At 41.4% G+C, this 144,179-nt stretch overlaps 3 protein-coding genes and 1 pseudogene across 11 annotated transcripts; 3 read left to right on the top strand and 1 right to left on the bottom strand.

Annotated features, from left to right (window-relative positions):
* The first annotated feature begins 26,340 nt into the window (after window positions 1-26,340).
* On the top strand, window positions 26,341-27,866 carry LOC107546001 (serine hydroxymethyltransferase, mitochondrial pseudogene; annotated as a pseudogene).
* A 14,168-nt stretch (window positions 27,867-42,034) lies between these two features.
* Window positions 42,035-121,342, bottom strand: LOC107529881 (peroxiredoxin like 2C). Of its 2 annotated transcripts, none has more exons than XM_087822624.1 (6): window positions 120,904-121,342; window positions 49,514-49,649; window positions 48,633-48,781; window positions 48,366-48,471; window positions 44,830-44,961; window positions 42,035-42,344 (listed from the first exon to the last, which is right to left on the bottom strand). In XM_087822624.1, exons 4-6 carry the CDS (start codon window positions 48,394-48,396, stop codon window positions 42,217-42,219), a joined length of 291 nt encoding a protein of 96 aa, XP_087678750.1. In that variant the 5' UTR covers window positions 48,397-48,471; window positions 48,633-48,781; window positions 49,514-49,649; window positions 120,904-121,342; the 3' UTR covers window positions 42,035-42,216. The 2 variants fall into 2 exon arrangements, with proteins under 2 accessions (XP_087678750.1, XP_087678751.1); XM_087822625.1 differs by having other exon boundaries at window positions 48,633-48,686.
* Window positions 70,212-112,618, top strand: ZNF782 (zinc finger protein 782). 3 transcript variants are annotated; one of them, XM_087822616.1, is made up of 6 exons: window positions 70,212-70,286; window positions 71,770-71,955; window positions 72,351-72,406; window positions 74,196-74,322; window positions 101,160-101,255; window positions 109,354-112,618. In XM_087822616.1, exons 3-6 carry the CDS (start codon window positions 72,392-72,394, stop codon window positions 111,216-111,218), a joined length of 2,103 nt encoding a protein of 700 aa, XP_087678742.1. In that variant the 5' UTR covers window positions 70,212-70,286; window positions 71,770-71,955; window positions 72,351-72,391; the 3' UTR covers window positions 111,219-112,618. The 3 variants fall into 3 exon arrangements, with proteins under 3 accessions (XP_087678742.1, XP_087678741.1, XP_087678743.1); XM_087822615.1 differs by having other exon boundaries at window positions 101,106-101,255; XM_087822617.1 differs by lacking the exon at window positions 101,160-101,255.
* Window positions 121,343-122,992: 1,650 nt separating the features above from the next.
* ZNF510 (zinc finger protein 510) lies at window positions 122,993-139,837 on the top strand. 6 transcript variants are annotated; one of them, XM_087822623.1, is made up of 7 exons: window positions 122,993-123,335; window positions 124,382-124,655; window positions 124,781-124,959; window positions 125,752-125,810; window positions 134,864-135,006; window positions 135,284-135,379; window positions 137,792-139,837. In XM_087822623.1, exons 5-7 carry the CDS (start codon window positions 134,937-134,939, stop codon window positions 139,492-139,494), a joined length of 1,869 nt encoding a protein of 622 aa, XP_087678749.1. In that variant the 5' UTR covers window positions 122,993-123,335; window positions 124,382-124,655; window positions 124,781-124,959; window positions 125,752-125,810; window positions 134,864-134,936; the 3' UTR covers window positions 139,495-139,837. The 6 variants fall into 6 exon arrangements, with proteins under 6 accessions (XP_087678749.1, XP_087678748.1, XP_087678746.1 ...); XM_087822622.1 differs by having other exon boundaries at window positions 122,994-123,335; window positions 125,766-125,810; window positions 134,880-135,006; XM_087822620.1 differs by having other exon boundaries at window positions 122,995-123,330; window positions 134,880-135,006.
* The last annotated feature ends 4,342 nt before the right edge of the window (window positions 139,838-144,179 follow it).

Here is a 144,179-nt window from a genome sequence, read left to right as displayed (position 1 = left end):
CTTCACTCTTGCTACTTACAACTTTGATTCCCCCAAAAAAGGTCTTCTGAGACCCTGACTGTATTTTTCTTGTGCTGGTGTATTATGATGGGGCAAATAATACATAATGGTATCAGAACACTGAGATTCCAGGCCCAATTCTTTGCACAACTGTGAGATCACTGTCAAGGAATTTAACTGCTCTTTAAGTCCCTTTATTTGTTAAGATAAGCCACAGTAGATGATCTCCAGTTCCTAAGTCTTCTATATGTGAGTACTCTATAGTGCTGTTGGCAAAATGGTGGTCTCTAATTAAAAACATAAATAAGAACCAAGTGTAATTCACTGTAAGTTTGGACCGAATTTATGATAACTTTGCTTCGCCTTCTCCCCACTGGAGAGCTTCATACAAAGTCTAAAGGAACCAAGGGCAACAATATACAATCACTTGTAACATCTTTCCTTGAAAATTAAACTATAATGTTATCAGCGTTACCATAGACAGTCAGTAGCAGACAGTCAGTAGGAGCACAGGCCGATAGACTACATCAGAGGGGTTGGCTGCACAGGGCTGTGCAGAGGATGCAGGTACACTGGGATCCAGGGCTGCCCTGTGGACTCCAACTGCTCCCCCAAATGTGTGGCCATACCCAGCATGGGAAGGAAGGCTAAGGGCTATGGCATCTCCAGGCCTTGAAATGAGTCCTTCAGCTCCCCCCACTCCCCACTGGCACTGATATGGCAGAGTCAGGGAGTACTGGAAGTCTCCCCCATTGGCCAAGATGGCACAAGCGGAGGTTCCTACACGGAGCACAACAAAAGCTAGAAATATGAATGGATAGATGCCCAGCATGCCAAAAGTTAGAAAGATGCCTGGGCAGGGCCCAGTTGTGCCAAAAGCTAGCAAGATAATGAGATAGACAAAAAAGCCCTTCCCTCCTTATCTCTATAAGAACCAGGGGCTTGAGCAGGAAGGGGAGATGGTCTTTGAAATGGAGTCCACCATACTCGCAGGTCATGGCACCTGAATAAACCTCTTTCCTTTTGGACCAGCACCTGTCTCACCAGTTTGGCTTTTATTGCAGCGGGCAACCAAACCTGTTTGGGTTACATCAATACAAGAAATCATGGCCACCTAGTTACCAAGTCTCAATAGCCATCTGTCAAAAATTCATCTTGGTTTGATCTTCTCTCTCTAACTGCTGATTTTAAATGCAAACGTCTCAATCATAAACAACTCGGGTCTCTCCCATGTAACAAGAAGTCTGGTAACATTCTCTGCCTCAGCTTCAACATTTTCTGGTTCTGAACTACAAACTTCAGAAAGAAAAAAATACAGTTATCGATACAACATCAGGGTCTAGAATTTTAACTAGGTAAAACATATTCTATGAAAATTGTTGCTGTATTTTATTTCAATAGAATGTAAAGAGTTACACTCACCCACTGTGGAGCTTTTGTTGATGCCACTTCCTGTATATGAAATAGTTCTTCCTTTCTATCTGTTTAAGCCCTGACTTTTCATTCAAGAAAGCTCTCAGTCAAATGCTCTGACCTCAGCCAAAGTGATGGCTCCTTTGCAATTATCTCTTTTGTTTTTTACTGTTATTAGATTAATTGCATGTTCTCTTATGTTATTTGTTTTCTGAATAGATCTTAACTCCTCTAGCGTATTATAAACATAAAATCCATAGCTTTTTATTTCTAGATTGACTAGAATGCTGTCTTGAATATTTGGCATTAATGCATTTTTAGAAATAAATGAACAAAAGGCACCTACAAGTTTCTCGTGTCTTTACTTCTCTTGTTAGTACCTGAAAAACGTGTGTATCCAGAAACAAGGAGAATTTCAATTATAAAAGATGGTCTACTACTGGACAATTTTTTGACAGAAAATCCTTGAAATAATTTTAAATTCCCAACCAGAGAAAACTATAAGAGAACAAGTAAAACTGTCATTTCAATATTTTGTCAGATCTGCTGACAAAAATCCCACTTTGGCGTAATAAATTGATTAAGCAGTTAATTTCAGGAAATTAGAAGATTTGTTCTTCTCATCTGAAAAAAACTAATATTTTGAAAATCTGTTAGGAACTTAAAATAGAATTCAAGCTTATCCTGGGAATGGTGCCAAAGAGTTAGTCCCAACAGAGACAGTAGTCTGATACTTTCTGAAATTCATTCATAATGTGAGAGTTTGGACAATTGTGAGAATATAAAATATGAAGTTTTATGATATTGTACAAATGGAGCAAAGTAGTAAATATGTCTCTTCCTAAGCCAAACAGACTTGCAAAAGAGAGGGAGAGAAAAGTCACTAAGGTCCAGGATTGATTAATATGCACACGGAATCTGGGTTTTGTCTTCAGGGGATACTTAAGGTTGCAAAGCCACTGGATAAGATCATGCAGTTTACTTAGGCCACCCAATTGTCACTGCTGCAAAAACTATTTTAAAGACTCAGAGAAAATATGGCTCAACAGCATCAGAATGCCACCCAAAAGCCTTTATGTCTACACTAGTCTACAGTTTTGCTCATGAACACAGGGGGGCACCCAAAACTAAGAATTGGCCTTATAAATTGAAAACGTTTACATACACTATTTAGTATTAGCAATTTCAGCAAATGTACACTATGCTAGCAATGGTATATGAATGATTCAGAAAATATAAATATCTATACTTTGTATAAATAAATGCGTATATAACATTATATAAGTTTTGACAGGGTTTATCACTGCAAAATCTATGATGTTATTTTTTTGTTCATTAAGGAACTAAGATGGGGTGTTCCTTGAGGAATAAGAACACAATTCTTCCATGATCAAAAGACATGAATTCAGAATAAGAAAATGTATTCTAATCTAGGTCCAGATGCCATCATTTTTGCTCTATCTTGTGACACTGTTTCAGTGCCCACCAGATGGCAGAAGGGCATCAATCTGCAGACTTATTGGGATGATCATGTCACCCCCATAATCTCTACTCTATTAATCACGTTGTCTGGGTTTAAAATCAAGAAGGGTTTTCCAGATCAACATATGCTCAGACACCAAATACAAGCTACCAACTGATATAATAAAATAGTAGCAACTGTAACTTCCTTGATTATGGGGAGTTCAGAAGTATTAAGTTACGTCATGTCTGGTCACTGGGGTGTACAAAAAATATAAAAATATGTAATTTTAAAAATGCAAAAAGAAAACTATATTTGAGCTGCTGACATAAGGAGTCATTGTAGAGACACAGTTGCCTCCGTTTTCCTTGTAATGATCCCCAGGTTCATTTTAGAAGGTAAAAGTGATTCTGGACAATATAATTTGTAGATTTTGTCCTCAAAAAACCAATCCCAGGTTTTAGAGTGTGGGAATGACTTAAAGTGAACTATGCTCTTCCCTCCAAATGAAACTATCTTAAAATGCATTAAAGTTTTATGCATCCACACAAGACATAAATATTGCTTGAGAAAAATATAAAAGTATTAGCTGCAAAATGCCCAAAAGACTCCACCTAAATAACACAAACTTCTTTGGTCAAATGTCTATGATTGTCTCGACTATTAAGTAGATATCACAGATGCTTCATATTTTAAGAATCAGCATTAATATGAAGCAGGATTCTAAAAAGAAAGCTACATTTGTCATCAGGTTTTCATTGCTTTACTTTCTTGTTTATAGATCTGCAGGAGCTTAGTGGTAATTTTAAACATAGTGTTCACTTATATTTTAATTATAAATGTGTTCTTTTGTTCATTGAAAATCAGTAACAGTAATAAGTTATGAAGCTGCAGCTAAATCTTGTATTTTAGATAGAGATACAGGATTTTATGGGGGAGTGATATGTACTTTAGAATGCATTAAAATGATAAGCCCGTACTTTTCTGTTCATAGTCTGTGACCTTGCCAAAGGGTTGCCCTTCTTCTATTAGGTAGGACTGGATCTTTTAAATAGCAATCGAGTTAATTCCATACACATACACTACTTGGTGTTCAAGCATAAAGCTGGGTAATTACCTTGAAATAAGTTATTAATTTGCACTAAATTTTCCAGGTTTTCCTTGTATTTATTATTGAAATTAGTTTAAGTGTCTTATTAGAAAGACCTATACTCTATAAAGCACATTATCTGGGTTTAAAATCAAGAAGGGTTTTCCAGATCAACATATGCTCAGACACCAAATACAAGCTACCAATTGCTATAACAAAATAGTAGCAAATGTAACTTCCTTGATTATGGGGAGTTCAGACTATGTTGAGGTCCCATTTCCTGTAGAGGGACCAAACCACACTCTCCCCGATTCCTTTCCACATGTTACACGTGATCCTGGTCATAGTTACCGATTCTTTAAGGAACACTGGCCAGGAATGAGAATCTGGTTTCTGCCAGTCCCTGACCATGGCAACCCTGTGGTCCATGTCAAGTCACATGGAGTGCAAGTAACTACTTCGGGACAAATGCAAAGGGGGCTCACGTATGGAGAATAGGATGCAGTCCCCTTTTTCGGGGTGTAAGAACTGTTCTTACTTAAAAACTTATTTCTAACATTTAATTCTCAACCACTTGGTTGCAGGCTCTTGACATACAAATAAAGGTGATGCTATCCCTGCCTCTAGAAAGCTTGTTCCTATGGAAGCCTCGTACCCTTATAGCTAGGAAACTATAAAACAGAACGGATGTGTTTAGTTTCTGAGTCCTCGACTCCACTTAGAGAGGAAAGAAAATAAACTCGTAAGGGAAGTATACCACTTACACCAAATTAGGTCGTGCTCTTGCAAACGACATATTTTTCACTAAAAGTGGCAAAAGCTTCACAAACTTTTAGCGGAGAGAAAGTCCCTTATCAGGCTGAGGCGCCCATGGCTGTGACCTTCCAGGGGGATGAGCACCTGGGACGGGGAGGGCAGGGCTGGGAGAGCAGGTGCGGGAGGCTGAGGAGCACAGCGCGGGGTGTCCCGAGGGGCAGGGGAAAGAGGGAAAGGACAGGAAAGGAAGAGGCGAAGCACAGATGAGGCAGGACGAGCCTTCGGGGGCCACACCCCTCAGCTGCTCCTGGAGCTGAGGCAGATGGGCCTGCGGGCAGGCCGCCTCCCCCTTCGCTGCTGCCCTGAGGGCGAGGCCCAGCCTGAGCTCAGGGACTGTGAGCAAAAGGAAAAGGGGCGGTGGAGCTCGGGGAGCGGGAGGAAAGGCCCCAACTCTGCACCCCAGTTATCCTCCTGACCTGAAGCTCGGGGCCCTTCAACACAGCCCGTGACAAAGGGCTTCGCTAAGGCCGCTGACACGTCCTCCGCACCCTCCTTTTATTTCTTTTGTTACCCCTTACCCGAGTCTATTTCTTCCCATTGATCCTTCAGAGAGAGTGAAAGGGAGGGGGGGAGAAAGAGAGAGAGGAGAGAAACATCGATGTGAGAGAGACACATGGGCGGGCTGCCCCCCGCGCACACCCTGACCGCCCGAGGGGCGAACCTGCCCCCCGGGTGTATGCCCCTGACAAGGAATCGAGCCTGAGACCTTCACGCACGGCCGAGGCTCTAATCACTGAGCAGCACTGGCCAGGGCACATGCGCCGCACCTTTGAGGCTTAGGAGCATCATTTAAAAAACGACTGTGCAAGCACTTTGACAACTACTGTGACAGGAGCTAAAAGATTTACACACTCACAAGGAAACCAAGGTTAAGGCTGTGATTTCCCTCAGGGACTAGCAGGTCTTAATAAAAAGTAAGGTAAACATGGCCACGACTGTTACAAATCATAACTAGCCGCGATCTGCCACTGTGTGGTGCCTCTAATGATTGCATCGTTCACATGAGGTAAGTAGCCAAAAGGAATCTTTCCAGTTCTACCTAATTCAGTCCATCTTCTTTGGAGCACACAGTCACTTTGTCGGTGGTTTCATCTGTAATATGGAATCTGCTAAGAAGTAAATAATCTTCATGTCACTTTTCTGTATATAGACCTAATGGACACGTGACATTAAAAATGCTATTTACAAATACTGACCTTCAAGAAGTTGTATCTGCTGATGTATAATTCATTGTGATACTTCCAGGAAATTATAGAAAATTTCTCACAGCTCCAATACAACCTTAGGGCATAAAGATGCTCCTTTAATGCTATTCTGCCTGGGAAAGCATTTTACATTTTATTATCTTTTTTAAAGTTTGCATTAACTATATTACAATGCTAGCAAGTGAGATCTGAAGTGTGTCTACAATTTTATTCAACAAACAAAAGTCTTAAACACGGAAAACTTGAATAGCACCCCATATTTGCTGTGATGGCTTGCCCCCCACATATAGAAATATACACATACACACATACACACAGGAGTGTATATAACCACACACATTGCCATCAAAGTAGCTATAAGTCTGGAGCACATTATATTCAAAGGCTGTTCTGCTTTGCAAACTTTACATCATTTAAACCCCATAACAACCCTACAAGGTGGCATTTTAATAGTCATTTTATAGGTGACGAAGCTGAGACTTCGGTAAATTAAGTAAACTGACAATTTTTCTATAACTAATAAGCATTGGAACTGGCCCTTGAAAGCAAAAGCCTGGGGGACTTTAGAGCCCCCACCTTCCCACTGTGCTTCCAGGCCCTGCTCCTCCTGGGGAGTCTGCGGGTGGGCGGAGGGCCCGGGGAGCGCCAGCGCCTGGAAGGCCTGGGGCAAACTTGAACCTCACCCGCCCACCTTACACTCACAGCACGTTTTTATAGTTATTCTCTCATGTTCTCTAAAAGACAGCCCTTACTAACTCCTTCAACATCCAACGGTTCCACTAAATTCTGTGACTCTTAGAAAACCAGTGTATATTCCATGGAGCCAAAAAGACACGGCTTTCCAGTAAAGGGCGGCTCCACATAAACAACGCAAAACTCCGGGACTAATGTTCTGGTGAAACGTATTCGCGCACAGACCCTCACCCAGTTCCTCTATGAGGGCAAGAGTGCAGCAGCGGGACCTCTGCTCCCAAGGGGCTTCCATGGATATACAGGCCTCACATGGCTGGAGTTTGCAAGGATTTGCAATGGAGTTTTGCAGAGATATTTTTCTGCATTGCATTTACTGGGTACAGAATTTTGACAATTTTCATGCTAACTTACTTTTCTCTTGGTCAAATGAGGACATTTATAGATTAGATAAAATTTATCTAATCTACATAAATTGGATATTTATTTACAGATTGAAATTTGGATATTTATAAATTAGATATTTATAATGGTAAAACATATCACTGTACCTCAAATGTTCAAAACTGAGAAGCTGGTTTAGCACATTATTATGACTACACAATGAACTGCTACATAAAAAATGGTGTATTAATAATATATTTTTCATCATGGAGGAAAATAAATTCAATAAAAATATATATGGTATAGTTCCATTTTGTGGAAATCATACCATATTCTCACGTTCAGGGAAAGGCCTGGAAGGATACCCACCTGAATCCTCCTAGCAGTCATGTCTCTGGTTGGGGACATGACAGGAGATATTCATTTTCTTCCCTGTCCTTATCTCTATTCTTTACTTTTAAAAAAGTTCATGGAATATAAACTTCCGATTAGATTTAATAAAAATAAATGCTGAACATATATGCAAACCTCAATTCTTCTGCTCTGTAGATCTCCACTTTGCGACCTTGGTTATGAAGGTGCCCCCCAGTCAGTCTTCAGTTGGGATCCAGGGTGGGTATCCTATATTTTAATTGTAATCAGTTTGGTCCCTGGAGAGTGTAAGTGTAGCTTCCACTAAATCCGCCGCCTTCTCAGAATCTCCTAGATTCTCAAGTCAGTTTAAGAAAGTGGAAAGGAGATAGTGTATCCATAAAGAAAATCCCACCACAGGAGTATGCACAGGGCGAATGACAGTAAGCGCCTGTTGAAGGCCAGTACTCATGAGGAAAAGCAAGAATTCAGATGTTCCAGTTTGGGGGGGGAAAGAAAACACTATTTTTGAAAAGTTTCATGGCATTAAGGTCATCAGTTTTTATTACAAAATTATAGAGGCAGAAATTATGTTCCCATATAAAGCACAGTGGAGAGAGCTTTGGGAGTCTTTAAAATCAAGACCTGGCTTCAAATACTGCCTCCGTCCTTTAGAGTTCTGTGAACTTGGACAAGCCACTTGGTGTCACCTTTCTAAACTGCAAAGTGAGGAAAGTAAGGCCAGTGCGTGGTTGAACACACTGGTTCACACAGGACATGGTAGCTATTACTGTTTTTGTTACGATTACTTCTGGGATTCACCACTTCACTGTGGAAACAACCCTGCTCCACATTAAATCAGAAGGACATTTGGGTGGACACTGCATGGAGCAATAGACAGCCATTAAGGGTCACCTGCCATATTTGCCTTCTGTGGAAAGGGAGTCCTTGAGCCATTTGTTAAATGTCCGGTGAGTGAGGGCTGGGCTTCAGCTCAGGGCAGAGGGAAAGAGGGGACACACTCAGTAAGTCCCTTCCTGGGGCTCGGTCGGGGGGGAGACAATGAGGCAGCAGGCAGTTACCACTCTGTGCCCACCGCCCTGGGGCTTGGATGCCCAGAACATGGGCGCGCCTGGGCAGTCACACAGCCGCACGTGCACATCGCTTATCTTGTACCCTATGGGCACCGAGTTCCCACCAGGGCACAGGCCTGCGCTCCGGCCAGAGCCAGACTTGGCGAGGACCGAGGCAGAGCCAGGGAGCCGCCCCAGAGGGCGCGATGCCCACTTGAGTCTTCAGGAGTGAGGAGGCCAATGGAGAGAGCAGGGAGCACATGCCAGGGACAGGACAGAGCATGGGTAAGAGTGACCTGGGAGGTGCGACCTGGGAGGTGTGGTGCCCTCTTCAGGGCACCCCTGGACTTCAGTATGACAGAAGGGAGGGAGCTGGGAGGAGAAGCACAGAGACCAGTTGGCACTAAACAGGGCCGACCACGCAATGACAAAGGGCTTGGGAGGGTTTTAATCAAACAAAACTGATAAAAGTGCAGGACAAATAAGAACCATATAAAATTTGTTCTTTAGCCATTGGTATTTTAGAAAAAATGATGCTTAAATTCAGTTTCTTCTTTTCTAATCAATTGTCTAGTGTTTACCAGACAGGATGTTATAGCATTTAGTGCTCCTGGTAGAAATATAATTGAACGTCCTCACTTTGGGGCAACTTCATTGGAAACAAGATAACATTAAACGCAGCCATTCTTCCTGCTGTCTTGTCCTCTACGTTTTTGTGGTTAAAGGGTAAACAGTGCTCACAAATATCACCTTAAAACGTGCCCTTTTAATGCCTAATCTTCAACAGCAGATGATTATTAAATTAATATTATTCATGACCACAAATTTACCTCAGGGCTGAGATCAAAAGAGACCATGCACTTGGAAAGGTTTGAAGTGCCCAAGGCAAAGGCCACTTGGACTAACTTTTTGTTTCCCTCACCCGAGGATATTTCTTTCCACTTATTTCAGACAGAGTGGGAAGTCGGGAGGGAGGGAAGGAGGGAGGGAGGGAGGGAGGGAGGGAGGGAGGGAGGGAGGGAGGGAGGGAGGGAGGGAGGGAGGGAGAGAAACATGGATGTGAAAGAGACACATGGATTGGCTGCCTCCCCACACACGCCGACTGGGGCTGGGATGGAACCTGCAGCCCAAGGCCATACCCTGACTGGACTAGAACCCGCAGCCTCCTGGTGCAGGGCTGACGCTCTGACCCACGAAGCCGGGCTCAAGTATTTCTTTCAAGATCCAGGCCATTCAAAGGGCAAAATGAAAAGGACAAGTCGGTAGATGCATCTGATTGTGTCCTCTGGGCATTTCAGAGATTCTAACCACTGTGTTGACATCAAGAGACACACAAGGCCCTGCAGTGATGCTTCCCGGAGCCCACTCCATTGCCTCACAAGGACAGTTATTCCCTCCAAAGAGGCTCCTGGGAAAAGACTCACTTTTTATTCATTGAAAATTCCTTGTGCTTGGTTGCAGTCCCTACTAGCTGCCAGCTCTTCCCTGAGATGTCAGGGGTGTGGCACCCAGTCAGGTCAGGGCCCGGGTGGGCTCCTCAGTAACCTTCACACCTGCAGGGGGGCTGGCAGCCAGCAGCCATGGAGGGGGTGCCCCCCAGTCCAGGCCTCACAGAGAAGCTGGGGGTCCCCGCGGAGGTGGGCTGCACCCGGCAGGATCTGGGGGCTGCCGCTCTGGCCCAGAGCAGCTCGGGCCTCCTGGACCCTGGGAAAGGGGCCGAGGCGCCCACAGAGCCCGGCAGCGGGGAGGCCTGGCGGATGGGCCTCCTGGTCTGTGCAGACGCCTCCTGGGGGCCCGGGTGCCACAGCTGCACCCCAGCGGGGGGGCCAGGCCCTAGGAAGTCCTGAAGGGGTGGCCTGCACTTGAGGCCTGACCCCTGCCCTTTGACCTGTGCCCCTGGCGCTGGCCCTGCGCGTGCACCCCCTCGGCCGTTCCCATGGAGACAGCAGCAGCTCCTTGGAGGTGGCTCAGCGCTGCTGGAGCCGAGGGGCAGCGAGCGGGAGAAGCCCCGCGTCTAGTCTCCTTCTTGGTTCGTTTGGGGCACAACTGGGCACAGATGGGCAACGTGTTGTCCAAGTTGTGCCTCTTGGTCCAGCGCCGCCCCCGGGCCTGGTCGGGTGGCCGTCGCCCGGGGGCTGTCCCTGCGCGCAGGGCTGACCCCCCGCCCGGCCCCGACCCCCCGGCGGCTCCGGCTCCCGCCCCTGCCCTGGGCCCTGGGCACAGGCGCCTCCGCGGGGACCCTGCGCCCGCAGCCTGTGGCTGGCCCGGTTCTCAGGGGGGGCCGTGCGGGGCCCCCCACCCTGCGAGCTCCCCTCTGGGGACCCGCCCCGCCGTCAGCCCGGAGGCCCCGCCGGGGAGGCCCGAGCTCCCTGCTGGCAGCGCCAGGCGGTTGGCACCCTGCAGGGCGGCCTCGGCCCCGGCCCCAGGGCGCAGGTTTCCGCCCCGGCAGGGAGTCGGGGCCCTGAGGCCCGGACCCCCCGGGACCTGCCCAGAGGGGGGGGGGAGGGTGCAGGCAGAGTCCCCAGAAGGGAGGTCAGAGAAGGCGGCCAGGGGGGGAGAGAGCGGCCCCCAGGGTGCCCCGAGCAGCCCCTGTGCCAACGGGCGCCCGGCGCTGACCCCCAGGCCCCTGGTGACCCCCGGGGCCCTCGCTTCGGGCCAGGGCGGCCCTGGGCCCCTGGACTCCAGTCCCCAGCGCCCAGGAGGCGGCCTGAGCGGGAGCGCCCAGCCGCCCCCCAGGGGCGCGCCCCCCGAAGGCCGGGGGGCCGCCGGCTCAGGGGGCCCCGTGGGAGACGCGCTGCCCGCCCCGCAGCCAGGCTGGGAAGCAGCCGCGCCCTCGGGCCCCAGCCCAGGCTGCCCCCCGCTGCCCCCCAGGCCCACGGAGGGGGTGGCCTGTGAGGACCCTCCGCCCGGCCTCCCAGAGTCCCCGCCTGCCTGTGAGGGGGCGGATGCTGGGGGGCCCGGGGGGAGCCCCCCTCCGCTGGCCTCTGCAGGCAGGAGGGCGTCCAAGAGGAAAATGCCCTTGCCACCCCAGCTCCCGCTGCCCCCCCTGGAGTGGGGTCGAGGTGAGCTGCCCCCACCTCCTAAGCTGCCTTGCCTTGCATTTGAGGAAGACCTGGGCACTGACACTGACCAGGACCTGGGCACTGACACTGACCAAGGCCTGGGCACTGACACTCACCAAGGCCTGGGCACTGACACTCACCAAGGCCTGGGCACTGACATTTACCAAGGCCTGGGCACTGACACTCACCAAGGCCTGGGCACCGACACTCACCAAGGCCTGGGCACTGACACTGACCAAGGCCTGGGCACTGACACTGACCAAACCCTGGGCACTGACACTTACCAAGGCCTGGGCACTGACACTTACCAAGGCCTGGGCACTGACACTGGCCAAGGCCTGGGCACTGACACTGACCAAACCCTGGGCACTGACACTTACCAAGGCCTGGGCACTGACACTTTCCAAGGCCTGGGCACTGACACTGGCCAAGGCCTGGGCACTGACACTCACCAAGGCCTGGGCCCTGACACTCACCAAGGCCTGGGCACTGACACTGAGGATCAGAGTGAAGGGACATTGCAGGGCCCAACAGACTTCAGGGATCACTGCAGTGCCACTCAGTCTGCCCCTGGTTTCCCTCCCCCTGGCTCGGGGATTGCAGACTCCCTGCCCCTGGCCACTCACACTGGGCAGGTCCCTGCTCCCATCGCAGCCAGGGCATCTGCAGATTTGACATCTCAGCCAACTTCAGATGATGACCTCAGCAAAATGGACACTAGTTCCCCTTGCTCTGCTTCTCAGCCAACTTCAGATGATGATATCAGTGACATGGACACTAGTCCCCCTTGCAATGCTTCTCAGCCGACTTCAGATGATGACATCAGTGACATGGACACTAGTCCCCCTTACAATGCTGCTCAGCCGACTTCAGATGATGACATCAGTGACATGGACACTAGTCCCCCTTGCAATGCTACTCAGATGACTTCAGATGATGACAGTGAAATGGACACTAGTCCCCCTTGCAATGCTTCTCAGACGACTTCAGATGATGACAGCAGTGAAACGGACACTAGTTCCACTGGCTCTTCTTCTCAGTCAACTTCAGATGATGACGACGTGAAAATGCACAGTCCTCCCCGTGGCCCTGCGGCAGTCCCCATGGGTGGGGGGAGCCATGGGGTCAGTACCTCCACCCCAGGCCCCACTCCCTCACAGACATCCAGAGCATCCAATTGAGAGGTGGACCTAGGGAGGCGCAGAGCACTGCTTCTGCCTCACTTTAGCCATATAACTGGGGATCCATCTGGCCACAGCCTGGCTGCTGCAGGAGGAGGGGCACGCACCCCTCCCACTGCTTGGGGACACTGCTGGTTCCACCTCAAGTCCGATCACCTGGAGCCCACTGTGCATATCCCAGGGGGCATGGCCATGGGAGAGTGTAACGCCATTCCCATGACTGGAGGCCTGGTGTTCACACCTGCCCTCAGTGCACCTGCGGCCACCTGGACATAGAAAACCTCCTGCACTTGCAGCAGCCACCACCACGGAGAACAAAGGTACGTCCTGAGACCTGTCTGTTTCCCCTTTTATCAGACCCCAGGGGCTTTCCTGGCTCCATCACATCCATTATGGATGCAGGTCCCAGCACCATCCCTGCGTTTAGACACAGCTGTAGTTGCACTTTATTTCCAAGCTCCTAGACCCCACCTGTGCAGAATGCAGGTCATGCTGTGGGAGGGCACGTCCCTCCCCGGGTGGAAGGACCTCTTATTCCCACTTTCCCAATACAACTGGGGCCCACCTGGGTGGAACACGGGTGGTGCCCTCACAGGGAAAATGTCTCACCTGGGAGAGGCCACTGTGTCACCACATGCCACCAGGTCACTTGCAGCCCCACTCTCCAGACCACAGGTAGAGTGATCGGGACAGCACAACACCCGGAATGACTGACTGGCTTTTGGGCTCCCATTCATACAAAGTCCTTGGTCACCCCGTCCCCAGCAGTAGTGCTATGGGGGGAATAGCACCAGACATTTTTTCAGAGAAATGTGTTCTCTCAGTCAAAACACCTGCCTCCATCCCCAAGTTAGACCACCCCTCTCACTTTGGAGGAACTAGGACTGTGTTTGGAGGCTCCTGCTCACAGCAACTGTGCCTGTGCTCTGGGTGGAGCACACACTAGCCTTGCATGTGGGGAACTGCCCAGGGATTCGTAAGAGCCACCACCCAGTTCACTCACAAATCTCAACAAATTAGGAGCAGAGCTTCCGCTGCAAACCCTGTAACCATAAATGACTTTGCTCCACTAGGAAGGGGCTTAACCCCTTTCACTGAAACTTGAGGATGGTCCTACATGAAGTGAGAGGACCACACCTCAGGGGTTTGTGTGTTGGGGGAGTGGCATTTGAGGGTGAAGGGCAAAGGAGCCCAGTTGAGAACGACCTACATCTTAAATCCCTTCAGTAACCTACAGTTAAAGTTCAAACCCCTTGATCTGGCAGGAAAACCTCAAAATCTGCTCAGTCTACCCATTCCTCTGCCCTCCCTGCCTTGCATTTTATATATCAGGACATAGAACTATCTGCTGTTGTCCCCAAATAACCATGCTGTGCTCAGGCTGTTCTCTCCTTCTAGATACCTTCGGCCTGACTTCCTTCCCACCCCAATGTGATAATCCTTGCACACCATTTATGACTTTTCTCAAGTATCTTGTCATTCAAAAGTCTTCTTTGTCTCTTGTCACATCTGGCCTAGGTACACCGTTTATGCCCTGGAATTCCCCATGCATAGCTCTGCTATCATACTTATTAGGTCCTGTCAATAGTAAGTGTGTGGACAGTGAGCCTCGGGGGCAGACGGGGTGGTGGTGTCACTGCCAGAAGCCCCTGTTCTCTGTTGTGCCCTTGCTTCCCGCTGGGAGAGCCTGGAGGCTCAGTTATTGAAGAGGGGAGTTGGTGACCACAGGGGAGCTCACAGTGACTCTAAGGCACTTTCAGAGCCATTCTATGAGAAGACTTTTCAATCCTCAAACAAAGGAGAAATTTCCAGGGCTTTTTTCTTTTTTTTAATCGATTTTAGAGAGAAAGGAAAGGAGGGGGCAAAGAGAGAGAGAAACATCAATGTGAGAGAGAAACATCGATCGGTTGCCTTCCACACACGCCCGGATGGGGGATCAAACCCGAAACCCAGGCGTGTGCCCTGCCTGGGAATGGAACCGGTGCCCTTTGGGGCCTGGGATGAGGCTCAGTCAACCGAGCCGCACTGGCCAGGCTCCCGGGCTTTTTGGTTCTGTATTTGCTGCATCGTTGGTGGTAGGCAGCCTGCAGCAGCAGAGCAATCCCACTGTTTCTCTCCTTCCACAAGCGGTTTGCCTGCCTTTTAGGGAGGTTAGTTAACAGCAAACGCTGCAGAAAAGCCCTGCACTTCATCAGCGGGCAGTGCCTTTGGTCTGGAACCTGAAGCCGGTTCATTTGGAATCACACAAATACAAAGGTCATGACATTAATCACAGCACCTACCCCTGAGCCCTTCTCCCTTTTAGAAGGGGTGGCCTGTCGGGGAGGCAGCAGAGCAACAAGAACTCTTCGTGGTTTCTGGGGCTTTTTCAGTTTCCGCTGTGGCTTCTGATTCGGTTAGTGACGATTTGATAACAGGCTACAGCAGTGGAGACCCTGCCTCGTTGGGCTTCGTCTCCATCGCGCAGTCGTTTTGAAGCTTAAAATGAAAGATGACAGAACACGCCCTGGTTGTAGGTGCTTGATAGCTTTTTAAAAACATTGCCTTTCCCCATAGCAGGTGTGAGATGTGGCCAGTGGGGAAGGGAGCTCCAACGCCTTCCTTCCAGAGCCCATGGAGCAGAGCCTCGGTGCTTTCCCCCGGCGCAGGTGCCCCTATTTCATCCCTCACTGCTTTCCCAGGCCCGCTCTCCTGCCTGCCTCTCCCACAGCTAAAGATCCTGCTTCCAGTTTTCTTGCAAACCCTTAAGGTGTTGATGCATTATAGAGCAGCAGTTTTTATTTTTGCATTTTTGTTGTTTATTTGGACTTTTTTGTTGTCAATCCTCTACTGAGGATTTTTTCCATTACTTCCCAGACATTGGAAGGTACAGAAGGAAGTAGGGGACACGGGGGTGGGGAGAGGGGGGAGTATCCATGTTTCTCTCATACATGAGGGGGATGAGAAACATTGATCTCTTGCCTCCGGCACTGGCCCTGAGGGCGGCCAAGGATCGAACCCACAGCCCAGGTAAGTGCCCTTGACTGGGAGTCAAACCTGCGACCCTTTGGAGCAAGGCCAGTGCTCTAACTGGGGACTCAGGCACGGCCGGGCAGTGTCGGGCTGGCCACGCAGAGGTGACACGTGTCGGGCCAGCAGGGTCTGAGGACAACCAGTTTGCCCTCCACCCGCCCCCCGAGTGGGAATCGGAAAGCAGGGAGGCCTCGCTGTCCCTCAGGGAGAGTCCTTAGGATGGGCCCGCGGAGAACAACTGTAGGAGACAGAGAGCCCTGGACTGTGAGCCTCGGCAGCAGCCCTTTCCCGGACCCCTCTCGAGAGTCGCGAGAGCTTTGCTTTCCCTCTACAATAGCCCTTGGTGCCCTGTCCCTGGCTCACACTGTCCCTGAGTTTCACTCTTCGACCCTACGAGACGAAGAACCCGGCAAGGAGAACTCCTGGTATCATAACCACTGAGCAACACTGGTCAGTACGATGTGGATTTTTGCCATTTAAAAAGTTCTAAAATCTTAAACACGAACTTTGAAATAATTTATGACCTCTTTCTCTGGTATAGTAAACTTCAGTGACTAATTTCCTTAAATATCATAAAGCTTAAGGAGCATTTGTGCTAGCAATTTCCTAAACAAACTAGTAACTGCCTTCCCTGGCAGGCGCCCCCCTGTCAGTTGGATATGTCCGACAGGCTGCAGAGGGTTTCTACTGTCCTGATGGGAGTGTCCCATCAGAGCAGATAGGAAAGGAAAATGCAGTCCTGACTAATCGGCTTCTCATCTGAAATTGTTTGCAATCGATCTGGTTTCAGAGCAGCCATTCTCCACATTCACCAACTGCTTTGCTCTTTCTATCTCCCAAAACACAAACAGGCATAAGATTAACCCACTATCTCGTTATTAAAGGCAGGTAAAGTCATTTAATGCTGTTTTGATCTATGTTTTATCCTTGTACACCATTTTAACACTTTATTAGTTTACTTCCCTTGGTTTTCTAGTAATGGTGATTTCAAAAAACCTCATTTCCAGCATCCTTTGCAAAGAGAACCTCAGTAGACTTTTGTTTTATAGATTTTTAAAGTTATTTTGTATGTAGTTTTTCTCTTTTATACCTTTTCATAAAGAATATTTTTCCCTTTTCTGCCTCTTTTATTGTGTCCATTACTCACAAACATTAAGGAGGCTTCTTGAACCTGTACTTGACCCCATGATCTAGCAGGTTTTTGAAACTAAGTCCACACTCAGTTTAGCAATTTGAGTCACTTCAAACATAATCTTGTTATTCAGGATTTTTGTGCTGTAAAGTGTCAGACAACATTTAGGTTGAACATGTCTTTCTTGATATCCTTCAGCAGAAGTTTAGTAGGATCTACTCAACAAAAGTACCATATAGCAGGTAGGAAAATATGACCTACAGTTGAGCTCAGAAGTGTTTTTCTTTGTTGGTGTGTTTTTTCTGTTCCCATTTTTGTGTTAGATCCCTGTGAGCTTAAACTCAGAAAACAAAATACATCATCTTTTATTTGTCTGATTCAGTCATTCAACAAATGTTTTCTGAACACCTGCTATATACCAGACCCTTTCCCCCAGGTTCTAGGGTGTGGAAAATATAAACGTAATTAATACCTTAGGAGAAGAAAAATGAATTAAAGAGAAGGAACTGAGAATGACCAAGGACAGGACTGTATTTTGTACAGGATGTCCAGAGAAAGCCTCTCCAGGGAGATGCATTTCAGCAGGGGCCTCATTGAAGGGTGGGGGGGAGCCTTGCAGACATGAGGCTGAGCTTCTCAGGAAGTGTTCCATCCTGGAAGAGGTGGTGGCCAGTGCCCAGCCCTGAGGCCTCTTCCCATGCTCAGGGAAGAGAAAACAGGCCTGTGTGGCTAGAGTAGTGATCACCACAGAGTGGTAGGAAACAAGATCAGAAAGGATATGAGTGGTGATAGCATATAGTACCTGTTGGCCATGGGAAGGCATTTATTTACATTTTACTCTGAGTGAAATGAAAAGTTATTGGAGGGACCTGAGCCAAGGAAGGACATGTGATCTGATCTATATTTAAAGAAATTATTTACCTACCGATTGCATTAGTTTTCTCACTCTGCTTAACAAATTACTTGACATTTCGTGGCTTAAAACAACACCTACTTATTATCTCGGAGTTGCCAAGGATCAGAGTTGGGAGGGAGGGGCTATTTAGCTGGATTCTCTGCTCAGCATCCTGTAAATCTAAAATCAAGATGCCATTTGCAGTGCGGGGTCCATTCCAAGGTTGTGCAGGTTTTGGCAGAATTCACTTCCTTGTGGTTTCAAGGTTGAGGTCCAGGTTCCCAATATTTGTGTGTCATTTGTTTTTGCCATCCTAATCGTTTTTTTTTTTCTGTTGAGGTAAAAAAATGCATAACATAAAATTGAGCATCTTAACCATTTGATCAGTATGAGTTCAGGAGTGCTAAGTATGCTCACGGTGTTGTGAAACATCTTTAAACGTTTTCATCCTGCAGATCTGAATCTCTGTGTCCTTTAAACAATTTCCCTTCCTCCCTCCCATCCCCTGGTAACCAGCATTCTGCTTCCTGTCTGTGAGTTGGACAACTGTCTGTGCCACATATAACTGGATCAGAGTGTTTGCCTTTCTGTGACTGGCTTGTTTGTTTCCTTCGCTGCATGTCAGCCTGGGGCCTCTCTTAGCTCTTAGACATGTAGAGTGTGTGAATTTGGGGGCCCCTTCAGGATCCTTCCTACCATGTAAGTGAAGAACAGGGTTGTGGAATTATAATACTATTAGGCTTTCTGCTGATTTGCAAGAGTGTGGTGGCGAAAGAAAGCTGTGTTCATCTCCGCACTTGGTGTGTTGTTCTGTTACTGTGGACTTTTAGGGAGTATGGGGGTCTCCCCATTGGCCAAGATGGAAGGGGGAGATTCTGAGCATGTCAAAAGCTACAAGGATGAATGGACAGGGCCTGAGTTCGCCAAGGAGAAGTTGGAGGCCAGGTAGAAGCACTGGAGATATCTAAACCATTGCTTCCCCAAACTTAATGTGTATATGAATCTCCTGGGAACTGTGTTAAAATTAGGTTGAGACTTAGTAAGACCACAACCTGACTCTCCTAATCATCTCCTAGGTGACAGCAATGTTGTTTGTGGAAGATCAAGACAGGCTGATGATGATGGCAGGTTGGGCTAGGGTGGTAATGGTGGAGATGAGAAAAGGTCTGATTAGGGCTATGATTTGAAGATATACCCTAAGGGCTTGCTGAGCAAGAATGAGAGGCTTCAGGATGACTTCGAAGTTTACAGGAGGACAGAGGTTGTAGGAGGAGCTGGTATCAGGGCAGAAATCAAGTGTTCAGTTTTGATGAACCAAATTGGAATCCACATAGAGATGATCACTAAACTCAATGGGTAACAGCAGGTTTATAAATCATATGCAATGTTGCTCGAGACTTAAATTTTTATGTTTTCCATGTACCACTCTTCCTGAGAGTCTTGGAATTTATTTCACTGTATTAAAAATTTAAGTGATACAAAGGGCCTTTCTGATTTGTGGTGTGTTTTCTCCCTCTTGCTTCTCTCACACTGACATTAGTAAAACCAGCAGTGTTTTCTTGCCATCACACCAATATTCTTTACAGTGAAACTGACATATATTACTCAAATCATTAGAGCTGCTCCCAGAAGCTGGCATGTGCATCACTGTGTGTATTTATAAAGCACATGACACTCAGGCACTCTCTAGGAATAGAGTTCGATTTTTAATTTTTTTATTTCAGCGCCTGTCGGTTTTGGTAGATGCCTCACTTGGAGATGAATTACCTAATTTTCTCTGGGTATATAGGCAGTTTCATGAAATAAGTGATTATTAGATCTTTCCTGGGCTTGAGTATTCAAAGTCAGTTTTGTCATATTATGAGAGCTTGCACAAAAGTCCACCCTCACTGATTGCTTTACCACAAGAAGTAAATGGCATAGACTAGGGTGGTATGGAGGGTGTGCTTACTTATGATTTCCCTCAACATCAACCATGTGAAATCTTGGCTTACTCAACTTGTTTTCTGAAAGAAAAGCATTGGACAGGCTATATACTGGAAACTGTGCTGCCAATCTGCTCTTTCATAGGATCTGCAGGAATGCTAGAGTAGCCAGAGAAAAGTTTAAGACTTGGACTTGCAACATTTCATTTATTTTAATAGACCTGTAAATAAAACCTAGCTGTGCTTAGCACTGCTTGGGTGCTAGCTACACAACGTCCAGTGAAATAAGGTTATGAGCATGGTTCACAGTTTCAGGTGGGGGTGCAATAACGGCCGCACAGGGCAGTGTTGGTTTAGAGGACTGTTCATTCTGTGGAACAGGTGAGTATTCACTGCACCTTGAGCCAACATCTTTATAGAAAGCCCTGTTTTATTTTCTTTAATGTTAAATAATAAAACCTGGTAGGTTTCATTATTAGAAAAAATGGGAATATGCTGGGAAATTCAAGGATGTGCTGGCAATTTTATTTTCATAAATAAGACTCTGAGCAGATGGAAATGAAACCACATCATTTGATGAGAAGGATGATAGAAGGGGGCTAGCCCTATGAGGAGTGCCAAGGAAGTCAGAAATAGCATCTGTACACCTTTCAACCTGGAACTCTGGGCTAGCATTCACTGCCTTATAATACAATTAGGCTTTCTGCTGATTTGCAAGAGTGTGGTGGCTAAAGAAAGCTGTGTTAATCTCTGCAATTGATGTCTTGTTCTGTTACCATAATCAGTCAGGGAGTATGGGGTGTCTCCCCATTGGCCAAGATGGCAAAAGAGAGATTCTTATACTGAACATGTCAAAAGTTACAAAGATGAATGGACAGGGTCTGAGTCTGCCAAAAACTAGACAGAGGAATGGATAGGGCCCAGAACACCAAAAGTTATAAAGATAACTGGATAGAGAAAAAAAGAGGCCTCCCCTCTCTATCCTTAGAAGAATGGCGGGCTTGAGCAGGTATGGTGGATGGTCTTTGAGAATAAAGTTCACCATTCTGCCAGGTGGAGGCACCTGAGTATTCCTCTTTCCTTTTGCACCAGCACCTGTTTCACAAGTTTGGCTTGTGATGCGGCAGGCAGCTGAACCTGCATTTCAGTAACAGTTCTATAGGCCTTTCTTGTATTAAAACCCAGAATCTAAATCTAGGCATCCTTGTTCTATGAACTGGTTCAAAGATGGCTTAATTTTTCATACTACTATACATATTTTAATGTCATGGATTAACTAGAACATAAAATTAAGCTTTTGCATAGTAATTTATAAAACTAACTCCTTTACTTTCCTTTTCTGGGGAGCACTAAATCAAAAAAATTGGAGAAAGAAATATCCAACATGGAGCTGCAATTAATCACCTATCAACCTGGATGAAGATCTTACACAACTCAATGTGAATCTAAAGAAACTTCAATTTCAAGGTTGGGATAAAACATCTTTGGGAAACACTGTGGTTCATATCACTGGTTGGAGAAGAGGTAAAATGTTTACATTTTGTTTGGGACTTTAATATCTTTATTGGACCTAGAGTATGTTTACATGAGTGTCATTTGATTTGCCTTTGAATAATGTACTATGAAGTAGATAGAAACTATATAAAAAGAAACAAATAGAACACAGAAAATTGGAAGTTTAGACAACATTTTGAAAATGTGTATAAAAAATAAAATGACCAAAGTCATGATGTCATGTTCTCCAATAATATAACAATAATGATGCCTCCACTAGAACACTGATAAATACAATGTACTATATAGTTAATGTAATCTGGTAATTCCATGACAGGTTAATCAGTCAATTAGGATTTTCTTTTCTTCGGCATTATAGTTTGATCTTGTCTGCCCAGCCTCATACTATATTTAATAATTGGATATGAAAAAGCAATCTACTATAATTACATTTTAAGAAAAGAGAGTACTAGACATTCTATAGAAACGTTTTCAATTATCGTATATACCATACTTAGGAAGCACTCTCTAAGTGCGTTCTCTTGAGACTATCTTTTAAAAAAAACATCCAAAATATAATACCATAAAAAAATCCAGTAAATGACAAATAGGTAAAATAGTTGTCAAAAATGAACACCTTTACTTTTCTGTTTTAAATGAAATGGTATGGATATCAAGCAGTTATTTAAAAGCAAATATACTCATGGGTAAAAGATTAGAAAAAGATGTTCAAAATTATAATAGTAGCTATGTTGAGATGGTTTATTATTAGTGAATTTTTCTCTCTTTTCCATATTTTGGTAATATATTTATTTGAATGTAGCAGTTTACTTTTAAACCCCATTAGGGTAGGAATTTTCCTACATCAGTGCCTAATACATATTAAGTACTCAATAAATGTGTGTTGAATGAAAAGTTGAGAAAATTATTACATTATGATATATTAAATTGATAAAAGTATATTGTCCCAAATCCTGATGTTTTCAGTACTGGCTTTGAAGGCTGTTGCAAAGCAGTGAGGCATGTCCTTTCTGCTGTATTTTCTCAGTGGAGTGTGATCAGCATTTGTCAGCAGAGACTCACCTTTCAGTTCACTGCTGGCTTATAAAGTACAGGGGCTGGCTTATAAGCAGGTTACTCTCTGTGACTCAATTTCCTTGTCTGTAAAATAGGAATTATAATGATGTCTCCTTCCTAGGATTGTGTGGGGACCAAATGTTTAACCCATGTAAATCACTTAGTGTAATGCATGGCACATTATAAGTGATAAATAAGTGTTGAGCATTATTGTTATTGTGTTGTTGAATCTATTATTTTCACTTTTATTATTAACAGAAGTTTAGCTCTCTAGTTGACCAGTATGTTGGACTCAGTCCCTAATGCCAACAGTGGTTTCTGCCTCATGGAACAAAAATTATTTAAGTCTGATTGAGAGAGATTAAAAATTTGCATTAAGCTCTGAAGGCAATCATTAATCTCCAGATGACTCCTGATATATGGATAATATCTTCCTTGAAACTCAAATTAGGAGAATTTAAAATTCTGTAAGCTGCCACTCAGGGTTCAAACATGGGATGGCTAAAACCCCTTCAATGGGAATGGCTTTCTGCCTTCCTTGCCACAGCTTGGACAGAGGATCTGGAGCTGGATGAAGCCTGGGTAATGCGTGGAGGGATGCGGAGGGGGTGAGAAGCAGCAGCCTGACCAGGGGCAGAAATGAGCTGAAAGTGAGAAGGGGGAGCACTCCCAAGAGAAGAGTTTTCTTCAGTCCATGCTTCTGTTCCTTCTCCCTTCACTCTGTCCCCTCACAATCATCATATGCCTTAGGGAAGCAGAGCTTTGGGGCAACGCCATCTCAGGACACCAATCGAACTGGGCAGGTGTCCTGGCTAGCTGTCCTCTGCAGAGCACTTCAGGTCTTCGGGTTATTTTATACTTGCGGCAGGAAGATACAGTAAGTATGTTGTCTGCCGGAGCCACAGGCAGAGTCGAACGGTCCTGAGGAAGGGGTGAGGATGAAGAAAAGACAGACACAAAAACGATGGGATCGGGAGGGCTGCAGCTCATGCCTGTTGGCAGCTGCCAGCCCAGTTTATACAGACACTGTTAATTTTGCTGAATAGCACCCCGCTCCGCATTCCTACCCCTTGAGTAGTTCCTTCAAGGCCGTTGAATGCTATCTCAGAGTAAACACCCTGCCTCTTGCAGGAGCTCTGACGTTGGTGCCTATCTTTGTTTGGGCTTCTAATGGGAACTTGCGGGGACGATTGAGTCCTTGGCTTGGTATGTGGCTTGACTGTCCTTTAACCCTTCAGGCCGGGAACAACATCCTGATAAGCTTTTCTGGAACTTAAGGCCGCAAGCTAAATTAGTATTACCTTGGTGCCTCAAGGTCTGAGTCAGGGAGCAGGGGAGCACATCTGCAGCTCACCCAGGCAGCTCCTCTGTGCCTGGGGCCACAGCAGCTCACCCACATCTTCCTGGGAGCAGGAGAGCACATCTGCAGCTCACCCAGGCAGCTCCTCTGTGCCTGGGGCCACAGCGGCTCCCCACAGTTGTCCAGTTACAATTTCAGCTTCCAAACTGGCAACGCTTTCTAAAAATTTATCAAAAAATGATTTTTTCAATGTACCTTTAACAAAAGAAAGTTTAGGTAAAATCTGTAATTCTGATTTTTAGAAGTTTAGATGCAATTTTATAGTGTGAGGGATTTTTTACAGGAAATTCATTTCACTGGTGACTACTTTCTCAGTGGAGGATTTTCAGAAATGGTGTTCAAAGCACTAAACTCAGTAACACCCAAATTTGGTCTTCCCACTGCCTGATAACCCTGAGTGCCATACTACAGATGATGAATACATGTGGATGAGAAATGATTGAATGAAATGTTTTCTGTTTCCCAGCAGTAAAAAGGGGAGGGGATTTTTATCAATATACTAGAGAATGAAATACAAAATTAAATGAGAACATATTTCAGCTTACAATTTTTCAAAATAAATAGAATAAATAATGATTGTGGGGTAAAATAAACACTTTCAAATGTGTCTTGAGAGAATATAAGTTGGTAGGCTTTCTGGGAAATAGTTTGCTTTTTTTGATCAAGAAATTTAAATATTTTATTGTCAATACCCACCATTTTATTTTGTAGGAATTTAGTCTAAAATACAATTAAAGACATGCTCAGAACTGTGGAAAGTTTTACTAACACTAAAAGTTGAAACAAATGGAATTGATTAGATACATTTTGATGAGTTATTCTATTATATATCTTGTAAAAGTCATGTTTTTGAATGATTTACATAAAATGGATCACCATTAGATATTAATGCTTCTTAATTCTTTATAGATATTAATGGTTTTAAAAAACTGTGTGAAATAGTATACAGGGTATTATAATTTCATGCCTGAGAGTTTAGCTCTATCACAATATTACTAATTGAGAACAAAGATGAAAATCAAGGAAAACCCTGACAACCACATAAGCCCTGAACCAGCAAAATAAAAGGTACAGAATCTATGCACTAAGCCTCATCTAGTTTCCTTATTTAAAAGGCCCCTGGAGTGTTCTGTGGGTGGTATTGTTTGTTGTGTGTGTGTGTAAATGCTCTGCGTGTCATCTGCAAGCAGGGGAGCTGGGGGGCGCCCTGGACTTGCTCTCTTTTCTGCTCGTCCTCAATCTACAGTCAGGTCTTCTCCACTCTGCCCCTAAATGATGGGGGAGGTCAGAGAAAAATTCAGACGACTCTTGTGTCTTACTTGGCTCCTTCTCTCTGGTCTTCATGTCTTCCAGGGGACCCCTTTCCCACAGCCCTGTCCCCTCCCCACCCGTTAGCTGAAGGGCATCAGACTTGCCACTGCTCTCCAGACCAAGCTGCAGGCAAGAACGGCCTCGCAGACCCTCCTGGGGTGGCCCCTGCCTGCTTCTCCAGCTTCACCTCTCCTCTGTCACATGTGCTCTGCTGAAATCACGACCCAAATTACTTCCCATCCTACATTCCTCACATTTGCTGGCCTCCTGGCCTTTCCCAAGCCGGGCCCTCTGACCTGAACACACACTCATCTCTTCTGCCTTTTCTCCTGTGAGCTTTCAAGCTGCTTGTCTTTCGGGCTCAGCTTAGAAACCCTTGAAAGGCTTTGGGGATCACCCAAGGCCAGAGCCACTGCCATCCTCTGCCTCACACCTGCTGCTTCTCCATCGCAGCCCTGCGCCCATTAGCCCTCTCAGAGGCTGGGGGCTCTTCCCTCCATCAAACTCCTCCACTAGCTGAGCCACTTCCTCCCCCAGCACCACATGAGGAGCACCAAATTATAAGGGAGAGGAAGGCCGTCAGTGACAGATACACAGATGGGCAAGGTGTAGACTCACAGCTGGAGAGGAGACTAAATAAGGAACTTAAAGCTCTTGGTGTTTTGTAGATAGAAGCCAACTCCTTAAGAGTTTCACTATTAGTAGAGTGCAAGAAAGTGTCCAAATGAGTAACTAAGACCTTCAAGAAAGGCATGTCAAGGTAAAAAAGAATGAAACTATATACGAAATAGCAGGAAAATAGGTAAAATAACATTTGATCATTTATTACATGTGATAATTGCTCCAGTAAATTATTATTTCAGTGTCGCCTGGTAACCTCAAAATGGTCATTTTAGTTCTAGGTGTGTCTAACTTGTGTTTGCTTCCTCAATGCAGGATGATCAATGATAGTAAATTCAGTTGCTTATACATATAATTGATTAAATAGGTTTTAAATATGCAGTATATAGAATTATACAGTTTGTAGAATTTTTCAGGTAGAATTGCTTGAATTGGTAAATTACTTTATTGTTTCTTTGCTGACTTTTGTGAAGCCTTTGTATATAATAAAGGCAGCATTGTTGCATTTATAGATGCAAACCTACTGTTTTGATGTGGACCAATTTTCAAGTGTTAAGAAAGCAGTTAAAGGAAAGGGGAAGATAAGAGCTTTCTTCATTCTCTTTCAGGTAATCATTATACATAGATTGAACTCTAACTTAATTTGTTTTTAATCACCTGCAGTATTGATGTGAAATATCAAAACATTCTTTGAAAGAAATAGAAGAGCTCACAAGTGGAATGCTAACTGGTGGCCACGGTGCGGACCCACCCCCCAGAACCTGCAGCCGAGACCCCCTCCCCGCAATGCAGGGGCCCCAGGCTCACCGCGCAGCAGCTGGAGGTCGGGATGCCTGGAGCCCCTGGTCCTGCTGCCTCACAGCCGAGGAGCCCCCCTCCGCCAGGCCTTCCCCGCCAATCGCAGCCCAGACCCAGACTGGAGAAGCAACCAGGGGCTGGACGGGCCAGGGGAGTCTGTCAGACAGTGACCCTGAGCTGTGGGAGCTCCTGAAAGGGAGAAGGCAGGCAATGTCGTGGCCTGGACTCACTGCCTCAGAGAATTTCTGCAGTCGAGCTGCGCTGGAAGCCCTGGGGTCCTGTCTGAACAACAAGTCCTCGGGGGTTATCCCGGCAAGAGATATTCTGGAGGAGCAGAGGTAGGGGATGAAATCGAGCTGCTGTGTCAACGCCGGGCCTTGGAGGCCTTTGACCTGGATCCTGCACAGCGGGGAGTCAATGTCCAGCCTTATTCGGGGTCCCCAGCCAATCTGGGGCCTATACAGCCCTTCTGCAGCCTCACGACCCAATCATGGGGCTGGACCTGCCTGACGGTGGCCATCTCGCCCATGGCTGTATGTCCGATGTCCAGAGGATCTCAGCCGCATCCATCTTCTTTGAGTCTATGCCCTATAAACTGAACCCACAAACTGGCCTCACTGGCCATGCCCGGCTGGCAATCACTGCTCGACTTTTCCGACCACGGCCCGTCATAGCTGGAAGCAGCGCCTGTGCCCGCCTCGTTGATTGTGCCCGCACAAGAGAGGTGTGTGAGGAGGCCAAAGCACACCTGCTGGCAGACATGGCCCACATGAGTGGCCTGGTGGCTGGCAGGGTGATCCCTTCACCTTTCAGTCATGCGCATGTTGTCACCACTGCCACTCACAAGACACTTCGAGGGGCCACGTCAGGACTCATCTTCTACCGGAAGGGGGTACAGTCTGTGGACCCCAAGACTGGCCGGGGATCCCTTATACGTTTGAGGACCGAATCAGCTTTGCTGTGTTCCCGTCCTTGCAGGGCCCCCCCACAACCATGCCATTGCTGCAGTGGCTGTGGCCCTAAAGCAGGCCCGCACCCCATGTTCCGGGAGTACCCCTGCAGGCTCTGAAGAATGCTCGGGCCGTGGATGGTGTCCTGCCAGATCGAGGCTACTCCCTGGTGTCTGGTGGCCTGACAACCACCTAGTGCTGGTGGACCTGCGGCCCGAGGGCCTGGATGGGGCTCGGGCTGAGCGGGTGCTGGAGCTTGTATCCATCACAGCCAACAGGAACCCCTGTCCTGGAGACCCAAGTGCCATCACTCCGGGGGGCCTTCGGCTTGGGGCCCCAGCCTTGACCTCTGGACAGTTTCGTGAGGATGACTTCCGGACAGTGGTGGGCTTTATAGATGAAGGGTCAACATTGGCTTGGAGGTGAAGAGCAAGACCCCCAAACTGCAAGACTTCAAATCCTTCTTGCTCCACGACCCAGAAACAAGCCATGGGCTTGCTGACCTCAGGGAGCGGGTGGAGCAGTTTCCGGGGCCTTCCCCTGCCTGGTTCTGATGAGCACTGAGGGCTCCAAGGAAATGAGGCCCATGGACTAAAGTCATTCGCCTTCCCTGTACCTGGACCAGGGGAGGGGATCGCCGACCAATGTGAGCCCGTGGCGGCTGTGACTCAGCCTCAGGCTCTGGGCGCCTCAAAGCCCGGTCCCAGCGGGCCTTGGGCCTCAGGAGCGTGCAGGGAACAGGGTGCAGGCCGTGCGGGGTGAGAGGCTCTGGCGGGTGCGGGCCCGCCTCTGCCCGGCTGCGGGAGCCCATGTCCAGCTCTGACTCCCGCTGCGTTCAGACCGGAGTGGACGTGGGCAGGAGAAGGGGGGGAAGGAGCGGCCAGGCTTCAGCTGCCTCTTCCCGGGGACGCGGCGCTCCTGCTAGTTTCCCCCCTCTGTGCCCCTGATGCCATCCTGGCGTGACCCTGCCACCCAGCCCCCGCTGGCCCAGGGCCTTCCCAAGGATTCCAGGAGGGGTGGGAGGTGCTGGGCTGGGAGCCCCGCCCGGCAGGCACCCAGTGCCTGCTGTGCAACAGACGGGCTGCTGGGTCACCGACAGGTAGCAGAAACAACGAAATTTCAATATTGTAAACCCATGAGGTTTTAAAAACTCTGTCATGAAAGGAAGTCTTAGGTAGGTACCCAGGGATCCAAACTCGCCTGCTTTCTCATCTTTACATATTGGCGCCCACCCTCAAAGGTCCCTCCTGTGCCAGAATGGAGGCTGGAGCTCCAGCCATCACACCCTCACTTAGAAAGGGCCCTTCCTGAACCCCAGCAACTTCTACCCACGTCCCGTATCTGTCAATTTAGCCACGGGCCTCACCTAGCTGGTAGATGTGGTCTAAGCACAGTTTTGCCCTCAATACAATCGCCTTCCACAAAAAGGGGGAATGCGTTTGCATAAGACAACCTGCAGGCCCCACTACATCCTGTTCTTTAACCTTTGCAGGGAGGGGGGTGTTTATCACACACACAGCTCAGGAGAAATAAATGTGCTCAACAACTTATGAGGAAAAACCTAGTCTGTGACTCACACTGGGCTAGGCCCTTTGCACACGTGGTCCTGCTTACCCCTCAGGGCAGGCGTTCCCAGCCCCGTGGTGCAGATGAGCACTGGGAGGTGTAATGCTGACAAACTAGAATGCAGAGGACCCTTTAGATAGACCAAACCGTCTGACACGAGTTGCTGCACAGTACTGCAAGCACACGGGCCTAAGGAATAGGATTCTGTGTGCTGAGTCCACAAAGGCCCCTCCGTCTAAGGCTGACAAAAATCAACAAACAGGAGGCTACGACCGCTGCCCTGTAGCTCAGGAAGCAGGCCTCGCATGACACACCAATGAAAAAATAGTCATGTCAGAATACCCGTATGGTGCTGTAAAAGCAAACATGCTTGGTAAAAAGTCAAAAAGAATGGAAAAGTTTGAGCTTGATATTTCCCAGCATAGACCAGGGGTTATTGATAAGTCTGGAGCTCCCTTTATGCATTGAATAGCCTTATGCCTGTTGTATACTTGCTGCTCCATTACCCATCAGGGATTAGTGAGGTAAATTAGATATGGCCCTGCCCTTAGGGAGCCCACCATCTATGGGGAGAAAGAAAGTACACAGACAATCTGATCATATCATGACAACTGGGTGGCATGGGAACACGTGAGAAGGGCATCCCCCCTGGAGGGGCGGCGAGGGAGGAAGAGAGAGTCGTCGGGAAAGACTTGCTGAAGAGTTGATAGCTGAACAGGGTCTTGAAAATTGAACTGGAGGGGACCAAGCCAGGTGTAGGGAAGGAGAGTCCAAAAGTAGGCAGATGCCATAGAGGGCGGCACATGGGACGGCTGGGAGGGAATGAAGAGAGGAGGGAGGAGAGCATCCTGAAGAGTTGGCAGGGCCTTGCTGTGACGGGTCACATACACCATGCCTAGGAGTTCGCATCCTCTGGCCACTGGCATCCTTCCCTCCTTGTTTGGGGGGAGCTATTTTACCTGTGTGCAGTCTTGGGGCGTTCTTAATTTAGACGCCCTCTGCTCCCCCAGCGGATGGGTGGGCAGTTGACTCCAGCTAAGCCAATTGGAGCATCACCAAGTCAAGAGGGAAAGTAGTTGGATGGGGCGTTAAGGAGAGTGTTGAAACATCTTCACTAGAGAGGAAGCGATGGGGCTTTCTTTGAATCATGAAAAGGCTACTAGTTGGAAGGGAAGCCAAGCCCTGGGTAGACATGTGTGATGTTTTCTTATAGCCTGGGTTCTTTTTACTTGATTTTCATGTCTCATAAGTGGATGGAAATTCTGTATTTCATTCACTGGAAATATGTACTCTGTAGTTTTAATCATATTTTGTAACTGAAAATTCAATACTTACTGTTTTAAATGAACACTGTTATGGAAGATTCAGATTATGTAGACATCACTTCTCTATTACAGTGTGGATGGGGTTCTATTAAACACATTTCTGAGTAATATGTGCAAAAGCCCTATCCAATTTTCCTCTTATGCCATGTTCACCTAACAAGCTTTTTGAAGTTTCAACCCAATAACAACAAAGTTTCCAGTGGAAAGATGATTCCTGTGTTATTTATGTTATACGAGAATTCTTTAGTTTTCTGTATTTTAAGGCCTTCAAACTGTTGCACCATCCCACCCAGAATAAGACAGAACTGACTGCCTAGCAGAGCTTCTGCCTTCATTACCTCCTGTAGTGAGATTTCAAGACACACCCGGGAGCCGTGATGCAGGGGAAGGAAGCCAGAATTGAGAGGAGGTGCTGCAGCTGCTCTAATAGCCTCTCATCTCTCCGGGTGGAGAAGGGATACTGGAGAACTGGAAAGAAAACCTAACATTTCCAAGACTTTGCTTCCTGGTGGAAAGAGCTGAATGGGGGAGACGGAGGACCTTGTCTCACTGTCACCTTCCAAATCCCATCACCTCAATTTACACGAAGACGTAGTTTCAGCCGTAGCTTCCACCACTGGGGCCAGAAGGAGAGTGGAATGGAAACGGTGAATCCAGCGTCCAGCGCCCACCACACGGAGACGTCACGAAATGCCCTGGTGGAGGAGGGACGGACAGACCTCGCTTCATCCTGCCCTGCCCAGAGGAAGCTCTGATGTGCTGAGGGGGGCTGCAGCCAGTGGCCTCCACGTTCGATCCCTTGAAATCAAAGCTGTATAATTTTTTTTTAAATGAAACAATAAGTTGTTATATATAAAGCCTGATTTTAAGCACTTTTCCGTTTCTTACTGAGTCATACTGGCTTTCTAATCAAAATGCTGATAAAGGAAAAAATGAATGGAGAATTAGGTATCCATTAAATTCATTTTTGTGTGTGAGTCGATCTTAGTGAATCGAGTTGGGAGTTTCAGAGGAGACAAGTATTCTGATGGTGGAAGTCAAATAGAGCTCAAACGCTCACACGTAATTTCTTTCCTTTTCCTCCCTAGAGTAAAAGTATCAGTAGAAAGGTTATCACATGTGGATACTGTTCAAAGGATCTAATGATGATGAAATGTAATTTTTCTCTCTCGAGCAACTTCTTAGTTTATCTGAGAATGACTTCTTTGAGTGACAGTAAAGCTGTTTAATTCCCCGTGCTGGAGGAAACCCTGCCTAGAGGAATTGTTATTAACTCTGGAGCAAGGGAGGCTTCATGGGCTTTCCATAAAGAACAGCAGTGTTGAGAGGAGGCAAGATTGTGGGTGGTGTGGGGTAAACACCAAGCTGTGTTCTTAAGTTCTGAGAGGGCACTAATTAGAGCCACTTGCAAGAAAGCTCTTTTTAACTTACTTTTCATGAGTGTAGTGTACTTTTGGTGAGGCTTTCAGAACAAATTTTTCTTAAGGCATAAAAGGATTGCAAGTTAGGTTGTGTTAAAATGCTCAGAGCAGTTGTTTGGTTGGTTGGTTGTTGTTTGGCTTTTCTGTGTAATTTAATCCCCAATCTTTGTGTGTTTTTTTAATTCTCACCCGGGGATATTTTTTCCATTGCTTTGCAGAGAGCGTGGAAGGGAGAGAGGAAGAGAGAACCATGGATGTGAGAGAGACACATGGACTTGTTGCTTCCCCCAGACACCCGGGCCGGGGATCAAACCTCCAATAGAGGTACATGCCCTGGACCCAAATCAAACCCAGGACCCTTCAGTCCCCTGGCCGACACTCTAACCACTGAGCGACCGGCCAGAGCTATCCCCACTCTTTTTCTTTCTTTTCACATCTCAGGTTGGACTAGCTGAAAACTCATGATTGATTAGGCCTAACTCAGTAGACTGCATTATTAACTAGAGCACTAACAGGAAAATCCTGATGTAAATATGACTCTTTACGCCGCGTTTCCAACCTTCCACCGCACGCACTCTTTAGTTAATACTAAAGCACTTGGCTCCATGGCATCATCTCCCGTGATGTTCTCAATAACATGCTTGGCCACTGCGTTCCATTTCCCCCATCGCCCCCTGTAATGAAGGTAAAGGGACAACTGCTCTCGCACAGCCAGTGAGGCGCCGACGGGAGCACTTGCCCTGTGAGTCTCCCTCCAGTGCCCGTCACAGGCTCACCTCGGAGATGCTGCGGGCTCGGTTCGGGAACACGGCAACAGACTGAGTGTCACAGTGAGGCAAGTCGCACGGCGTTTTCAGCTTCCAGGTGCATAGAAAAGTCGTGTTCACTCTATGCTGTAGCCTGTTAAGGGTGCAATTGCATTACGTCTGAACAATGTACATATTTTAATTTAAAAATACTTATTGCTAAAAATGCTATCATCGGAGCCTGTTGGAAAAATGCACTGAAAGACTTACACACACTTTGTGGCAGGGTTGCCACAAAACTTCAATTTGTAAAAAATAAACAAACAAACAAACAATAAGCACACAGTATCTGCAGAGCCCAATAAAGCAAAACGCAGTAAAAAAAAAGTGTGCCTGCATTGGGTAGAATAAATGTTCTAGCATAGCAGTTACCCAAATTACAGCTTTGTTTCCTTTTAGTCATTTCTAATTGTGTTTGACATAAGCCACAATAAAATTTTCTCAGTATGAGCTATTTTCAGCAGTGCAAAAGTTGATTGAAATGTGAAAGTTTTATCCCTTATATAAGATGGGCATCCATGTTTAATCACATCCACAGAGCACCTTGAATAACACAAAATTGTAAAGACTCCACCAAAAAATCAAAAAGATTAGAATAAATAAATGAATTCAGTAAAGTTGCAGGATACAAAGACCATATCAAAATTACAACTAAATTATTGAACAAGCACCCTTGAGAAGCAACTGAAGACTAGCTGAACAGAACACCTATAAGTAAGGATATAAAGAAGCCATGTCAGACTGATAGGATGGGCGGAGAGGAAAAAGGACTGGTCCCACAGCCACGTGTGGTGGTTAAGAATCGGGAGGGATATCTCCCCTTGGTTTCTCCTGAGGAGTTAGGGGTCCCAGCCCCACACCAGGCTCCTTAGCCTAGACCACCAGTACAGGGAAGAGGAGTCCCTATAACACCTGCCTGTGAAAATGAGAGGGGACTCTGCCTGGGTGACACAGAGGGCTGCTGGGGTCCCAGATAGTCTTCTTAAGAGGCTTGTGGACACACCTACTTGCTGATGAACTAACTCCTTCTGAGCTCCAGTGCTGGAGCAGCAGCTCAGAGAGCACCAGGTATATACAAGGAGGAACCCAACTGTCTAGCTTCAGGGTGAGGGCGGGAGGTACAGCTCTGTCCTGGGCTAAAGTGCTGGCAGGTGCCATTGTCCCTTTGCAGAGCCCTCCCTCAACACAGCCTGTATGCGCAGGTGGGCACCAAATCTGCTTCTTCATCAACCCCCCCCCACCCCCGCTTAGGTGATTCCCTGAGCTCCCCCCACCCAACTGACCCATAGGCCAGACCTCTTTCAGCAGCTGTTACTCACAAGCAGCTGGCCTCAGCCCACGCTGTGGACTGCCCTACATTTTCTGAAAGAGCCACAAACCTGAAACAAGCAGTGGATGGGCCCAGAGGGCCCTGTACTAAGTGGCCCCCAGCCCTGCGCTAGTGGCAGTTGGCCTTGGTTTGAAGCATAGCCTCTCAGTGGAGCTTCCAAGCCCAGCAGAGGCACCTACCAGCCACAGGTCATTTCGTAGCTCATACCAGTTTGCCCCATGGCCAGGCACAAGCAGGGGCTGAGCTGGGCCTGCGTTAGAGCTCCTCCCAAGAGGCCCCAAAACCAACCCATGAGCTATCAGCTCTGGACCAAAACAGGGCACCACCAAATTACCACCTCAAATGACACACCCAAAGAGTGGGCTCAGTAAGCAACAGAGCCCCATTAAAGTGTACCCCGCTCTGTGGGTTCAGCGCCCACACAAAAGGTCTGTCAGGGTTTCTCCGTGTCTCTGGTGCTCTTCAAGCTGCGCCTCAGTGCTGGGGCGCAGGGTGGTGGGTCCGTCAGCAGGTGAGTCTGCGGGGGGCTCTTGGGGAGGAGGGGCCCTTTGTCTCACTCAGCCCCCCTCTTCCTGGGTTGATAGTCGGAAGTTGTGGGGACTTCCCTTCCCACTCACAGGAACCCTGGGCTGGGAGCGTGGTGTGGGGCTGAGGCTGTCACTCCTCTTGGGAAACCTCCACCCCAGAGACAGGCCTGCCCATTGTTTCATTTTATTTTATTTTAATTATTTTTGGTGCTGTTGGCACTGTTACAGGTGCCCCCCATTTTGCCTCCCTTCGCCCCCCGGCTTTGGCCACGGTGTTGTCGGTGCCCATGGCCTATGCATGTATGTTCTTTGGTAATCTCTTCTTAGTTTATCTTCACCCAAGGATATTTTTGTTTTTTGCTTTTCAGAGAGTGCAAGGGGCAGTGCGGTGGAGAAACATCACTGGGAGACACAGGTCAATTGATTGCCTCCCGCAGGGCCCTGACCAGGGGCCGGAGTCCAGCCTGCAACCGAGGTAAAGGCCCTTGGCCTGAATCAAACCTGGGGCCCTTCAGTCTGCAGGTCGACCCTCTAACCACTGAGCCAAACCAGCCAGGGCATCTCTTCACCTTCTTTTATTCAGTCCCCCCACCTTGACATTTGTCAGTCTGTCCCATGCATCCATGCCTCTGGTTCTATTTTGTTTGTCAGTAATTTTGTTCATTAGATTCCACATATTAGTGAAATCATATGGATTTTTCTTTCTCTCACTGGCTTGTTTCACTCAGCATAATAATCTCCAGGTCCACGCATGTTGTCGAAAAGTCTGAGAATTCCTTCTTTTTCCCAGCCATGAGGTATTTCATGGTGTAAATGTCCCACAGCTTCTATGTCCATCATCTGCTGATGGGCACTTGGGCCGTTTCAAGATCTTAGCTATTGTAAATAACGCGGCTATGAGCACAGGGGTGAGTGTATTCTTCCTAATTGGTGTTTCACGATTCTTAGGATATATTCCCAGAAGGAGATCCCTGGGTCAAAAGGCAGCTCCATTTTTAGTTTTTTAAGGCAACTCCATACTGTTTTCCACAGTGGCTGCAGCAGTCTGCATTCCCACCACTGGGGTCCCCTGTTCTCCTCATCCTTGCCAGTACTTGTTGATTTATTGATGGCAGTTCTGGTGGGTGACAGGTGATACCTTGCTGTCGTTTTAACTTGCCTCTCTGATGATTAGTGACGTTGGGCATTTTTTCATGTGTCTTGGCCATCTGTATCTCCTCTTTGGAGAAGTGTCTATTCAAGTGCTTTGTCCACTTTTAATTGGATTGTTTGTCTTCCTGGTTTTGAGTTGTATCAGTTCTTTATATATTTTGGAAATTAATCCCTTATCAGGTGTATCATTGGCAAATATGTTCTCCCATACAGTGGAATCCCTTTTCATTTTGTTTATGGTATTTTTTGTGGTGCAGAGCCTCTTTATTTTAATGATTTTTTTATTTTCTCCTTTGTTTCCCTTGCCCTAGGAGATATATCAGCAAAAATATTGCTACAAGGAATGTCTGAGATTTTACTGCTTATGTTTTCTAAGATTTTTATGGTTTCATAACTTACATTTAAGTTCTTTACCCATTTTGAGTTTATTTGTGTGTAAGCTGTAAGTTGGTGGTGGTAGTTTCATTTTTTGCATGTTCCTGTCCCGTTTTCCCAGCACAGCTTATTGAAGAGGCTGCCTTTTCTCCATCCTATGCTCTCGCCTACTCTGCCAGACTGCAGTTGTCCATGACAGTGGCTGATTTCTCGGCTCTCGGTTCTGTTCGTTGATCTGTGTGCCTGTTCTTGTGTCAGCTCCAGGTCACTTGGATTCCAGTGCGGTACAGTGTAGTTTGACATCTGGTGATGTAATACGTCCAGCTCTGTTCTTCTTTCTCAAGACTGCTGAGGCTATTCGGGTCTTTTTTGGTACCATATAAATTGTTGGAAAATTTTTCTACACCTGTGAAATAAATGTTTTTGTGATATTACATTGTTTTTAAATTTTTATTTTATGTTTTCATCACTTTTTATCCCGTCTGTCCTCTTCCACCTACAAGCAACCCCACCCCTCACAATCACCACACTGTTCTCCATGTCCAGGAGTTCTCTCTCCCTCTTTTTCTTTTTTGCTCAATAGGAATTGCATTGAATCTGTAGATTGCTTTGAGTAGTATAGACATTTTAATGATGTTAATTCCTGCAATCCATGAACACAATATATGCTTCCACTGATTTGTATCTTCCTCATTTTCTTTCTTCAATATCCTATAGTTTTCCGAGTACAGGTTTTTTACCTCCTTCTTTAAGTTTATTCCTAAGCACTTTATGGTTTTTTTGCAATAGTAAATGTTTGGTTTTTTTTTCTTAATTTCTCTTTCTGATAGTATGTTATTGGTGTATAAAAATGCCGCCGACTTCTGAATATTAATTATGTATACTGCTACTTTGCCACATTCATTTATTAGATCTAGTAGTGTTTTGGTGGATTCTTTAGGGTTTTCTAGGTACAATATTATGTCATGTGTGACTAATGACAGTTTTATTTCGTCCTTTCCCATTTTATGCCGTTTATTTCCACCTCTTGTCTAATTGCTGTGGCTAGGACTTACAGTACTATGTAGAATAAAAGTGGTGAAAGCAGACAACCCTGTCTTGTTCCTGATCTTAAGGGTAAGGCTTGTAGTTTTTCCTCATTGAGGATGATGTTGGCTGTAGGTGTGTCATATATGGCCTTTACTATCTTGAACTATGTTTCCTCTATTCCCACTTTGCTGAGAGTTTTTATCATAAATGGGTGCCAGATTTTATCAAATGCTTTTTCTTCATGTACAGATATGATCACGTGATTTTTGTCTTTCAATTTGTTTATGTGATGTATCACATTTATTGATTTGCGAATATTGTACCAGCCTTGCATCCCTGGACTAAATCCCTCTTGGTCATGTTGTATGATCTTTTTTAATATATTGCTGGATCCCATTTGCTAATATTTTGTTGAGAATTTTAGCATCTACATTCACCAGGTATATTAGCCTATGATTTACTTTCTTTGTCTTGTCTTTATCTGGTTTTAGAATTAGGATAATGCTGGCCTCATAGAAAGAGTTGGAAGTCTTCCCTCCTCTTGACTTTTGTGGACTAGTTTGAGGAAGATAGGGGTTAGGTTTTTTTTGAATGTTTGGTAAAATTTGCCTGTGAAACCATCAGGTCCAGGACTTTTGTTTGTTGGGAGTTTTTTGATCACTGCTTCAATTTTATTCGTTGTTATCAGTCTATTTGGGTTTTTCTGATTCTTCTGTATTCAGTTTTGGGAAAATGTATGCTACTAGGAATTTGTCGATTTTGCCCAGGTTGTCCAATTTGTTGGCATAGAGTTGCTCATAGTATTTTCTTATAATCCTTATATTTCTGTGGAGTGAGTTGTTACTTCTCTTTCATTCCTGATTTTATTTATTTGGTCCTCTCTCCTTTTTTCATCATGAGTCTGGTTAAAGTTTTATCAACCTTGTTTATCTTTCCAAAGGACCAACTCTTTGTTTCATTGATCTTTCGTATTTTTTTTAGACTGTCATTTATTTCCACTATGATTTTTATATTTCCTTCCTTCTACTTACTCTAGACTCTGTTTGTTGTTGTTCTCCTAGTTACTTTTGGTGTAGCATTAGATTATTTACTTGAGACTTTTCTTTCCTCTTGTGGTAGGCCTGTAATGCATGAACTTCCTCTCAGGACTGCTTTCTCTGTCTTGCATAGACTTTGGGTTGTGTGTTCATCTCCATCTGTCCCAGGGAATTTTCTATTTCTTCCTTGACCTTATTGGTAAGGCATTCATTGTTTAATAACATGCTATTTAGCCTCCATTTGTTTGAATGTTTTGGAGTTTTTTTAAATTATAATTGATTTCTAGTTTGATGCCATTGTGATCTGAGATGCTTGACATGATTTCAGTTTTCTTGAATTTGTAAGACTTATTTTGTGTCCTAACATGTGGTCTATCGTTGAGAATGTTCCATGTGCACTTGAAAAGAATGCATATTCTGCTGCTTTGGGATGACATGTTCTCTAAATATCAATTAAATCCATGTGTTCTTGTGTGTCATTTCAGGTTGCTCTTTCCTTGTTGATTTTTTTTTGTCTGGAAGATTTTTCCATTGTTGTCATTGGGATGTTAAAGTCCCCTACTATGACTGTATTGCTGTCGATCCCTCCCTTAAAGTCCACCAAGAGTTGTTGTTTTTTAATACATTTAGATACTCCTATATGGGGTTCATATATATTTTAAAGTGTTATATCTTGTTGGATTGATCCCTTCAATATTAGATAATGACTTTCTTTGATCCTGTGATGGTCTTTGTTTTAAAGTCTATTTTTGCAAATATAAGTAATACTACCCCAGATTGTTTTTTCATTTCCATTTGCATAGAATTTTTTTTTCCATACCTTTATTCTCACCCAGTTTGAATCTTCTGTTCTGAGGTGGGTCCCTTGTAGACAGCACATATATGGGTCATGTTTTCTCATTCATTCAGTTATCCTATGCCTTTCTATTAGAGCATTTAATCCATTTACACCTAGGGTTACTATTGATATGTACTTATTTTTTGCCATATGTACCTATGTTTCTCTCTCTTTCTGTTTCTTCTTATTAAAGCAGATCGCTGGATGGGGCTGAAGGTAGGCTGCGGGCTCGATCCCCAGTCAGGGGCATGCAGGAGGCAGCAGATCAATGACTCTCTCATCACTGATGTTTCTCTCTCTCCCTCTCCCTCTCCTTTCTCTGAAATCAATAAAGATATATTTAAAAAAAAAAAAAAAAAAAGAGTCTAGCCTATAATACCTTTTCTTACATTATCCTAGTCTGGTTAAATAACAAGTAAAATTAGCCTCATTTTCTATCCTCAGAAAGTTTGAAAGTATTTATTCCTTGGAAACTTGGTAGAATTCACTTGTAAAATTCTCTTGACCTGGTATTTACTTTGTGGGTGGAGAATGTGGATTATCAACTGGTGACTTAGTTTTTAAATGGTTCTAAGGCTATATAGTATTCTCTTTCTTGAGACTTTTGAAAAGTTACTTTTTAAATAAAATATATTTATTTTCTCTAAATTTGCAAGTTTATTCGAATTGTTATTCAGAATGTTATATTTTTTTCTGCTATGTCTGCAGTTTTGTCCCTTTTTATTTCTAATATTTGTGCCATATCTCCTTTTTCCTCAATTTTGCACAAGTTTGTCTACTTTGTTATCAGATTTTAACCTGTTGAACTCCATAATACTTTTTTGTTTTCTATTTAATCAATGCAACTCTTATTTTTCTCCTCTTTTCATTTTTATAAAGGTTACTTTGCTGCTTTTATAACTTCTTAAAGTTGAACACTTAGTCCATTCATTTTCACTCCTCCGTTCTTTTCCAGTATGAGTGTTTAGGGTATAAATTTACATTAGAGTATTATTTTTGAAGAATTTCACTAGTATTGTCTTCATCATTCAGTTCTAGTTGTTAACATCCATCACAATTTCTACTTTGTCTGATGAGTGTTAATGTTTTGTTTTTTAAATTTTAAAAAGTCAGATGTTTTTGCCTTTGAGAGAATGAATTTCCAAAGGTTTGCTTTGATTTTGTAAACCGGCTGAAAGAAATCTTTTTAAATTCCTGTGTTAGGAACGAGTTTACCTGATTTTCTGTTTGAAGCATCTGATATAAAACTGACATCCTCTAACTGTTCCCAGTGTTGTGCTAACAGAGCCAGTACATGAATAGCTACCACTCCACTTCTCAGGTGAGCACAAGAAAACTTGGAACTGAAAGTGAGTGAAAGTAACTTAGCAGAACGCTGCCCTAATGCGGAATCATTACTCACAGAGCGAGGTCAATGTACCTTCCGCAACCCCACGTCCTAATCATCACTGGGACACTCTTCTTAAATAACTGTGGACTGTGAAGCAGCTGATGTTGCTTCTTTACAGAGCTGTCCTCCAGTTTTCAGGTGGCCATTACTGTCACCCCCCCCCCCAGGCCAGTTTGGTTCAGTGGTTAGAGCCTCGGCCTGTGCACCAAGAGTCAGGTGTGGTTCCAGGCAAGGCGCCTGCTGTGGTTGCGGGGTCGGGGCCACGCGTGGGAGGCAACCAACCGACACGTCTCTCCCACGTCGATGTTTCTCTGTCTTCGCCCCCTTCTACTCTCTCTAAGAAATCACTGAAAAAATATCCTTGGGTGAGGATTAACAATAACAACGAGAAAAAGCATGCCCACCATATTTTAAATATGTGTCTTAAATATCTAAAATATATTTTTCTCCTCCCCCTCAAAAAAATCCTGAGGCATGGTTTCTGAGGTCTCCACTCGTATGTAGGAAGCTGAATTTAATGGCATGGCTTTTGCTATGAGTAATAACGAGCAGTGGACTACTCAGTAAGTATTCCAGGCCAGGGCTCACTGTGGACAAAATTAAATCCCTCTCTCGGAGCACACACAGTGAGTCTCATATGCATTCAAGACCAAACGGGGACGAACAGTGTACAACTTTAAAAAGAAACACAGAACAACATTTTTACAGAGAGAGTTCTCACACAAAACAAAAATACCCCATAAATCATAAAGGAAGATTTGACAATATTAAAATCAAAACCTGGCAAATACCAAAACATTACAACCAAAGTGAGAAGACAAGCTGTAGACTTGAGTGAAGATGTGTGCAAGGCAAGCAGCTGACACACGATTAGCATCCAGAATATATGCAGATTTACAAATCAGTAACTAAAAGGCAACCCAGTGGAAAATTGGCAACGGATGTGAATGGGTGATTCATAGTGAAATAACCTGAGTGTCCATAAACTTATGGACCAATGCTCACTCCCCCCACCGCCCCCCGGAAGTCCTACTGAAATGGACAGTGGATGAGCGGTGACAAGCTGCTTTGAACAGACTACGTGAAAGGTGTGGTTTGCCCATTTCCTCTGAGTAGAGCAATTAGGATAGAAATATGTGGCCTTGCAGCCTATATAATGGCACCTTTGTGGAGCTAGAGCTTGTTGGGTAGGAATATATTCTTCATGTGATTTTTAAGGACCTTTTCCTGGCCAAAAAAATTAATAATGCTCACTAGACAACAGTTGGGAGATATTGAAAAGTGTGAAAAAGAAAATAAATCCTACCACACAGAGATACCTACAAAGAAGGTTCCAGTATGTTGCCCTGGCGGGTGGTGCTCCGTGGTTAGGGTGTCAGCCTGAGCACCGGAGGGTGTCGGGTTTGATTCCCAGTCAAGGGCACGTACCTGGGGTGCAGGCTCGCTGCCTGGCCCTGGTCAGGGCACACGAGGGAGGCAACCAAATGATCTGTGTCTCTCTTCACATCGATGTTTCTCTCTCTCTCCCCCGCCCTCCCCCCGACTCTATCTAAAAAGGCCGTGGAAAATATCCTTAGGTGAGAATTAACAATAAGAATAGATTCTAAATAAGACTCTCGTGTGTTTATTTTTTGTCTTTTTTTCTAAGCATGTAAAAATATAAACACACATATAAAAACGTGATTATATTGTTTAATATAATAATCATAAATCAGAATTTAATATCTTTTTACTTTGTCCACTGGATAAAATGGTTTTGAGTTGCTTAACCTTCCCCTTATATGTTCATAAGAATTTAAGATTTTCATGGCCAAAAAAACCCTTTCATTGAATGGATATACCAGATATGAGATAAAGAATGGCATTTATAATGTTATGGCTTTTAAAGTTTTTTTTTTGTAAAACTAAAATTTTATTTTAATACTTTAAAAGCCATAACATTATAAACATACATCACATTTTTGACAGTTGATACTTCCCAGCATGCAATTCAGCTGGTGCATGTCTCGAAGTCCTCAGGACTCCTCAGCGTCTGACTTAGACACGCACAAGGACACTGCACTCTGACGTTTCACACCCTGTCTCGAGGGCCATCTGGAAGTGACAGAGTCTGTGCTGTCACACATGGATAATGGAAGGCCTGCCTGCGAAGTCCACCTGCTGAACTCCTACAAGCTGTAAAACAGAGTTGATGGGTTTCTGATCCAACCTATTCCTGTCCCGGTGTATGAAATGGATGTAGTGACCTAGAAGACAACAGGAATAAAAGGCAGAGGTTGGCATATGTTATCATCTATTAGGTTTATGGCTTACTAGAATCAAGGAAGCTCTTCAACCTATAATTAGTCCAAAGGGAAAAATTAATTACCCAGAGTACATTATATTGTATGTGTAAGGCCATAGTAATTTTTAATTAAGGTAATAAAGCATGACAAGGATATGGTTAAATAAGAGTGATACTTAATGTTTTATGCGATGCAAGGGGAAAGATTCTTAAATTATAACGTCTTAGGTTTTATTCAATGTAATTAAATAAAATGTCCTTTCAAACAGATAGGCAGAAAATGGAACTAACATAGATATCAAGCTGGAAAATCACATCTGTTTCTTAAATGTAATAATAGAATAAATCACTCGCTTAAAAAAATTCACTCCCAAATACGGATTTAATAGGCTGTCTGCACCCTGGCTGGTGTGGCTCAGTTGGTTCGGCATTGTCCATGCCCCAAAGGCTGCCCATATAATTCCCAGCCAGGGCACATGCCCGGGTTTCAGGCTCAATCCCCAGTAGGGGGCGTGCAGGAGGCAGCCATTGATGTTTCACTCTCAGATCAATGTTATTGATGTTGCTCTCTCCCCCTCTCCCTTTCTCGCTCTAAAAGTCAATAAGAAATCTTTTTTCTTTTCACTTTGCAAATACATTTGTATTATTTTAAGTTATTTTTTATTTATTAACAATTTTTAATGTTGACATTATTGCAGGTGTTCCCCTTACCCCTCCCTTTGTCCAACTCCACCCACCCTCAATAAAAAACTTTAAACAAAGGCTATCTGCATTATAGCTATAGACCATATAGGCTGAGTAAAGAAGGACATTAAGACAATGAGGATACATTTACATGCCCACAATCCTTTTATCTTCTCAAACAGAAACAAGTCATAATCTGTTTACTTGGATTCTTGGGCTCAAGATCAGAATTTTAACTTAAAACATTAAATTATGGAAACATTGTTAGAGGCATGTTTTCTGCATTGTATTTATCTGCTCTCTACAGTCAACACTATAGGTTTAATATCATAAACTGGCTTATTATCAAATAATACAAATCAGGCAAAATGAAATACTAGGTTAACCATGATATAGGTTTGTATAAATAAGTACACCTAGCTTTTTCCTTAGAGGAGCTACATCTTTTCCAGTAGGCAGTATCGAAATCTCCTTATTTCGTATGTCCCCAGCTTGGGACGCAAATGCCACTCTCCCTGGGCGCTTCCTCCTTGCTCAGCTGAGGGAGAGGCCCGGTGATGGCTAGACGTGGGGAGGAGGGACTGGAAGAACGCCGAGCGGCTCGGAGGGTGGAAAGGAGCCAGCGAGAAGTGCGGCTCCATGTAACTCTGGGCCAAGGCACAGTGCTCGTCTCCACACCACACGGCTGCTTGGGGCCTCTCGAACGTGTAAATTCATGAGAGGGAAAGGGAGGTTAATAACAGGCGTTAGCCAGCTGCAGTGTCCCAGATGCAAAAGCCCAAAAGTCAGACGCTTGGTCAAAATCCTCTTTCTAAATTCCTTTTTGCTATCTGGAATTTATTAAAGTAATGTAAATTTTATAACTCTTGGAAGCTACACTAACGTGGACAATTTTAAAGGGGAAGAAAAACGAAGAAAAACCGTTTACAACGTAGTGATGTGTTTTTTGGCACTGTCGTGTATGGCTGTTTGTCCCTGACTGCAGGGCTTGAACATGGTAGAGATTCAACACTCAACCGTTTAGCTGCGTGGAGCCGAAGGAATTTCAGGTGCTCCGAACTGAAACCGGCCAATAAAGCTAGTTAAAGCATGTGGCTTTTAGTAATTGTTGCTGAATGAGCTGTCCCTGGGCCGACTTGCTTTCTGACACTGAGCAAGTGTCCTAGTTTTGTTAGATACAAATAACTAGATTGACTCATCTACTGACCCCCAAAAAGTGCTTGATGGCTTTCTCCTATTTGGGAATGTTCACCACCACTGAACTTTTTAAAAAAAGTCTTCACCCAAGGATATGTTTTTATTGATTAGAGAGAGAGAGGGTGGGGGAGAGAGAGAGGGAGGGAGAGAAACATTGTTGTGAGAAACTCAGTCGCCTCCCATGCACGCCCAGACCAGGGATCGAACCCGAAACCTGGGTATGTGGTTTGACCGGGAATCTAACAGCAACCCTTTGGTGCACAGGCCGATGCTCCAACCAGCTGAGCCCCCTCACCAGGGCTTCCAGTGAACTTTTTCAAGTGTTCCAGCCATATACAGTTCACCAAAGCACCTCTGACTTTCCGATCCAAACACCTGGGCATAAATGATGGGCACATTACATCCAAAAGGCAGACGTCAAAATACACACAAGCTTTGAAAACAAAAGGTGCCCCTAAGGAAGCACAGCATCCTGATGGTACAGTGTCAAGCTGCCCTTTTTCACCGGTTCTTTACTCTATGAGGAAAGCAGGTGGCCTCGGGACGGCCTGGGCCCTGACGCTTACCTGGCCCTAAGATGAGGGTGCCGCCCTGCTGACCTGGATCTCCTTGAAAGTCAAAAGGAGGGCCCGTCACTGCCCGCCACAGGCTCCAAATGCTTCCTGAGAGTGTATTTGACTTTATATGGGGGCTCGGTCCTGAAATATTAGAAAGTGTTTTAGATGTTATCATTTTATATTCGATTAGATATTAAAAAGACAATGTTAGTACTTCTCTTTCTTGTGTGTCATCTTAACTTTTGACTTGTCTTTCTTCCCTGCCCAGAATGGTTTCTCAGCCTTTCACTGCTGATGTTTTAGACGAGATAATTCTTTGTCCTGTGCAGTGTAGGGTGTTTAGCAGCATCCTTGCCCTCTGCGCCCACTAGATGCCATAGCAAGCACCAAATTGTGGCAACTAAAAATGTCTCTAGACAAAGTCAAATGTCCCTTGGGGGGCTAAATTGTCCCTGGTTAAGGATTTTTTTTTGTTTTGTTTATTTATTGATTGATTTTAGAGAGAGAGGGAGGAAGAGAAACATCGGTTTGTTGTTCTACTTATATATGCCTTCATTGGTTGATTCTCTTTTTTTAATTCCATTTTTTAAGATTTTTTATTGATTTTTAGAGAGAGAGGAAGAGAGAGAAACATTGTGAGAGTAAACCATTGATTGGCATGCCCTGTATGGGGAATCAAGCCAGCACCCCGGGCATGTGCCTTGACTGGGAATTGAACACACAACCCTTTGGTGCACAAGACAATGCCCTACCAACGAAGCCACACCACCCAGGGCCATTGGTTGATTTTCGTATGTGCTCTGACCAGAGATGGAACATGCAACTTGGCTTATCAGGATGATCATCTAACCAACTGAGCAACCGGCCTAACTGGCCAGGGCGATGACTTCTGCTTTAATGGAAAATGTGATGACAGACCTAGGTCACTTTCTGCCACAGAAAACTATCCGCTATAGACTTCTCAAACTGGCAGTGCTTTCCTTTTTAATTCCCCATTTATACATTGTTTAGTGTCTAACCTATAAATAGGTAGCTACCCTCCTTTCCAAGAGACATTGTGGCACAGACTGTTATGTGCTGGTCAAAACCTCTTTCTTCTTTCTGGGCCCACAGCTAACTGCATCCCCAGTCTTCCTGGCAGTTTGCTGTGCCATGTCACTGTTCCAGCCAGCGAGGGAAGGGGTGTGTGCCGCTTCCCCAGCCCCAACAACGTGCCACAAGTGACTCCATGTTCTTTCTACACTCTGGGAAGCCTTGGGCTGAAGATGGCAGAGCCACAAGATGGCCCTTCCATATCGTGTCCCCGAATGGCTGCTTGGAGGCAGGGCACCCGAACAGATGCACCCCTTTTGAAAAGTAAAAGAAAGAACCTTCGAGCATGTTATGCTCTTAGCCTTCGGGGCTTAGCTGTAGCCACTGCAGCTGCCTGACCACCTTCCCTGGGCTCAGTGTGTCCATTTCCTTTCTCACTCTGGCTGATATTTCACTTCCACCCCCTTGGCCTGAAGAAACCCAGTCACTTTATCCTTGTAACTTATTTCTCTCCTCTCTCTGTCTTTTATGACTTACTTTTAACTTCTTATTTCGATGATTTGCTGCCTCAGAGCTGCCTGTTGCTGAGACTCTGTTACAGCACAGGAAATCTGTCACGCAAAGGGTGAGGTCCACAGCTGGTGCTGTTGAAGTTTCCTCCACTAAGGAGAGAAAGAGCGAACTCTGTGTTTATGCTGGCTCCCCAATACTGTTAGTAAAGTTTAAGTGGCTTTCTTTAAAAACCCCAGTAAATGGATCATGTCAACTCTATCTCATAACTAGCTCCGCAATCCATCACCTCCTATCCATCCACCTCTAGAACTTCAGGCCCTGTCATTTCTCTCCAGCCTATTGCCACAACCTTGTCACAAATATCACTGGCTCTGTTGGTGGGTTCCAATTCCTCCTCCACCCAGGATACGTGACTGTCATAACTTGTCCACTTCTGATACTTGTAAGGCCCCCTCACTGCCCCCAGAACAAATCCAAACTCCTTGGCATGTCACCCCATGCTCGGCATGAATTGGCCACAACCTGTCCCTTGGCTCACCAATTCCCAAACTGGCTCTTAGACTCTGGCCAGATGCAGGGACCTGTACTTCTCCAAGAATCAAGTTTTTTCAAAAGTCTATATGATTTTTCATGTGCTTTCTGTCAGCAGCACCCTTCTCCAGCCTCATATCACTCAGCTAACTCCTTTAAGAGTGAGCTTCGACAACGCCTCCTCTGAGAAGCCTTCCCAGGTACTCTCTCCCCTTGTATTTCTGGCACAGGTATTCCTAGAACATGCTTTCCTCTATTACAGATCTTTAAACTGGAATGTAATTAGCTGCTTGCTTCTGTCCCTCAGAGCAGATCATGAGTTTCGGGATGGCAGGGTCTGTGTTCTTCATTTATCACCATCCTCCTGGAGCATCCAGCACAGTGGTTGCCATGAACCAGAGCTCAGTAACATTTGCTGAGAATGAATGTTTTAAGTTCGCGTTGAGTTCTCTTACTTGGCATTTCAGAAGCCAAGTTCCTTCCTAAAACACATTAACAGTTCACCTAAAGCTTAGTAAATCTATTGATTACAAAGAAAGTGCTAAGGGCAGGGAATGTGGACCACACGAAGGTAGACAGAATATCAAACTCTTCAACTAACCACTCTCCCAGCCACTTTACACGTAACAGCTAAGTTTATAATGAAGTACAAAGAGCTGTTAAAATACAGTGAGGGAAGCAATTGCTTCTGCTTGAAGAGCTATTAAGAGCTCCTTTGAGTTGAGCTTCAAATGAAAAGTACGATTTCATCAATTAAAGAACAGAGTATTCCAAGTCATGAAGATGAGGTATAAAAATATATTAGCTGTGCAATTATTTTTCTTTTAATCACAGAAGTAAAATGTACTCATTTAAAAACATAAAAACCATTTCTCTCACTTCCATTCCTTGGGGTTAGCACTGCAATGTCTTTTAAAACCCTTTTCATGCTCAGCTGGTGTGGCTCAGTGGTTGAGCATCGACCTATGATGCAGAAAGTCGAGGTTCAATTCCCGGTCAGGGCACATACCTGGGTTGTGGGCTCAGTCCCCAGAGGGGCCGTGCAGGAGGCAGCCGATCAATGACTCTCTCATCATTGATGTTTCTCTCTCTCCCCCCTCCGTTCCTCTCTCTGAAGTCAATAAAGATATATTTTAAAAACAAACAAACCTTTTTCATGACACACAGACACAGACACACAATCACAATACAGAGCTTTGTTTATGGAATGGTTTTTGCTTTTACAAAACTGGACTCATACTGAAAACACTGCCCTGCAACCTGCTTTTTACTTCACTTAGTACTTGACAGCTCTCCACGTCATCACACCCCAGAAACGAATCTTGGAGCCTCTGGTGTATCTGGACCACTTAGTAGAATCATGAAGAACAGTCTGACTCATGAACTTACCATGTGTTCCTCTATGTGTATAGATTCAACTGTAAAAATACATCACCAGTGTTTTCTACTGGAGACATGTCATGTGTTACCTGAAGAGGTAACTTCTTCACCTCTTTTCATTCCCAATCTTCTATAAATTTCTCTCTCAGGATCAACATCGATTTCATGGCAATACCCAGTCAGTCTGCAGAAAGGCTACAAAAAGAGAATATTTGGGATTTTTATAAGAAGAAATGAGAGAAAAGTAATTGTAGTCTAACTGAATTTCAGTAGATAAAACCTACACTCAGTGGTTCAAACCATGTGACTTTATGTGTTAGTGAAACTGGGTAGTTCTCAGTTGGTTGTGCATTTACCTCAATGTGACGGGGGGATGACTGTCCGATCACTATGAGGGTGACATCTGCCTCCTTTAGGAGAAAACACAGGAACACGCTATTAGCAATCGTGTTTCTACAGCTCCCCTCCAGCTCTTCCCTTCCGTTCTGATGCCGCGTGTGGGCTCCTAGAGGAATGGAGCAGAGCGCACAGGGTGAGCCCAAGAAAGGATGTGTGGCGAAGGTCTAATGACGCCGATCTTTCGCTAAGCAAGGACTTTAACATAATAGAGTCAGTAATTCTCTACACCCCCCAAAGTGTACTTTAAAAAAGAATAAAGCTATTAAACGTAGCGTTAGTTAACCAGTTTATTTCTCCCAGCCCAGGCGGTAAGGTCTGCTGAGCACAGCTGAGTTTCACAAGGCTGCCCAGTGCCTTCTCGGAAGCTGCCGGGCCAGGCCTGTGTGGCCTGCAGCGCGACACTGCATCTGGCTGTCCCAGGGGCGGGAATGCGCACCGGTGCACACACGGGCTTCACCTTGGACATGTATTAGCATTTTCCTACAATAAGCAGCTATTTGGAGTGCTTTTATTACACATACAAAGGAAAGAAATGTCACTAATCGCCAGCATTTGGGTTTTGGTTATTACCAGTCAACATCTGTGAAGAGGCAGGTCACTGGGTAAGTGAAAATCATTACTCTGCTTAGTATGTTTTTATGCAGAAACAGATCCCTGAAGTGTCTCTCCCCTTTTAGGAGGTGCTGGAGAGACCGGGGGGGGGGGGGGGGGGAAGGTGAGAATCTGGGTTTAAGGCCGATCCACACCCGACCCCCACAGCACTGCTTATAGACGTCAGGCGGCTTTCACAAGGTCCCCTGGGGCAGGGCACGCGGCTGTTCCCTCTCAGGAAACTTACCTGTAAGAAACTCTTGGGGATTTTCACTAGATCTTCTACATTTTCAACGTCACAATACAGAAGCACAACATCTTATAGGCATGTTCAGGTACTGGAGACAACATATTCCATACTTTGGTATGATCCTTAGACCTCTCTGTGATGTAACAGGAAAAGCCTCAGATTTTGAATGGACAGAAAAACAACAGGCATTTAACCTCTTGAAAGAATACAGTAGTCATTTAAAAAAACTAAATTGCCCAAGGCCTGGAGATCAATCAAGAATAGATTTAGTCTATTCTAATGACTTCAGATCATGGGCTCTATAGACAAGAAGTCCTCAAGATAAATTATTTAAAACAGTGCGGTCTGGACCAGACGCCTTCTGTATGCCCCCTCCAGGTATACAAATTTAGAAAAAAATAGTTTGGCTACTATTTGAAGCCTAAAAGATAACAGAACCATTAACTGACAATTTGCCAGTTGTATTAAGGTCAGCTATTCTGGCCCTGGCTTCATCAAAGCCTAGTCCTGAAGAAGTAGCAGGAACATGTCTGAACCAGAGGTCCTTACATGGAAGTGGTACAAAGAATCGAGATACCACAGCCAAGGGACAGCCCAGCTTCCTCAGAGAGGAACTACACCACCAAGCAGAGAGAGATAGGCTTGCCGGAAATATTTCCGAGGGAGAAGCACATCCGAACCCAAAAGGGAAAGGGGGCCCCTCCTGGTCTAATGCTCTGCCCAGTCCCTGGTTCACAGATGGGTCCTCACACACTGTTAAGTGGACAGACTCCGTGGACAGCAGCGGCCTTCAGGCCCAGGGAGAGTCAGAACCCCCGATGCACTGGTAAGCCTAACAACGTGCAGCGTGCAGGCCTCATCGCAACAGTATTGGCAGTAAGGCATTCATTGGCAGAAAGTCAAAAGCAAAAGTGTCTTTTTACTAACTCTTGGGTGGTGGCAAATGGAATTAGCAATCTGGTCACAGAAATGGGACAAGACTAATTTTCAGATAAACGGCAAAAATGTATGGTGACATGAATATTGGCAAGAGCTGGCAAAAGCAAAATATAAAACCCATATGTCCATGGCCCACGTATTGGCACATCAGAAAGATTCTGAAGCTGAAACTATATTTAATACGTAGCAGATAAGTCACCAAGAGGCGAGATAAAACCAGAAGGGAGTAAAAAGGAAAAAGTTAAGACGAATATACCTGAAAGGAACAGGCCTAAAAGACAAACTAAAATACTGCAAAATTACAGGATTGTGTACTGTATCCTCTAGTAAGAGGACGGACTATGGAGAGCCTAGTGGAGATGCCATAAGAAAGTCACACACAGCGTTAGGATACCCAGGGACACATCTCTGTACACATGGTACACAAGAAGAAATCTCCAAATGTCTTGGCACAGGGTAAGAAAGGCCATACAAGAACGTGAGAAATGCAAAATTTTTAGTGAGCAATTTGGACACTTAAGGCGGGATATATTTAATTTTGTCCTGTAGATTGACTTCATAGGACCAATGGGCAGGATTTCAACAGAAACACGCATGCACAATGGTAGATATACACACAGGAATAGGTATGGCTCTGGGCATGAATGCACATGCCAGAACAACCGTAAGAGCGTTAGCAGGATGGTGCAGCCACTATGGGGCCCCATGAATAATAGAGAGTGATCAAGGCTCCCATTTCACAACAGCTAGAATAAAAAACTTGACAGAACAATTAGACATACAGTGGAATTTTCATTTACCCTACAACCCCACCTCAGCAGGTAATATTGAAAGATTTAATGGATTGCTAAAAAAGGAATCAAAGTTAATTGGCTCAGCCAAAGGCTGGCAAGAGATATTAGATTGGGCTCTATTCTACTTAAAGAGAAAGGCCAGGGAGAGAAACACCACACAGATATTTAGGACAAAATCCTAGTCTTCTAAGGTCACCACAAAAGCTCATATGGGCTCTCTGTCCCAGCAGGAAACAATAGCCAATGGAGAGGGAAACACCTATTGGACAAGAGGAGGAAAGGGAGACTTACAGCACATAAGATTGAACACCTCTCGCCCCCAAGAGGGGTGAGGTATTTTCCTGGCTAGGAGTTTATGTGGTAGTGGTGACACTATCATTAGGAATAGCAGGTTTTATGTTAGGAAACGCTGATCAGGCTTATAGAAATGGGATAAGAGGAGTATTTTTCATAGCCTTAACAACCCCTATGAAAGGGGTTCCAAATTTAGAATTACACATTTCACATGTGTTTGATAAAGACACCAAGGTGTCCGATAACATCAAAATAGAACAAAGATATAACATCAAAGGACAAACCTATATTTATACATATAAATCATAACAACATGTCCTATACACATAGAGGTTTGAATCTTGCTTTTTGTGAAAAAATAAATTCAGGTGTTTTCTTTCAATTTAACTATATGGCAGCAGCCATGCAAGACAAACCAGCCACATGGTGGCTAACGCTGAGCCCCAGAATCTCTGATTTAGAACAGGTTGACACAGGATTCCAACCTTATTCATTTGACGTGATTCAGCCTTTTGCAGAACAGTTTACAAAAGACACATGGTTGCACACAAACCACTTGTAGAAAATAGTATTTATACTGAATTACTGATATTTATTAAACCTGTGACATTCCCAAGTTGTTACATTGGAGGACAACAGCCCTGGACCATGTATAATTCAGAGGATGCTTTAATAGCACCCACTGCCTAAAAACAGAACAGTGGGAACCAGCATGGGCCAGAGGTCTGTTGAGACTCAAACCAATACTTACACAACAATTAAACTTACAATCTCGCAGGCGACATCCAGTAAGAATATTGTGTAAACCTAAAATTATAAAATATCACATACCATTCACTAAACAACAGTTCACACCTAGTTACTTCCTGCCAGATTGTGCCACAATTGACAAAGACAAATACAGTACTCCTGTAGCACTATCCATGCCTCTAAATACTAAATATAAACAAAGACTATTATTGCAATTAGGAATTGGATTACTAGCTACAGGATTGTTAACCAATTTGTTATGGTCAGGAGTACAAGAAGGAGAAATAGCATACATTAGAACTCAACCTTTTTGATCAACAAAAATCTAACCTACATTTTAAAGATATCCAAAATAAAATTGGAAATGTACTACCTCCACTCTCAGACATTAGACATATTATGGAACAGTATCAAGATTATTTTAAAGTTCTAAATTCAACCGTCCAAGGCATAACAGAAAGACAAGATATTTTAGAGACAAATCTCTTAGTACTGAGAGCAGAAGTAAAAAAAAACAGATTCACAATAGCATGTAACCAAATCTCCAATAAATAACAGGTCTTGGCAGCAGTTATTTCAAGATGCTTGTTTTCAGAAAAAGCCCAACATTATTAGCATTCTCTTCAAAAAGACACATCATACTAGATGATTTTGAACAATCTTCATGCACCAATGAAAGTTTATGTGAATTACAGTTACTCTCCAAAGAAGACCAAGAATCTTTGATAGCTTACCCCAGTTATCCCAACCCCAGTTTACATACGAGTATGTTTGATAATATGTACTATTAAATTCTTACGCTTAGGGAACTGTGGTTCAAGGAAATCTACCAAATAGTCTGTTATATAACATTTTGTTTGTTTGCATTTGTGTGTTGACTCTGGGAGGTTTTTGCCCAAACATTGTACATGCAAAGGGACATAGGGAACCCGGCCATAAATTTAATTCTTAGTAGGGGCGTAAGCATGTTACCCACATGATGAGAATGACTCAGAGTGTGTGGATCCTCTCGACGCTGTGTCCAGATGAGACCACGCTTTGGCTCAACACTGTAACGTAGGGAGCAAACACACCGTAACAGTCAACCGACAGGCTGCCGCTCAACCACATAGGTGAGGCAATTTTTTAAAATATATCTTTATTGATTTCAGGGAAAAGGAGGGAGAGAGAGATAGAAATATCAATGATGAGAGAGTCATTGATCGGCTGCCTCCTGCACACTCCCGACCAGGGGTCCAGCCTCCAACCGGGGCATGTGCCCTGACTGGGAATTGAACCGCGATCTCCTGGATCCTAGGAGATCTGCTTAGCCACGCTCGGCTGGGCTATATGAGGGGGTTTTATTTTCCTATGGGCACCTAGAAAAACATGGAAAAACATGGAAAATTTGGGAAGGAACTAAAGTCCTACCACTTGCTGGAGATAATTGGTATATAATGCCCCTGGAATTCCATATCTAGCCCTAAGCATTAGTCAGTCTCATTATATCATTCTATTGGGGAAAAGCCCTGTCTCACCTGGAACATTAGCTATTGTGTATGCTTATAAATGGTGTGATGTTGTAATTTTTGAATACCTTATTGAACTTAAATATATTATGTACAAATACTATGAAACCTTTCATTCAAAAGAATGTACTATGGGTTGGTGGTACCCCTTGTATTTTGAAAAGAGTGTGATACATAATTTTTCTGTTTACCATAATGAAAAAATGGTTATTTTGAAATGATATTTCAGAATGATTCCCTTATTGTAAACACCTCGGGAATCAGGGGGTGGAAGGCGGAGAGCAGAGTTAGCATAACTAACTCCAACCTGAGTTTGAACTTTATCATCTGAACCCATATGAGTTTGGGCCAACAGCCAAGTCCTGCTCTGCCAGCCAAACAGAGGCAACCCAAAGGTGCAAGTGATAATGAAGACCGAGCACCTTCAGGGACATTGCCAGATATTTTGATTTGGACTTCAGGGCTTGATCTCAAAGACCACAAGCTAATCTAACAAGTACAGATGAAGAGAGACACCTCTATGAGAAGACAAAAGTGAGACTAAGAACAGTGACACTTGCTATTAGTCCTCCTGCAAGTGGGCTGCGCTGTCAGCTCCAGTGTCTGGCGTGGTGGCTGTTGATTCTGCTGAGGGCGGCCTTGCTACCTCGAGCTCGTTCAGCAGTCTTCCTTGCAAGACATGGACCCTGGACACCAAGGCTTCTATGACTCCGAGTGACCAGTAACCGCCAGTCTACGAATAGCCAGGACCAAAGGACATTTGAAACTCCTGGACTTTCGGTTCATTAACCCCCAGTCCTTGTGCGTGATGTGTTTGCAGTTTGGATTAAACCTGCAAGTAATAAAAGCTAAGTTGACAGCATAGTCACCCATATTGGCTCACTGTTGCTGCTTGGTGCTGGGAACCGAGAGAGCCAAGTGACCACCTAGGGTCCCAGCCTTGATCAGGTATCCCTGATATTATCTGGGGGTCAGGACATCCAGTGACTTATAGGAAAGACTATACTCACAGCCAGAGTGCTCGTGACACAGGGTTGACTCCCCAGGTATGCAGTGGAAAGGGTGGCTGAGGAGGTGAGATGCTGTTTCCACTGCTTGGGTGCAGCCCTTTAAACTTTGTGTTTTTTAAACTGGGGGTGTGGTTGAGGCCAAGGCACCTTCTCTCTCTGGCTGGTTGTTCCCTGGCCATCGTGTCCTTCCCTCAGGCCCGCCTTCCAGATGCTTTGGAGTCATGAGCATGGAGGCACAGGGACCCATCTGGTAGCCGAGCTGATCCAAGGTGAGTGTGGAGAGTACAGGGGCAGCCTGTCCTGTTGCCCCCAGGGACACCCGTATTTAGGGGGCATAAGGCAGTACCCAGAGTCGGAGGAGGCCGTGATTTCTTTTTTTTTTTTTTATCCTTACCTGAGGATATTTTTTCCATTGCTTTTCAGAGAGAGTGGAAGGGAGAGAGAAAGAGAGAGAGAGAGATTGGAGAGAGAGAGAGATTGGAGAGAGAGAGAGATTGGAGAGAGAGAGAGACTGGTTGCCTCCTGCACTCGCCCAGACCGGGGCTGGGGATGGAGCCTGCAACTGAGGTACGTGTCCTTGACCAGGAATTGAACCCACCACCTACTGGTGTACGGGGCAGTGCTCCAACTAACTGAGCCACACTGCCCAGGGCCAAAGAAATTTCCTGAGAGACAGACAGACAGACAGAAACAACAACACACAGTCCTTACGGATGCTTCCTAAGCCGTGAGGGCTTTCTTACCTTAACATCTCTGTGCTTGTCACATATTTTTTTTATTTATCCACTTTTAATAAACTGAAATGTTTGCTTCCTTCCCTATGTTTACTGTGCCGCTGTACTATCCTTTGCCGCATTACAAATTATCCCAACACTTAGTGACTTAAAGCAATAATCAACATTCTCTGAGAGTTTCTGTGGGGAAGGTATCCAGAAGTAGTAGCTCAGGTAGGTCTGCTTCTGGATCCCAGTGGGCTGCAGTCATATGAGGGCTTGACTGGGGCCGAAGGCTCCACTGCTAAGATGGCCCCTTCTCATGCCTGCAAGTTATTGGTGGTGGTTGGCACGAGACCATCAGGTCCTCGCCATGTGATCTGGCCGAGTCCCCTCACAGAGTGATAGCTTGGTTTACCTGGGGCTGGAGTGAGGAGTCCAAGAGAAAGCAAGGCAGAAGCCACAGTGCCTTTTATGATCTAGCCTCAGAAGTCACACTTTGCCATTAGTGCAACATCAATTGCTTATACAGGGCCACCCTGTTCACTGTGGGCCACATGAGGGTGGAAACCCCGGGAGATGGGCATTGTTGGGGCTGTCTTGGAAGCTGGCTACCAAGCTGTTTAATTTCTCTGTTCATCGTTTGTTGCCTCCTGTTTTTGGACAGCAGTGTGGAGTTAGAGTGGCCATTCTATATACATAGCTTCTCACGGAAATATACCAAAGGGCTTTGAGAAGCCACTTAGCTTCCAGATTGCCAGGAACACAGTGACGGCTCCTAAAATTGCATTGATTTAGAGTTTACTGATTTGAGAATTTGTGTTCATGGAGCCATTTATAGGATTTTTCTTTAGTAACAAATTTAGAATAATTTCATTTGGGGAGACCTTTTGACTAGGAAAATGAATGGGTGTAAAATTTAAAATTATAGATTGTTGTCCTGGCCAGTGTGGCTCAGTTGGTTGAGTGTCATCCCGTACACTGAAAGGTTGCCAGTTCGATTTTTGGTCAGAGCACATGCCTGGATTCAGGGTTCCATCCCCAGCAGGGGATGTGCAGGAGGCAGCTGGTCAATGTTGCACTCTCACATCTATGTCTCTCTTTCTCTCTTCCTCTTCCTTCTTCTCTCTAAAAATCAATAAAAAATTTTAATGAAATAAAATTATAGATTGTTAACAAATATTCCTTTGGTGGCTGTGTCTTAGTCCTTCGGGGCCACTGTAACAAAATACCAGAGACTGAGAGGCTTTAAACAACAGAAATGTATTTCGCACAGTTCTGGAGGCTGGGAGTCTGAGATCAGCTGCGGGGATCGCTCTGGAGCCCCCCTTATAAGGCACTAACCCAGCATGAGGGCGGCTTCCCAAAGGCCCCATTCGCTGACACCATCACCATCACCGTGGACCCTAGAGTTTCAACAGGAATTTGGGGCGGGGTGGGCGGGACACAGGCATTCAGACCACAGCATTGTGTGAAGAGACTTGCTTTGAGGGCACAGTCCTTCAGCGCATCTCCTTTCCCCAACATCGCCTCTCCTGCACCCCGCTGCCCGGCCCCCAGTCGAGTGTCGTCTGTTTGTTTTTTCTTCTTTCTCATTCTTATTTATTTTCTTCGGTTGTATTTGCCCCAACTGGATTTAAAAACCATATTTTTTACAGTTTATCACTAGGAATTAGGATTTGTTTTTCATAGGAAAAAATGTTATATTCTTGTGTTCTTCGAGTTGAACTTGTGTCCCAAGGCTAACCTGCAATTATTTAATGCATTTTTTGTTTTGAAAGTAAGAAGGAAATAATGCCCTTGTAATTTTAGTAATTAACAAAACCAAGGACGTGCAATCTTGACCAGGAGGAATGATCATTAATCTGGTGCTTAAGAAAAAACTTATATAATTTGAGAGAAAGTCTTATTAGAAATTTAGGAAAAATCTGAAAGTGATCTGTGGATTTCATTTAACAAATTTACGTAAATTATACACACACACAGATACATACATATATATACCTAGACACAAATGAATCAAACCCTCTTCTCACCTTCATTGGCCTATAGGTATTCTCTTATTTGTTTTGTTGTTGTGTTTTTTATTTTAGGGATGGTTTACTTGGAAGGGGTCTGCTAGGAAGTCCCAAAATAGAATGAAGAAAAGGCTGACATTATCTAGGAAGCCTTAGATGAGAAAGGAAGCATGTTGGAGACTAGCAGAAAATGAGGAAATCGGGGAGGGGGCTGGATGAAAAAAGGTTTTAATTTTTAAAAAATATATATATCTTTATTGATTTCAGAGAGAGGAAGGGAGAGGGAGAGAGAGAGAGAAACATCAATGATGAGTCATTGATCAGCTGCCTCCTGCACGCCCCCTACTGGGGATCGAGCTCCTTGTACCCTGACAGGGAATCAAACTGCAATCTCCTGGATCCGAGGTAGATGCTCAACCACTGAGCCACGCCAGCCAGGCAGTTTTAAACAATTTTTATTAAAAGAATTGTTACACTGTTTTTCTAAATAGTAATAAAATAGAAAGCCAATTGATAGGTTGATGCTTAAAAGATGGAAGTGTGGAGTAAGTAATGTATAGACAAGTATAATATGTTGAGTGAGATTAGATCTTGTGGTTCATTCATGGTAAATTATAGTCTTCTATGAGTCAGTAATAGTATACTTGAAAATTGGTTGACACTAGATAGCAAAGCAATTCTTGGAATTGAGTTCTTTGTAATACCTCCTGTGTGCTCAAATGCTGCTGCAGACAAAGGTTAGACATCCTGTATAGTTAATTATAGTTTTATATTCTTTTAGAGTAAATAGGATGAAATCATATTGAGAAACAGGCTAGACATTGGGGAAATTTCCCATTTAAGAGTCTTAAAACTGAAAGTTGATAAAAAGCCCTCTGGAAGGTAAGTCAGCTGTTTCAGGGGACTCTCTAAGTTTCAAAGATCCTTGCTGAGTGTCAGATTTTTAGAACTTCTCTTAATCCAATGATATATTTATATCAGTTTTTTATCAGTTATTTAAATTTTTCCTTTATGTTGACTTAAGTTCAGTGAATTAAACAGTGAATCAGAGTCCACATGTAGTGTACCCACCAAGAGTTACAGCGAAGCGTAAGATATGGGTCCCCACCTCAGACGCTCACCATTTGCTTGAGCAGACAGCTCATGTATAATAAGTAGTGGAGATAAAGCTTTTATAACTTTTTCAGCGACTTCTTTACTACTCAGAAGTTAAAGTGTATTATATGAGGCTAAAGTAAGCTCTAGAATCGAATCTAGTATTGGTGATACGTGTGCCGAATCCGGTGCCCCAGCCTCCTCCCCCTCCATGAACTGAGAACGCCCGCCTGCAGGCAGGCTCTGAGTTAGGGGGGACTTGTGCCTTCAGATAGAGGGGGTCAGGAAGCCCCGGCAAACGTAATGGGGCGCGGGGTGACTTCTTCAGAGGGGGGCCGGGGAAATGCTCAGCTCTGAGTCTGCAGAGCAGGGGGAGAATGACGCTGGCTCAGCACCTCTGCAAGAGTAAACGAGAGGACAGTGCAACCGCATCTCTAAACCATTGAGAGAGAAGGGCTGCGGACCAGGAGCTGCACAGACCTGCAGACCCGGTCAGAAAGGCAGGGCAGGAGGCAAGAAAGTTTGGGAAATGCGAGGAATACCGGCTGCAGACCTCGGCTGCTACAGAACCTCCTTGAAGCATTCTAGCAGGTCCAAGTCGACGCAAACGTACTTCTGAAGGTAAAGGGAGCAAGTGCCCTTTTGGAGGAAATCTGTGCAGGATTACGAGTAGTTACACGTAAGCGGGCGGAGGTCGTCAGTCCTTGTTCTGCTCTTGTGTCCCTTCCCTCTCATCCCTGTCCCAGTCGGTCCCCAACCCCGTGTCCCTCACACTCCCTGTCATTTCGGGATTTTTAGGAAGGAGGTGAGGTAAGAGCATGTGCTCAGTCTAACACCCTGATTTAGAAAACCTGTTATTTATTTATTTACTTATTGAAATCACTGGGTAGGTTTTTATAGACACACTGACCTTCAGCAACCACCACCCTGATCAGTCAACAGCCATCAGCATGGAGGGATGACCCTCCACATCTGACGTCTCAGAAGTGGTTAGCATTTTTAGCAATAAAGCATTTTCTTATTAAGTAAGTTCTGTACATTTTTAGACATATGCTATTGAACACTTTATAGACTAAAGTATAGTATATACGTATCTTTTATATGTACTGGGAAACCAAAAATTTTGTGTGACTGGCCCCATTGTGATGCTCGCTTTGTTGTGGTGCTCTGGAATTGAGCCCACAGTGTCTGAGGTGCACCTGTATCGTCGAGGATGTTTTCATACATATTCACGAGGGATGATATGATGTCTTTATTTGCCATTGATATTAAGGTAACACTGTCCTAATAGAATGAGTGGGATGTGTTTTCTCCACCTATATTTTCTGAGATCGTAAAGCACTGGGGTTACTTCTTTCTTTAAAATTCAATGGAATTCACCAGTTGTCATTAGAGCTAGACTTTTCATTCCTGAAAGGGTTGTAATTACTAATTTAATTTTCTTACTTTTATAGATTTATTGAGATTTTCTGTATCTTTTTGAGTCAGCTTTGGAAACTTGGACCTCAGAATTTGTCTTTATCTTATAAATTGTCTAGTTTGTGACATAGTTATTCATAATATTCTATTATAATTATTTAATTTGTATGTTTGGTAATGATGACCCTTATTTCTGTTTTTAGTAAATTCAATCATCTTTCTGTGTTAGGAACTCTATAGCAAAATGATTCTCAATTTTGTTAATTTTTCTGTTCTGTATTTCATGGACATCTGCCCTAACATTTATTATTTTCTTTCTTTTGCTTGTTTTAGGTTTAGATTACTTTTTTTTTTTTTTTTTTAGTTTCTTAAGGTAGAAGCTTGTGTTATTGATTTGACTTCTCTTCCACAATAGGTGTTTAACACAATAAATTTATTTATCAACACTGTTCTAGGCACATCCCATACATTTGATATTCTAGTTTTTTAAATTTTTATTCACTTCAAAGTAGTTTCTAATTATTTTTCTGATTTAGTCTTTGACTTGGGTGTTATTCAGATGTGTGTCATTTGATTTCCACATATTTGTTAATATCCCAGATGTATTCTGTTTTTGATATCTCATATTACATTGTGGTTGGGGAGCATATTTTATATTATTTAATTCCTGTTAAATTTATTGATATTTATTTAATGGCTGACTTCACTGTTTATACTGCAAAATGTTCCATGTGCCACTGTGGGGAAAATGTGTACTTTTTTAGTTATTGAATGGAGTTTTTTATATATGTCACTTAAGTTGATTTGGTTGACAGCATTGTTCAAGTGTTCTATAACCTTGCTGATTTTCTTTCTTTTTTTCTATCAATTATGTACAGTAGGGACTTGAAGTCTCTAAGTATTATTGTTGAAATGTCTCTTCCCCCTTTCAAATTCTGTCAGATTTTGCTTCATGTATTTTGCAGCTCCTTTATTATGTTTGTATGCATTTACAGTTTTTATATTTTCTGATGTATTAATATTTTATCACTTAGATATGTCCTTTTTCTCTCATAATATTTCTTGTTTTAAAATCTACATTATCCAGTATTAATATAACCTCTCCAGTAGTCTTTTGGTTACTATTTGCATGATAACTACTTTCCATCTTTCTACTTTTAACTTATATGTATCTCTGAATCTAAGGTGTGTCTTTTGTAGAATGCATATAGTTGGATCTTGCTACAGTATCCATTCTGTCAATCTCTGCCTTTTAATTGGGTTATTTAGACCATTCACATTTAGCGAAGTTATTAATAAGGTCAGAGTTATATTTGCCATTTTGCCTTTTGTTCTATGTCTTCAGTATTTTTGTTTCTTTGTTCTTCCTTTAATACCTTTTGTATTAAATAAATCTTTTAGTATGTCATTTAATTTCTCTATTGATTTTTTATACTATATATATATTTTTAAATATATCTTTATTGATTTCAGAGAGAGGAAAGGAGGGGAAGAGAGAGAGATAAAAACATCAATGATGAGAGAGTCATTGATCGGCTGCCCAGCCTGCAAACTGGGCATGTGCCCTGACCTGGAACCGAACCCCGATCGCCTGGATCCTAGGTCAATGCTCAACCGCTGAGCCACGCCCGGCCAGGCTATACTATATTTTTGAGCTCTTTTTCTAGAATCTGCTTTAGGGATTATAATATGAATCTTAATTTATTACAGTGTACTGTGAATTAATATTAACTTAATTTCTATAAAATATAGGATGTTTTCTTCAATATAACTATTCCTTTCTCCTCTTGTGCTATTATTTATATATATATATGTTACATCTAAATACCTGACAAAAGCAACAATGCAGTATTGTAATTATTTCTTTATACAATATTATGTCTTTTAAAGAACTTAACAGAAGAAATAGTATTTTTATAGAACTTTTATTTTTGCTTAGACGTGTATTAGTCCTGGCACTCTTCATTTCTTTCAGCTGAGATAGTGTCTGGTGTCATTTTCTTTCAGTCTAAATATTTCCTTTGGTATTTCTCATAAAGCAAGTATGATATCAAGGAATTCTTCCAGTCTTTTAAAATTTAGGAAGCTCTTTATTTTATATTTATAACTGGTAGATAGGTTTGCTGTGTAAAATTTCTTTATTTGATTGTTTTCTTTTAGCACTTTGAATATGTTCTACATACTCGGCTTTCTAGGCTGGGGTTCATATTTTCTGATGAGAAGTTAGACATTATTCATATTGATGATTTTCTGTGCACTGTAAGTTGTTTTTCTCTTGCTTCTTTTAAGGTTTTCTCTTTGTGTGTGACTTTTAACAATTTAACTATGTGACTAAGTATAAAATTCTTTGTATCTATCCTACTGCGGATTCATTAAGCTTCCCAGATGTGTAAATTAATATTTTACCTCACATTTGGAAAATTGGAGGCCTTTATTTTTTTCAAAAAATTACAGTAACTAAGGCATCCACAATTTGGGGATGTATAGGTGGTTAAAGTTGGAATATTTATTGGGAAAGTCTAGGAACCTGTAAATTGGAATAAGGACATGTCTTCAGATTTTTTTTTTTTTAAATATATCTTTATTGATTTCAGAGAGGAAAGGAGAGGGAGAAAGAGAGATAGAAACATCCATGATGAGAAAGTCATTGCTCGGCTGCCTCCTGCACGCCCCCGACTGGGGATCGAGCCCACAACCCGGGCATGTGTCCTGACCAGGAACCGAACCCCGATCGCCTGGATCCTAGGCCGACGCTCAACCGCTGAGCCATGCCTAGCCGGGCTCTTCAGATTTAGATCTGTGCCTAAACCGCTGTGCTTAAACCCATCAGGCACTATGAGAATTCTCTGATCTGTTAAGTAGCTGTTTCTTCCTGTGTGAGGCTGTTCCTACCTTGTTGTTAATCAACTAAAAGATGAATTTCAAAATCATTCTGAATGTAAATAAAAGCCACACACAAGAGGATGTATACTGTATGAGTCCTTTTATATGAAACTCTATAAAATATAAAACTAATTTATAGTGACAGAAATTGAGAGGAACAGTTACCAGATAGAGGTGTTTGAACAACTTAAAAATTGATCCAATATATTTGAACTCTCAATAGATGGAAATCACCTCAAGCACTCATTCAGATAAGATTTGAATACAAGAATATCTTCAAGAGGGATGGATATCCCAAGAATATCTTCAAGAGGGATGGCACCCATATGTGATGGATGCCAGGTAAGTACCACCTTCTCCCTCAATCCCTGCTGGGATTTGCTCAGTGTTAGGTCAATATCAAGGTGTAGAAATTGTATTCCTTTACTTGGGTGGATTTACCAAGCATCCAGGAAACCCAAAGTTATTGCCAGAAGAGAAGGATATGGCCAAACATTTACCACTGCTAGGCCAGAACAGATACTCTCTGCTCTGGCCTGGAAAATTATGCTTTTGAGGCTTACTAGGAAGTCAGGTTTGCTGTACCCCTATACTCTGCAATTTTAAGGCCTTTAAGTTTTACCAAAAGTTACTGCTTGTAAGGAGTTGAGAAAAAGAAAAATGAAGATTAACTGGCTTCTGACAGTGGTTCTCTTTTCTCTCTCACTCCACATCCTCAGGAGTAATCTTACTGTAATTTGGTCTTGAAAGGAGATGCCACTCTCCTCAAAGCCTGCTGTACAACCTCCCCTACTAACACCAGGCTCATAATGGGAGTGAAAAACCAGCTATGCCTGGAAGGAAATTTACAAAGTCTAATCCAGAAATTAAATAAAGAAAAAAAAAAATGAAAGGAACTCAAGATCTTGCTCAATAGTACAGGCAGAAACTTAATGGCTTATGTGGGGATAAATCCCTTAGGATATTTGACCAGGAATGATTTGTTATGTTTGAATAGGGCTGAATTTATCAACAAGAGTGTACTCACCACAAACACAGGGGCAGCCATGCAGCATTTCATACCAATGAAATACATATCTCTCTAATGGGATCATGACTAATATTTTTTAAAACTCGGTGTTTGTTTTGTGGTAACCTGAAAGGATCTGTGGCGGTGAGCATGAAGTCCATTGAAATAAAATAGATGGGCAGCCTACTTAAGATATTTCTGAATATATATGTAAAATTCTAGGTCTGTGGGTAGAAAACTAACACAAGTCATCAAAATGGGCTGAAATCCTCTTTCCCAGTCCTTGATAAATCTTACTTTATAGACAGGAGGCTTTAATTAAACAGGAGCCTAGGTCCCTTTAACAAAATTCCTCATAACTTAATCACAAGATTATACCATGAATCATTCCTCAAAAGTCCCCAAAAGAGAGACCTGTGCTCACATACCAGTCGAATTTCCTTCAAACTGAGCCTACAATGTATGGTGGCATCATTGGAAGTTATCGCTCCTGCAATTACAGTCTCAGTTAGGGGTGGTTCTGAAATGTGTGCTGAAACAAAATCTTCCCAGAAGGCAGAATTTAAGAATGTATATTTAGGCCCTGGCCAGGTAGCTCAGTTGGTTAGAGCATCATCCCAATTCAGCAAGGTGGGTTCATTCCCCAGTCAGGGCCCATAAAAGAATCAACCAAAGAGATATTGAAGCATGCAACAGACTGAAGTATAGCAGAGGGAAAGGGGGAGGGGGGCAGAAAGAGATTAACCAAAGGATGTACATTCATATATGCATAACTCGAGGACACAGACAGTAGTGTGGTGAAAGCCTGGGGAGGGGGCAGGAGGAGAGTGGAGGGAAGTCAGTGGGGGGTAAGAAGGGGAGATTTATAAAACTTTCAACAATAAAGATAAATTTTTAAAAAATCAACCAATGAATGCATAAATAAGTGGAACAACAAATCGATATCTCACTCTCCTTCTTTCTCTAAAAATCAATAATCAAAAAGAAGGTATATTTAGTTGTTCACTTTATGAAGAAAATATATTTTCTGCATTTTGATTTATATCGATTCATGTCCAGTAGCTCAATGACCGGTAAGTAGTAGGGGGCCTGACAAGAATAAGTCTAGAATAAACAAGAATTGACAAAAGAGGAGATTAAAGATGGCGGCGGACTGAGTGGAAGCTACACTGACACTCTCTGGGACCAAACTGGAATTACAACTAAAATAGAGAAAAACCACCCTGAATAATCAACTGCAACTGAAGACGAGCTGGAGGGCATCCTCACAACCAAGGAGGAAAAGTGGAGACTGCATAGAGACTGGTAGGAAGTGTGGAGGTGCAAGGGGGCTGGCTGGGCTCCTGGGCAGCAGCTGAAGGTCCAGAGGGAGATCTCAGCTGTGGGGGGTTCCCACTGAGGACTCTGGGGCCTAAACCCCAGGCTGGGCTTCCCACCCAAGAGCACCACAACTGAGAAAGGTATCTACATAACACCTGGCTGTGAAAAGCAGCCGGGTTTCTGTCTGCCAGGGAGAGATGGCTGGAAATGCAGGCACCCTCTTAAAGAGCCAATGCACAAAGTTTCATGTGCAGCCACTCACCTTGGGTTCCAGGAGAGGGAGGGCAGAGTGGACTGGAGCTGTGTGAAGAAAATCTAGAGTTGTGGGCTCTGGAGATAGAGCTCAGAGGGCACCCCTCCAGATTTTTGGTGCCAAGTCATTCCTCCGTACTACAGAGGACATCTTTCTCAGGCAGACAATTTACTGCTTTTGCCTGTGGGGGGAAGCATTTGTCCTACCCTGCTGGAAAACCTCTAGCCCTACTCAGAGGAGTTTCTACAGCCTGAGGCTCATTAAGAGAATCAGGTAAATCAGGCTTCGGGCAGAGGCAGGCTTCAGAGTGCTTTGACTTCAGAGTGCTTTGACTTCAGAGTGCTTTGAGTCTCCCTGATCTGCTTCTGGATCTGGGCCTTGGAAAAGCAGACTCTGGTGTGCATCTTGGTCCTATCCAACTGCACCCAGCCCCAGCAGAGGACTCTCAAGTCGAGAGTTGTTGATAGCCCCAAACAAGATACTCAGGGCCAGTCACAAATAGCATCTGACATTGGCCTGCACCAGAGACCCTACAAAAAGACTGAGAGTCCTATCAGGCCTACCTAATACATGGAAACAAACCCAAACAGGTAGCCAAAATGGGGAAACAAAAGAACAAGCCCCATATGAAAGTACAAGAGAAGTCTCCAGAAAAAGAACTAAATGAAATGGAGATAAGCAATCAGAAATAGAGTTCAGAATACTGATTGTAAGGATGCTCAACAGCATGAAAAAAGATATGAAAACTATGAAGGAAATGAAGAATGACATAGCAGAAATAAAGAATACATTGGAATGAATAAACAGCAGATGAGAGGAAACTGAGGATCGGATCAGTGATTTAGAGGACAGGGTAGAAAAAAATCACTCATCAGAGATCCAAAAAGAAAAAACAATTAAAAAACAGGAGGACAGTCTAAGGAAGCTGTGGGACAACATGAAACACAACAATATTTGTATCATATGAGTGCCAGAGGAAGTTGAAAGTAAGCAAGGGTCAGAGAACCTGTTTGAAGAAATAATGGCAGAAAACTTCCCTAACCTAGTCAAGGAAAAAGTCACACAAGTTCAGGAGGCACAGAGTGCTCCAAGCAAGAAAAACCCAAAGAGGCCCATGCCCAGACAAATCATAATTAAAGTGCCAAAATTTCAAGACAAAGAATCTTAAAGGCAACAAGAGAAAAGCAATCTGTTACCTATAAAGGAGCTCCCATAAGAGTGTCAGCTGACTTCTCATTAGAAACTCTACAGGCAAAAAGGGAATGTCATGAAGTATTCAAGGTAATGCAAAATAAGGATCTGAAACCAACACCACTCTATCCAGCAAGGCTAACATTCAGAGTAGATGGTGAAATAAAGAGCTTCCCAGACAAAGAAAGGCTAAAGGAGTTTATTACCACCAAACCAGTATTGCAGGAAATGTTAAAGGAACCGCTATAATTAGAAGTAGAAATAGAGAGAAAGAGAAACATAGGCATAAAGAATTAAAATGGCAATAGGTAAGTACCTATCAATAATAACCTTAAATATAAATGGATTAACTGCTCCAATAAAAAGACATACGGTGGCTGACTGGATAAAAAACATGACCCAAATATATGCTGTCCACAAGATGCCTACCTCAAAACAAAAGACTGACACAGGATGAGAGTGAAGGGATGGAAAAAAATTTTCCATGCAAATGGAAATGAAAAAAAAAAAAAAGCTGCGGTAGCAATACTCATATGGGACAAAACAGACTTCAAAATGAAGACCATAAAGAGAGATAATTAAGGTCACTACATAATACTAAAGGGATCAATCCAACAAGAGGATATAACCCTGATAAACATATATACACCCAATATAGGAGCACCTAAATTTATAAAAAACTTCTAGAGGACTTTAAGGGAGAGATTGACAGCAATACAATCATACTAGGGGACTTTAACACCCCACTGATTTCACTGTATAGGTCTTCCAGGCAAAATATCAACAAGGAAACAGTGACCTTAATGACACACTAGATCAGATGGATTTAATTGACATTTACAGAGCATTCCACCCCAAAGCTGCAGAATATACATTCTTCTCAAATGCCAATCAGTAGATGAATGGATAAAAAAGCCCCGGCACATTTATACCATGAAATACTATGCAGCTGTAAAAAAGAAGAATCTCTTACCCTTTGGGAGAGCATGGAGGGAACTAGAAAGTATTATGCTAAGTGAAATAAGCCAGGCAGAGAAAGACAAGTACCACATGATCTCACTCATATGTGGAATGTAATAAACAAAATAAACTGATGAACAGAAGAGATCCAGAGACATAGAAGGAACAGGCTGAAGGATCTCAGAGGGGAGGTAGGGATGGGGGAGTGGGTGGGGAGAGATTAATCAAAGAACTTAAATGTCTATAAGCATAACCCATGGACACAGACATTGTTATGGAGAAGTCCTGGGAGTGAGGTGGATGCTGGATGGAGGAGATCAATAGGGGAAAAAGGGGGACCTCTGTAATACTTTCAACAATAAATATAAATTAAAAAAACAAACAAACTGACAAGAATGGGTCTGGAGGAGATGTATGTAAATGGAATTCTAGAAATAGGTACTGAATGGGTTCTACAAATGTTTAGCAGAGGACAGAGCATTAGAGGGAAGAAAACAGCTTTCTATGCTAAGCCATGTAATGGCCATTACAATATTGGTGGACTTGCCTGGTAATACACCCCACCCTCAGTATAAGCCTAATGGTGATAATGGCTCTCTACTGTCTGTTAAAGGTTTAGGCTGTAAGAAAGAATAAAAAGCATTTATTCAAGCAAAGGATTGCAATCTAAGAAACACAGATTTGGGTAGCAACCCAACCTGTGCTCTGGAGAGAGCAAAACCAGGCAGTGTTTACAAAGGCAAAATCCACAAATTGTAACTCAAGTTAAAAAAAAAAAAGATTGCTGGGTAGGTTAACAGGGGTTGGTTAGTTCCAATTTGCAAATAAGGGAGGCAAAAACTACAAGGGAAAGGGAGGCAAAAACTACAAGGGAAAGATTTCAAATTCATTGGGGGGGGGCGGAGACTGGGAAGGAAGTAAAATCCATGTACGCCTATGTAGCAGTTGTTGCAGGGTGTGGATGGCTCTGGGAGGTTTATGGCTGCTGATGTTTTGAGGTGAGTTTAGCAACTTAATAGCCACTCTGAGAACTGAGGCACAAAATGTGTATAAACTGCATAGGTCTCACTTCCTTAATAGCCTCCTGACTATTTTAAGTGACTCTTAGCAATGCGTATTTCATTGTATTTCTGTTATCACATCCATAGTTACAGGATGCTTCACCAGTTCTACCCATTGTTTTAAAGACCTGTTTATTAGACTCCCCTCAAGTGTGCCATTTTTTCTTTTGACATTTGACACCTGTTCATTGAAGGGACCCTAGTAGGTACTCAAGGCAACTGACCCAAAACTCCTCGGGCCTTTAGGGAATTTAATCTTTTCTTTGATGTTGCTATCCAGGCATCTAGAATGGTGTCTGTTACACAGAAACAAGTTTTCAATATATGTCTGTTGAATAAACGTATGTAGTGACTACTTTCCATTTGTGAGCTTTATGTTAACGTCTATTTTGATTTGTCTTTTCAGGTGCTCTATTCAAGAACTAGTCGTGGTGGTTGTTAGGTAGTTTTATTTACTTGCACCCAATAAAGACAGGATTCGCATCCAAAGCTCTGTCTCCCCCAAGGGAGGCTTCGTCATTTCTTATATGCACTATTTGGTTAATTAGAGGTTGATTTCTTCTTTGCAGAGTGAGTTCCTGTCAAATTCATCCTGTTTACAGCTGCAGCTGCAAAAGCTGTATTACATTTTAACATTTAGCAAGAAACCATTTAATAAGAAGGGCCCAGACCTTGAGACATGATCTATTTTAATGTAGTTTGTCAGCCTCCACTCCGGGCTATGGAGTCACTAGGACAGGGCTAAGGGGGTGGTGGGTCCATTGATTATAAATTAACAGAGTGGAGGTACCAGGTTGAAAAATTATAGAATTATAATTTTTCAGCTACATAAATTAAATTCTAAATCGTTATGCCTTTTTTTTACACTCTTTTTTAAATAACTTCAGAATTTTTTCACACTTTAGTTAAGTAATGGCAATTTTCCTTAATGTTTTCAATATCCAATCCAAATTAAAATTTCTCCAATTTTCCCCAAATTATTTCTGAAAAGAAATGCCGTTGTTTCCGCCGGGAGCCAGTGGAGGACCAGCCCTGGCATTTGCCAGAGGAGCTGAAGTTTGCAACCCCACCTCTTTCATGGCTACTCCAAGGCAGTGGGCGCTTCAGGATGGAGCTGAACCGCTTTCCTGCCACCGGCCGCCAGACGACCGCTGAAGCGGGCGATGAGTCCCTTTCGTGAGCAGCGCGCAGGCTGCCCAGGGAGCGGGGACCCAGCGTGAGTCCGTAAAAATGAGATGGCCTGAGTACCGAGTGAGAGCAGACGTAAACAAAGAGCTCAACCTCCTCTGGGTCTGAAGGAAACTGGGCGGGAGGCTTGGAAGAAAATCATTTCTCGGCTTTCAAAACGCCCACACTCTCGGCCAGGGCGACGCGGCGGCCGACGGGAAGCGTAGTCCCGGCCCGCGCGCAGCTCGCCGCCCGCACCCCCGGGGGCTCCGCGCTCCTCGGCGCACGCGCGCGGCCGACCCCGCCTCCCCGGCGGACTTCGGGGCTCGCGGGAAGCGGCTGGGGAGCCTCGGGCTCTGCTGGAAAGCGAAGGGCCTGCACCCCGGGTGAGAGCGCGGGGACCCGCCGGGAAGGATGCGCCCGGGACGAGGGCTGGCAACTAGAAGTCCGCGGGACCCTCCCCGCGCCCCCGGCGCCAAGTGCGCGCCTGGACGGGCCCCGCGGAGGCCGGGCCTCGGGGCTCGGGGGCGCAGGTGGGCTGAGCCCCGTCGGGAGCTGGTGCTCGTGCGGGCCGGTGCGAGGACCTTGTGCCCCGCCGCCTGCAGCGGACCAGAGAACCAGAGGAAAGCCCGAGCCGGCGCCGAGGGGAAAGCGCGTTTGTAATGGGCACGGTGCGCGGCTGGAAGGGGCGGTGGGTCTGAGGTGAGCGCCCGAGCTCGAGGCAAAAAGACCCAGTCAAGGCCAGCGCTGTCACCGGTAGTCAGAGTGACAGAAGGAACCTGGGTAAGAGTCAGTGTTCCCATCTGGAAACGAGGATATTAATAATGACTGTTTCATTGGTGTTTTGAAACTTAGATCCAAGTCGTCACTCGTAAAATATATAGGCAAGTGCCAGGTAGGACAACTCAGTGACAACTGTTAGTATATTTAGAAGACACTTGCTCCGCTCTTTTGTTCTTGTCATCGGAGGGCTTCATGTAACCTCAGCCGCTGTAGCGGACGCGGAGGCGGAGGCTCGGGTTGGCGGAGGGCTGCGCTCACGGCCTGAGCGCCCACTGAAGGGCAGGTGTGCGGTGCGCGCACGTCTTGCCGCAGTAAAGCGAGTGGTAATCTTTTTGCTGATGGAGCCTCTTGCCTTCAGTTTGTAAAACACGCACCATCTGTGAAGCGCAGTGAACAGCTCTGCCTGTACTTACCATCTCGGGCTTTGTTTAAATATCACACCTGCCCAAAACCAGCGCGGCAGCCCTCACACGCATGGGCAAGGTGGCCTGCCCTGAGAGTGCCCAGGGATACAAGGCAGAGCGCACACAGGTGCAGTCTACCATGTGTGAAATGTATTCCAGGGTTTCCAGTCTCTTCAAATCCCACGGGTCAGACAGAGGTTTCTGGCCCTTCTGCACTGTCAGGCTGTCTTAGGTCTGACATTACGATGAATTGTAAGAGTCAGGGTTTTGCTCCTTAAATGGATTTGTTTCTCAGGTCTATGTCTCAGTTCCACCGAAACAAAAGAAGGCCCTGAACCGAGGAAGTAGGGGGCGCTCTGAACCGAGTCTTACCTGAAGGAGAGCACCCCACTGACCTTAGGGCTCTCTCCAGAGCTTCAGAGCAGAGGCAGAAGAGCCCCAAAAGGAGGAGGCCCTAGATTTGGAACGTCAGAAGCAGCTCTTGATTCCTCTGTCCAGAACGAGCTAGTCTTGGTGTTGATGCCACCTCCAGAAATGGGGGGTAACCTGGGGCGACCCAGGGCAGGCAGTTTAGGAAGGGCCATTTCATAGGAGAGCCTGTGAGAGTGAGTTCTGAGGGTAAGGGGTAACCAGGCAGAGGGAGGAAATTCTCCACTTTTCCTAAATTCTCCACTCTTTACAGATGCTGCGCTTCTGTCACCCATGTCCATCACATGTGACGTCCTGACCTCACAGGATCCCAGAATGATGGTACATGAAGGATTTTCCAAGATCATCAATTTCTGCGTCTTTTGAAAGTTCAGTGACTTGTTCAGGGAAACTCAGTTTGTGACGGGGCAGGTGAAAAACATTGTTCTCTCTTCTACAAGTAAGTCACCAAAAGCACCTTTCGAGACATACACCAAAGCTGAAACAACTAGAAAGTCCTGCTTTACAGCATTCTGTCTTTTTTACTAGGCTCTTTGTGGATGGTCTGTACTGGGGTAAATAATGTAAACAGTATTTTTCTGTTAAGTTAATCTTAATGAAAAAAACGGTGTCTTTTCCTTTGGTGTAATTTAATTCAATGATTCCTCAATTTTTATTTCTTTGTGGTAGTCAGAAGGACACTTCATTATTGTTAATGAATTGAGGAAAGTTTATGTTCACTAGGCTGATCCCTGTAAGGCATAGGCCCTGGAGTGTGACACTTGGGGAGGTGAATCTAGGAGCTGTAAGGCAGGTCAGATCTTGTGACTCCCATCTGTTTTTCTGTCCCCTCAGCTGAACCTCAGTTCTCTACACTCTCCCAAGAGCCACAGAAAATGAACATACCTCAGGTGAGCTCTTTATTCTTTCCCCACTTTATCTTCTAGTGGATTTGTGAGGTTTAGAAGAGTCTGTGCGTTACATGGAAAATGTGAAATAGAAATAGATCATGTCAGTCTTGAGGGGAATTTTACCATAAACTGTTTGCTGTCAGCTCTTGGTCAGGGTAACTAGGTCCCCTTCAGGTGCTAGTTTGCTAAGATTGCATATTAGACACGAATGTGCATTGCATTATATTGAATACCGTTTGTGTATCTATTGAAATAAAGCTATAGCTTATGTCCTTTAATTTATAAATATTGTACACAATTTAATGGGTTTTCTACTATTACCTTGAATTCCTTTGTAGACCCTAATTGTTAATAGAATGATAAGTTGTTTTTTACAAATTTTCCTAGGGCTTTTTGCTGATACTGTATTTAGGATTTTTTTTTGGTACCCACAAGTTGGATTGGACTATACTTACTTTTTAAAAAAAAAATTGAGATATAATTGACATTAAGTTTAAGGTGTACAACCTGTTGGTTTGCTATGTTTATATATTGTAGTATGATTACTACAGTAGAGTTAGCTAGCGCCTTTATTGTGTCACATATTTATATATTTATATATGTTGAGGACAGTTAAGAATTAATTTCTTAGCAACTAAAGTATATAATACAGCATAATTGACTATAATCACTATGTTGTGCATTAGATCTCCCGAACTTATTTATCTACTAGTTATAAGTTTTAGACTATATTTACTTGATTCCCTTTGCAATTGTGTTACCATGTTCATAGCCTCATAAAAGGAAATGGAGCCCTGGCCAGTTTGCTCAGTGGTTAGAGTGTAGTCCTGTGGCCTGAAGGGTCTTCGAGTTCGATTCCCAGGCAAGGGCATGTACCTTGGTTACAGGCCTGATCCCTGGTCCTGGTCGGGGTTCATTCAGGAGGCAACCAATCAACCAATCGATGTGTCTCTCGAACACTGATGTTTCTCTTTCCCCCTTCCCCTCCTCTCTCCTCTCCACTCTCTCTAAAAGAAAATCACTGGAAAAAATATCCTCAGGTGAGGATTAAAAAAGAAATTTTTTTAAAAAATGATAATGGGGCACTTTCCTGCTTCTTTTCTAATAATTTAGATGAGAAAGTTGTGTTACGTGTAGATTTTGTGAAACTCACTTATAAATTTGGGCTGTGAGGGGACTTTTTGCATGAACACTTTGATTATTAAATTAATTCATTAGTGATAAGTCTATACCAAATTTGTATTTTTTCTTAGTATACCTTTTCTCATTACATTTTTTTCCTTAAATCCTCACCTGAGAATATTTTTTCCATTGCTTTTCAGAGAGAGTAGAAGGGAGAGAGAGAGAGAAACACCAGTGTGAGAGAGAAACATCCAGCTGTTGGCTCTCAGATGCACCCAACTGGAATATAAAAGAATTCTTGTGCCCTGGCTGGGTGGCTCGGTTGGTTGGAGGCATGTCCTGTACACTGAAAGGTTTTGGGTTCAATTCTGGTCAGCGCACATACCTAAGAAAATAAGGCAGTAGCTTTCTCATCATATTATGTGACAATATGTGTGTATAATTTAAAAATAAATATAAATAAATTGGAGCATGAGAATAAATTTTTTGCTAATTGCGCACATATCCCCAAAATATAAGATAGAGTTAGGGCCATAATAGTCATCTTTTATAGCATTTTGTTTTAAACTTTCTAAACAGTAAGTACATTAAATAGTTTAAGTTTCCAAAAATATTTTCCATGTCCCTGATTCTGGACCCTAAGTTGATTAGAAATGTGTTATTATAGGCCTCAGTGTCATTCAAGGATGTGACTGTGGAGTTCACGCAAGCGGAGTGGCAACAGATGGACTCTGCTCAGAGGACCCTGTACAAAGAGGTGATGCTGGAGAACTACAGGCTCCTCGTCTCACTGGGTGAGCAGACCTTCCCCTGTGACTCCCCCTAGACTGCAGATTTTGTTTTCTTTTTTAAATGTTAATCACTTTTGTTAAGGTATATTTAACAGAAAGTAAAATTCAGCCATTTTCAGCCTACAAATCAGTGAGTTTTACCATCATCAAAATCATGATTGGAATATTTCCATCATCCCAAAAAGATACCTTGTAACCCTTTGCAGTGAGTCCCCTCCCTCCATCCCTACCTCTCAGAGTCTGGCAGTCACTCATCTCCTTTCTATTGCAACAGTTTGCCTTTTCTCAAATTTTATATAAACGGAATCAGAAAGTATATATTCTTTTGTCCAGCTTCTTTCAGTTAGCGTAATGCTTTTGAAAGGGTGTGTATGTGCGTATCACTAGTTTATTCTTTTTACCACAGTTTGTTCCTTTTAGTTGATAGACACGTGATTTGTTTTTTCACTTCAGAGCTGTTATGAATAAAGTAGCTATGAACATGCACATACAAGTTGTTGGCTGACATGTTTTCATTTCTGTTGTGTAAATGCCTAGGAGTGGGTTTGCTGGGTCTTCCAGTAAGTTTATATGTATATGATTTTATAAGAAACTGCTAAATGTTTCCAAGTTGGCTCTACTGTCTCTCATGCCCATAAGTAATGTCTGAGAGTTCTCATTGCTCTTTGGTTACCAGCATTTGGTTTGGTAAGTCGTCTTATGTTTAGCCACTGTAGTTGGTGTCCAGTTATATCCTGCTGGGTTGTAATTTGCATCTCCTTGGTGACTAGCAATGTTGAGCCTCTTTTCATGTGCTTTTTAATCATTCATAATTTCCTTTAATGAAGTGTCTGATCAAATCTTTTGCCCATTTTCTGTTTACTTTAGTTTAGTTTTTGTTGGTTTTGATGTTTTTTTTATTTTTGGCCTTATTGTTGAGCTGAAGGAGTTTAGACAGTTATCAAATATATGTTTGCAAACCCTTTTTTTCTTCATCTCTTGCTTGCTTTCTTAAGAAGAAAATGTTTTCAGATTGTTTTTAGCTTTTGCATATACTTAAAAATACTTTGTATATGACAGTTATAGATTCATAGGAATTAGCACAATTGTATTCACAATTTTCCCCCAGTGGTTATTTCTTACATGACTATAATATAGTCTCAACACCATTTGTAAAATATCATTGGTACAATGTGTGTGAATAGCTCTGTGCCATTTTATCACATTTGGAGATTCATGTAACCACCACCTCAAATAAAGTACAGAACAATTCTATCACCACAAAGATTCCTCTCATGCCACCTCTTTATAGTCATATCTAGCCCCTCTCCTGCACCATTCCTACTCTCAGCTAGCTACTAATATGCCCTTCATCTCTACAGTTTTGCCATTTCAAGAACGTCATATAAATGGAATTATACAATATTTGATGTGTTGAAATTGAGACCCATCCAAGTTTTAGTGTGTTCCAATAGTTTATTTCTTTTATTTACTAAAATGGTATTCCACTGGGTGACTGTATCATAGTTTGTTTAGCCATTCACAGATTAAAGGACATTTTAGTTGTTTCTAATTTGGGGCTGTTTTATTTATTTATTGATTGATTTAATATTTATTTTTTGATTTCTTAGGAAGAGAGACACAGAGAGAGAGAAACAGCAGATTGTTGTTTCACTTATTTATGCATTCATTGGTTTATTCTAGTACGTGCCCTGATTGAAGGTCGAACCCGAAACCTTGGCATGTCGGGATGATGCTCTAATCAACTGAGCTACCCAGCCAGGGTTGGGCTATTTTAATAAAGCTGCTATGGCCCTGACCAGTGTTGTTCAGTGGTTAGAGCTTTGGACAGTGCACAGAAGGGTCTCGGGTTTGATTCCCAGTCAAGGGCATGTACCTGGGTTGCAGGTTGGAGCAGGCAGGAGGCAACCAATTGATGTGTGTCTCTCACATGTATGTTTCTCTTTCTCTTGCTCTCTTTCCCCTTCCCTTCTCTCTCTTGCTCCCTCCCTCCCTGTCCATTGCCCCCCTCCACTTTCCCTAAAAAGCAATTGAAAAAATATCCTCGGGTAAGGATTAACAGCAACAAAAAAATACCTTCAAGTAAGAATTCACAAAATAAAATAATAATACATACATAAGGCTGCTGTGAATGTTCATGTTCCGCTTTTTGTGTGAACATAATTAGTTCTCTGAGATAAATGCCCAGGAGTGCGATTGTGGCTGCTTGGTGAGTATATGTTTTGTTCTTTAAGAAACTGCCAAACTATTTTCCAGAGTAGCGGTACCATCCTGCATTTCTACCAGCAGTGTATGAGAGATTCAGTTACTTTCTATACTTCCCAGGACTTGGTATTATCATTATTTTTTGTATTAGTGGCTGTAATAGGTGTATAATGATAGCTCATCATGGTCTTAATTTGTATTTCCTTAATGGCGAGTGATGTTAAATATCTTTTCATGTGTTCATGTGCCATTTATGTATTATTAGATAGTAAATGTCTGTTCGTGGTTGTACATTTTTCCCCATCTTTATTGAGGTATAATGACAAAATAAAACTGTGTATACTTAAGGTATAATAAAACTTGATGTTTTGATATACATAATACATTGTAAAATAATTGCCACAATCAAGCTAATTTACATACCCATCATCTGACATAGTTACCTTCTGGGGAATGGGTTGAGAACACATAAGATCTACCCTCTTGGGAGGCTTAATATACGTAAATCAATCAATGTAACACACCACATTAACAAAACAAAGGATAAAAATCATATGATCTTATCAACAGATGCAGAAAAAGCATTTGATGAGATACCACATCCATTTATGATTAAAACACACAATAAAATAGGAGTAGAAGAAAAGTGTCTTAATATAATAAATACCATATACAATAAACCCTCAGCTCAATGGTGAAAAACAGAAAGCTTTTCCTCTAAGATCAGGAATAGGACAAGGATGTCCACTCTCACCACTCTTATTCAACATAGTTCTGGAAGTCCTGGCCAGAGCAATAAGGCAAGAGAAAGACATAAAAGGCATCCAAATGGGGAAGGAAGAAGTAAAACTGTCACTTTTTGTGGACAACACAATTCTGTATATAGAAAAACCCTAAAGACTCCACCAAAAAACTATTAGAAACAATAAACAAATACAGTAAAATTACAGTAAAATTGCAGGATACAAAATCAATGCAAAAATCAACAACAAAACTTCAGATAAAGAAATGAAAAAACCAATTCCTTTTGCAATTACAACCAAAAGAATAAAATACCTAGGAATAAATTTAACAAAGAACATGAAAGACCTATATACTGAAAACCACAAAGCATTATTAAAAGAGATTGAAATAGACACAACAAAATGGAAAAATATCCCATGTTCATGGATTGGAAGAATCAACATAGTTAAAATGGCTGCATTACCCAAAGCAATATACAGATTTAATGGAATCTCCACCAAAATACCAATGTCATTTTTTAAAGATATAGAACGAGAAATCACCAGATTTGTATGGAACCATAAAAGACCCTGAATAGCCAAAGCAATCCTGAGAAAAAAGAACGAAGCTGGAAGTATCATGCTACCTGACTTCAAATTATACTACAGAGCTACAATGATCAAAACAGTGTGGTATTGGCACAGAAACACACACAGATCAGTGAAACAGAATAGAAAGCCCAGATATAAAACCACATGTATATGGGCAGATAATTTTAGACAAAGGAGCCAGAAACACACAATGGAGTAAAGATAGTCTCTTCAATAAATGGCGCTAGGAAAACTGGAAAGCCACATGCAAAAGAATGAAACTGGATTACAGTTTGTCCCCATATACAAAAATTAACTCAAAATGGATCAAAGACCTAAATACGAGACCCAAAACAGTAAGTTACATAGAAGAAAACATAGGCTCCAAAGTTATGGACCTTGGTCACAGAAAACATTTTATGAACTTCACCCCAAAGGCAAAGGAAGTAAAGGCAACAATAAATGAACGAGACTATATCAAACTAAAAAGCTTCTGCACAGCAAAAGAAACTGACAACAAAACACAGAGGCAGCCAACAGAGGGGAGATGATATTTGCAAACATTAGCTCCCACAAAGGTTTAATTTCCAAAATATATAAAGAACTCATAAAATTCAACAGCAAACAACCCAATCAAAAATGGGCAGAGGACCTGAACAGACACATCTCCCAAAGAGACATACGAACAGCCAATAGATACATGAAAAGATGTTCAACCTCACTAACAATTAGGGAAATCTAAATCAAAACTACAAGGAGATGCCACCTCACACCGGTTAGAGTGGTTTTTATCAACAAGACAAGCAATAACAAGTGTTGGAGAGGTTGTGGAGAAAAGGGAACCCTCCTTCACTGCTGGTGGAAATGTAGACTGGTACAACCACTATGGAAAGCAGTCCGGCGACTCCTCAGAAAATTAAGAGTAGAGCTACCATACGACCCAGCAATCCCTCTCCTGGGTATATACCTGGAAAACTCAAAAACGTGTTTGAAAAAGATATATGCACCCCTGTGTTCATTGCAGCATTATTCGCAGTGGCCAAGACATGGAAACAACCCAAGTGTCCTGTTATAGAGGACTAGATAAAGATGGTGTGGGACAGATACACAGTGGAATACTCAGCCATAAGAAAGGATGGAATACTGCCATTTGCAACAACATGGATGGACCTCGAGAATATTGTGCTAAGTGAAATAAGCCAGTCAGAAAAAGTTAAGAACCATATGATTTCACTCATATGTAGGATATAAAACTGAAACTTGTGGACACAAACAGCAGTGTGGTGGTTGTCAAACGGAAGAGTGTGGGGAGTAAGGGGGTCTTAATATATGGTGATGGGAGAAGACATGACTTTGAGTGGTGGGCACACAGAGCAATATACAGATTTTGTACCATAGAAACCCACACCTGAAACCTATATGTTCATATTGACCACTGTCACCCCAATAAACTTAATTTAAAAAGACCTACCCTCTTGGCATATTTCAAGTACAGATATACCTGATTTTATTGCAGTTCACAGATTTTGCAAGACCCTCCTCCAGCAAAAGATTACAATTCCCTTTATTGTAATATTTACTTTATTATGGTGTTCTGGAACTGAACCCAGAGTATTTCCAAGGTATACTGTACAGTATTATTAACTATAGTCACATTGCTGTACATTAGATCTCCATAGTTTATCTTGCATAACTGAACTTTGTAACCCTTTACCAACATCTCCCCATTTCCCATTTCCCTAGCCCTTACAAACCACCATTCTGCTCTCTTTCTATGAATTTAACTTTTATATTCCAGTGAGGTTATGCAATATTTGTCTTCCTGTGTCTGACTTGTTTCACTTAGTAAATGTATTCCGGTTTTGTCCATGTTGGGGCAAATGTCAGAATTTTCTTCCTTTTTATGGCTGAATTGGATATATCATATCTTCTTTAATCATTCATCTGTCAATGGACAGATTGTTTCCATGGCGTGTCTGTTGTGAATAGTGCTACAGTGAACATATGTGTGTACATATCTCTTTGAGATCCTGATTTCATTTCCTTTGGATATATACCCAGAAGTGGGATTGCTGGATCATTAAGTAGTTATATTTTTAGTTTTTTGAGGAACTTTCATACTGTTTTCCATAATGACTGAACCAATTTAATACCCCCACCAAGAGTATGTGGGGGTCCCAATTTCTTCACATCCTTGCCAACACTTGTTATTCTTTTTCTTTTTTATGATTTCAGGTCCTTACGTTTAAGTATCTAATCCACCTTGAGTTGATTTTTGTATGTAGTGTGAATAAGAATCCAGTTTCATTACTCTGCATGTGGATATCCAGTTTTCTTCCACCATTTATTGAAGAGACCATTCTATCCCCATTGTGTGTTCTTGGCACCCTTGTTGAAGACCAGTTGACCACAGATGTGGAAGTATATTTCTGCGCTCTCTGTACTGTTCCATTGGTCTGTGTATCTATCTTTACTATAGCTTTGTAATATATTTTGCAATTAGGAAGTATGATACCTCCATCATTATTTTTTCTCAAGACTGCTTTGGCTATCTGAGTCTTTTGTGGTTCCAAATGAATTTTAAGGTAGTTTTTTCTATTTCTGTAAAGAATGCCATTAGGATTTTTATAGGGACTGGATTGAATCTGTAGATCACTTTGGATAGTGTAGACATTTTAACACTATAAATATTTCCATTTCTCTCTTCAGATCTGCCAGTATTAGATATATGCATATGCTCTGGTGTTGGGTGTGTATGTATTTACTATTGTTATATTTTCCTGTGGAATAGACCCTTTAACCATTATATAATGACTTCCTTTGTCTCTAGAGACAGTTCTTAATGTCTATATTATATTTTTTTAATTTATCTTTATTGTTGAAAGTATTACAGATATCCCCCACTTTTTCCCCATTGATCCCCTCCATCCCACATCCTCTCCCCCCCAGGCCTTCACCACACTGTTGTCTGTGTCCATGGGATATGTATATATGGATATAAGTTCTTTGATTTATCTCTTCCCACCCACTCCCCCACCCCCACCTTCCCACTGAGATTCATGTCTGTTCCATGCTTCTACGTTTCTGGATCTACTTTGTTCCTCAGTCTGTTTTGTTTATTAGATTCCGTGTATGAGTGAGATCATGTAAAACTGAATCAGGAAGAATCAGAAAACCTGAATACACTAATAACAACTGATGAAATTGAAGCAGTAATAAAAACAAACAGTAAACAAAAGCCCTGGTCCGGATGTCCTCATAAGGGAGATTTCTAATTCTTTAAGTTTTAGGGTTAGATAGTTCACTAAAAATTTTTCTTGCTTTTTGAGGTAGGCCTGTAGTGGTATGAACTTCCCTCTTAGGACTGCTTTCTCTGTGTTCTATAGATATTGGGTGGTTGTGTTCATTTTCATTTGTTTCCAGGGAGTTTTTGATTTCTTCCTTGATCTTATTGGTAACCCATTCATTGTTTAATAATATGCTATTTAGCCTCCATGTGTTTCAATGTTTTTGAATGTTTTTACTGTAGTTGATTTCTAATTTCATGCCATTGTGATCTGAGATGCTTGATGATTTCATTCTTCTTGAATTTGTAGAGACTGGTTTTGTGTCCTAACATGAGGTCTATCTTTGAGAATGTCCACTGTGGACTTGAGGAGAATGCCTATTCTGCAGATTTGTGGTGGAATGTTCTGTAAATGTCCATTAAATCCATCTGATCTAGTGAGTCATTCAGAGTCACTGTTTCCTTGTTGATTTTTTGTCTCGAAGATCTATCCAGTGAAGTCAGTGGGGTGTTCAAAGTCCCCTACTATGACTGTATTGCTGTTGATCTCTCCTTCAAAGTTCTCCAGAAGTTTGGGGGTATTTTTTCCCCCCAGCCTGTGTGAGTCTTTTGTTCTGATGTGGGTCTCTTGTAGACAGCATATATTTGGGTCTTATTTTCTTATAGCTTACAATCAGTATCCTGAACTCTGTATCTGATAGATTATTTATCTCCATTCCATTTAGCTCTTTTTCTGGAGATTTTTCTTGTTCTTTCATTTGGGGCTTCTTTTGTCTCCCCATTTTGGCTGCCTATTTGGGTTTGTTTCTATGTATTAGGTAGGCCTGATAGAACTCTCAGTCTTTTTGTAGAGTCTCTGGTGCAGGCCAATGTCAGACGCTGTTTGTGACTGGCCTTGAGTACCCTGTTTGGAGCTATCAACAACCCTCAGCTTGAGGTCTCCTCTGCTAGGTCTAGGTGTGGTTGGACAGGACCAAGATGCACACCAGAGTCTGCTTTTCCAAGGCCCAAGTCCAGAAGCACATTAGGCAAAGACTCAAAGCACCCTGAAGCCTGCCTCTGTCTGCAGGCTGATTAATCTGATTCTCTTAATAAGCCTCAGGCTATAGTAACTCCCCCTGGTAGGGCTAGAGGTTTTCCAGCAGGGTGGGGCAATTGCTTCCCCCTCAGGCAAAAGCTGTTTGGAGTGTAAATGCCTGCCTCTGCAGTATGGGGGAATGACTAGGTTTCAGAACCTGGAGGGGTGCCCTCTGAGCTCTAGCTCCAGAGCCCACAACCCTAGATTTTCCTCACATAACTCCAGTCCACTCTGCCCTCCCTCTCCTGGAGCCCAAGGTGAGTGGCTGCACATGAAACTTTGTGTGTTGGCTCTTTAAGGGGGTGCCTGCATTTCCAGCCATCTCTCCCTGGCAGACTGAAACCCGGCTGCTTTTCACAGCCAGATGTTCTGTGGGAGCCTTTCTCTATTCTGGTGCTCTTGGCTGGGAGGCCCAGACTCAGGGTTAGGCCCCAGAGTCCTCAGTGGGAAACTCCCCACAGCTGAGATCTCCCTCTGAACCTTCAGCTGCTGCCTGTGGGAGCCCAGCCAGCCCTCTTGCACCTCCACACTTCGTACCAGTCTCTATGTAGTCTTCACTTTTCCCTTGTTATGAGGGTGCTCTCCAGCTCATCTTCAATTGCAGTTGATTATTCAGGGTGGTTTTTGTCTATTTTAGTTGTAATTCCAGATTGGTCCTGAGAGAGTGTCAGTGTAGCTTCCACTCAGTACGCCACCAACTTTATTCCTCCTATACTGTTTCATATAAGTGTAGTCACCTCTACTTTCTTTTGTTTACTATTTGCATGGAATATCTTTTTCCATCCCTTCTCTTTCAGCCTATGTATATCTTTAGTTCTAAAATGAGCCTCTTGTAGATAGCATATTTCTGGGATCTTGTTTTTCTGTCTATTCAGGTATTCTTTGCCTTTTGATTTGAGAGTTTAATCTACTTACATTTAAAGTAATTATTGGTAGATCAGAGCTTACTAACGCCATGTTGTTAATTTTTTTCTGTCTCCTTTGCAGTTGTTTTGTCTGGTCAGACCTTTCTGTCTTCATTTATAATTTTTGTAGTACTTTGATTCTTTTCACTTTACCTTTTATGTTTTTATTATAGGTTTTTGTTTGAAATTAGCTTGATTGTTGCATAAAATATCTTGAAGTTACAACCATCTGTTTTAAGTTGATAACAGCTTAACCTCAGTTGCACACAAAAACTCTACACGTTTAATCTTTCCATACTTTATGTTCTTGTAATCATTTTGATTATTTTTAATTTTCTTTTAATTTTTTATACTAGAATTAATAGTAATTTATGTGCCACCATTATAGTGTAACATTATTTTGTATTTGTTTGGGTTTTTGTGTGTTTTTTTAAATCCTCACCGGAGGATATTTTTTCCACTGCTTTTAAGAGTGGAAGGGGTAGAGAGAGAGAGAGAGAAACATCAATGTGGGATAGACACATCCATTCATTGCCTCCCATACAAGGCCAGGTATATGCCCTTGACTGGAATCGAACCCTAGACACTTCAGTGTGCTGGCCGACGTTCTAACCACTGCGCAGAACTGGCTAGCGCTGTATTTATCTGTTTATTTACCTTTATTAGTGAAATTTATGCTTTCATACACTTTTGCATGTTTAATGTGTTTTCATTTTGATTTGAAGAACTCTCCTAATTAAACAGTGTACTCTACTTTTGAGGGTTCTTTTGATCTTTTGGGGGTTCCTTTGAGCTTCATGAATCTGGATGTCCATTTCCCTCACAATATTTGAGAACTTTTTAGCCATAATTTCTTTAACTAAACTTCTTGCCCTTTTCTCTCTCTCTTCTCCTGAGACTCCCAGAACATGTATATTGGGTTTTTTGTTTGTGTACCATAAATTGAAAAGGCATTCTTCACTCTTTTTAATTCTTTTTTTGCCTCTGACTGAACAATTTCAAATGACTTATCTTTGAATTCACAAATTATTTCTTCTCCTTGATTGAATCTGCTGTTGACACTCTCTATTTAATTTAATATGTTCTTCAGCTCCAGAATGTCTTTTTGATTCTTTTCTATGATTTCTGTCTCTTTGTTGAACTTCTAGTTTTGTTCCTATGTTTTCCTGATTTCGTTTAATTGTCTGTGTTCTCTTATAGCTCACTGATCTTTCTTAAAACAATTATTTTTAATTCTTTGTCGGCCAGCTCTTAGATCTCCATATCTTTGGAGTTAGTTACAGGCAGTTTATTGTTTTCCTTTGGTGGTATCATGTGTCCTTGATTTTTTTTAGAACTCAAGGTGTTTTATTTGTTTATTATTATTATTACTATTATTTTTGTTCAAAATATTACAAATGTCCCTTTTTCTCCCCAATGACCCATTCCACCCAGTCCCACCTACTTCTCCAGTCCCTCTCCATACCATTGTCCATGTCCTTGGATTGTGCATATATGCATATAAGTTCTTTGGTTAAACTCTCCCCCTCCACCCCCCCCATCCCTCTGAGATTCATCATTCTGATCCATGTCATTGAATCATCAGTTTATTAAGTTCTTTAGATTCCACATATAAGTGAGATCATGTGATGTTTGTCGTTCTCTGCCTGGCTTATTTCACTTAGCATAATTTTCTCCAGGTCCTTCCATACTGTCCCAAGCAGTACTAGATTCTTCTTCTTCACAGCTGCATAATAATATTCCATGGTGTAAATGTCCCACAGCGTTTTTGTCCATTCATCTACTGATGGGCATTTGGGCTGTTTCCAGATCTTAGCTATTGTAAATTGCACTGCTATGAACATAGGGGTGCATTTATTCTTTCTGATTAGTGTTTCAGGATTCTTAGGATATATTTCTCTAAGTGGGATCACTAGGTCAAAAGGCAGCTCCATTTTTAATTTTTTGAGGAACCTCCATACTGTTTTTCATAGTGGTTGCACCAGTCTGCATTCCCACCAGCAGTGTACTAAGGTTTCCCTTTCTCCACATCCTCGCCAGCACATGTCATTTGTTGATTTGTTGATGGCAGCCATTCTGACAGGTGTGAAGTGATACCTCATTATGGTTTTAATTTCCATCTCCCTGATGATTAGCAAAGTAGAGCATTTTTTCATATGTCTCTTGGCCATCTCGATGTCCTCTTTGGAGAAGTGTCTATTCAGGTCCTTTGCCCAGTTTTTAATTGGGTTGTTTGTCTTCCTCTTGCTGAGTAGTATGAGTTCTTTGTGTACTTTGGAAATTAGCCCCTTATCAGATACATTCTTGGCAAATATGTTTTCCCAGACTGTGGGGTTCCTTTGTATTTTGAATCTGTTTTCTTTTGCTGTGCAGAAGCTTTTTAGTTTGATGTAGTCCCATATGTTTATTTTTTCTTATGTTTCTCTTGCCCTAGGAGATGTATTAGTGAAAATTTCACTAAGTGAGTTGTCTGTGACTTTACTGCCTATGCTTTCTCCCAGGATTTTTATAGTTTCACGACTTACATTTAAATCTTTTATTCATTTTGAGTTTATTTTTGTGTATGGTGAAAGTTGGTGGTCTAGTTTCATTTTATTTGCATGTAACTGTCCAATTTTCTCAGCATCATTTATTGAAGAGGCTATGTTCCTTGTGGCTTTGTGCTAATGTCTTCACATGTTAAAGAGCAGCCACCTCTTTCAGACTTTATGGACTGGATTCAGTAGGGTAAGACATTTACCTATGGATGGGTATGAGGGTGACAGTTGGGTTGGGTACAGCAGCTCTGACTCAGGGTTAGGGGAGCAACAGCAGTGTCAACTCTGGGCAGTTCTATCAGCATCAGCAAAGACAGAGCTTGGGTGTGGGGGACAGGTCCTTGACAACAGTGGTTGGTAGGGTCTTTGGTGGCAAAAGCTTTTGTATTCCTCTTGCTGTCCTTTTCCCCTGCTGGGGTACATCAGTGCCAAAGTATAGGCATGCACAGTGGCAATGCCAGCGTCCAGGACTTGAGCATGTGCATGGTGTCTCCAGGATGTGGTAGGAGAAGATAGGGGAGTTCCAGCCCCAAAGGTAGCATAGTAGCATCTCCTGCTCGAGTCACAGCAGCATGGACTTCAGGCAGGTCCATCAGCTGGGATAATTAGGCACACTGTGAATGTCCTAAGTAGAGGAAGTTGTGTCTATTGCAACAGCAAGGGCTATTGGAATACTTGGTGGCACAGGCTGCAGGGGTCCTTTCCTCTCCCTTTCCCCCGCTGGAGGAGGTCATGGCTGAGGGAATGCCTCTTGGCACCAAGCTGGGCCAGGCTAGGAGATGGGGTGACTCATGCAAAGTGCCTTCTATGCTTTCCGATGTGGCTGTCAGTTTTTGTGCTCCACTAGGTTGCCACAATGTCTTAATTATACTCTAGAACTGTCCCAGATCTTTTCATTGCTGGGTATTTGTTAGGTCATTGTTGGCGGGTGGGGACCTAGTCCTCGCCATCTTGTACTACACTCTCCTGTATGTTTCTTAATTGCAGGCTTTGCGAGTTTATATAGTCTAGATATGAGTTATGTATCAAATATGTGGTTTGCACATTTTTATACTAGTCTGTGATTTGTCGTTTCACCCTCTTCAGAAGGTCTTTTGCAGAGCCTACATTTTTAATTTTGATGTAGTACAATTTATGAGGGCTTTTGTTGTTGTTATGTCTAAGGACAGTTCACCAAGTCTTTGGTCCAAAGGTTTTCTCCAAATTTTAAAAATTATGTCATTTTATGTTTATATCTAAATGTATGGTACATTTGGAGTTAATTTTTGTATAGTGAGTGCGGTTTAAGTAGAGATCTATTTTTCTCCTATTTTCTATGCATTTGCTCATGTACCATTATCTTTCTTCCATTGAACTGCATTTGTATCTTTCTTAAAAATCAGTAGGCTGTACCTGTGTGGGTCTGTTTCTTGGTTGTCTAAATCAGGTAGAGTGATGCTTCAAACCTTCTTTTTTTCCTATTTTAAAAATTAAATTTATTGGGGTGACAGTGGTTAATATGAGCATATAGGTTTCAAGTATGGGTTTCTATGTTACAAGACCTATATATTGCACTGTGTGCCCACCACCCAAAGCCAAATCTCCTGTCACCATATATTAGGACCCCCTTCACCTCTACTCCCTTTCCTCTGGCAACCACCACACTGCTGTTTGTGTCATGAGTTTCAGTTTTATATCCCATGGTGGCCAAGACATGGAAACAACCAAAGTGTCCTGCGATAGAGGACTGGATAAAGATGTGGGACATGCACACAGTGGAATACTACTCAGCCATAAGAAAGGGTGAAATACTGCCATTTGCAACAACATGGATGGACCTGGAGAATATTGTGCTAAGTGAAATAAGTCAGTCAGAAAAAGCTAAGAACAATACTTCTTTTTAAAATGTTGTCTTAGCTGTTTTACATATAAATTTTGGAATAATGTCATTATGTTAAAAAAAACCTTGGTGTTTGATAGGAATTATATTCAACATGTAAGTTATCAATTTTATAAGAGTTAATATTTTTACTGTGTTACAATTCATAAAAACTATATATACATTTATTGAGATCTTTGATTTTTTAATCAGTATTTTGTAGTTTGAAGCAGAAAAGATCTATATGTGTTTTGTTAGGTTTATAACTATTTCATTATTTTAAGTAACTGTATTTTAAATTCTGTTTCCTATCAATTGTTTATTAGAAATACTTTTATATGTTGTTCTTTTATGCTGAGACCTTTCTGAACTTTCTTAGGATCGCAAAAGCAGACATACTGCCCTTATTTCCAACCTCAGAGGGAAAGCATCCAGTCTTTTACCAGGTGATGTTATTTAGCAGGAGGTCCTTACAGGTATTCCTCATCAACCTAAGGAAAGTCCCCTCTATTCTAGTTTCCAGAGAGTATTTATCATGAGTATATATTGAATTTTGTCAAATCCTTTTTTTTTTTTTGTATCTACAGCTGTATGTGGTTTTGCTTATTTACTCCATTTTTGACTCTTGAATCAGCCTTGAATACTTGGAGTAAACCTTACTTGGTCATGTAGTATAATCCTTTTTATTTATTGCTCAATTTAAAGTAGCTTTTTAAAATCATCACAAAGGATATGTTTTTATTGATTTTAGAGAGAGAGAAACATTTATTTAAGAGAAACATCTATCGGTTGCTTCTCATACACACCCCGACTGGGGATCGAACCTGCAACCTTTTGGTTTACGGGGCGATGCTCCAACCAGCTGAGCCACCTGCCAGGACTAAAGTACTTTTGCATCTCTATTCATGAGAGAAGTTGATTTGTAGTTTTGTACTGTCTTCGTCTAGTATTCATATCAGGATAATGCTGGCGTCATAAAATTAGTTGAAAATTGTTCCCTCCTCTTCCATTTTTCTGGAAGAGATTGTGTATAAGTGGTGTTGATTCTTTTTTAAATGTTTGGTAGAATTCTCTAGCAAAAGCATCTGGGCCTGAAGATTTCTCTTTTGGGGTATTTTACATTACAAATTCAGTTTCTTTAATAGTTACTGTACTATTCAAGTTATCTCTGTTGGGTGAATTATAATATTTTTGCTTTTCTAGCATTTAGTCCATTTTATCTAACTTATCAGGTTTATATGCATAGAGTCATTCACACTATTATCTTATTTTGATGTCTGTAGGGTCTGTATGTAAATCCCTCTTTAATTTGTCATTATTTCTATATTCACCCCTTTTACTCGTTCATTGTTGCTAGAGGTTTGTAAGTTTTATTGCTCTTTCCAACCAGCTTCTTTTATCATTGATTTTTCTCTATTGTTTGTTTGTTTCAATTATACTGATTTCTGCTTTTTATTTTTCCTTCTGTTTAAGTTGGATTTGTTGTGGTCTTTTATAGTTTCTTCATGTGAGATCATAGACTATTGATTTGTTTCCTCTTGTCTGACATAAGCATTTAGTGATATGAATTTTTCTCTCAACACTGCTTTAGCTGGATTGTACAAATTGTGTATCCAGTCACTAAAACAAATCCTTAATTTATATTTCCTCATACATCTCCTCTGATAGAACCATGATTTACAGCATGTGATCTTGAAATGCAAATAAAGCATAACAACGATTTACTTAAAATCCACTGTTTGGTAGCAGTTCTCAAGATATTTGACATTTAATTTTCATAGGGTGGTTTGAACACTCAGTTCAAGCATTGAACTAAATACTAGAAAAGTAATTGTGAACAAAATACAAAACATCTCTGCTTTCAGGAAGCTCAGCATTTGGGGAGAAAATTAAAATTAATTAAATCATATAAACAAATGTAACTGTAAATTTGATAAGCAGCAGGAAGCAAAGTATACAATGAAGTTTCTCAAATAGCACTACTTGACTTCAAGGAGCTCAATGAAACATTTTCATAGAGGAATGTACGCTATTTGTTGAAGCTTGATGAAGGATACATCAGGGGAGGGGTTCACTGGACTTTTTACAGTATTTATGAAGTTTTTCAAACTCAAAGATAAAGAAATGTTAAGTTAAAGTGATGCTTGGGCAAAGCTATAAGAAAAGTGTAGGAATAAGTAAAATAAGGAAATATGAGCATTCTAAGCAGTGAAAAGAACAAGTGCCAAGATCCTTGGTAAAACAAAAGATAGTGAGTACAGAGTCTTAAAAACAAGATTAGTAAGGTTAGAACAAAGAAATCAAGATGGCATGTGGTATAAGATATGAGAAAAGGCCCAAGAGAATGTATTTTCTTGAGGCCATATTCTGAAGTTTTTAATCAGTAGGTAGCCATTGAGGGTATCAAGAAAAATAGTTACACAATGGGATCTACCTTTAAGAAATGAACATTTTTAGTACTAAAATAATTTCAGATGTATTAACTTCTACCCAGCAATCTCAAATCTAGGAGTCTATCATTTTTTACCCCAAAATTGTTGACCATTTTGGTCAATTTTTAAATAAACTTTATTGAGGAATAATTTGCATACAGTAAAACTCACAGATTTTAAGTGGACATCTAGATGAATTATATCGCATACACACTCATATAACCATCACATCATCAAGGCTAGGAGTCTATCTTAAAGCTCAGGTACAAAATGATATGTATACAAGGTTATTCATTATAGCATTGTTGGTAGTAGCAGTAAAATATGAACAACCCAAATGTTGGTCATCATTGTCTACTTGACTAAATTTGTATTATATCTACCCTCGAATTAATACTATGTACGGGCAAGAATTTACATACAGATAGGAGTAATATTTAATATATTTTAAGTCAAAAAGAAGAGAACCAGAACAGTGTGCATAGAAAGCTATATTTTGAGGAAAAAAGGAAGAGAGACAAGAATATATGTAATTGCTTATATTGGCAAAAATGAAATACTGGAAGAATAATCAGAAAGTAATAAAAAATGGGGCAAGAGGGCAATGAGTGGAGGGGACATGAATGTAATTGAGACTTTGAATATACCTTTTTATGTACTTTGGGTTTTTGAACTACAAAATATTTTATATATTTAAAAATTACACCAAATTTTATTTTATTTTTTGTTAATCCTCACCTGAGGATTTTTTTTTCTTTGATTTTTTTAAGGAGAGTAGAAAGGAGGGAAGGAGGGAAAGAGAGACACATCGGCTGACTGCCTCCCACACACGCCCTGACCAGAGATCAAATCTGCAACCCTGGTATATGCCCTTGACCAGGAATAGAACCTGTGACCCTTTGGTGCATGGGCAAACACTCTAACCACTGAGCTATAGTGGCCAGGGCAAAAAATTACACTCAATTTTAAAAGCAGTCCTTAAATGTGAAAATTTTGGAGACTAATGAACTGAGTGGACTTACTTTACCCTGTTCTTCCCCTTAACTACAGCTAATATCCTAGACATTATGTATAAAACAAACATAAGACTTTGGATAGTGGAGATAAGGAAACAGACAGGTTTCCTTAGAGTCCTCACAGAACGCAAGAAAGAACACCCAGTTTTCTCAATTTTATTTTGCATAACGTGTGAGCTTGGGTGCTGGATAAGATCAGTAACCCAGAAACACCAGTGGCCATGGACAGGAAATCCTGAGTAAAGCCTGATTTCTCTAGGTAAGGAAAAGGAAAGGGGCAAGCTAGAAAGATAGAAAACTAGAAACTGTTTTACTTCAGTCAAACACCATGGAAAAAATGGAAGCCAACCTCCATTAGTAAAGACTGACTTCCACCATTGTTCTGCAGAAACAAAGTACCTCGTTTCCAATAGGGTGATGCCAGAGAGGCCTACTGGAGAGCCAAGGCTTTCATCACTGACTAGCAGCAAAAAGTGGCTCCAGTTCCTACCCCGTGGTGTCAGTAGAGTCCAAGTAGAGAACCTGGACTTCAAACCTCACCCAGCCAAAAAAGACAGTATCTCCCTCTCTAGCTGCCAATGTCCCAGGAAGCCTACTAAAACAGAAGATAAAGAAGATCCAGAGTTTAATAACATAATGCCTAGAATGTCCCGGGTGCAAGTACTAATAACAGTGTATGAGGTGATGATAGCGTATGGGTAAGTTAATGACAGCAATACCACGAGGGATGGCAAGAGCCACAGGGCGTACTCTAAGGTAAATGTACTACATGAAAAGTGGCATTATTATAATGTTATTATAAGGTAAACATAGATTACTTAAAAATGTATATTGTTAATACTAGGCAGCCACTAATAAGATTTTAAAAGAAGTATAAATGATAAAACAAGAGAAGAAATAAAAATGGATTCATATAAAATGATCCTTAAAAGCAGAGAAGGAAAAAAGGGAATTGGTGGGGAAAAACAAAGAACAAATGCAATGAACAGAAGGTACGAAAATTTAGTCCATCTGGGTCAGTAAATCACTGTAAGTGTGAATGGTCTAAAAACACCGTGTGAAAAACAGAGATTGTCAGATTGGTTGAAAAAGTAAGGCCCAACTCTATGATGTCTACAAGAAACACGTTATAAATATGAAGACTCAGGTTAAGAGTAAGTAGATATAGAAATATATAACATGCTATACTAATCAAAAGAAAACTGAAGTAACTATATTGGTTTCAAAGTATACTTTAAAACATGGAAGATTACCAAAGATAAAGGAACACTGCATACTGACAAAGGGGTCAGCTCTCTAAAAAGACATAACAGTTCTAAACATTTATGCACCTAATACCAGAGCTTCAAAATACATGAGGCAAAAAATTGATGGCACTGAAAAGAGAAGTAGACATATCCACTATAGTAGAGTTGGAACCTTAAAATCTGTTCTGTCAGTGTTAATCAGGAAGGCAGAAAATTAGTAAGGATAAAGATAGCGTGGACAACACTATCAATCAACTTGTATCTACTGACATATATATAGACTGTTCCAACAGCAGGAAAATACAAATTCTTCTGAAGTATACATGAGACATTCACCAAAATGAAACACCTTTTAGGCCATAAGGCCTAAACTTTATGTGTAGAAATTAAAAATATGTTCTCAGCCCTAGCCGGTTTGGCTCCATGGTTAGAGCATCGGCTCCTGGACTGAAGGGTCCCAGGTTCAATTCCTGCCAATGACACATACCTCGGTTGTAGGCTTGATCCCCAGCCCTGTTCAGGGCGCATGTAGGAGGCAACCAGTTGTTTGCTTCTCACATTGTCCCTCCCTCCCTCCCTCCCTCCCTCCCTCCCTCCCTCCCTCTGAAAAGCAATGGAATGTTCTCACACCACACTGGAAGTAGATAAGAAATCAAGTACAGACAGATAGCTGGAATATTCCTAAATATCTGGAAATTAACAAATACAATTCTAAATAATGTATGGGTCAGATAAGTCAAGGAAAAATTTGAAATTTCTCTGAAAATGAAAATAAATTTGTGAGATGCACGTAAAGCAGCACTCAGAGGTTAGTTTATAGCAATAAGTGCATATAATGGAAAACAAGAAAAATCTAAAATCAGTAACCTAAGTTTCCACCTCAGGAAACTAGAGAAAGGAGAAAAATTAAACCTAAAGCAGCAAAATGAAATAAAAATTAGAGCAGAAATCACTGAAATTGAAAATAGAAAAATAATAGATAAAAATTTTTAAAATAAGACAAGTTTTTTGAAAAGATCAGTAAGTGTATTAATCTCTTGCCAGACTAACAAAGAGAAAAGAGGAAAGACACAAGTTACCAATATCAAATATGAAAGAGGGGTCATCACTTCTGATCCCACAGAAACTGAATGTGTAATAAGTTAATACTACAAACAACTCTGTGCCCATACATTTGATTATTTGGATAAAACAGACCAGTTCCTTGAAACACAAACTTCCATATATACTCATGATGAAATACATAACTTCACTAGTCCTATATCTATAAAAGAAACTGAAATTCGAGTTTAAAAATCTGAAAAGGAGAACACCAGACCTAGTTGATTTCACTAGTCAATTCTACAAAACTTTTAAGAAATAATGCCAATTCTATACAAACTGCTCCAGAAAAGTAAAGAGGAGCAAACACTTCCCAACCATTTCATGAGTCCAGTATTATTCTAATAATCATTGAGAAAACTACCAACTAATATTTCTCATGAACATAGATCCCCAATTTTTAAAAAAAATATATTTTTATTGATTTCAGAGAGAGGAAGGAAGAGAGAGAGAAACATCAATGATAAGAGAGAGTCGTTGATGGGCTGTGTCCTGCACGCCCCCTGCTGGGGATGTGCCCTGACCAGGAATCCAGTGGCAATCTCCTGGATCATAGGTAAATGCTGAACCGCTGAGCCTCGCCATCCGGGCCCAAAAACCTTTTATAAAATCTAGGAAACCAAATTCAGCAATATATTAAAGGGTAATATATCCAAATGGGTTTCATTTCAGAAATGCAAGGCTGTGTCTACATAAACTGACCAATGTAAATCATTGGTCAGACAGTAAGAAATACTACATGATCATATCAGTAAGAATAAAAGAATACCACTAAATTCTCAATTCATTTGCAACGAACTGAATGTGTTTCCCCACAAAATTAATATGTTGAAATCCTAACCCCTAGCGTGATGGTATTTGGAAGTGGGGGCTTCTGGGAGATGATGAGTTCATCATGAACAGGAATAGTGCCCTTGTAAAGAGACCCCAGAGAGCTCACTCACCCTTTCCAGCATGTGAGGACATGGCAAGAGTCACAAAGTAGGCCCTCACTACAAACTGAATGTACTAGAAGCATGATCTTGGACTTCCTAGCCTCCAGAACTGTGAGAACTAAGTGTGTGTTATTTATAAGCCACCCAGTCTATGGCATTTTTTTAATAGCAGCCTGAATGGACTAAGATATCATTCATAAAAAAAATTTAAAACACACAGCACTCTCAAAAAATTAGGAATACTCTAATAAAGGGTATATATAAAAGGCCTAGTGCTAACATCATAATTACTGGGCAACAACACTCTTCTCTAAGTTAGGGAATAAGTAAAGAATTTCATTTCTCATCACTGTAAGTCAGTGTCTTACTGGAACTCCTAGCTACCACAATAAGACAAGAAAGAGGGAAAAGCATACAGATTGAAAAGGAATAAATAAAACTTTGTTTGCAGAGGATATAATTTTCTACATAGAAAACCCCCAAAATCTTCCTGCATATAAGTGAATATAGTAATTTTATAAGATGCAAGTTCAATTTACAAAAGTTAATTGCTGTTCTATATTTGAGAAGCAAACAATTGGAACTTTTAAAAAAAAAACTGTTAGCAGTTGCTCTAAAAAAGAGGAAGTACTTAGGGATAAAACTAACAAAATACTAAATGTGTATGCAGAAAACTGTAAGAGAGTGATGAAAGAAATCAAAGAACATCTAAGTAATGAAGAGATGTTTCATATCCATCGATTGGACGAGTCACTATGGTTAAGATGTCAGCTCTCTCAAACTTGATGTATACTTTCAAGACGGTCTCAATCATGATCCCAGCAAGTTTTTAATCAACAAACTGATTCTAAAAACGTATGGAAAACCAAAGGACAATAGCCAAAATAAACCTGAAAAAGAACAAAGGTAGAAAACCAATATTTCCCAATTTTAAGGCATATGATATTGGCAAAAGAATACTTGTTCAGTGAAACAGAATGGAGGGCCAAGATCCACACAAATACCATCAAGTGAGCTTGGACAAAAGTGCAAAGGCAAGTCAATGGGGAAAGGATAGCCTTTCATCAAATAGTACTGGAACAACTGGATTTCTGTATGTTAGGAAAGTGAAACTCACTTAGGTTACATATCTTACACAGAAGTGAACTCAAAATGGATGATAGACCTAAAATGTAAAATTCTAAAGAAAAGCTTCTAGAAGCTAAAAACAGGAGAAAAATCTGTGAGCTGAAATGTTGATGAGTGTATCCATATACCAAAAGATAATCCATGGAAGAAAAAACATTGATATGTTGGACTTCATTAAAATTAAAAATATTTGCTTTTTAAAAAAAACACAACAACTTAAGAGAATGAAAACACAAGCCACAGACTGGGAGAAAATAATTTGCTAATCAAATACCTTATAAAGGACTTGTACTCAGAATATACAAAGAACTCTAAACAGTAAGAGAGACTAATGTCAGCTAACTGGTGGACTGGGATACTCCAGGCTGTCCTTCCCCCATGTAAGCATTTTTTAAAAGCTGTCTGAACCAACTTTGTCAGACCTCTGGAAAACAAATGTTTGTATTAACCAAACACACAATCAAGAAAAAGTCGTCTTCAAAATGCTAAGAAAGTCTTGTGTATTTTACTCACCCCTACCCCTCTCACAGCCCAGCACAGTGGTGGTATTGGACTTGAGCAGGTGGCAGTACAGTTCCCAGGTCCTCCCTTGAACCAAATGGAGCAGAATACACTTTATTTGCAAATTATTATGTTCATCTGTGTGACCTGTGTGGGGGATACCTGAAAGACTTGACTCAAAGGTACTCATCTGTTTCATACAACACAGAATGCAGGAAGGAAAACTGAGAAAGGCACAAGGCGGACTGCAAGTCATAGATGCCTGGGGCAAGAGATTATGAGTGGAAATATACAATAGACCTAAGACCCACAGGTGAGTCCATGGGAAAATTTAGAAAGCCGCACACATGCCTGGGCAAGACATTCTCAGAAAAGACCCGAGAAGATGTTATACTTTCCCCTCTGGCTGATTTCTGTGCTCAGCAAACCTAGGGAAGTGGTGAAGTGCCCAGAATAGAGCCAGTGTGCAAAGGCTGGGAAAGACCATCCTTCTCTTTCTTGTGTTGTTCCATTTGGGTTGTTTTTTTTTTGTTACAGCTCCTAACATTCAAGAGAATCAGTGTCAAAATATTAGCTGAATATAAACTAAAGAGAGACTTCAGGGATCATACACTACAGGGAGTTGACTTTGAAAAAATAATTTGGAAAAGTCTCAAAAGGATAACTATAGCCTTAAACACTTTTTTAAAAAGGAGCAAGCCCTGGGGAAGGGAGAATTTGATTTTCAAAGTTTTACCACATAATAGTCAAATGCCCAATTTTATAAAAAATCACAAAGCATATAAAGAAACAGGAAAACATGGCTCATTGAAAGGAATAGAATACATTGACAGAAGCAGTCCCTGAGGAAGTTCATACCGACTTACTGAACATCACTTAAAAATAATTGTCTTAAATGACTGAAGAGCTAAGAGAAAACCTGGAAGAAATAACTAAAAACCACCAAGAAAACAAAATAGTACTAAATGAGAATACTAACAAAGGGAGGGTAATCACAAAAAGAAAACAAACAGATTCTGCAGTTGAAAAATACAGTTTCTAAAGAAGTGAAGGGTGTACTGCTGGGCTTCAACAGCAGATAGTCTGCAGGCAGAAAACACAGCGACCTTGAACTGAGGACACTGAAATGACTGAACCTGAGGGAGCACAGAGGAAAAAGACTGAAGAGGACTGTGGCACTTGTAGAACACGATCGACAGAACAGTGGAAGCAAACAGGAGTCCCAAAGGGAGAAGAGAGAAAGGGGCAGAAAGGAATTTGAAGAGATAATGGCTTAAAACTTTCCAAATCTGATGTAATACATGAATCTACAAATCCAACAGGCTTAGTGAACCCCAAGGAGGATAAGCCCCAAAGAGATGCAAATTGAAGCACATAATCAGTCAAAAGAGAATCATAAAAGCAATGAGATAAGTAACCTGTCACAAACAAGGATCCTCAATACAATTTTCAGCTATTTTCTCCCTCTAGAAACTTTGGAGACCAGAAAGCAGTGAGGTGATATATATAAAGTACTAAAGAAACAGAAAGTCTAAATAAATCTACAAGTAGTTTCTAGTACCATTCCCAATAAAAGAAATCGAAGTTTTCACATAGATGTTTCTCTTTGTCTCTCCCTCTCCCTTCCTCTCTCTGTTAAAAAAATCAATAAAATTATTTTTTTCCAAAGAAATGGCTAAAAATTTCCCAAATTTGGTGAAAGACATAAACCCACAGATTTAAGAAGCTGGGCAAACTCCATACAGGATAAACCTAAAGGAATTCATGAGAAAAACACCTTGACTTTCAAACTTCTGAAAACGAAAGACAAATTAAAAATCATAAAAGCAACAAGAGAAAAATGATACCTTCCTTATAAGGAAGAATACAATTTGAATATTTTTATGAATTGAATTTATTCTAGACAGTGTATTGTTGGGTCATTTTTAAACCATGTGTCAGTGTTCTATAGATGGGAAGTAAGCCATGTTGGTTAACAGTACTGTTCAAATCTTCTGTAGCTTATTTTTCATCTATTTGTTCTATCAATTATTGAGAAAGTGCTGTTACAGTCTAGCTGTAATTGTAGATTTGGGTATTTGAATTTTATTAGGATTTGGTTTGCTTATTTTAAAGTAGTGTTAAAAGATGGAAAAATATTTAGGATTGTTTTGTCCTCTTGATGAATTATTGTGCAGTGAGGTGATGTATGTGCAGTGTTTGTCTTTATTCCAAATAATATTCCTTTATTTTGAATTTTACTTGGATATTAATATAGCCACTCGTATTTCTATTTATTGTGTTTGCATAGTATCTTTTTTGTTCCTTTTCTTATAACTTTTCTGTGTCTTTATATTTAAAGTGGATTTCTTGTAGACATCATATACTTGGGTCTTGACTTTATATCCAATCCACTAATCTCTGCCCTTTGATTGTAATGATTAGACCATTGTTAATACTATTATTGATATGGCTGTGATTAAATGTACAATGTGACTCTTTGCTAACTAGTTCTCCAGTATGTGTTTTCCTTTTTTCTACTTCAGTTGCTTTCTTTAGATTAATTGTATATCTATAGTGATTCCATTCTATCTACTTTACTGGTTTATTAGCCGTGCTCTTTTCTATGGGTGTGTGGTTGCTTTTGCATTACAACAGAGATCTTTTTTCTTAATTGAATTTATTGGGGTTACATTGATTAATAAAATTATATAGGTTTCAGGGGTACAATTCTATAGTACATCATCTGTATATTGTATTGTATGTTCACCAACCCAAGTCATGTCTCTTTCCATTACCATTTGTCCCCTCTTTACCCTCTCTTGCCTCCCCCCAAACCGCTTGCCTTCTGGTAATCACCATACTGTGTCTATGAGTGTGTTGGGTTGTTTTCTGCTTAATCCCTTCACCTTTTTCACCCAGCTCCCATACCTCCTCCCCAATGACAGCTATAAGTCTGTTTCTGTTTTGTTCAACATACATCTTTGACTTTATCTATTACAGTCTACCTTCAAAAAATAACATTTACTTCATATATATTACAAGAATCTTATAACAACTTTTTATTTTTACCTTTCATCTTTTGCGGTATTATCATCATATAGTATAAATCTCACAGTATACTGTCGTTTTAAAACATAATTTACCTTTTTTTTGAGTTCTGAAAATTAGGAAAGTATTTTTATCCTCATGTTTCCAGGTTGTGGTGGTCTTTATTTCTACATATAAACCTATTCCCACCTGATGGCATTTTTTCTTCTGTCTAAAGAATGTCTTTTATCTTTCCTGCAGTACATGTCAATTAGTGGTAAATCCTTTCAGGTTTTGTCTGTCAAAAAATGTTACATATTTGCTAAGTATGTAATTCTAGGTTGACTTTTGCTTTCTCTAGTACTTTAACACTGTCAGGTCATTGTCTTCCGATGCGTGTTCTGACCGGAAGCAGGCATTCTTTCTTACCTCTGTTCCTTGGTGCATACTGTGTCTTTCTCTGTCTGCCGCAGGTTTTCTTTGACAGTGGTTGTCGGCAATTTGATTAAATATTCCTTGATGTGGTTTTCTTCATGTTTCCTCCTTGACATTCATTTAGTTTCTTGGCTCCAAGGGCGTATACATTTCATCAGAATTTGAACATGTATTTACTCATTTCTTCAAATGTTTTTTCTTCCTCTTTTTTTCCTTACGAGATGCTACTGACACTCGTTAGATAACTTGATATTATCCCACAGGTCACAGATAACTCTGCTTACTACTTTCCAGTCATTTTTCACTGTGGGTTTTTTCTTTCATAGTTTTAACTTATAGCTTAATTATGCCTTAAAGTCATCTGACTTGTGTCATTTATCTTTCCTTATGTGGTATCTATACTTTTATTAATACTAACCAGTGTTTTCTGATCTGTTTTATGGTTGGTTTTCTCATTTCAGATATTTTTCATATTTAGAGTTTCAGTTTGTGTCTTTTTTAAAAATTCCCTTTTTCTTCTCATCATGTTCATATTTCTCTTTCTCTTCTTGAACACATGGAGTATATTTGCTATTTTAATGGCCTTGATTATTTTAATGTGTCATTTTGTATTCTGTTGCTACTTGCTGATTTTCTCCTTGAGAGTAGTTACATATCCCTGCTAGGAATTTTTGTTTGGTGCTGGATGTTACGAGTTTTATATTATGTGCTAGTCTTGTCACTGTATTTTAAATTGGCATGGAGGGTGGTGGTTCTGGGATGTGATTAAGTTATTTGGGATTAATTTGATCCTTTCAAGATTTGCTTTAAACTTTATTATGTTAGATTCAGAGCTCACTTTAGTCTCAGACTAATTTGGATCCTCTACTACGGCAATAAATGCCCCTCTGGTTATTCTCCCCAGTTGGTTATAATTTAGGAAGTTTTTCTACCTTCACTGGTGGGAACAGAAACTTCCTACCCCTGTGTATGCTTTGGTGATTTTTCAGCCTAGTCTTTTTCACTGGTCTTTACCCGACCTTCACCTGTTTTTCTTACAAGGTATTTCTGCAGGTATTCAAAATATTTTTTTACTGATTTTTAGAGAGAGAGGGAGAGGAAGGAAGGGAGAGAGAGAAAGAGCGATGTGAGAGTGAGCCACCGATTGGCTGCCTCCTGCACACCCCCATTGAGGATCGAGCCTGCAACCTGGGCATGTTCTGACCCAGAATCAAACCCGCAACTTTTTGGTGCACAGGATGACATCCAACCAACTGAGCCACACTGGTCAGGGCCAAGGCTCTTTTATCAGTACATCTCTCTTCTCTGGTACTTTATCCTACAAGTTCTAGTTGCCATAGCTTCCTTAAAGTCCATTTCTGTTTCCTCATCTTATTGAGTCAGCCAGGCTCTGTTTTGGTCTCTTTTTGTGCTGTGGGTTGAAAACTCTCTCAGCCTTAAGCAGCAATAATCATAGAACTCACCTCATTTATTTCCCTATTCTCAAGTATCCGTGTCTACACTGCCTGTTGTCTAGAGCCTAAAAACCATTTCTGTTTTTCAGATGTCTGATATGAGGAGTAAATCAGTTTCTTTTACTCTATTATAGACAGATTTCAAAGTCCTTATGAAGTCTCTTATTCAAAACACAGAAATTGACCATTTAGAATTTAATGTTATATAGGCTTCTGATTCAAGGGTTTAAGGAGAGTGATCCACTATGAATGTAAAAATGTTTTTTGTTGTCACTTCTCCAAAAAAAGTTTCTAGTGAACATCCTCAATGTACTGCTTCTGAAGCTGTACCTTCCTTCACGTTCAGAAATAGTGAAACCTGTGCAGCTGGCTCAAGTGCTGAATTATTCCCCACTTCCAGGATACTGCTTCACCAAACCAGAACTGATCTTCATGTTGGAACAAGGAGAGGACCCATGGTTATTAGAGAAGGAATTTCTAAGCAGAAGCTCCCCCGGTAAGTTATTGAATACTGGCAGAAGGCATCCAAGAAAATTGGATCTAATAGGTCTAATGTGTAAGGTGGGCAACTAACAAAGGGAATGGATTACAGGTGTGTTGATACTCTTATTTTTTTCCTTTTTACTGACTTTATTGGGGTGACACTGGCTAACAAAATCGTGCAGGTGCACGATTCTACAACACATCATCGGTACACTGTATTGTGTTTACCACTCCATGTCTCCGTCCATCACCATTTATCCCCCGTACCCTCCTCCACCTCCCTCCAACTCACCTCCCCCAGCAATCACCATACTGTTGTCTGTGTCCATGAGCTTTTTCTCTTTTTTCTCTGTTGCTCAATCCCTCCACTCCCCCCCCAACACAGCAGTTAGCCTGCTCTCTATGAGTCTGTCCCTGTTTAGCTTGTGTGTTTTGTTCATTAGATTCCACATGAGTGAGATCATGTGGTACTTGGCTTTCTCTGCCTGGCTTATTTCACTTAGCATAATGCTCTCCAGGTCTCTCCACGCTGTAGCAAAGGGTAAGAGACCCTTCTTTTTTACAGCTGAGTAGTATTCCATTGTGTAAATGTCCCACAGCTTTTATATCCACTCATCGAGTGATGGGACTCTAAAGACACAACTGTAAGAGATTTTTGCCCCAGAGCTCCGTTCATCTTTATTCAGTATATTTTCTTCTCTGCAATGAATAATTGAGCCATTCCTACTGTACTGTGTCATAAAGTTCCATGTTTTTTTTCCTCTGTTCTCTCCATTCTCCTACTATGATCATGCACTGAGTTTTTTAAAATAAATAATTTAGAATAGCTTCAAATTCACAGAAAAGTTGCAGGGATAGAAAGAATTCCTATATACCCTGTACCCAATGACCCTACTTTAACATCTTATGTTACTAGAAGATTTGTCATAACTAATAATATAACATTGATGCATTATTATTAAATGAACTCCATACTTCATTCATATTTTCTTGTTTTTGTTCTAAATTTTTAAACCTAAGTATACCATTTGAAGCTGAATAATAAGTAATGGATATATATTAACAGTATAAAGATAAAAACTAAAGCCCACCCAGCATGGCTCAGGAGATCGTGGTTCGATTCCGGTCAGGGCATATGTCCAGGTTGTGGGCTCGATCCCCAGGTAGGGGCTTGCAGGAGGCAGCCGATCAATGACTCTCTCATCACTGATGTTTCTGTCTCTCACCCTCTTCCTTCCTCTCATTGAAACCAATAAAGACATAAAAACACACACACAAAATCTCTTGACACACACAAAAAAATTTAAAAAGATAAAAACTAAGAAAGGCCAATAAAACAACTAAAATTTGGAGTAAACAGATTAGAAGGGAGAAAGGAACCATTGATTTTATCATTATATAATAATTGCTCAATACCATCTAAATAAATAGATGATTAAGGACTTACATAATGAAATTAGACAACTGCTGGAGCAAACTGCAATCTTTCTGATTGTTAGGAGTTACATACATTTGACAGAGCAAAGAAAGCAGACCTGTTAATAGAAAAGTTTCCTATAAAGCTATGACAGGGGTCCCCTGGACCTCCATGGGGTTCATTGAGTCTCTGAGAAGACACAGCATACAGTTATCCTCATAGCTTACATTTATACAGTGAAATGACGCAAGGCAAAATCAGCAAAGAGAAGGGTGCATGGGATGAAGGCTAGAGGAAACCAGGTGCAAGCTTCCAAGACTGCCAGCTAAGAATTGTGACAACACGTGAAATGTTGTCCACCTGGAAAATTCATTAGGACAAGGTTCTTGGGAACCACCTCGAAATCTAAGTTTTCATATACCAGCCAAGGGCTAATCTTCCAAGCAGACCTTTCTGAGGGTAGCAGTCTCAGGCCTGCTTGCAGACTCACTACATTACAGAGTAAAACAAACATGTCTGCCATATCACTGGTGTAAGCAGAATAAATTCACCTGTTAAGAGAAATGCTATCAAATTATGAAAGAGATACACCTAAAATTTACTGTAGAGAGTTTGAAATGAAGTTATGAACTGGTAAGCCAAAAATAAAAAATAACTCAGTATGTATTTATTTGTGTAACTAATATGTAAGGTTCAATTCAGGTCAAAAAGGACAATTGCTAAAAAAGATAATTTTTAAAGGATATATAAAAGTTTTGAATATTAGTGTACCAAGAAAATTATCATCGAGTCATAAAGCAAAAATTTCAAGAGCTGTAAGGAGAAATAGGAACACATTTGATATTACAGACCTTAATATTCCTCTCTGATTTTATTCTAGAGCCAGTGGACTCTAGAATACTGCTCGGCATGACCAGCAAAACCTAAAACATTTACTCGCTGGCCTTTTACAGGAAAAGTTTATGGACCTCTGGCCTAGAAGTTAGAAATAGCATATTTTATTACATCTATTGTGTGTCTTTCAAAACTCTATTCTGAAAACAAAGAATAAACCTCATTTTAAAGGACCTTGGAGCACTGACAAAATGTAAAAGAATTTTAGGCAAGCCCTGGCTGGTTTGGCTCAGTGGTTAGAACATTGGCCTGTGGACTGAAGGGTCGCAGGTTCGATTCCGGTCAAGGGCATGTCGTACGTCAGTTGCAGGCTCGATCCCCGCCCCCAGTCAGGGTGCATGCGGGAGGCAACCAGTCGATGTGTCTCTCCTATTGATGTTTCTCCCTCTCTTCCTCCCCCACTCTCTCTGAAAAGCAGTGGAAAAACTATCTTTGGTTGAGGATTAAATAAATAAATATATACAAATTGATTTCTTTACAAAAAATTTCTTTAGGAAAATGTCGATAAATTCTACAAAGTAAAGATATTTTTGTTTAATAACACTAAATTGCAAAGAATATGAGAAAAATTAAAATCCCTCGATCTTAATAATGAATGTATATCTTTTTTTAAAAACCTATTTTATCAAAGAGTAAATCAATATTGTACAAGATCCAGAATTGTTTTTAATGAAAAATATATTTATCAGAACCTCTAAAGCAGTGCTTCGAGGAAAATTTTCAGTCTCATATACTTATTAAAAAAAAACAAGGAAAGTTTTAAAAGAAAACTAAGCAGAGCAAAGGACATAATAAAGATAAAACTATAGTGGTAAAATATTACAAAACCAAAAGGTGGTTCTTGGAATAAAAATAATTAAAATAGCTAACCTCAAGTAGGAAGAAGAAAAAAAGCACTACTCCTAATGTTAAGTTTGGGCTCAGATTCCTGCTTCTCTAATATACTCTTGGAATCCTTTCTTTTGTAAACTCTTAACCCACTTGAGCATGTCAGAAGAAAATGAGACTACTGGAGCATACAGTTATTTAATGAACTCCTTTCCTCAACTAGATTATAACCTCCCCAAAAAGGTCGTCTCTGTTTTACTCTTCCTTAATCTGGTATGTATCACAGTAAATATTATTTAACAACATGTAGATGGATTCCAAAGCCAGGTGGAGAATGGTATTTCATGCTGATTCATTCAGGAAACACTACTATAAATACAAATGCCCAAGTCAAACCTGTGGGACTTTTGAATCATCAGGTAGATCAGCATTGGAGCTGAGCCCTTGTGCTCAGTGAAGAAGCTCTCTAGGTAATTTTGAGGCACACAGCTTTTTATGGGTCATTTACATAATTTATATTACCAAAGTGTATAAGGAATATCACAGTGAGGGTCTTATTTTGGAGAGCTGTGCAAAGATGCATAAATATATCTTATATCATACAAGGTACTGTTGGTTAAAAGGTGAACCAGTATTTTAGGTACAACCAAGAAAGACAAAGGTGTTACCCATTTAACTATGGACTTTCCATCAGTTTTAAGATACCTCCTGATTTTAGTGATGGTAATTACTTTAAAAATAGTGAGTCATAGATATAGGTGCTCTCTCGATATCCCTTGTTAAAGTAAATGATTCAGACACTAACTTCTTTTATATTTTTAAACAAATGTTTAAATTTGTGGGAAGATATTAGAGCACTTTTATTTTTTTTATTTTTATTTCTTTTGTTTATCTTTATTGTTGAAAGTATTACAGATATCCTCCCTTTTTTCCCCATTGATCCCTTCCACCCCACATGCACACCCCCTCCTAGTCCTTCACCACACTATCATGTGTCCATGGGTTATGCATATACGCGTACAAGTTTTTGATTAATCTCTCCCCACCCGCTCCCCCACCCCTGCCTTCCCACTGAGGTCCCTCAGTCTGTTCCATGCTTCTACGTTTCTGGATCTACTTTGTTCCTCAGTCTATTTTGTTTATTAGATTCCACTATGAGTGAGATCATGTAAAACTGAATCAGGAAGAATCAGAAAATCTGAATAGGGCAATAAGAACTGATGAAATCGAAACTAATAAAAAAAAAACTCCCAGCAAACAAAGGCTCTGGTCTAGATGGCTTCATAGGGGAGCTAATTCTTTAAGTTGCAGGCTTAGATAGTTTACTAAAAATTCTTCTTGCTTTTTGAGGTAGGCCTCTAGTGCTATGAACATCCCTTTTAAGACTGCTTTCACTCTGTCCCATAGATTTTGGGTTGTTGTGTGCTCATTTTCATTTGTTTCCAGGAAGTTTTTGATTTCTTTCTTGATCACATTGGTTACCCATTCATTGTTTAATAACATGTTATTTAGCCTCCATGTGTTTGAATGCTTTTGAGTGTTTTTACAGTAGTTGATTTCTCATTTCATGCATTGTGATCTGAGATGCTTGATATGATTTCAGTCTTCTTAAACTTGTAGAGACTGGTTTTGTGTCCTAATGTGTGGTCTGTCTTTGAGAATGACCCATGTGCACTTGAGAGGAATGTATATTCTGCAGCTTTGGGGTGAAGTGTTCTATAAATATCAATTAAATCCATCTGATCGAATGTGCCATTTAGAGCCACTGTTCCTGTGTTGACTTTTTGTCTGGAATATCTATCCAGTGAAGTCAGTGTTAAAGTCCACGATGATGACTGTATTGCTGTTGATGTCTCCCTTAAAGTCTTTAAGGTTATTGTTGATAGGTCCTTATTTATTGACACTTTAAATCTTTATGCCTATGTTTCTCTCTGTTCTTATTATTACAGCAGTCCCTTTAACATTTCTTGCTATGCTTGTATTTCTACTTCTAATTACAGCAGTCCCTTTAACATTTCCTGCAGTGCTGCTTTGGTGGTGATAAACTCTAGCCATTTTTTTATCTGGGAAGCTCTTTATTTCACCATCTATCTTGAATGATAGCCATGCTGGATAGAGTAATCTTGGTTTCAGATCCTTGTTTTGCATTACCTTGAATACTTCATGCCATTCCCTTCTGGCCTGTAGAGTTTCTGATGAGAAGTCAGCTGACAGCCTTATGGGAGCTCCTTTGTAGGTAACAGATTGCTTTTCTCTAGCTCCCTTTAAGATTCTCTGTCTTGAATTTTTGGCGTTTTAATTATGATGTGTCTGGGCATGGGCATCTTTAGATTCTTCTGCTTGGGACTCTCTATGCCTCCTGAACTTGTATAACTTTTTCCTTCACCAGATTAGGGAAGTTTTCTGCCAGTATTTCTTCAAACAGGTTCTCTAACCCTTGCTTCATTTTACCTCTTCCAGCACTCCAGAAGAGGTCAAGTGATGCGAATATTGTTACATTTCATGTTGTTCCACAGCTCCCTTATACTGTCCTCCTGTTTTTTACTTGTTTTATCTTTTTGGATCTCTGATTAATTTTTTTCTACCTTGTCCTCTAATTCACTGATCTGATCCTCAGCTTCCTCTAATCTAATGTTTATTTCTTCCAATATATTCTTTATTTCTGCTATGTCTGTCATTCGTCATTTCTGACTGGTCACTTTTCATAGTTTCTGTATCTTTTTTCATGCTGTTCATCATCCTTACAATCACTATTCAGAACTCTATATCTGATAGATTACTTATCTCCATTCCATTTAGCTCTTTGTTTCTATGTATTAGGTAGGCCTGCTAGGACTCTCAATCTTTTGGGAAGGTCTCTGGTGCAGGCCAGTGTCAGATGCTCTTTGTAACTGGCCTTGAGTACCCTGTTTGGGGCTATCAACAACCCTCAGCTTGAGGTCCCCTCTGCTAGGGCTGGGTGCAGATGGACAGGACCAAGGTGCACACCAGAGTCTGCTTTTCCAAGGCCCAGGTCCAGAAGCACATCAGGCAAAGACTCAAAGCACTCTGAAGTCTGCCTCTGCCTGCAGGCTGATTTATCTGATTCTCTTAATGAGCCTCAGGCTATAGAAACTCCACCAGGTAGGGGGAGAGGTTTTCCAGCATGGTGGGGCAATTGCTTCCCCTTCAGGCAAAAGCTGTTTGGAATGTAAATGCCTGCCTCTGCAGTATAGAGGAATGACTGGGCATCAGAATATGGAGGGGTGCCCTCTGAGCTCTGTCTCCAGAGCCCACAACTCTAGATTTTCCTCACACAGCTCCAGTCCACTCTGCCCTCCCTCTCCTGGAGCCCAAAGTGAGTGGCTGCACACGAAACTTTGTGTGTTGGCTCTTTAAAGGGGTGCCTGCATTTCCAGCTGTCTCTCCAGCTGGCAGACAGAAACCCGGCTGCTTTTCACAGCCAGATGTTCTGTGGACACCTTTCTCAGTTCTGGTGCTCTTGGCTGGGAAGCCCAGCCTGGAGGTTAGGCCCCAGTGTCCTCAGTCGGAACCCCCTGCCACTGAGATAACCCTCCAACTTTCAGCTGCTGCCCAGCCCTTTCACACCTCCTTAGTTCCTACCAGTCTCCATGCAGTCTCCACTTTTCCTCCTTGGTATGAGGGTGCTCTCCAGCTCATCTTCAGTTGCAGTTGATTATTCAGGATGGGTTTTCTCTATTTTAGTTGTAATTCCAGTTTGCTCACGAGAGAGTGTCAGTGTACTTTCCACTCAGTCTACTGCCATCTTTAATCCTCTCGATCCTTTTTGTTTTCAATTAAGATTTTGGAAAATAGTTTTGCCCTGCCTGACAGGGCATCTAAATCCTAAACAGTTCTAAGGCTATCCCAGAGGATAATTTAGGGAAAAATGCCAGTATAAAGTTATTGCTGGAAATGAACCATTTAATGAGGACTGACATCTTGACAGGGTAAGAGCAGAAAATACTGTGAACTAGTTGAATAGTAGGTATACCATGAAATAAGCATGTAGTTTGTAAAACTTCCTTTTTCTAAATCATATCACTTAAATCTTTCATCTGCTGGTACCAAGGACAGTGCATTCAAAACCTTCAAATAATTTTAACATAGGCCTGACATTTTTTGCATGGAGTGTGGGTAGCAGCAGGGCAATAGCAATCAAATAATGCACAATAAATTTATAGTAAATTAATGTAAAGGATATTTCTAAAATTTCTAGGGCCAGTTTGTAACATGTGATCCTTAAAAGTTCTCGCAGTCAATAAAAACTACATAGGCTTGTTAAAAAGTAGATGGAAAATAGGATTAAGAATAGACAGGGACAAGATTTGTTTGGGGAAAATGAGTAAACAAATTGAAAGAAGAAAGTTAAGACTTAATGATAAAGAGATATTCCCTATTGAACAGCCCTGATATAAATGCTAAATAAGACCAGGACCAGGATAAAGTGGTGACTCCAATATACGTGGAAAACTTATTTAACTCTTACCACTTTTTCACTTCCACTGATACATTTATGTTTCTGTGAATGATACTACAACGAATTAAAGGGTGGCCAATTGAATGATTTCTTTCAACATGAGAAAGTTGGTGCCGTTATAAATTTATCTACTTAGTGTGATAACCCTTTGTTAATTTATCCCATTCTCTGCCTTTTCTGTCCCTAGGATCCAACTCTCTTAAGTGTAACCTCTCCTCTCCGTTGCTTTGTCCCTTTATATCTTCGTCTCTGTTTTGAAAATTATATCTGAAGATGCCAAAATATGTGTATATTTATTTCTAGTTTCCTCTCTTTTTTTCTACTACACAATGTTTATTTTTAACAAAAAGGAAGAATATACACTTGGAATTTCTTTATTTTGGGAAACTGAGCCAGAAACCAAGGAGTCAGATATGTCATAGGGCCTATAGGTCCCATTCCATAAGGAATATGTTAAATATTGTAAAGTAATTTTAATTTTCTTATTTTTAGAAAAATCTGAACTTGATGAACTCTCAGAGAAGAGCCCAGAAAGCCAAGGCAAAGAGTTGTGGCAAGTTTTATTTACCAACAAATCATTGACTACAGAGCAAGATATTTCAGGAAAGCCATGTAATCTGGATATAAACATTTTTCCTGCAAGAATGATGCCCTGTAAATCTGACACTACAGGGCCTGCTTACTTGCATCTCAGCTCATTGGCCCTACATTGTCAGTATTCAAGAAGGAAGGCTCCTGAGATTAATGTATGTGAGAAATGGCTCCTCGGTATTAAGGATGGCAGAACTAATACTGGAGAGAAATCCTTTGTTTACAGTAAAAATGTAAAAGCCTTTGGTCATAAAGAGGAAGTTATTCAGCATCAGACTTTGTGGCAAGCTTTTGAATATAAAGAATGTGGAAAATCTTGCCTTGGAAAGACTGCCCTTATTACATCTAATAACACCTACCCAAAAGTGAATTTTTATCAACTTAATAAATTTGGGGAAAACCAGTGTGATAAATCAACCCTTAGAGTCTCTCAGAGCAATCATCCAGAGGAGAAGAGTCACTATGTATTTAATGGATATGAATGTACTGAAAACAGAAATAATTACAGTAGAATCACTCAAAGAACTGACAAAGAAGGGAAATCTCTCAGCCCCAAATCCCACATTAGAGAACACCAGGAAATTCATATCGGGGTGAAACCCTTTGAATATGGAAAGAATTTCAGCCATAATTCAGCCCTCTTGATGCATCAGAGAATTCACACAACAGACACATCCTCTGATTATAACACATCTACAGAGACATTGGGTGACCGGTCAACTTTCAGCATACATCAGAGAGCTCACATAACAGTGAAACCCTATGAGTGTAATGAGTGTGAAAAATCTTGCTGTATGAATTCACACATGATTCAGCCTCAGAAAAGTCACACAGGGGAGAAACATTATGAATGTCATGAATGTGGGAAAGCTTTCAGTGAGAAAGCACGCCTAAGAAAACATCAGAGAACTCACACAGGAGAGAAACCCTATAAATGTGATGGGTGTGAGAAATCTTTCAGTGCAAAATCAGGCCTAAGAATACATCAGAGAACCCACACAGGGGAGAAACCCTTTGAATGTAATGAATGTGGGAAATCTTTCAACTATAAGTCAATTCTTATAGTACATGAGAGAACTCACACAGGGGAGAAACCCTTTGAATGTAGTGAATGTGGGAAATCCTTCAGCCATATGTCAGGCCTAAGGAATCATCGGAGAACTCACACAGGAGAAAGACCATATAAATGTGATGAATGTGGGAAGGCTTTCAAACTGAAGTCAGGCCTAAGAAAACATCATAGAACTCACACAGGGGAGAAGCCCTATAAATGTAGTCAGTGTGGGAAAGCTTTTGGTCAGAAATCACAACTCAGAGGACATCATAGAATCCACACAGGGGAGAAACCCTATAAATGTAATCATTGTGGGGAAGCTTTCAGCCAGAAATCAAACCTTAGAGTACATCACAGAACTCACACTGGGGAGAAACCCTATAAATGTGATGAGTGTGGAAAAACTTTCAGGCAGAAATCAAATCTCAGAGGACATCAAAGAACTCACACAGGGGAGAAACCCTATAAATGTAATGAATGTGGAAAAGCTTTCAGTGAGAAGTCAGTCCTAAGAAAACATCAGAGAACTCATACAGGGGAGAAACCATATAATTGTAACCACTGTGGAGAAGCTTTCAGCCAGAAATCAAATCTCAGAGTACATCAGAGAACTCACACAGGGGAGAAACCCTATAAATGTGATAAATGTGGGAAAACTTTCAGCCAGAAATCAAGTCTTAGAGAACATCAGAAAGCCCATATAGGGAATTAAATGTGAATATAAAGAATATGGAACAACTCTAAGGTGGAAATCAAATCTCACAATACAAAAGAACAAATAGAGAACCCCTGTGAATATAATGAACACTTGAAAGTTCCTCTGCATGATACCATCCTTCACTAAACATCAGAGATAAATTCTTAGAATATATTTTATATGGATAGTCTTTCATCCAGAGTATAGACCTCATTGTAGATCACAGAACTCACCCAGCAAAGAAACTCAGTAAAGATAATGAATATAAGAAATACTCTGTGCATTCAGTCCTCAGAAAACTCACACTGCAGGAAAACTCTGAGAATGTAAAGAAAATCTGGAAACTTTGCATCAGCAAACATACACATATATCATCAGAGAAGTCACAGTGAGAAAACTGAGAATGTAATCAATGTTTTATAACCATTAGCCAAAAACCAGCTTTCTCAGTACAGCTGAAAATATATAGAGAGTAGAGACCTCATAGCGTAGCAACACAGACATGAAATGACGTAATGGCTGTGGAGAATCCTTCTACTATAAGTCCTCCCTGAATTTGACTTCTCAGGGGTAATCCCCTATGTTATATAATAACTATTAATTGTTCACCAATAACCATTTCCTCTTCCTCATGACACACCTAGTCTAAATTTATCAACCACTCTGTCATCCAAATGGGGTCATATTATTAACCTCTGGCTAGTGGAATGTGGGGATCAATGGCAAGTCTTATTAGTTAACATCCCTCGAATTCTCAGTGTTTTCTCCTGTCCCCTACCAGAATGGAGTGGCAATTACCCTCAGTGAAACCATGGAGCTGAAGATGGAAGAGTACACAATGGAAGGAAACACAGTCAAAGAGCGACTGCCATTAGCCTTTAGGCAGTGACTAAATAAACTTGTTCTCTGCTCAGCTCCTATAGGTTTGGGTATAGTTAATATTTCCTGTACTCACCATCTCTCAGTTAACAAAGCCTATGGGTATTTCTGTGGACATCTGAACTCAGTATCAGAAACACCACATTGGAGAAACCCCTGATAATAGACTGAATGAGCACAGTTTTTATCCATAAGTATTCCTCATAAGTCAGGAACTATCAGGAAAAGAAATCCAACATTTCAACCTGTAGGAAATCCTGTACCAAAAATGACATCTCATTAAATATCTGATAATTGAGTTATGAATGTGTGAAAGTTTTCAACAAGTTATCAAATTTTAATATTTCTGAATGTGTTACAAGGGGGAAATCTATTAATGTAAGAGAGGTAGGTAATAGCCTTTACCTTATAAATTCTTATATCAGAGCTTTTTCATATGTAATATTAAAACATTTAATGATATATAACTACTGATTCATAGACATTCACTAGAATAAGAAGCTTTAAAAGAAAATAAATAAATTCCATAAACTGAACAGTATTGAAGTATGTGAATATTTTCTGGGCTGTATGGTTTATCTGTGAGTTTGTATACATGCATGCCACTTAGCAGATATTTGTTTCACATGTGTATTGGAACTCAATGTTGTAATTACAACATTGTTTAGTAACTATCCTGACATCAGCTTCAGTTTGCCACATGAATATTAATAACAAATAAACCTTTTATAGGAAGTGTCTGAAAAGTCAGAATCATACCACATTCCCTTTCTCACGCTGCCTTCTGACGTGTAGATATAGGGAAGGACACTCACAAAATTGTCTCTTTTCAGTGGAACCAAACAATGAAAACATACATGGAAGCATGCACACACACACACACATAAAATCTTAAATATCACTGTTTCTTTCCTCAGAGGTATCAACTGTACTTAAGGAGCCCTTTGAAGGCATTTTTTATTTATGGTACTTTTTTTCTTGTTAATCCTTACCAGAGGATATTTTTTCCATTGATTATTTTTAAAGAGAATGGAAGGCAGGGAGGGAGGAAGAGAGAGAAACATCTATGTGAGACAAACATCAATTGGTTGCCTCCTGCAGGAGCCCCAACTGGGGCCAGGGATCAAACCTACAACCCAGGTACATGCCCTTGACCAGGATAGAACCCACGGCCCTTAGGTGTGCAGGCCAACGATCTAACCAACTGAGCCACACCAGCTGGGACTATTTATGATACTTTTTAAAATTTTTCCAGGTTTTAAAGTGTATTATACTGCAGAGATGTTAAAGTATAATACACTAACTGATCTTCCCCACTAGAGTCATTATGCATGGCATCTGGCATTCTCTCTCTCAGTTAAGCAACAGCTTGGGTCCCTGTTTCTCCCTCAGCCACCCAGCTTTCCGAACTTTGGGTGCGTTTCCTGCTCTGCAATCTCAGGTATCTAAAGCATTCAAGTCTGCCCAGCTCTTGTCTTCCTGAGAGGAGCAGTGCTCTTTCCTGCTCTCTACTTATCTGAGCTTTAACTGAAAGTTGTCAGTTGATTTTTAACAAATGTTCCAAGGTAATTTGATAGGAAAAGGAGGACTTTTTTTAAATTGTGATAAAATAACTGGATATTCATATATATAAAATGCACCTTTATGTTTATACCGTAATTATTTATTCAAAATAAGTTGTAGACCTAAACAAAATATCCAACAGTATAATTAGAAGATATAGAATAAACTAATTTCACTCTGAGGCAAAATGAGATTTTTAAGATTTAACATGAAACATGAAACAAAAGCCAAAAAATAAGTTGGAATTTATTAAAATTTAAAGTGTCTGCTTTTCAATATGTTATCAAAATGAAAAAGGAAATCACAGATTGGGAGAAAATGTGTTTAGTAGATTCATCTGACAAAAAACTTGCACCCATAATATATAAAGACTGTTCATAAAGTAATAATAACAGACAACTCAGTTAAAATGGGCAAAATAAGAAAAAAGGTTAAAACAGGCATTTTACAAAAGAAGATATATACTGTAAGTTGGAAAGGTTGGAAATAAGGTGGACAATTAACTAGAAAAGATTCTAAAGCTTTAGTCATCAAGGAAGTACAAATTAAAACTATACGATAATGGTATTACAAGTCCATTTGACAGCTCTGTAACTACAACCAACAATTTCAATTCTAGGTATTCACCCCAGAGAAAGAATTGTACCCCCCAAAAATTAATAAAATAAGTTTTAAAGATTTCTATTAAGATGTTCATAGAATTTTAGTCATAATAGTCCCAAGTAGAAAGAACACAAATGTCCATCAATGGATAAATGTATAAACTGTGATATAGCTTTCTTAATGTAATGCCACTCAGCAATAAAAAGGAAGGAACTACTGGCTGGCCTGGCTCAGTGGTTGAGTGTTGACCTATGAACCTGGAGGGCACGGTTCAGTTCCCAGTCAGGGCACATGCCCAGGTTGTGGGCTCAATCCCCAGTAGGGGGTCTGCAGGAGGCAGCTGATCAGTGACTCTCATCATTGATGTTTCTATCTCTCCCTCTCCCTTCTCTCTCTGAAATCAATAAAAACATATTTTTTAAAAGAAGGAACTAATGCATGTAACAACATTGATAAATCTCAATAAGATTATGCTGGGCAAAAGAAGCCAGGCACAACAGAGTAGACTTGCATCATTCCATTTATATGAAATTCTAGGAAAGACATGTAATGTAGAAGGGCAGGAGGCAGGCATTGGTTGTCTGTGGGTGGAGTGAGGGTTAACTGGGTAGGGGAGCAAGGGAATGTGTGAATGTGATAGAATGTTCTGTATCTAGACTGTCCTGTGTTTACAAGCTATATAAGTTTTCACATAAAAATACACTGAAATGAATATATAAATTACACCTCAAAATGGTTTATTTTAAAAGTCGTAAGTGAATTTTGGAATCCTAGTACACTGAGACCCAGATTCTGAATTTGTTAAGTGGTTTATTGCCTTAACCAGCTGGGTATTCATTCCCTTTCCTCTCCTGAGTGGCTGTGTGACCTTAGGGGAAACATTTCTCATCAGTGGTTTGGGCGTGACTACACCTGCAAATGTTTCAACAGTTAGGTGAGATGAAATCAAATAGAATGTTGAGAGAAAGCAGCCTTTTATTTGTAATATAATGTAGTCTTGTATTAAAATTATTGGAACAGGGCAGCAGACAGGCAACAGATACAAGATATAGGAAAAGAAGTATAGATGATTACAGTGAAAGGGTGGAGTGTACTCTACTTAAGTGAGCATCAGAAACCATTTAGTTGCCATCAGTTTTAACTGCTAGACCTTACTTCATGCATTAATGCATTATATCAACATGCTATATTTTAAATGGAGATGAGGGTTTCAGTACTAAGTTTTCTATTCATATCATGTGTCTTGGTAACTTATCCTTGGAGAAAACAAAATCCAAAGCCTACACCCAAATAAGAAGATAAACAACAGTTTACCCTGGGCCCACAGGCCAAGTGCTTGTCTCACAGAAGCCCCACAGCAGCTGCATGTTCTGGGAAGGAAGGTGACCCTCCTAGCATGAATAGCACAGCAGTTGGTGTCTTCAAAAAGGCCAACCAGGTAGGTCTCAGGAGCCTCCTGTAAAGCCCCAAAGGACCCACACTGGAAGCACAGGTCAGGCTACAAGCTTTGAGCAATTCCTAGACTAGTATCTATAAAGGGCTATTGAGGATCAGAAGCTCCTGTGATTTCTGGTACTGCTTGATTTGTGGAGAGTGACAGGCCAAGATAGGTAAAAATGTGACACTAGCAGGTGGTCTTGCTGACAGCTCTGGTGCCAGGGTCCTGGGCATCATGGTCAGCTTAGTAAAGCACAGGCTGCTGGGAAACACTTCCCACTGCCTACTTTCCTGTGTGGTCTTTGAGAGAAAGAGTGGCCTCTGCACCTGAAGAGGCGCAATGCAGCTGCAGGCACATAGTATGATTTTAGCTCTGGACCACATCAAAGTGTGTACCACTTTAAGCTTGGGCACATCACACCTTAATAGAGGTTTACCAGAAAAGGGAGTGCGAGAATTATGTTTCTAACAATCAAACATGGTAATTTTTCATAGTATTTGTGTGTGTGTGGAAAAATGAGTACAATTTTTTTTTTTTAATTAAGTCTGGCTTCGCCTCACTCTTTGGCATATTTTCCCAATCTTTTCAGTGAGGTCACAGGACAGATCACTGCCCCCAAAATAGAAGAGACAGGTAGAAACAGAGATCACAATTTACCGATACAGATCCATGAGCAGAAACCTTTGTGGGAACCAGAAGTAGGTTAGAAAAATCTGAAGTATAACTGATGAATTGCTAGAAGCTAAGTATGGACAAGTCTGAGAGTTTTAAAACTCTAGGGAGGGGGGCAATCTCCAGGGAGTGCACCCACACTTTTGTGAGTTTTACTTCCAAGAGCTCCATCAGGTTCTCACAGTGAAGGCTGGGGATAAATCCTCTCGTACTTCAGGCAGAGGGAGGGGAAATGTAGCTATTTTGCAATAAGCCAGAGCACTCTGTTCTTAACATGGCCTACCCTCAAAGGAAACTATTTTATCAGAACCTAACCTGCTGAGGCTTTATCAGAACCTAACCTGCTGAGGTTTTATCAGAACCTAACTGACTCGAGGGGAGATCAATACCCAACTCCAGCCTCCTCTAGCCATCCCTACCCACCTAAGATGGGAAGGGAATTAAAAAGCCCTTGTGAAGTGTACATCCCAGGTGTACAGACTCAGTAAAAGACTGAAACCTAATTATAGGACTTTAGAACAACTTCCCTCCCCCCACAGCTAACTACAACACAAATAAAGGCCTAAGTACCAGAGTTACTTGTGCCCAGTATACCATGTCTGGCTTTCAACGAATATTTACAAGGCATAAAAAAAAAGTCTGAAGAGACAAAGCAAGCATCAGAAGCAGTCAGATATGGGAAGAGTATTGAAATTATCAGACCATCAGCTGGACTATGATTAACATGCTAAGGGATTTAATGAGGGGAAATGTGAAAAATTGCAAGACCATATGAGTAATGTAAGCAGAGAAGTAGAAATTCTATGAAAGAATAGAGAAGAAATGCTAGAGCTCAAAAACACTGTAACAGAAATGAATGCCTTTAAGGAGCTCAGTAGTAGACTAAACATGGCTCAGGATATAATACATGAGCTTGAGAAAATAGAAACCTCTGGACAAAAATGGAACAGAATATCTAAGAAGTATGGAACTACTTCAAAAGGAGTAACATACTGATAATGGAATACCAGAAGAAAGAGGAAAAGCGAGGGAAATATCTGAAGTAATAATGATTGATAATGCCCTTAAATTAATGCCAGACAACAAACCATAGATCCAGGAAGCTCAGAGAACACAAAGCAAGATATATGTTCCCAAAACTACACTTAGGCATATCATATTAAAATGGCAGAAAATAAAAGAAAAAAATATTTAAAGAAGCCAGGGAAAAATAATACCTCACCTAAAGATGAGCAAAGATAAGAATGACATCTCCCGAAAACAACGCAAGTAAGAAAACGATGAAATGAAATATTTAATGTGTTGAGAGAGAAAAACCTCACAAACCTAGAATTTTGTATCTTGCAAAATTCAAAGGTGAGGGAGAAGTGAAGAATTTTTCAAACAAACAACAACTGAAGAGCCTTGGCCTGTGTGGCTCAGTTGGTTGAGCATGATGCCATGCACCAAAAGGTCGCCAGTCTGATTCTTGGTCAGGGGCACATGCCCAGGTTGTGGGTTTGGTCCCCTGTCAGAGTTCATACAGGAGGCAACCCATAGATGTTTCTCTCTGACATCGATGTCTCTCTCTCTCTCCCTCTCCCTTCCTCTCTCTCTAAAAGCCAATTAAAAAAAACAATATTTTTTAAAAATTGAGGAAATGTGCTGCCAGTAAACCTGCCTTGCAAGAAATGCTATAGTTCTTCAGAGAAAAGAAATTTATATAGATCAGAAACTCGTATCTACATAAATAAAGCAAGAACATTAGACAAGAAGCAAGTGATAGTAAAATAAACCTTTGATTTTTCTTATTCTTAATTGATGTAATATAACAGTTTGTTCAAAATATTGTGAGCAACAATGTATTCAATAACCATAGCTTATCTACAAGTGAAATGAAGAACAGTAATGTTACAAGGGTCAGGAAGAAGGAATTAGAAATTTTTGTTATTATAGGTACTTGAACTACCCATGAAGTGATAGTGTTATTTGAAAGTGGACTTGGGTTAGTTGTAAATATATATTGCAAACTTTAGGGCAACCATGAAAAAAAGTACAAAAGGAAGTATAATTGATATGCTAAAAATAAGAGAAAATAGAATAATATAAAATGCTCAATTAAACCCTCAAAAGGCAGAAAAGGAATGGAAAAAAATAGCAACAAAGAACAGGGCAACAAATAGAAAACAGTAACAAGTATGGTAGATATTCATCCAACTATATCAATAATAACTAAATGTCAATGTCTAAATATACCAATTAAAAGATAAAGATTGTCAGAGTGCATCAAAAAATAAGACCCAATGATATGTTGTCCACAAGATATCCACCTTAATATAAAGATACATATAGATTAAAAGTAGAAGGATAGAGAACAGTGTAACATGCTAACACTGTTGAATCAAGATAGCATTACAGTGCCTAGATTAATTCAGACAGAGCAGACTTCAGAGCAAGGAAAATCATCAGGGATTAAAGGGGCTTTACATAATGATAAAGGGATCAATTCTCCAAGAAGTCATAACAATCCCTAATATGTATATGCCTTAAAACAGAGCATTAAAATACATGAAGCAAAAACTCATAGAACTGTTAAGAGAAAGAGATGAATATACTATTATCACTGGAGACTTCAATAGCCCTCTATCAGAAAGACATATCCAGCAGGCATAAAATCAGTAAATACATACTTGGGCTCAACAGCACCATGAATTTACCTAATATAATTGACATTTGTAGACTCTTTCATCTAACAACAGAAGAATACATATTGTTCTCAAGCTCACATAAAAAATTTAACAATGTAGCCCACATTCTGCGTCATGAAACTCACCTTAACAAATGAAAAGGTATAGAAATTATATAATGTATGCCCTAAGACCACAATGGAATTAAACTAGAAATCAATACAGAAACAAAGCTGGAAAATTCCAAAATAGTTGGAGATTAAGCAATATACTTCTAAGTAACAGCCGAGTCACAGAAGAAATCTCCAGGGAAATTTAAAAATATTTTTAAATAAAGGAAAATACAACATCAAAAATTGTGGCATGCAGAGAAAACAGCACTTAGAGGGAAATTTGTAGCCTTGTATGCCTATATTAGAAAAGTGAAAGGTCTAAAGTCAGTCATCTATGATTCCACCTTAGGAAACTAGGAAAAGAAGAACAAATTAAATCCAAAGTAAGCAGAAGAAAGAAAATAATTAGTGCAGAAATCAACAAAATTGAGAAAAACAATGAAACCAAAAGCTGATTCTTTTAAAAGATAAATATAAAAATTGATTAACCTCTAACCAATCTAATAAAAAAAAAAGACACAAATTACTAATATCAAAAATGAAAGTTGGGATATCACTACAGATGCCATGCACATTAAAAGGGTAACAAAAGAATACTATGAATAACTCTATGCCCACAAATCTGATAACCTAGATGAAATGGACCAATTTCTTGAAAGTCACAATCTACCAACACTCACACAAGAAGAAATAGACAATCTGAATAGGCCTCTATCTATTAAAGAAATTAAATCAATAATTACTAACCTTCCAAAACATAAAGCACCAGGTCCAGATGAGTTCACCTGTGAATCCCACTAAACATTTAAAGAAGAGATGATACCAATCCTCTCCAGTCTCTTCCAGAAGACAGAAGCAAAAGGAATATTGGTTAATCTGTTCTATGAAGACAGCACTGCCCTAACACCAAAACCAAACAAAGACATTGCAAGAAAAGTAAACTGTAGACCAATATCTATCATTAAAATAGATGCAAAAAATCTCCACAAAATATTAGCAAATTGAATCAAATAATGTATAAAGAGAATTATACACCACAGCCAAGCGGGGTTTATCCTACTCATGCAAAGCTACTTCCAGATTTAAAAGTCAAGGTACTGTAATATTATCTATCACATCAACAGGTTAAAGAAAAAAATTCACATGATCATATCAATAAATCCAGGAAAATGGTTTACCAAAATCCAAACTTATTAATAATAAAAATTCTCAGCAAACCAGAAATAGAGGAAAACTTCCTCAACTTGATAAAGAACATCCACAAAAGTCTTGCAACTAACATTATACCTCATGGCAAGAAACTAGACACTTTCCCGTTAATATTAGGAACAAGCAAGGATGTCCCCTCACCACTCCTTTTCAACATTGTGCTGGAAGTCCTAGTAATACAATAACCAAGTAAAGGAAATAAAATGTATACATAATGAAAAAAGAAATAAAACCATCTTTGTTCACAAATGTCATGATTGTCTATGTAAAACATCTGAAAGAATCTACAAAAAATACTCCAGGAACTAATACGCAGTTATAGCAACGTTGCAGGATATAAGGTTAATATATGAACGCTGATTGTTTTTCTATATACTGGCAATGAACAAGTGAAATTTGAAATTAAGGACACAATACTATTTACATTAGCACCCCAAGAAAATGAAAAACTTAAATATAAATCTAACAAAATATACACAAAACCTATGTCAAGAAAACTACAAAGCTCTGAAGAAAGAGATGAAATAATAAACAGATGAAGGGTATTCGATGCTTACGGTTAGGAAGGCTCAATATTGCAAACATATCAGTTCTTCCCAATTTGATCCATAAATTCAATGTGATTCCAATCAAATCCCAGTAAGTTATTTTGTGGATATAAAGAAACTGATTCCAAAGTTTATATAGAGGCAGAACTGAAAGATAAAAACAAAGTCAGAAGACTGCCGTTATCCAACTTCAAGACTTGCCCTAAAGCTCCGGAATAAGACGACGTGGCATGGGAGAAAGAACAGACTACTAGGTCAATGAAACTGGGCAAAGAGTAAAGACGGAGAATATAAAAATGCTGTCACTTTAACCAAGCTGCTAACATTATTTTGATGATGAAGTTTGACGCATGAGAAAACACTCCGTTTTTGTTCTAACCAACCTGGGAATTTAAACTGATTTGAACTTCCCCACCTGTTTCAGTGCCTGGATATGCATCTGGACCCCCAGGCAATCCTCTGAGTACCCCCACAAGGCCCCGCACCCCGACCCCCTGGACGTCTCCGGCAGAGGTCCACTTGCCGTCCATTCTCCAGACCGCCCGTCACCAGACGTCCCGACGCCCGTCCTCTGGGCGCCGCGCACCCGTCATCCAGGCTGCCTGACGCCTGCCTAGTAACTACCCCGGACCGCTCCCGGGCTAAGAACGCAGGCCCGGTAACCCTCGAGAATTTACTTTGGGCCCCAGGGACTTCTAACGCCTCTCGTCCGTGGAACGCTTCCGGGGTTTGCCTCGCTGCGCTCCCACGGTGCGGACGCTAAGGCCTCGGGGTAAATCTTGGTCGCGGGCGCGAGCCGGCTCGGACGCCCTCGCGCAGCGCGCGCGCTCATGGGAAACGCAGTCCCGAGCCGCGCGGGGGCTCGCGCTGCACCCTGGGAACGGCGGCCTGCGCCGCCCCGCCCGCGCCGTCCGCCCGCCCGCCCGCCCCGCGGTGCCGAGGGTGCGCGGGTCAGGTGAGAACCTCGGGGGCAGCGCCCCGGCTGGGCTGGCGCCGCGGGGAAGGAAACACGAAGTTGCGATCTGACCCCGAGAGCAGGCTGCCCCCGCCTGTCCCGGAGCCGGGCCTGCGTGTCGTCCCGGGAAAGGGGGCGGGGCGGCGGGGCCTCGAGTGCCCACGGCGCGGGGGGCCGAGTCCCGGTCCCGCGGGCGGGGCGGGGCGGGAATGGGGAGCGGCGGGCCCGGGAAAGGGGGCGGGGCGGCGGGGCCTCGAGTGCCCACGGCGCGGGGGGCCGAGTCCCGGTCCCGCGGGCGGGGCGGGAATGGGGATCGGCGGACCCGGGAAAGGGGGCGGGGGCGGCGGGGCCCCGAGTCCCCACGGCGCAGGGGGCCGAGTCCCGGTCCAGCGGGCGGGGCGGGAATGGGGAGCGGCGGGGCCCCGAGTCCCGGTCCCCCGGGCGGGTCGGGGCAGGGATGGGGAGCGGCGGACCCGGGAAAGGGGGCGGGGGGGCGGGGCCCCGAGTCCCCACGGCGCAGGGAGCCGAGTCCCGGTCCCGCGGGCGGGGCGGGAATGGGGAGCGGCGGACCCGGGAAAGGGGGCGGGGGCGGCGGGGCCACGAGTCCCGGTCCCCCAGGCGGGGCGGGGCAGGGATGGGGAGCGGCGGACCCGGGAAAGGGGGCGGGGCGGCGGGGCCCCGAGTCCCGGTCCCCCAGGCGGGGCGGGGCAGGGATGGGGAGCGGCGGACCCGGGAAAGGGGGCGGGGGCGGCGGGGCCCCGAGTCCCGGTCCCGCGGGGGGCCGGGGAGAGCCCTGCCGCGGCGGGGGGACGGCGCTTCCTAACCTGACCGCCACCCGCCGCCGGGCGCGGCCCGGGTCTGCGCGGGGCCGAGCCGGGGCCGGAGGAGCGGGCAGCGCCGCCTCTGCCCCTTGGCCGCGGGAAACCGTGGTAGTGAAAACTGCTTTGCGACGCCGTGCAGAGAGAGAAATCAGAACTTGGAAAGCACTTGTTTAACCAAGTGCTAATTAATGAGCGCTAATAAGTACTTGTTAATAGGTCAGCATTACACGTTGGCTCCCATATTTGGAAGACAGCTTTGTTCTTTCCATTTAGTATTTCATTTAATTCTCACGACCACCCTATTTATAGGTATAACCACATCACTAAAAAATAAGAAAATGGGCTCAGAGGAGGAAAAAACGTACAGACCCAAGGTCACAAAGGTGAGGAAGGCGGGATGCAAATACAGATGTGCTTCACTCCCAAACTCACTGGTCCTCCGCCCGGCCTACGGGAACCCAGCGTTGCAGCTTTCACCCACCAGCCGTGACTTGTGGTGGTAAAGTCCCTGCCGCCCGAATCCCTCTGTGACAAGTGCACGTGTTCTGGGATTTCTGGCGTGTCTCCAGCGCCTCTGGGAAGGCTCCTGACACCCTCTGCGCTGTCCCGGCTGTGTCTACCTTCAGAAGGACAGTCTAGGCAGCGCTGCCCGACAGAAAGGTCAGGTGAGCCTCACATGTCATTTTAAATGTTCTAGTAGCCACATTAAAAACTAAAAAGAAACATGTGCAATTTTAAGAACATACAGCAGGCCACTGAATAACGATATTTAATTCAACAGCGTCCTGTAACGACAATGGAGGCAGGAAAGTGGGTTCCCGGCTGTGCTACTGCCTAGAGTTTGCACATCTCCCCATGTGCCTGGGTTTCTCCAGGGACTTCCGTTTCTTCCCACACCCCAAAGTGTGCATGTGATTTTAACTGATGTGTTTACACTGTCCAGTCTGAGTGAGTGTGGCCTGCAATGGAAGGGTGGGGTCCTGCCTTGCATCCTGAGCTGCTGGGGAGGCTCTGGACACCCTAAACCTGAATAAGCAGGTTAGAAAAATCATTGTCTTACTTGTTTTCATTAATCTGTCTTAAATACATATATAACTCACATTAATTTCAGTGTTTAGTATTGGGAGTGTTTTGGGTCTTTATTTAGAAGTTTGGTGATGTTTTTATGACCAGAAATATGCCATAGGAGCTTAACTCTTGTTTATATCAATTAGCCTGTGATCAAATTAGTTGTGATACACCATTTCACTTAAAGCTGCCATTTCCAAGAACCTATCGATGATGTTAAATGAGGACTGACTGTATTGCATTTATCTTAACATGTGCAAAATGTTATTATTTCAACGTGGCACTAGTCACATTTCAGATGCTCAGTAGTAGGATGTGGCTACAGTAATGGATAGAACAGTTCTAATGAATTCCAAGAGACTCAGGTTTAACTTTATTATATACACTAGTGGTTCGCAACTAGGGTGATTTTGCTCCCCAGAGAACTTTTGAAATGTCTAGAGATGTTTTTGGTTGTCTCAACTGGGAGGAGGATTGCCTCTAGCACCTGGTGGGTAGGAGCCAGAAATCCTGCTAAACGTCCTACAATGCATAGGGTAACACCCTGTGATAAAGATTTATCCAGCCCAAAATGTCAACAATGTTGAAATGGAGAAACACTTCTCTCAGTGAAAGATTCAACTAAAATGAATTTGTTTCCTAGCCTAAGGCTCAGCATCTCTGGAACAAAGTGGCTCTTGTGTGGCAAGAAGGAGGGAGCCCTAGGGACAGGAGTCCTGCCTGGAAGAACAGCCCATCGATAGGGACCACCTTCACCAGAGCTTTGGAACAGATGCAAGAGAGCTCAGAAAGAAGCGGGTCCTGATTCACTTCACCAGAAGCAGTTCTTCATCACCTTGACCAGAGAGGCCAGACTTGGTGATGTTGCCACACTCACAGGCTGTGTGAAGTGGAAACCGTGGACCAGCTCACAGAAGGTGGGAAGCTGGGATTGAGAGGGATGGGTGACTGTCAGGCTTTACAGGAAAAGCCACAGCCAGAGCCAAGGAAGTTCTGTAGTAGTTCTTCTGAAGTAGCCCTTCATTTTCTTCCCTCTTTCCAGGCTCTGAGCCATTCTCACATCATGTCCTTCACATGTGGCATCTAGAGGTATGCTGAAGCTTCCTTTATCCTGAACAGATGGAATCACAAAGTGATAGTACAGGAAGGGATTTCTGTTTCTAACTCTTGAAACCAGGACAGAACTGGGAGCAAAGCACAGTGCTACTCATTCTGTCACAGGTAAGTGACTAGAAGTGTCTTATCAGAAGCCTTTTTAATAAGACTTTTAGAGGCTGTGGGGAGGTAGAAGACGGGGAAAGGGAGATAAATGGTGATGGAAGGAGACTTGACTTGGATGGTAAAAACTCAATACAGTACACAGATGATGTATTTATAGAATTACAGTCCTGAAACCTATATAATTTTATTAACTAATGTCACCCCAATAAGTTCAATAAATTTTTTTTTAATTAAAAGAAAAAGAACAGATTCAGGAGAATCTGAAGTAAATTTGACTCAAGAATTTTAGCCATCAGGTGGAGAATAGAAAAGGAAACTTAGCTGGGGCGGGGGGAAAGTGTTTTTGAGAAATTGCAACAAATTGGAACAAAATATTTTAAAATTTTTAATCAGTAAGCATCTTATCATTCTTTTCAGTTTTCTGTTGATTTTCTAACTCAAGGTGTAAATAATAATATTAATATAATTAATAATATTAAATAGAATAGTGATATTAATCCTGTTTTGATTTGTTGTTAATTAGTCAGAGGAGACATACTTTTTAAAAATCAATAGTAAGATAATTTACGATCACCCAATGAAAAATGGCAGGGTTACATCTGTGTGATCATATCAGAGATGTACATATTCAGGGCATGCTGTCTCTGCCGGCTGCGTCCTGCCCCTTCTCAAGGGCCGGTGGAACATTTCATAGGGAGGCCTTTGCCCCGCTGGCGCAATAAGGTCTTGGGCAAGTGAATGCAGCAGCTCACCAGACCTCTCATGACTCCACAACTCTCTCCTCACCCCCAGCGTATCCTTCACAGTTCTCTCCACTCTCCCAAGAGCAGCAGAAGATGAACAAGCCTCAGGTGAGTTGCTGATTAACACCTTTTTTATAATGGATTTTGTTAGTGGTTAAGGAACCGTACGTGCATGTGGACAAATAGAACTATAAATGTATCGGCGTAATTGAAGGAAGATAGAGAAAAGCACATGAACAGCATGGCAGAGCTGGCATGTAGGCAGATGCAGGTCCTCATGGTACAGATTTTCCAAAGCACGGCTGTAAATCTCTTCCTAATTCTTCCAATAGGAGTGTCAGAGTGAGGCCAACAACGTTAGCTTATAGATGTATATTGATGACAAGCTTAAGTCAAGCATTCCTCATGGCACCTAAAATCCTCCAAGTCAGGAAGAAATGTCTTTGTTGGTCTTCATTGTCAGTGATCATAGTGCAGAACTTTCTAATAACAACCCTGAAATATATGCAGGAGGAGGTTTCCACTTTTTCCTCAGTGGAAGTAGAGGCTACGTTTCCAAAGCAGGGCTGTTGTTCATACAGTTGCTCAGGTAACTAAAACAGAAGTTTAAGTAGATACTTTCCTGATCATCCTGTTGAATTCAGGAATGACACTTAGGCCAGCTGGAGGTCAGCCTGCGTGATCTATACATTCATGTCCTTAAAATATCTCTCCATAAACATTTCTCTCAGGTACTTGTCATGAACAAGTTATCCAGCAGAGTTTAAAGTTCTGTTCTCTGGCAAATGTTGCCACACTTTCCATTCACACCTCAGTCCGCTGCGTGAGGCCTCGATGTCTCTCATACACCTATGACCTGCAGGCTCCAGGGACCTAACTACAGTCAAATCCAGTGGGTCCTGCCCAGTCCTTTCCTTACTAGGCATGTGTCCAACCCCACCCTTCTGGTAGAACTCGTGTGTCTGTGACGCCCTCCTCTGCCACTGTCCTGCCTCTCATTTCTTTCGTGGAGTCACTGTCCTTCTCTTGTCCTTTCATGTGCCTCATCCACAAGTTTCCATTCCTTCTCACTACTCTTCTGGCTACTTTTCTTGACTCATTCCATCCCCTCTCTGGTTTTAACAATGGTGTATGAGCTACTTCTCCCAAATGTGGCTCTGCAGCCCACCCTGACCAATAGCGCTCTTGGTGATGATAGAAATGAGCTATATCTGCCCTGTCCAGAGTGGTGCCACTAACCACATGTGCTGTTGAACCCTTGAAATGCAGCTTATTTGACTAAGGAACTGAATTTTTAAGTTTCACATAGTCACATGTGGCTAGTGGCTACCACACTGGACACAGTTGATTCAGCATCTCTCTGTAGGTGTCTGCAGCTCAGCTGAATCAGAGTAAAAGCCAACATTTGCAGCCCTTCCTGAACTAGTCCTCCTCAACTTTCCCTATTCAGCCAGACACCCACACCACAAAAGCGGGGTGCATCTATCCTGGGTTTTCCTTGCGCGCGTTCTCTCTCTTTCTCTCTCTCTCTCTCTCTCTCTCTCAAGTCCTGCCACATCTGATCAGTTACCATGTTCTGCTCCTTTTCCTACTGGGGTCAGTCAAAAATAATAGCAGTTTTGTATGATTCAACCTAATGCATTTTAAATGCATTTCTCTACTTTATTTCCCCTACTGCTATCTTACGGTCTCTCAACTGAACTGTTGGAATAGCTTCTCCACTAATCTGCCCACCTCTATCCTTACCTCCTCAAGCACATTTCACGTGGGTTGTTCATCTAAATGCTCATGAAATAATGTCTCTTCTGCCTGTAAATCACCTCAGTGGCTCCTCACCCCTCTACAGTAAAATTCCCAACTTCTCAAGATGACCAGCTCAGGCTTTGGAGGCATCGCCCCGTCCTATTTCTCCTTTTTACTTTATTGCTGCTCTGGCTTTTTTAACACTTATTTATTGAACAGCCAGGATGTTCCAGGGAATTGACATCTGCTTTAGTTGCAGCTTAAACAACACAGATAGTTTTTTTCCCTAACAGGGTTCACAATCTAGTGGAAATATGAAATTTACAAATTCAGTATGTAACTTTATTCTCAAGCAAAACCAAACCTCATTTAGCTTGTGCCTGGCTCGGCCTCATATTCCTTCCTATTGTCTCCTCTGGACTGACCCTGAGAACCACATCCTCATTGTGTTCACCGGGTGCTATGGGCTGAATTGTGTGTCTCCCCTACAAAGTTCATATGCTAGAGCCCTAACCCTTAATGTTACTGTGTTTGGAAGTGGAGCTTTTAGGAGGTAATTAAGGTTACATGAGGTCATAAGGCACGGAGGCAAAGGCCACATAAGGACACAGTGAGAAGGTGGCCATCTGAGCCAGGAAGAAAGCCTCCCTGGAATGGGCCATGCTCATACCCCGATTGTGGACTTCCAGCCTCTAGAACTGTGAGGAAATAATCTCTGTTGGTTAAGCCACTCAGCCTGGCATTGGGTTATGGCAGCCTGCGCAGCTAGGACACCTGGCTCTTTACTTCCTTTTTCTTTTTTCCATTTTGTTTTTAATTGTGGTAAAGATAGATAACATAAAAGTTACCATCTTAGCCATTTTTTAAGTATACAGCTCAGTAGTATTAAGTACATTCATATTGTTGTGCACTCAATCTCCAGAACTGTTTTCATCTTGCAAAACTAAAGATCTAGACCCATTAAAGAGCAACTCCCCATTCCTGCCTCCCTTCAGCCCCTGACAATCACTTTCTGTCTATGAATTTCACTGCTCATATACGTGGAATCATACAGTGATTTTTCTTTTTATGACTGGCTTTTTCACTAACGTCAAGTTCTCAGAGTTCATCCATGTTGTAGCATGCGTCAGAATATACTTCCGTGTTAAGACTAAACAATATTCTACTGTGTGTCTTCACCCCGTTTTACTCATCTGTTCGCCTGGCGATGGACACCTAGGCTGCTTCTACCATGTTGTTGTTGCTAGCCCTCACCCGAGGACATTTTTTTCCATTTTGTTTTGTTTTGTTTTTTTAGAGAAAGTGAAAGGGAGTAGGGGGGAGAGAGAAATATCAATGTGAGAGAGGCACATTTACTGGTCGCCTCCCGCATGCACCCCAACAGGGGCTAGGGATCGAACCTGCAACCAGGTATGTGCCCTGACCAGAAATCAAGCCCACGGCCCTTTGGTGCGTGGGCCAGCGCTCTAACCACTGAGCACACCTACCAGGGTGCTTCCACCTTTTGATTACTGTGAAAAATACTGCTATGGACATACGTATACAAATATATTCGAGACCCTGCATTTAATTCTTGTGGCTATATACCCAGAAGTAGATTCTCTTGATTTTGTTGCTTTATAGTTAAGTTTTGAAATCAGGAAGTGCCAGTCCTCAAAGATCAGTGCCAGTGTTTTCTTGAAAGGTAGTCCTCTGTGTGTCATGGTTGCAAGTTTTTTCCCTACTCCTAGATCCTGAAGATAGTCTGTGCTGTTAGTAGATTCTTGATTATTTAAGCTTGGTCACCTGGAATTGCTTTATTGTATGATATAAGGTGTCAAGGTTCATATTTCTACATGGATATCAAGTAGGTATGGTAACGTTTGTTTAAAAGACCATCCTCTGTCCACTGAATTGCAAGTGACCGTGTATGTGTGTGTGTGTATGTACAGCTAAACTGTATTCTGTTCCTTTGACCCAATTTATCCCTTTGCTAGTACTTCACTGTCATAATTACTGTTGCATTACAGTACGTCATGAAATATGATAATATAGGCCTTAAAGTTAATTCTTCAAAAAATTTATTCACTAAATTTTGGTCCTTTGCCTTTTCATAGAAATATTGTCAGTTTCCACAGAAAATCCTGCTGGGTTCATTGTTTATTGTTGGTTTATTAAAATACAATGTATTTTTTAATACAGGCATATCTTGGAAATACTGCGGGTTCAGCTCTAGACCACTGCAATAAAGCAAATATCACACACAGTAAAGTGAATCACATGAATTTTTTGGTTTCCTTGGATATAAAAGTTGTTTACACTAAACTATATAAAGTATGCAATAGCATTGTCAAAAAAATTGTACGTATCTTAATTGAAAAATAGTTTATTTCTAAAAAATGCTAACCATCACTTGAATCTTCAGTGAGTTATAATGTTTTGGCATCGATATTACACTCTCATAAACTGGTTCTCCATTTTCCGTTTTATGGACAAGTTTAAGATTGCTCTTATTTCTTCTTTAATTTTATATATATATATCTTTATTGATTTCAGAGAGAGGAAGGAAGAGGGAGAGAGAGAGAGATAGAAACATCAATGATGATAGAGTCATTGATCGGCTGCCTTCTGCATCGCCCCTGCTGGGATTGAGCCCACAACCAGGGCATGTGCCCTGACCGGGAATTGAACCCTGATTTCCTGGATCCTATGCCAATGCTCTACCGCTGAGCCACGCCCAGCCGGCCTCTTCTTTAAATGTTTGGAAAATATACCATTAAAGCAAGTTGGCCTTGGAGTTTCTTTGTGGCTGGTTTTTTATTATGAATTCAGTTTCTGTAATAGACATAAAATATCTGAAAATGCCTATTTTTCTGGTGTCCTTTTTAAAAACAACTTTATGGAGATAAAAATCACATACCTTACAAGTCACATATTTAAAGTAGTCAATGGTTTTTAGTATATTCACTATTGTACAGTTATCACCACAGTCAATATTAAAACATCTTCACCACCTCAAAAATACTCCATCCCAACACACCCCCACCCTAAGCAACCACTAATCTACGCTTTGTCTCTATAGATTTGCCTAGTCTGGACATTTCAAATAAATGAAATTGTGTAATCTGTGGTCTTTGCTACTGTTTCTTTCACTTAGTATAATGTTTTCAAGGTTTCATTATATGGATATGCCACATTTTGTTTATCCATTCATCAACTGCTGTTCATAGGGTGTCTCTACCTTGGCTGTTATGAATTGTGCTACTATTAACATTTAATAAATAGATGATAGATGATGATAGATAGATAGATGATAGATAGATGGTAGATAGATGATGATTGATGATGATAGATGATAGGTAGATAGATGATGATAGATGATGATAGATGATGATAGATAGATAGATAGATAGATAGATAGATAGATAGATAGATAGATAGATAGATAGATAGATAGATAGATGATAGATAGATGATGGATGGATGGATGGATGGATGGATGGATGGATGGATGGATGGATGGATGATAGGTGATATATGGATACAAGTGTGTGAACATCTATTTTATTTTTTTTTCATTTCTTTGGGGAATAAACCTAGGAGTAGAATTGCTGAGTTACATGGTAACACTGCATGTATCTTATTCAGGAACTGCCAAACTATTTACCGCAACCACTGCCCCATTCTGCATTCCCCAGGCAGTGCGTGAGGGTTCCAGTTTCTCCACAGTGTTACCACCACTTGTTGTTTAACCCTTTTATAATCACCACCCAAGGACGTGTATTGACTTTTAGAGAAAGAGGAAGGGAAAGAGAGAGAGGGAAGCATTAATGTGAGAGAGAAACATCGATCAGTTGCCTCCTGTATGGGCCCCAGCTGGGGATCAAACCCACAGCCAAGGTCTATGCCCTGAAGGGGAATCATACCTGCAACCTTTTGGTGTATGGGGTGATGCTCCAACCAACTGAGCTACCTGGCCAAGGCTAACTTTTTGTTTTTTAATTATGACCATCTTAGAGTGTGAAGTTGTAGCTCATTTGAGTTTTTGGTTTCAATTTGCATTTCCCTGACAATAACATTGAGCATCTTTTCACGTGCTTACTGGCCATTCATGTATCTTCTTTGGAGAAAAGTCTATTCAGGTCTTTTGCCCTTTTTTAAATTAGGTTGTCATTTTGTTGTTCAGTTGTAAGAGTTCTTTATATACTCTGGCTACCAGACGTTTCTTAGATTCAGATACTCCTCGATGGTTATGTCCTGATAAACACATCGAGTTGAAAATATAAGTAAAAACTGCATTTAACAGACCTAACCTACAAAATGTCATAGCTTAGCTTAGCCTACCTTAAACATGCTCAGAACATTTACATTAGCCTTCAGTTGGGCAAAATGATCTAAAACAAAACCTATCTTATAATAATAAGTGTTGAATAGTTCATGTAATTTATTATGTATTGCTTCGACACCATTATAAAGTCAAAAAATTGTAGGTCAAACCATTGTAAGTCTGGGGTTCTGTATATAATTCATGATTATTTCCTCCCATTCTGTGGGTTGTCCTGTGAGTTACTGAGAGAGTTCTGTTAAAATCACTGTAACTGTGGATCTATCTAATTTCAGTTAACTTTTATTTATATTCAGTTAATTCTCATTATTCTTGGCAGTTATATTCTAAGTTACCATGAACATTGAATAAGCAAATACTGAATCCTTGCTGGGGGGAAATACAGGGCTAGGTTCCTGTAAGCCTCTGGTCACAATATTTTGGACAACCAGGACAACCAATCAGTCCAGAACCTCGTTTTATATGTGTTCTTGTTTTAAAACACCTTATTTGATATTATTGTTGTTTCATGATCTAACGGCCAACAGCACCATAATTAATACTTGTACAAAGCCTATCTAACCCCCCTCTTTTCTCCACAAGGCAGAACACAACCTTCTTGCACTCAGGAGCCTTAGACAGTACTTCTGCATTACATAGGAAGGCTGTTTTAAAAAGTGAAATCACAAGAAAAAACAAAAATGCAAAAAATGTGCCAAATAGACTGGAAAAAAGACACTTGTTTACAGTATGACAGCTGGGACATGCAGACAAGGCATTACTTTATTCAACCTCAGCTGGGAAACCATGTATTGGGCACTAAATTTTTTATCATTCTGTGAATGCAAATGACCACAAAATCATGAGTATTGATTTTGAGTTTACAAGTAAATTGTGGTGAGTGGGTGAATTTGCAAATATAGAATCTCTGAATAATACAGTACTTCGAAGCTACATTTTCATGTGCCTACCAATTTATGTTACTTTTTTTTTTAATTTTTAAATTTTATTTTTGTTTAAAATATTACAGATGTTCCTTTTTCTCCCCAATGGCCCGTTCCACCCCGTCCCCTCCCCCTCCCCCGTCCCTGTCCCCACCATTGTCGGTGTCCTTGGGTTGTGCATATATACATATAAGTTCTTTGGTTACTCTCTCCCCCTCCACCCACCCGCCCTCCTCTATCCCTCTGACATTCATCAGTCTCATCTATGCTTCCATATCATTGAATCTATTCTGTTCATCAGTTTATGAAGTTCTTTAGATTCCACATATAAGCCAGATTATGTGATGTTTGTCCTTCTCTTCCTGGCTTATTTCACTTGGCATAGTATTTTTCAGGTCCATCCATACTGTCCCCAAGGGTACAAGGTTATTATTCTTTATAGCTGCGTAGTATTCCATGGTGTAAATGTCCCACAGCTTTTTTATCCACTCATCTCCTGATGGGCACTTGGGCTGTTTCCAGATCTTAGCTATTGTAAACTGTGCTGCTATGAACATAGGGGTGCATATATCCTTTCTGATTAGTGTCTCGGGATTCTTAGGATATATTCCTAGGAGTGGAATCACTGGGTCAAAAGGCAGCTCCATTTTTAATTTTTTGAGGAACCTCCATACTGTTTTCCATAGTGGCTGCACCAGTCTGCATTCCCACCAGCAGTGTACTAGGGTTCCTGTCTCCACACCCTTGCCAGCACATGTCGTTTGTTGATTTGCTGATGGCAGCCATTCTGACAGGTGTGAAGTGATACCTCATTGTGGTTTTAATTTGCATCTCTCTGATAATTGGCGACGTTGAGCATTTTCTCATGTGTCTCTTGGCCATCTGTATGTCCTCTTTGGAGAAGTGTCTATTCAGGTCCTTTGCCCATTTCTTAATTGGGTTGTTTGTCTTCCTCTTGCTGAGTACTACGAGTTCTTTGTACACTTTGGAAATTAGCCCCTTATCAGATACATCCTTAGCAAATATGTTTTCCCGGACTGTGGGGTTCCTTTGTATTTTGAGGCTGTTTTCTTTTGCTGTGCAGAAGCTTTTTAGTTTGATGTAGTCCCATGTGTTTATTTTTTCTTTTGTTTCTCTTGCCCTAGGAGATGTATCCGTGGAAATTTCAGTACATGGGATGTCTGTGACTTTACTGCCTATGTTTTCTTTCAGGGTTTTTATGGTTTCGTGACTTACATTTAAGTCTTTTATCCATTTTGAGTTTATTTTTGTGTATGGTGAAAGTTGGTGGTCTTATTTCATTTTTTTGCACGTATCTGTCCAATTTTCTCAGGACTACTTATTGAAGAGACTGTCTTTACTCCATTGGATACTCTTGCCTCCTTTGTCAAATATTAACTGACCATAATGGCGTGGGTCTGTTTCTGGGGTCTCTTATGTTACATCTTTGTTAAAGGGCCATTTTATCATGCTGTTGCTATCCATTATGTTTTATCATTCCTTCTTCGAGTCTGCTTTCCATGGAAACATGAAATCAGCTTTTCTTTGGTTAGTGATTACTTATGTATCTTTTTCCATCTTCTTACTGCCAATCTACATATATTCCTCTCTGTAAATGGTGTTTCCTTTGTTGCTTTATGCCATCAGTCCTTTAATTGGATTGGTTAGTCCAGAAGTTGGCGATTTGTTCTGTAATGGGTCAGAGTACATGTTTTCCTTTGATAGTTATAAGGTCGCTTATGGAACTCCTAGGCTGTGCTGTTTCAGCACAAAAGCAACTACAGACAATACTAAATGACGGGGGGGAGGGGGGGCAGTGACTGAGTCCCAATAAAACTTGATTGAAAAAGTGGAAAGCTGGATTTGGCCACAGGTCATAATGTGCTGATCCCTAGCCTAGAGTATGTATGGCTTGGGTTGTATATTGGGGTGTGAGATAAAATTGTAGGAAATTTTTTTATTTTTTTTGCTTAAAAAATTCAAGCAACAAAAGCTTTACTAATGTGCTTATTGATTATACTTGTATATAACTCAAAATTATATACAAATTAAGTTAAAAACACTTTCACTTATTTTCATTTATTGTTTTAAGCTCCTTACAGTAAACATAATAATTGGTTTCATATGTATTTTTCTATTTCACCTAATTCTGAACCCTTCAAATTGAACAGAAATGTACTGTTGCAGGCATCAGTGTCATTCAAAGATGTGACTGTGGAGCTCACCCAGGAGGAGTGGCAGCAGATGGGTCCTATTCAAAGGAGCCTGTACAGACACGTGATGCTGGAGAACTACAACAACCTAGTCTCCGTGGGTGAGCATATAAGCATAACTTAGGTTTATAACACTGTAGAAGGCACTGCTTTTTTCTGCACTAGTACAAATGGATACTTTACTTAGATTTTAATGTTATTGGGGGTTTTAATTCAGTAGTATAACTAAGCCCTGTTGAGGAATGTGCTGTCAACTCCCAATGATAAATTCAAATGAGAACCTTCAGGTTGCTCTTCCTGAAGTTGTATCTTTTTCCACTTTTGGATACTAAAGAGCTTATCATCCAGCCTAAGCGCTCCATTGTGCCCTGTTTATAGGGAACTGCATTTTCAAACCAGAGGTCATCTTCAAGTTGGAGCAAGGAGAAGAGCCTTGGTTCTTAGAGGAAGAATTCTCAAACCAGAACCACCAAGGTGAGTTACTGAGCACTAGCAGAAAGCACTGTGGGGCTAGTTAGACTCTAGAAGGTCAATTTAGCATGAACACCTTTGTATTTCAAGACTTTTCTTAAAAGGCACAAAAAGCACCAATCAAAAGGAAATGATTAACAAATTTAACTAAATGAAAATTGAGAACTTTGTTCATAAAAGATACCATTAAAAGGATGAAAAGACAAGCCAGAGTAGCAGAATATGTATACAGTACAAGTAAACTGAGAAGGATAAGCATCCTGAAAATGTAAGAACTTTTGCAGGTCAGTATAGGGAAAGGTAGCAACTCAATTGAAAAACAGGCTAAAGACTTTAAATAAGAACTTTGAAATGGCCAACTAAATGTTTGAAAATGTACTCAACCTTACTACTTTTCTCAGAGTGCAAAAAATATATAAGAGAGATGTACAATATGTGGTGAGGTCCTGATGAGGATGTGCAATATTAAAGATCCTCATTCACTGACTGAAAATGTAAACTGGTAAAACCACTGTGGAATTAGGAGGATGTTATCAATCAAGTTGAAGTTTTACATACCTTGTCACTAAGCAGTCCCTTTCCTAACTGTATTCCCTACAGAAAGGCATGATTGTATTCTCTAGAATGAATAAAAGAATACTTATGGCAGTACTGTTTTTGTCAAAAATTGGGCTCATCAGCAGTAAAATAAATAATTGTATTCCTAAGGGAGAGCCCGGCCAGCATGGCTTAGTGGTTGAGCATCCACCCATGAACCAGGAGATCGAGATTTGATTCCCGGTCAGGGAACATGCCCAGCTTGTGGGCTTAGAGACAGCCGATCAATGACTTTCATCATTGATGTTTCTCTCTCTCTCTCTCCCTCTCTCTCAAATCAGTAAAAACATATTTTTAAAAAATAAATAAAGCTACATAAAGTCTTATGCACTGATTAAAAAGATACTATTAAGTGAAAGAAACCAAAAAATATAAGTATGTATGTGTAATTATGTGTTAGAAAAAGGCAAAATCCAGTTACATTTTTTAGGAAGTCACATATTGGTGCTAAAACTATAAAGAAAATACAAGAAATTATTAAATAAACATTAAGAGGGTCAAATAGGGATTTTTGCAGAGCAGTTTGTGTTCTATTTTCTGACGTGGTTTCTAATTCCATGAGTGTTCACTGTATACATTTATGTTGTACATATAAATTTGATGCAGATATAAATTATGATTAACAGAGAGTTAAGAAATGAGCCAAAAGTAGATGATATTTGCAAGTCATATAACACATAAACAACTAGCATCCAGAATACATAAAGAATTTAGAGGTTTTGTTTTGTATATGTTTTGGGTTTTTTTCCAGAGAGAGGAAGGGAGAGGGAGAGAGAGAGAAATATCAACAATGAAAGAGAATCATAGATTGGCTGCCTCCTGCATGCCCCACACTGGGGACGGAACCCGTAACCTGGGCATGTGCTCTGACGGGGGACTCGAACTATGACCTCTAGGCTCATGAGTCAGTGCTGCACCTCTGAGCCACGCCTGCCCAGTTATACCTTTTTTTTTTTCTTTTTATTGATTTCAGAGAGAGAAAGGGAGAGGGAGACAGAAACATCAGTGATGAGAGAGAATCATTGATTGGCTGCCTCCTGCATGCCTGCTACTCAGGATTGAGCTTGAAACCCAGCAATTGCCCTGACCAAGAATTGAATCAGGGTTCATGGGTCAGTGCTCAACCACTGAGCCACACCATCCAGGTATGGCTAGACCTTTCTTAAGTGTCATCTTCGCAGTAAGACTTTCCATGATACCCCATTTAAAACTGCATCATTCATATAAAATTGAAATGTGGAAATTTAGGATGAGGTAAGTGATCAGGGTCACTAATTGTTCAATTTTGATAGAATAAATCAAAGGTGAATCTAACTTGGTTGCAAGAATGGATTTTCCTTTCATCAGTTTTACACTTGTTTGTATTACTATACAGACTCACAGCCATAAGGTGGGTTAAACCGTTCCCTATTGGGTCTAGCCCACCAGTGCTCATTATCTTCTCATTTTTCTTATTACTCTACTCAACTTTATAGTCCTTGTTATATTCATCCCATTACCTGGTTTTCCTGCTCCCTAAAATAACCACTTAAATAAAGGTATAATTTCTATTTTCCTCATCTTTCCCTTTTCCATCTAGGTAGGAAAAGCCCATCATAATCCAAATATAGATATGTATTTATTACCATTTTCCTCTCTCATTTTTACTAGATCAATATTTTTTAAAGGGAGTGAATATACATATATATACATACACATGTGCATGCATGCAAATTATTCAATCTTGAGAAACCAAAAATTGAAATGCAACATAAGGTGTATGTATATAAGCCCCACTCACAAAAAATGTAAGATTCAGATGTTTTCAATTTTTCCCAGTTTTAGAGCATTACAGAGATGATCACCTGATCAAGAAGAACAAGAAAATCAAAGACAGACACTTGCAGCATGTAACACTGATCAGTAATAAGCCTTTGACTAGCAAGGACAAGGACGTTTGGAGGAAACCATTTCATGTGCATATAGCTCCTGTTTCTTCAACAAAAATGTCCGGTAAATATGACCCATGGGGAGTGAATTTGCAAAATATTTCTCAATTTGTCATTAATAGAACCCATTCAACAAAAAAAACAAGTTGCTGTAATATCTGTGAAAATTTGCCTTTCAAAATTAACTCTGCGAGAACTCATACTGTAGAGAAATTTTATGATTATAATAAAAATGGGAAAGCTCTCAGTTATAAGGAATATCTTCCTGAGCATCAAAAGTATCAAACTTTGGAGCAAGGTTTTGAATATAATGAAACTGAAAAATTCTATGATGAGGCTACCTGTGTCACAGATGAGAGTACTCACACAGGAAAAATGTCCTATAAAGATGGTGGATTTAGGCAAAACTGTGATAAGATGAATCTCTTTGACCAGAAAAGAACTGGGACAGAAGAGAAACACTCTCATCCTAAGCAGTGTGGGAAATCCTTCTGTGAGAAGTCAACTGTCAAGGAATACAATAAATTTAACATGGCTGTGAAACACTATGAATGTAATGCCATTGGGAATAATTTGCACAGGAATTCACATCCCACTCAGCCTCAGAGAATTGCCACAGAAGAGAATGCATTGGTATGTAATGACAAAACACAAACTGGGGATAAATCCTTTGAATATCATGAAAATAGAAAATCCTACCAGACATCAGTCCATAAAGTACACCAGAGAACTTGCTCTGAGGTAAAACCCTATAAATGTAATGAATGTGGGAAATCCTTCTGTCAAAAAGGACATCTCATTCAACATCAGAGAACCCACACAGGAGAAAAACCATTTGAATGTAATGTGTGTGGGAAAGCTTTCTCCCAGAAGTCTCATCTCAGTACACATCAGAGAATTCACACAGCAGAGAAACCCTATAAGTGTAATGAATGTGGAAAAACATTTGTCCAGAAATCAACCCTCAGGGGACATCAGAGAATTCACACAGGAGAGAAGCCCTATGAATGTAGTGAGTGTGGGAAAACTTTTGTTCAAAAGTCAACCCTCAGAGACCATCATAGAATTCACACAGGGGAGAAATCATTTCAGTGTAATGAATGTGGGAAAACTTTTGGCCAGAAATCAAACCTCAGAATGCATCAGAGAACTCACGGTGGTGAGAAAACTTACCAGTGTAATGAATGTGAAAAATCCTTCTGGCGAAAAGACCATCTCATTCAACATCAGAAAACACACACAGGAGAGAAACCTTTTAAATGTAACGAGTGTGGGAAAACTTTTGCCCGGACATCAACCCTCAGAGTTCATCAAAGAATTCACACTGGGGAGAAACCATTTAAATGTAATGAATGTGGGAAAAATTTTGTCCGGAAGGCAATACTTAGTGATCATCAGAGAATTCATACAGGGGAGAAACCCTTTCAGTGTAATAAATGTGGGAAAACTTTTGGCCAGAAATCAAACCTCAGAATACATCAGAGAACTCACAGTGGGGAGAAATCTTACAAATGTAATGAATATGGAAAATTGTATAAGAAGTCAACCCTAAATGTATGCCAAGGAATTCCGAGAGGGAGAAGACCCTATTGATATAGTAACTGGAAAATCCTTCTGGCTAAAAGATCAACCCATTTGACATTAGAAAATTCACACAGGAGAAAGACCATATAAATATGAGTGTAGGATGAATTTTGTCCAAAAGGTAACCCTGAGAGTATGTCAGAGAATTCACACAGGCTTCTGTTTTTTCAAGCAACTGTGGAGAAAGCCCTTTTGAGTAAAGTCATGCCCTATTAGAACTCTCACACATCACACAGGATAATCTGTTCAATAGTAATTTCATTTTTCCTCTAGGCACATAACTAATCTAAATTTTCCAGCCTCCCTTTTATGTAAGTGGGATTTTGTGAATGGCTAGTGGAATGTGGATCCAGTTCTGACAAAAGACTTCCCCAACAAATTACCAGGCTGCTGTAAGGGTAGAATGGAGATAAATTCCAGCCCAACCTTAGGTACCATGGTTTAACATGGCACAGCACAAGATAAAAGCCAGGGTGCTTGAAATATGTGGAACAAAATTCTCTTCCACAACTTTTCATTTGAACATTTTGTGAGCAAGACTTAAACTTGTATTCTATTGGGTTCTTATATGTTTGGGTATGTTTCTGCACATAATTTAACCATCCCAACTCTGGAGAGGCAGAATACTACTTGTGTAAGCTAAGCTTACATCAGCCAGAGGGTACAAACCTTACTGGAGAGTTGATATGTGAAAGAGTCCCTCAAAGATCATCAGAGAATTCATACATAAGACATCCTTTCAATATAATGAAGTAAGTAGATCATACCACCTGGTACTAGGCTTTGGATGAACAAAAAAAGTTGGAAGATTATTTTTTAATTGGATGAATGGTGAGCAGCTATCATGCAACTAAAGTAAACATGGCTTGTTTCATGTCATGAAGCCGCTATCCATCCACACCTCCTGGCACTTTCATATATCTCAGCCTCAGCTGCTTTAAGGGGACAGAAGTTTTCCTGTTTGCAAAGGGGACTCAAGGCCTTTGGCATACTTCCACATACTCTAGGGAACTTCAAGGGAGGGGAAGAACTCACGTTTTTATGGTCCTATAGGATACAGATACCCAAGTCAGCATCTTGCCAGTTCCCATGGAGGTAGGGGGGACCTAGATTTAATGTTGTTAGGGCAGGACTTACAGTAGGGAAGGGAAATTAATGTAACCTTATCAATAAATGGGGCCATTTGTACCAGTGCAATGAACTGTGGTTACTTCTGCATCTGGAAGTATAGTAGAAATTAATGTTGCCCTGGCCAGTGTGGCTCAGTTGGTTGGGCATCATCCCATGCACTGAGAGGTTGCCGGTTTGATTCATGGTTGGGCGCATGCCCAGGTTGGGGGCTTGATCCCCAGTAGGGGGCATGCAGGAGGCAGTTGATTGATGTTATCCTCTCATATATCGATGTTTCCATCTCCCTTCCCCTCTCTCTAAAATCAGTAATAAAAACTTTTTTTTTTTTTTAATTTTAGAAAAGAAATTAGTATTATATGTTGTCCTCTCCCTTCCCATAAGTCAGAGAGAATTCTCCCAGTAGGAGGTAAAGAAGATACCTTTGAGGTCCCACAGCCCTTAATGACCACTTTGGGCTTCAAGTCTCTGACTGATTTTGTTGATTCTGACTTTTAGCAAAAGGAGGACCCCTTGGCAGTGAGGGGGAAGGGTGGTTTGACTTGATGCCCTGACAAAGCTACCAGTTTTACCCCTTTTGTAGGCACCTGTTAGCATAGTCTTGAGCTTTTTTACACTGGACACCTGGCTCTCAGAGGCCTCTGACTTGATTTTGGAGTGTGTCATCTTAGACTTAGTAACAAGATGGAAAGGACTTAACAACCCTCGAGTGAAAGGCACATTGTGTATTCAGGAATACAGCTGTCCTAGTCCCAGTAGTATCAGCCATACATGAAATAGTAGCTATCCTTTAGAGAGGAAATTTATCGCCACTGCTGCCTGGAGCAAAGCTGCTGGCTCAGTAGGGCCCTAAATTCATAGAGTTTAAGTAGGCCTTGTTTTACTGATGGTTTGACTAGTTGAAATCACTCAGATTCTGACTATTCAACTCTGCCATTGTACAGACCCAAAACTTGATGTGTTCTCAACTCTAGTCAGTATTCCCTTTGATAAAACTTGGTATGTTTTTATTTACTCTTGGGCTTTTTCTGTGCCTATTTGACATGTCAGATATAACACTACAGAATGACAAAAGCACCTCTCTTTGGTTCTGTGAACTGTGGGGAAAGTCACAGCTGTTGAGCACAGTATCTGGATTGTTTATCTAGATGCCCATGTTAAGAGACTATTCTCTGACAAAACTGACTGGAATCAAGTTGTTGATGAAGACTTCACTACCCTGATCGCCAGCTGCCCTGAATCAATTGTCATACTGACATAGCAAAACATCCACCATCGTATACTGGATACAAAGTAAAGGTCTCTGTATATCCAGTGCCTCACTTGATGTATTTTGAAATTAGAATCTGTACTTTATTTTGTTCTAGATTAATAGTCAATGCTCAATATACCATTTGATTAACTTACCCCTTTCCTGATTTTAAATATCTTCATATGCTAAATTGTCATTTGTAAAGATACTGTCTATGGCTGCTTATGACCCACTTCCTACATTCTGATATATTAGTAAAAGATCCTCCTCTTGTGAACAGGGCTACCTTATCTGAGCCCAAATACCCGATCTTTCTGGCCTGGCACTGAATGTTTCACTGAAGGGTACTTGAATCAAGTTTACAAAAAGAGAATATTTCCTTGGATGTTAGAAATGGAACATCCCAGACCTGTTACATTGTTACTCTAGAGCTGCCAGCAGTCCTGCCAAGAAGATGTATCTACAATAAGAGAAGATAATGCTATATTTAACTATTCCTGTTAGTGCTATATTTCCAGAAAATCAAAAGATTATTGTTTACTGTTTTTATGATAGTTGGTAATTTTAAGAAAGCCTCATTGTTTCTTAAAATATTTTCTTGGAGTCTTAAGATATTTAAAGTAATCTCCCTCTAACTCCCCCTTTTATATATAATTGTTGAGGGTTATGGTTGGATTTCCTATTAAGTACAGGATCACCTACCGGCTAGGATGGAACCAATTCACCCAAGAGACCTGAGTCATTCATTAGGAGGCCAAGAGACAAAGTTTCATACACCATGATCAAATGGGATTTATTGCAGGGATGCAGGGATGGTTCAACAATTTTCAGATCAAACCATATGATACACCACATTAACGAAACAAAAGGTAGTATCATTTAATCATCTCAATAGATACAGAAAAAGCACTTGACAAAATTCAACATCCGTTCACGATCAAAACTTCCAACAAACAGGGTATACAGGGAACATACTTCAACATAATAAAGGCCAAATACCATATGATTTCCCTTATATGTGGAATCTAAAGAACAAAATAAATAAACAAAACAGACTCCTAGAGAACAAACTGATGGTTACCAGGTGGGAGGGAGATTATAGGGGGTTGGGTGAAAAAGGTAAAGAAATTAAGAAGTACAAATTGGTAGTTATAAAATAGTCACAGGGATGCAAAGTACAACATAGGGAATATGTTGTAGTATTAGTCAATAATATTGTAATGACCAAGTATGGTGCCATGTGGGTACTAGATTTATCTGAGGGAAAAATTATATAAATGTCTAACCACCATGCTGTACACCTGAACCGAATATAAAATAATATTGAAGGTCAACTATAACTTTAAAAATTAAATTAAAAACACACACCATGCAATAAAGGCCAAATAAGACAAGCCAACAGCTAACATTATACCCAATGGTGAAAAGCTAAAAGCTTTTCCTCTAAAATCAGGAAAAAACCAAGGATACCCATCTCACCACTTTTATTCAACATAGTATTAGATATCTTAGCCAGGGCAAGTAAGCAAGACAAAGAAAGAAAAGGCACCCAAAATTGGAAAGAAGTAAAACTGTCACTATTTTCAGATGATGTGACATAATATATAGAAAATCCTAAAGACTCCATCAAGAAAACTGTTAGAATTATTAAAAACAAAATCAACTGAGTAAATTTTAAAGATTTTATTAGCATTATTCAGTTATTCATAATCAGTATCCCATCTAGCAAATAGAAAGGAGGTCTGAGGAGTTGTACAAAATGAAATCCTTTCATAGGTAGAAAGGAGCAGACCAAGTCGGTCATACCAACAAAAAGCAAATTGGTTGTGGCAAGGTCACCTTCCTTTAGGGGACAGCAAGCGTCTGTCAGATTACTTCACTAATGCTGACTACATAATTCCAGATTGACTGGTTTAAGATTCCATTCCTGTGAGAGGCTGAAACTGTGGTTTAGGTATTAACTCTCAGTTTCATGTGGAGCTAAGCATAAGTGACTCCATTGTGTACCTGCTGTCTCTTTTAACAGAACTAATAAACTCAGGAAAGTTGTAGGGTAAAACAAAAATACACAAAATTCTACTGTGTTTCTATACAGTAATAATGAACCATCAGAGAAATTAAGAAAACAATCCCATTTAAAATTACATCAAAAAGATTAAAGTATCTAAGAATAAACTTAACCAATAAAGTAAAAGACTCATATGTTGAAAACTACAAGACGTTAATTTAAAAGACGAAGAGGATACAAATAAATGGAAAGATATCCTGTGCTCATGGATTAGACGAACCAATATTGTTAAAATGTCCATACTAC

This window comes from Miniopterus natalensis, chromosome 12 (assembly GCF_054644295.1).
Source record: "Miniopterus natalensis isolate mMinNat1 chromosome 12, mMinNat1.hap1, whole genome shotgun sequence".
NCBI lineage: Eukaryota > Metazoa > Chordata > Mammalia > Chiroptera > Miniopteridae > Miniopterus > Miniopterus natalensis.
The sequence above is the reverse complement of the archived record's forward strand: the minus strand, read 5'-3'. Positions and strand labels throughout refer to the sequence as shown.

Coding starts and splice junctions, on each gene's coding strand:
- LOC107529881 (XM_087822624.1), bottom strand. CDS start 48,396: ATGAAAAGAGGTGAAGAAGTTACCTCTTCAG. Junction 44,962..48,365: donor TGAAGAAGTTACCTCTTCAG/GTAACACATGAC, acceptor CTAATATTTCAG/GACCGAGCCCCCATATAAAG. Junction 42,345..44,829: donor CACCCTCATCTTAGGGCCAG/GTAAGCGTCAGG, acceptor GTTGTCTTCTAG/GTCACTACATCCATTTCATA.
- ZNF782 (XM_087822615.1), top strand. Junction 74,323..101,105: donor CAGGCTCCTCGTCTCACTGG/GTGAGCAGACCT, acceptor CTTCACGTTCAG/AAATAGTGAAACCTGTGCAG. Junction 101,256..109,353: donor TCTAAGCAGAAGCTCCCCCG/GTAAGTTATTGA, acceptor TCTTATTTTTAG/AAAAATCTGAACTTGATGAA.
- ZNF510 (XM_087822618.1), top strand. CDS start 134,817: ATGTATTTTTCTATTTCACCTAATTCTGAACCCTTCAAATTGAACAGA. Junction 135,007..135,283: donor CAACAACCTAGTCTCCGTGG/GTGAGCATATAA, acceptor CCCTGTTTATAG/GGAACTGCATTTTCAAACCA. Junction 135,380..137,791: donor CTCAAACCAGAACCACCAAG/GTGAGTTACTGA, acceptor AATTTTTCCCAG/TTTTAGAGCATTACAGAGAT.